The 121,361-nt window shown below is 51.9% G+C and overlaps 3 protein-coding genes across 5 annotated transcripts; all 3 read left to right on the top strand.

The window, feature by feature from the left end:
* The first annotated feature begins 2,805 nt into the window (after nt 1-2,805).
* Nucleotides 2,806-35,047, top strand: SLC6A17 (solute carrier family 6 member 17). Its single transcript, XM_059488052.1, has 12 exons — nt 2,806-2,993; nt 12,710-13,129; nt 18,850-19,007; nt 20,376-20,502; nt 21,949-22,130; nt 23,545-23,655; nt 25,328-25,569; nt 25,846-26,038; nt 27,214-27,406; nt 27,784-27,943; nt 29,158-29,320; nt 31,396-35,047. The coding sequence occupies exons 2-12, from the start codon at nt 12,844-12,846 to the stop codon at nt 31,762-31,764; spliced, it is 2,184 nt and encodes a 727-aa protein (XP_059344035.1). The 5' UTR covers nt 2,806-2,993; nt 12,710-12,843; the 3' UTR covers nt 31,765-35,047.
* Nucleotides 35,048-42,572: 7,525 nt separating this feature from the next.
* On the top strand, nt 42,573-60,172 carry KCNC4 (potassium voltage-gated channel subfamily C member 4). 2 transcript variants are annotated; one of them, XM_059487972.1, is made up of 4 exons: nt 42,573-43,315; nt 48,530-49,466; nt 52,575-52,760; nt 60,045-60,172. In XM_059487972.1, exons 1-4 carry the CDS (start codon nt 42,665-42,667, stop codon nt 60,170-60,172), a joined length of 1,902 nt encoding a protein of 633 aa, XP_059343955.1. In that variant the 5' UTR covers nt 42,573-42,664. The 2 variants fall into 2 exon arrangements, with proteins under 2 accessions (XP_059343955.1, XP_059343956.1); XM_059487973.1 differs by having other exon boundaries at nt 42,597-43,315; nt 48,530-49,480; nt 52,646-52,760.
* Nucleotides 60,173-100,905: 40,733 nt separating this feature from the next.
* RBM15 (RNA binding motif protein 15) lies at nt 100,906-108,562 on the top strand. 2 transcript variants are annotated; one of them, XM_059488107.1, is made up of 3 exons: nt 100,906-103,794; nt 104,116-104,345; nt 108,176-108,562. In XM_059488107.1, exon 1 carries the CDS (start codon nt 100,906-100,908, stop codon nt 103,729-103,731), a length of 2,826 nt encoding a protein of 941 aa, XP_059344090.1. In that variant the 3' UTR covers nt 103,732-103,794; nt 104,116-104,345; nt 108,176-108,562. The 2 variants fall into 2 exon arrangements, with proteins under 2 accessions (XP_059344090.1, XP_059344089.1); XM_059488106.1 differs by having other exon boundaries at nt 100,906-104,345.
* The last annotated feature ends 12,799 nt before the right edge of the window (nt 108,563-121,361 follow it).

Genomic DNA, 121,361 nt, shown 5'->3' with positions numbered 1-121,361 from the left:
CAAGGCATCCTGTTATCAAATCTCTTATGTTAACCAGGTCCAAAGTCCATAATCTGTCTTGTGTCCTCCAACATTCCAACAGGGGAGATAAGGAAAACTGCCCACTGGACAGAAGCCAAGTGCCACCCAGATGGCAAATGGAATCCAATTTGTTTGGCAATCCAGGACAGGGCTGGATCCACCATCCATCACTCCTGGATCAGAGGAGATGTTGCCACACTGGGAGTGTGTTTTGATTTTTAAATCATGAGTGTGATGGGTTCATTCCCTTTCCAGGGCTGCCTTCCCCAGAGCCAGGCTGGGAGAGGCACAGTTAATGGAGTGTGGCTTGTTCCTCCCAGGGAGAGGCAGAGTTATGGCCATTGCTGCTGGCCCAGCTCCCAAGCACCTGGGAGAATTGATCCTTCTGTGCCTAATAGGCTGGAAAGGCCAGGAATGTGTATAAACACTGTGATCCAGGAGCTGAGGCAGCGTGGCTTGGGGCTGGAGGTTTGAATCCTCTGGAGTTTGTCTCTTCCAAACATGCTTTTCCTCCTATCAGGGTTTTTCTGGTACCAGCATCATCAGCACCAGAAATACACTGGTTGGGAAATGCAGCCAGGCTCCATTGCTGAATGTGTGTTTTCAGGAGAGGAGACTTTTCCATGAGATATTGAACCAGAAATGAACTCTTCTGAATTTTTTTCCCCTGTTTTCCCTGTAGTGAATCAACCTAACAGCCCTGTGCTTTTCCTGATAAATCTGATTAGAGGTTTTCTGAGGGCAGCACTGAATAAATGGGAAAGGCTGAGCCCTCCTTCTGTCCTGGCCTCTGCTCCCCACACCAAGCAGCCTGAGGAGCTGTGGGAAATTGGGCCTGAAAAGTTGGATTTGGGGTTTGCTCACCCCCAGGAGAGCTGTCTGTGATCCCCACACCAAGCAGCCTGAGGAGCTGTGGGAAATTGGGCCTGAAAAGCTGGATTTGGGGTTTGCTCACCCCCAAGAATTGTCTGTGCTCCCCACACGAAGTAGCCTGAGGAACTGTAGGAAAGTGGGCCTGAAAAGCTGGATTTGGAGTTTGCTCACCCCCAATAACTGTCTGTGCTCCCCACACCAAGCAGCCTGAGGAGCTGTGGGAAATTGGGCCTGAAAAGCTGGATTTGGGGTTTGCTCACCCCCAAGAGATGTTTGTGCAAGGCATTTCTGCCTTGTCCAAATGGAATGTGCTGCTGTATCCCACGTCCTGCTGGGAAGGAAAGGGAAGTGGTGTCCTTTCACCTGAAGGGTTTTATTGTCTGCATTAAGGGTGGGTTAAAGGTGGAGCCCTCAGAGCAGCCTTGCAGGAGCTGAGGGGCCTTCAAGGGAGCCAGAGGGGGACTGACCCCAGAAATTGGAGTGACAGGACAAGGGGGAATGGATTTGCACTGAAAAAAGGAGAATTTTGGTCAGATATTAGAAAAAATCCTTCCCTGTGAGGGTGGGCAGGCCCTGGCACAGGTGCCCAGAGCAGCTGTGGCTGCCCCTGGATCCCTGGAGGTGCCCAAGGCCAGGCTGGACAGGGCTGGGAGCAGCCTGGGGCAGTGGAAGATGAACGCCATGGTGGGGTGGAATGAGAAGGGCTTGAAGGTCCTTCCAAGCCAAACCCTTCCATAATAAATATAAATATAAATATAAATATAAATATAAATATATTATGAATTGAACATGCTATAATATAAATATAAATACACAAATATTATAAATTATAAATATAAATCAATATAAATTATTCTGTAATAAATACAAAAATCTGCAATATCTCAGAGCTGGCTGCCCCCAGCTCAGCCCATCAGGCCAGTCCTGCTCCTGGGCTCCCCTGGCAGGCGAACTGCTGTGCCCAGGGCTGTGGTGTCCCCTGAGCCCAGGGCTGGCTCTGGGCTCCCCGAGTGTCCCTGGGCTCAGCACCAGCACTGAGCACCCTCACACTGAAGGGGCAGCTGAAGGATTCACACCTGAGTGAGGGGAGCAGAATTTGGGGCCTGGCCACTGCTCCTGCTCCCTCCCGTGTGGGCCCAGCCAAAGAAAATCCTCTGAAACATCAAATAATAAAAGAGATATGAAAAACCTTTCAAATAATGAAATGTAGTGGGGTTAGATTAGATTTTTGGAAAAAATCCTTCCCTGTGAGGGTGGGCAGGCCCTGGCACAGGTGCCCAGAGCAGCTGTGGCTGCCCCTGGATCCCTGGCAGTGCCCAAGGCCAGGCTGGATGGGGTTTGGACCAACCTGGGACAGTGAATGTGTCCCTGCCATGGTAGGGCTGGGACGAGGTGATCATCAAAGTCCCATCCAATTCAAACCACCCTGCAAATCTCTCACAATAAATCAGGGCAAAGGGGCTCCCAAACCCCCCAAACCCTCCCTCCCGCAGGGGAAGCAGCAGCCAGCAGGGCCATTTTAAAGGGATTTTCTTTTCCCCACAGCAAAACCAGACCCACCCCTTTGTGTCAGGACTCGACGCTACTTTTTTTTCGCCTGCCAGAGCCTCCCTCGTTGCAGGGGGGGTGGCCGGGCACCCCAGCTTTGACGCGCAGCGCTGGTGACTCAAGCCTGCGTCAGGGGCTGCGTGTCCCTTCGCGCTGATTTTTTTTTTTTTTTTAATAATTTCTCTCTTATTTTAAATTTTCTATCCCGTTTCTCCGCTGATTTCCCGGGAGCCGCTCGGAGTTGCCTCCCTCCGGCGGGGCCGGGCGAGCCCAGCGCGCATCCACCGGGCGGCGGCGGCGGGGCGGGCGGGGACCGTGAGCGGAGCGGAGCCGCCGGCACCTCGGAGCATCCCCCAGGAGCCCTTCCCGAGCCCTGCCCGCCGTTCCCGGCCGCTGCCGCTCCCGTCTGCCCGGCTCCCCGCCACCTCCCTCCGCCCGCACTCTCCTCTGGTGATTTCTGCCGGATTTTGCGCTGGTTCCTCCGGGATCGGGCGAATTTCTCCTGGAATCGGGTTGGTTTTATCCTCCCAAGGAGCCGCCGCAGCGCCGAGGTGAGGATGCTCCCCTCATCCCCGCCCTGCCCGCCCTGGTGCCCTCTCCCCAGCGGGGAAAAGATGCTCAGGACCTGGGTGAGGTTAATGGAGGGGACAGCCCAGCCTGGAGGCATCAGGCGTGGCCCTCGGGGTGGTGGCATCCGGGGCTGGGGGGACATTTGGGGGCACTCCAGGGGCTGGGGGGGCACGGCCGGGGTTGGATCTGGGTGCCTGCCCGGCTCCTGCTGCTGGGGGGGCTTATCCCGTGTGAGGATGGGTGGCAATGCAGCCTCCAGGTTGACCTTGACGATAACATTGGGAGAGGAGAAAGCATTGGGCTGCAATGAATATTTCAGTCCTGGTCCCTGGAGTGGTGGTGGTGGTGGGGGGGGGATTTGTCCCTTCTTTTATTTTTGTGCTCTTCCTTGAGTGTTTGGTTTGAGGTAGAAAAGGGGGTTTGGCGTCCTTTTCACCAGGAAATGGGAATTTCCTGGTGAAATTCCCAGGATTGGGTGTGGGGAGCCCTCTGTGCACGCTGGATAAACCCAAAGGTGTGTTTTTTGGGCTGGTCCAAATTTCCATCACTCCGGGAATGTGGGGCTCAAAGCAGCTGAGGAATCTGCTCCCAGCTCTTTGTAGAGGACCCAGAAGGTGAAATGCTGCTCCCTGGATCACGCCTTGTGTCTGAAGCACCTGAGCTTCCAATCCATCAGGAGCTGATGTAACTATTTCTGGTCTTGGGAGGAAAAAAACCCGGAGCAGGGCGGCAGCTGAGCTATTCTCGGCAGGGTGGAGAGTTCCTTGTGAATATTCCTCCAGAGGTGTCAGGACTAGGTCAAGGAACCTGGCTGGGGGTGTGACTGCTCTAAGGGAAATAAAATGTGGGTCTGAGCTGTCCACTGGGATGGAATGGAGATGGCTCTGCTGAAACCAGCAGGGATAAAAGGGTTCAGTTTAAATCTGGAGTGACTCCGCTGCTACTTGAGGCTTGCAGAGAAATCTGGAGTTCCAGCATAGCTGGAGTCACGAGGATCAGATTCACCCCGAATCAGATGCTGACCTGCCCACGTCCAGGTGAAATCACTGCCTTGGTAGGAGCAGCCCTGCTTGTACCCCATCCTAGGCTGGGTTTGGGTTTGTTTGTTTACAAACGTAGCAGCAGCTCCATGAATTACAACGGGGAAAAGCAGCAATCAGGGCGGGCTTTGGGTGCTGCCTTTTCATTGCTTTTTAGGGTAAATCTCGGCTGGTTTGGGGCTCGTTCAGTAACCTTTGGCTGGAAGTGGGTGAGTTACAAAGGATCGCTGAGGTCTAAGTGGAAAACGATCATCTGGTGAATCAAACCAGCCCTGAAGGGATCATATGATGGTTGCCTTTGCTCTGGTGTCACGTTATTGCAGCTGTGTGTGTTTTCATGCTACAGAATGAGACATGAAAGGAGCCCTAAGCCCATGAACCCATGAGCTCACAGCTTCGTGACAATCCCGAGTGCCAGGGCTGCTCCTCTCATGACCCATCAGCAAAACCCATCCGGAGGTTCCTTGGCACCTCCTGGTCACTGTAAGTTCACAGTCATGTCCCTCTGGGGTGGGACAGACCCATCTGGTTGAAATGCTCATTTTTAATTCACCCAATCTCATCTTGTGGGTTTTCCTGCCTCAGTTTCTCCTTTCTGGACCCGGGGCTGCTCCTCCTGTGATCCATCAGCAAAACCCATCTGGAGGTTCCTTGGCACCTCCTGGGGACAAAGAGTTGCTGTTGGGTCACAGCCATGTCCCTCTGAGGTGGGACAGACCCACCTGGGCTGGGCAGAGCTGGTGCAGCCCCAGCCCTGATTTCTGGAGAGGAATTTGGGATATTTATAACATCTGGGCGCTCTCAGCCAGCGGGGTGGGTGTAAGACAGAAGCGGGGGCAGCTCTGATTCATCAGCTCTCCTGTGTCACGATGCTAAAGCAGGAAGGGAAGGACGAGGGGCGGTTCCAGCTCGGGGGGAAATGTGAGAGGCTGGGCTGCCTTCAACCCCAGCCAGCCCTGGGGTGCTTCCCGTGCTCTGTCACCTTCTGACACCGACCCCAGCTGCAGTTTGTGCTTCCCCAGGGGTGGGTGTGAGGAGGGGACAGCCCTGGTGGCACTGTGTCGCCCTGTGTCCTTTCCTGGTGGCACTGTGTCACCCTGCATCCTTTCCTGGTGGCACTGTGTCACCCTGTGTCCCTTCCACGCCTTAGCAGGGCTCGTTTTAACGAGGGGACAATGGGAGCAGCCCTACTGACCCCAGATGGAAAACCCTTCTTCCAAGGAGCGACAGGCCGGGCAAGGAGGAGCAGATTTAAGATGGAGGTGTCTTGGACCAGTCTCTCTGGTGGAAAAGGGAGGTTTGAGTGGTGGAGGCTGTGGGAAAGTCCTCAGAGCAGGGCAGGGGTGGGAAGAGCTGCAAAAACTCTGCCTTGGGCAGGAATCTCTCCTTGGGTCTTTGAAGAGAAGTTTGGATGTGCTGGGAGGGCCCTGCCCTTGGTTTCCCGTGGCTTGGAGGAGCAGGATGCTTCCCAAATGACCAGCTCTGCCAGGGCCATCCCTACCCCAGCACAGAGGCTCCCCTGACCTCAGGGAGCAGCAGGAAGGGGCCTGGAGATGGTTTTCTCATGATTTGGACCAAAGTGGGATGAGCATCCTGGTCTCCTTCCCTTGGCCCTTGGCTGTGCAGCACAGAGGGAGGACAGGAGGGATCCGTGCTCCTTCCTCCTCCTCTGCTCCTTGGTGACCTTGGATCTGTCCCTTCTCCTCCCTGGGCCAGTCTCCCCATCTCACTGAGCAGCCTTGCCCTGGGTGCAGCATTTCCCTGCCTCTGTGTCAGGAGCTGCAAATTGATGCTCAGCTCTCCCAGCCCCAAGCTGAGAGTAGATTTCCACCTCCCAAAATCCCTCGGCTCCTCTGTCCCCACTCCTCCCTCCTTTCCCTGCTCTGTGACCTTGATGGGGTGAGCTGGAGCTTCCCAGGCCTGCTGAGCTGGGTGCTGCACCAGGAGCATCTCTGCCCTCTCCTTTAGGAGCTGTGGGGGATTTCTGTGCAAGCTGAAGGGGGAGAAATGCTAATGCTGGGGCAGGGAGGGACCAGCAGAGTCCCCAGGGCTTGAAATGCTCATTTTTAATTCACCCAATCTCATCTTGTGGCTTTTCCTGCCTCAGTTTCTCCTTTCTGGACCCAAATGAGGGATAAATGTAGAATTTGGACACAGGAGTGGAGAGATTCCCCTGCACCCCATCATTTGGACCCGGAGCACGTTTGCTGCTCTCCTTGTCTCTGCTGTAAATCCCCATCTCCTCCCTGCCTTCCCCTGCTCTCCCAGGCCCAGCTGAAAGCTTTGCTGACACATTTCCAGCCTGTTATTGCTCCCCAGCTGCCTTCCCAAGAAAGCAAGGATGGGCAGAGCCAGGACACGTGGCCTGGAGCCTCCCTCCTCCCCTGGCCCTTGGTGATGCCCCTGTCAGGGCTGGGGGTCTGGGGGGTCTTCATTCACCCCAAATAGCACCCCAAAATCAGATTTTCTCCATGGTTGCTTTTGGGATCAATGGGAAGCTCTGAGCAAGGATTAAACCCCTGGGTGTGACAAGGCAGGAGCTTTCCTTCTCTCCTGACCCTTAGCGATACTGGGGATGTGGGGAGTCTTCACTCACCCCAAATAGCACCCCAAAAAGCAGCTTTTCCCCATGGCTGCTTTTGGGATTGTTGAGATCTTCTGAGCAGGATTAAACCCCTGGGTGTGACAAGGCAGGAGCTTCCCTCCTCCCCTGACCTTTGGTGATGCTGCTGTCAGGGCTGGGGGTATGGGGAATCTTCATTCACCCCAAATAGCACCGAAAAATCAGATTTTCTCCATGGCTGCTTTTGGGATCAATGGGAAGCTCTGAGCAAGGATTAAACCCCTGGGTGTGACAAGGCAGGAGCTTCTCCATCCCTGCCCTTCCCCTGGTGGGTTAAATCCAGTTTGTCCCATGGCAAACCAGTCCCCAGTGCCTTGGATCTGCTGCCGTGGTGGTTCCCATACCAGTTGAAAGGGATGAGGTGGTTGGGGTCACCCTGTGCCACCTGGGCATGGGTGGGGACTCTCACTTTGTGCCAGCAGGAGCCCTGGACTCAGCCCAGGGCTCAGGGAATGGTGGAATGGTGCTCAGGGCTCAGGGAATGGTGGAATGGTGCTCAGGGCTCAGGGAATGGTGTTTGCTGTCTGATGAGTTCAATGTGAAGGTTTTCACTGGGACCAGGGAAGTGGGAATCCCATTCAAGGACGCACTCAGGGACATGGAGCAGGATGAGGTGAGTTATTCCCTCCCCTTGTAATGCCTGCAGCGCAAACTGGTCCTTTCCAGGGTCCTGCTGTGGCAAAAGCCACGTTCTCTCTCCAGCTGGGTGCCACCAGTGCTGGTTTTACCTGGGCAAAGCTGTGGGTGCAAAGGCAGCCCTGGTCTGGCAGCACAAGTGAGGTTCTTGCAAGCCATGGGCTCTCAAAGACCCTAATCTGTCTTCTAAAGAGAGAGAAAAAATGCACATTTAAGAAAATTAAGGTCATGGGGACTAAGTAAACAAGCTGAATCTCCATCTGTCAGTGACAAGGGTTTTCTATCTCGCTCCAGCCCGGAAAGCTCCTGCTCGTCAGCTGATCTGCCTTGTCTTTCTCACAGGGTGGTTGTTATTTTTGGCAGATGATTTTTTGATTAAATTCCCTTTTCCTACCAAAGGAATGCGCAGAAATACCTTTCTCAGATGGATTTGGGCTGTGCTTTTTCGTTTGAGGGTGCAGCCCTCGGGGCTGGTGCAAAAAGCTGAGGAAATGAGGAGGAAGAGCCCTGCTGACCTGGCTTTCCCTGGGCCCTGTTCCTGTCTGTGTGGGCTGGTGGCTTCGTGCAGGCTCTGCCTGGGCTCATCTCCCATTCCCAGCAGGGATGGGGATGGAGAAGGCTGGGTGTGCTCATGGAATCGGGAATGATCCTCTCTCCTCCAGCTGGGGTCTCTGCCAGGATCTCAGGCTGGGGCTGAGGCGTGGGGACACAGCAGAACTCCCCAAAGCAGCCATGGGGCACTGCCAGAGCCATGCCAGGAGCAGGATCTGGATTTCTGCTCGATTTTCCCCTCTAATTCAGCTTGAGCATGGACGGGAAGACTTGTACTTGTCCTTCACCCTCCTGCTAATGTTTGGAGAGCCCATCTCCATCCCATTAAAGCAGCCCTGCTGAGCCCCCAAATCCTTTGGGAATGTTGCTGGCTGGAGTGTCCTCCAAGGCTCTGAGAGTCTCTGGGGCTTTGTGGGGCTGGAAGGACCCTGCTCCTCTCTCAGATCCTTTGGGAATGTTGCTGGCTGGAGTGTCCTCCAAGGCTCTGAGAGCTTCTGAGGCTTTGTGGGTGCTGGAAGGACCCTGCTCTTTCAGGATCTGTGTCCTGGTGCCTCCCAGCTCCTCAGAACAACTTGGGGGGACCTAAACTGAGGAGAGGAACAGGCTGAGATCCACAGGGATGCTGTGGGGTCTGTGCTGACCCCTGGCTCAGCAGCACCTACCCTGGAGCTGGCTTGGGGTGTCCCAGGGCTTGGGGTGCTCCCAGGGCTTGGGGTGTCCCCCAAAAGATCTTTGGGTGCCCTCACTGTGGGTCACTGTGCTCTGGGGGCTTGGCCAGCATGTCCTGGATCTTCTTGGCTCTCTCCCTAATCCTAAAGAGAAACTTTAGAGATTCTAAGGAGATATTTTAGAGGTCCTAAAGAGATATTTTAGAGATCCCAAAGAGAAATTTTAGGGGTCCTCAGGAGATATTTTAGAGATCCTAAAGAGATATTTTAGAGATCCCAAAGAGAAACTTTAGGGATCCTAAAGAGATATTTAGGGGTCCTAAAGAGATACTTTAGAGATCCTGAAGAGAAACTTCAGGGATCCTGAAGAGAAACTTTAGGGATCCTAAAGAGATATTTTAGGGGTTCTAAAGAGATATTTTAGAGATCCTAGAGATACTTTAAGTATCCTAAAGAGATACTTTAGGGATCCTAAAGAAGTTTTTTAGGGGTTCTAAAGAGATACTTTAGAGATCCCAAAGAGAAACTTTAGGTATCCTAAAGAGATATTTTAGAAGTTCTAAAGAGATACTTTAGGTATCCTAAAGAGATATTTTAGGGATCCTGAAGAGAAACATTAGAGATCCTAAAGAGAAACTTTAGAGAATCCTACAGAGAGACTTTAGAGATCCTAAAGAGATATTTTAGTGATCCTAAAAAGATACTTTAGAGATCCTAAAGAAATATTTTATGGGTCCTAAAGAGAAACTTTAGAGAATCCTAAGAGCTACTGGAACCCCAAGCCTTCCTGGTGCTCTGCAGGAGCTGCTGAGCAGACAGGGAGCAGCGAACAGCCCGTGGGTGATTTATCCAGCTCTGCACAAACCCACGCCGAGCCCGAGGCAGCGCTGATGGGAATCCTGCCCTTTCCTGGCTGCCGGGTGCTGCCCTGGCCGTGCTCCGCGCCCATCCCCAGCCGGCTGAGGATGCTCCAGCCCGGGCAGCCACGTGCCGGTAATTGCCACGATCGAGCAGCGAGCGGCTGCTGTGAATGAGCCCTCGTTAGGAAATTAAACATCGCTGGCCTGGCCTCGACAAAATAACTCAAGCGGCTTCTCCGGAGGAGCCGGATCCAGGAAAGATGTGGAGCCGAGATGGTTGCCTGGCAACGGATGCAGCCGACAGTTGAAAATAGATTTTTTTTTTTTTTTTTTTCATATAGGAACAGGGCCTGGCAAAGGGGGAACTTCCGACAGGGGTGAGAAAACACCGAGGTGAGGGTGGCTGAGGGGGAGGTTTCCTGCTGCCGGTGCTTGGCTGATGGGCTTTGCTGCCTGGGCTGAACCCACTGCCCTGAATAGGGATGGGATTGTGGGCTGAGCTGGAGCAAAAATGCCCAAGAGGAGATGAAATAAACAGGGCAGGAGGCTTTTTCTCCTTTTAATGCCTTTATTAAAAGTGATCAGCTCAAGGTTGGGAAGCTCGACAGATCTGCAGCTTCTCCATCGCTGCTCCCAGGGTGACTCGTAGGAGGAGGTATGTGCAGCTTTATCCACTAAAGGGCAGAGCTGAGGGTCCCATCCTCATGAAAACAGTGGGGATATACCCCGTGTTACAACTTTTGGGTTTTCCAGTCTCGTGGTCTTGGTTCCAGCTGAGGTCTTTGCTCAGGATGAGGGACAACAAAGGTTCTCAGCATCTCTGCAGGCTCAGCACTCTGTTCCTTATGTCCAGACATCACTCTGATCTCTTAATTCTGTGTTGACTCATTGTTTTTGGGGTCTTTTCGGTAAGTTTGGTGGGGTAGCTTCTCATGGCATGCTGGTCCCGAGGTTATTTTGCATTCTCTCTTATGTCCCTGCCTCTCACCCATCTGGGGAGAAGAACCATCAACTTAGCCCCAAGCAGGGCTATATTGATACAAAAGGAGCAATTAATGAAAATGACTGATGGTTACAATAACAAAAACACAGATAGAACTTCACCTTGGCAGCACTGGTTTCACTCTGCAACCTTTTTTTTCTAAAAAAAAAAAAAAAACAAAAAAAAAACAAAAAACAAAAAAAAAACAAAGGCAGATTTTTTACTTATAACAGGAGAGAAGAGCTGGGAATGGCTCTGGAAAAGCCCCCAGGGTGGGAAGAGGTGGTACTGCACCCAGCTGGGGTGGGTCAGGTCTGGGAGCAGAGCACCACCATGGCCCAGGCACCAGCCTGGTGTCCCCTGGGAGCAGACATGGAGAGGACAGCAAAGAGGAGAGTGCAGCTCTTCAGGAGGGTCCCTTTTCCAAGCTGAGGGATTTATTGTGGCAGTTCTGTGTTTTTCTCCCCAGCTGATATTGCACCATGATCCAGTTTGGGTCCAGTCTCTGCCCCATCTGACCCCAGTGCTCCCAGTATGGAGAGAAAGGACATGGTGCTTTCCCAGTTTGGGGATCCCCAGCCCAGTGGAGCAGATTTCCACAATGAACCCAAGATTTCTGAGGCAGGGGGGAAATCTGCAGGGCTGGGCTGGATTCTGGGCATCTCCTGAGGTGCTTCTGTGCAGGATTGCTCCTCCTGACCCATGCTGAAGGCTGAGGAAGTGAAGGTGCCAGGGGTGAAGGCTTTGCCTTGGCTGCTGCTGTTTTTGCAGCTGTTATCTGCTGTAAAGCTGCCTGGGGAGATTGAGCATCAGGCTCCAAGGCTTTTCAGTCACTCCTGATAACTTTCTGGGATGCAGAGATAGCCTGGGCATGTGTCACCGTGCCCTGAGTGCTCCCAAGCTGTCATGGAGCAAAGCTGGGGCTGTGCTGATGGTCAGGAGGGGAGGGAGCAGGACAGGCAGGGCAGAGGCTGGGTTTGGTGTCAGGCCTTGTGAGGTTCAGCTGCTGGGCTGGAGGTGTTACAGGGGAGATGTCACAGGGATGTGACCTGTCATCACCTGTCACTGTCCCCTGGAGCACAGGGAAACGCCTCTCTCTGGGACACAGGAGGCTCTTCTCCATTTCTCCATGGATGAGAGCAGCTGTGGCTGCCCCTGGATCCCTGCAAGTGTCCAAGGCCAGGCTGGATGGGGCTTGGAGCAGTCTGGGACAGTGGAAGGTGTCCCTGGTCCATGGAGGGTGTCCCTGGTCTATGGAAGGTGTCCCTGGTCTATGGAAGGTGTCCCTGCCCATGGCAGGGGTGGGCTTGGATGAGCTTTAAGGTCCCTTCAACCCATACCATCCTGGTACTCTCTAATTCTCAACCAGAACGTTGCTCCTGGTCCATCATTTCTGGAGCTGGACACCCTCCAGGTTCAGGTGAATGTCCCAAGATATGGGGGATTGACACCGTTCTCTCCTGGTGCTGCAGGTCCCAAATCACAGGGGATGGACACCTTTCTCTCCTGATGCTGGAGGTCCTACCAGCTCACAGGGATGGACACCTTTCTCTCCTGGTGCTGCAGGTCCCAAATCACAGGGAATTCCTTCTCTCCTCACAGGGGACCCCTTCTCTCTGGGTGTTGCAGGTCCCACCAGCTCACAGGGGATGGACACCTTTCTCTACTGGAGCTGAAGGTCCCAAATCAAAGGGGTGGACACCCTTCTCTCTGAGTGCTGCAGGTCCCAGACACAGAGGATGGATGCCCTTCTCTCCTGCTGCTGCCGGTCCCAAGACATGAAGGGATGGACACCCTTCCCTCCTGGTGCTGCAGGTTTCCCAAATCACAGGGAATTCCTTCTGTCCTTACAGGGGAACCCTTCTCTCTGGGTGCTGCAGGTCCCACCAGCTCACAGGGGGTGGACACCTTTCTCTCCTGGTGCTGCAGGTCCCAAACCACAGGAAATGGACACCCTTCCCTTCTGGTGCTGCAGGGATGGACACCCTTCTCTCTGGGTGCTGCAGGTCCCAAACCACAGAGAATGGACACCCTTCTCTCTGGGTGCTGCAGGGATGGACACCCTTCTTTCCAGGTGCTGCAGGTCCCAAACCACAGGGAACGGACACCCTTCTCTCTGGGTGCTGTAGGTCCCAGCTCACAGGGGGTGGACACCTTTCTCTCTGGGTGCTGCCATTCCCACCAGCTCACAGTGGTGGACACCCTTCTTCTCTCCTGGTGCTCCAGGTCCCAATCACAGGGGATGTTCACCCTTCTCTCCTGGTGCTGCCCTTCCCACCATACCACTGCAGATAAGCCAAACCCAACTGACCCTGGCTGACCCTTTCCCCACACAGGTCCTGCTGATGAAGAGGAGGTGAGGCCCGAGCTGTAGCTCCCCCTCTGTGCTGCTCCCTGCAGGACCTTCCTCCTCCTCCTCTTCCTCCTCCTCCTCCTCCTCCGTGCCCGATCCCGCCGCGGGGCCGCCCCGATGCCGAAGAACAGCAAGGTGACGCAGCGGGAGCACAGCAGCGAGCATGTCACCGAGTCGGTGGCCGACCTGCTGGCCCACCAGGAGCCCGTGGACTACAAACGCAGCGTCCTCAACGTGACAGGGGACGCGTGGGACAAGCAGAAGGAGGGGGACGAGGATCTGGAGGCGGAGAACCGGCCGGCGTGGAACAGCAAGCTGCAGTACATCCTGGCGCAGATCGGCTACTCCGTGGGGCTGGGCAACGTCTGGCGCTTCCCCTACCTCTGCCAGAAGAATGGAGGAGGTGAGACATGGGCAGGGATGGGCTCGGGGTTTGAAATGGGGCAGGGATGGGCTCGGGTTTGGTGTTGCTGAAATGGCTCCTGAGGTATTAAAGAGTCTTTTTCCCATCCCCGTGACAGAAGAAGTCGAGAATCCTCAGCTCTGGTTTTCAAGGTTTATTTTCTGTTATCTATTCCATTCTTTCTCTGACCCACTGAGAGCTGTTCAGCAGGTTGGGTTGTGACACAGTGACTACCCTTGGGGTGGTGTTAGTTCTTTATAATAAGACCTACCTGTACTTTATTTACAATAATGGGGAAGTGCCAGCAACATCTGGTGCTTCCCCTACCTCTGCCAGAACAATGGAGATGGGGCAGGGATGGGCTAGGGTTTTGTGTTGCTGAAATGGCTCCTGAGGGATTAAAGAGTCTTTTTTCCCAACCCCACGACAGAAGAAGTTGAGATTCCTCGGTTTTGGTTTTCAAGGTGTTTATTTTCTCTTATGTATTCCATTCTTTCTCTGACCTCAACCCGACCTGCTGAGATCTGTCCAGTAGGTTGGTTTGTGGCACACTGACCGCCCTTGGGGTGGTGTTAGTTTTTTATACTAAGAACTATGTGTACTTTATTTACCTTTATTTACCCTACCTCTGCCAGAAGAATGAAGGAGATGAGACATGGGGCAGGGATGGTCTTGGGTTTGGTGTCGCTGAAATGGCTCCTGAGGTATTAAAGGGTCTTTTTTTCCCAGTCCTGTGACCAAAGAAGAAGTTGAGATTCCTCAGCTCTGCTTTTCAGGGTTGTTTATTTTTTCTTTTCTATTCCATTCTTTGAGATCTGTCCAGCAGGTTGGGTTGTGGCACAGTGACTGCCCTTGGGGTGGTGTTAGTTCTTTATACTAAGAACTACATGTACTTTATTTACAATAATGGGGAAGTGCCAGACACATCAGAAGAATGGAGGAGGTGAGAGATGGGGCAGGGATGGGCTTGGGTTTTGTGTTGCTGAAATGGCTCCTGAGGGATTAAAGAGTCTTATTTTCCAGCCGTGTGACCAAAGAAGTTGCGATTCCTTGGTTCTGGTTTTCAAGGTTGTTTATTTTTCCTTATCTATTCAATTCTTTCTCTGACCCGCTGAGGTCTGTCCAGCAGGTTTCCAAGAGCAGCCCAGAGGGTCAGGTCTCTCCCAGCTGTGCTGAGCCCCACCACCCTTCATGACACCAATGAGAGGGTGGGTTCCTCATTATTAATCCAAACCCAGTCCCATTGGAGGGAGCCAGGACAGTGCCCCTGTCCTCTCTGTGTTCCCAGTGCTCCATCTTTTACCATGGCCCCAGCCCTGCAGCTGCCCTCAATAATTCAAACATCTCCTGTGTCACATCAGGATGAGTCATTCGTGAGTGCAGTCAGCACTCCCCTCCCTCCCAGGGCTGCTCAGCCCCATTCCCTTCCCTCCCCATCCAGGATGGAGCTGGTAGTGCCTGACTCCTGCATCTCAGCATCTCCCAGAGCCCTGCTTGGCTCAGTTTGGCTTGGTTTTGGCTAAGCACAGCTCTTCGTGGGTGTTCACCCCAAATTCAGGGCTGGGAGGGGTCAGCACAGCCCTGCTGGCTTCATCACACAGCTGGCCTCTGATTGCCAAGAAAGTTTTCCCCATTAAATGAGATTTAGAACCAGATTTCCCCATTAAAGGATATTTAGAACCAGATTTCCCCATTAAATGAGATTTTTAAACCAGATTTAGAGCCAGAGGTTGGAGAACCAGCATCCTCCTTCTCTGCAAGGATTAACCCGGCTGTGCTTCAGTTTCCCCATGCCACCGCAATCTGTAATTAACCATAATTAGTGCACTCAGTGAAAAATCCTCAGCTTAGGCTGAGATCTCTGCTGTCCTGTTATTTGGGGGGTTTTTTTCCTCAGCTGAGCAGTGCAGGGGTTTGGGTGTTGGGGAAGATGAAACAGGAAAACCTTATAAATATGATTGCCTGGGAAAAGATTTTGAGAATATGGAAACTATAAGTGAGATTGAAATGAAAGCAAGCTTTGAGATACCTCAGTTACTGAACAACTGGAAAACAATGGTGTGGCCAGCTGAAGGTGATCCCCTTTTGATGGAACAACACCCTCTGCTTGCAGACAGGCCCAAGGGTCAGAGCAGACCCTGCAGCTTGGCAGAAGGGCCCAAAGAGGAGTTTTTAGGGTTTAAAATGTAACACAGTGTGGTAATGAAATGATTCTTATAGGCTGTGTGTAAATGCTATAGGATTTGTATCTTGTACTAGATTGGTTAGTGAGAATTAGAATATTCAACACATAAGATTTATGGTATTGTAACGGGAACTTTGCTCTCTTAGCTCTTGTCTATTAGCACTTGCCTTTTACGCTTTTATCCCTTTTACTCTCTTACCCTTTTACTCTCTTACCCTCTCATCCTCTCTGCCCCTCTCTTCTCTCAGCCCTGCCCCAGCTGTGGCTGGCAGCTCCCAGCAGGGCCCTGCACCCAGGCCCTTTGCAATAACCCACAAGTTCCCAGCCCTGGCTGCAGAGATCTCTCCTCTCCATCCATCCTGACCGTCCTGCCCCCGATGCTCCGACATTTGGGGGGGGACGGACAGACAGACAGAGCTTTCCTGGCGCTCTGAGCAGCTCCAGGATGCGGTGGCTGTGGCTGCTTTCCCTGCTTTCCCCCAGCAGGTGTGTGCGGGGGAGAGAGGCTGCTGTTGCTGCCAGCATGGGCTGCAGCCAAATCCCCAGGACTTGGCGTGCCAGGAGCCAGAACGGGCTGCCAGCTCTGCCCTGGTGCTGCACAGGCGTGAGCTGCTCACCTTTACAGGCACCACAGCAAGGAAATCTCCAATGCTGGACAAATTTGCATCTGAATCTGTCTCACATCCACCTGTCTGTAGGGTCAGATAGCCAGGAGAGTGTTGCACAGATGGGATGCTCGTGGTCCTTCCTGAATTTCCCTCAGCTCCAGCTCTGCTCTCTGCCTCTCCTTTTACCCTCCCACTCACCCTGGGCTGCTGCACCTCAATATTGCCAGCTGGGGTCTATGTACAAATCACAAATGGGATGGGATTGCTAGGAATGTGCCTTGAGCTGTTTTATTTTTCAGCATCAGTCTCATTACATGGTTATGACAATGGGAAGGTGCCACCAGCTCACATCCCAGGCAGCAGACAAAGAACTCAATGTTACAACTTACTTTAATAGTTTTTTGACCAATCACACAAAGCAAAAGCACATTGACAGTATTTATATCTGTATGGTATATATTCTATATTGACAGTAGTTCTATCCACCACTATAAGCACACGTACCTGTGGTAAAAACAATGCTTGCTTATTTCGAATACAATACCTGCTTGTAAGCCTTAAAACACAATGCACAGAGCTCCATTATTAAGCTTAGAACTCCCTAATATCTCAGTAGATAAACTTTTCTGTAGCTTAGGGAGTTATTCTACACAAGCATTAATACACAGACCATTGTTCTATTTGTCCTTACTTTCTACTTCTTGCATAATTTTTCTGCTGACCAATCTCATGGCTGCTGCTTAGCTCTAATCACAGTTCTGCTGTGTCTGAGGCCTTTTGCAGCTTTCCCAAACCCCTCTGATTTTGTGGATTCCCACACCCAATTTCTCTCCCTGCCCCCATTTTTCACACACCATCCCCACCCGTGCTGGGGCTGATTCTCTCTGCAGAGTCCCTGCTTGGAGCAGCACCCCCTGCCCAGGTCCTGCCTGGCCTGGGGAGTGGTGTGTGACCGTGTTCACAGGGGTCCCAGGATGAGGGAAGAGACAGGGATCTGACTCCATGTTTCAGAAGGCTTTATTTATTATTTTATGATATATATTATATTAAAACTATACTAAAAGAATAGAAGAAAGTATTTCATCAGAAGGCTAGCTAAGAATAGAATAGGAAAGAAAGAATTATAACAAGGGTTTGTGGCTTGGAGTCTCTGTCTGAGCCAGCTGACTGTGATTGGCCATTAATTACAAACAACCAACATGACACCCATCACAGACCCACCTGTTGCATCTCACAGCAGCAGATAACCATTGTTTACATTTTGTTCCTGAGGCCTCCCAGCTTCTCAGGAGGAAAAATCCTAAGGAAAGGATTTTTCATAAAAGATGTCTGTGACAGTGGTGGCTGTCACTGAAGTGTCAATCCAGGCGGGAATTTTGGTTGTCTTTGGACTTTCTGCTACCCTGCAGGAGCCGGGCACATTCTCCTGAGGCCATTCCTGAGCTGCTGGCAGGAGCTGGAGCTGTTCCTCAGGCAGGAGCTGCAGCGTGAGTCATCGCATCCCTTACGGTCATCGCTTCTGCTTCGGGAACCACCAGCTCCTCCAGCCCCAGCACTCAGACAGACATTAATTGAGTTTTAATCTGAGTTGTTTCCACTCCTTTGCCATGCAGCGTGGCACATGGCACGGGGATGCTGCTGCTGGGAATGTGGGATGTCCAGGGGGATGTGTTGGGACAGGGGGAACAGGACAGCTCCAGGAATGTGGCTGTGTCCCCAGGGGTCAGCTCATGGAGGTGGCTCTTTGCACATGGTGTCTCAGTTTGGAAAGCCAGGTGTCTGCTAAGGAAGGAGCCTCACCTGAAATGGAAAATGTAAGCCCCCTCCCTCTGAATTGCTATAAATTTGAAATTAAGGGGCTCTCAGGCAAAAATATGGGAACAGGAATAACAGTTCTTTATTGGGGAACAAAATAAAAGGATAAAATAAACAATGCAGTACACTAGAACAGCACTGACAGAGTCAGAACCCAACCTGACACCCTGTGGGTCAGGGTGTTGGCAGCAGTCCCATTGGAATTGTGGCTCAGCCCTCCTGCAGTGTCAGGGCTGGTTCTGCTGGAGCAGGGATCCTGGAGAAAGGTGCAGTCTCTGCCTCTGAAGATGCAGGGGAAGAAGAGGCAGCTGCTGTTCCTCTGGGCAATCCAGTGGAGAAGCTGTGCTGGTGTTCCAGAATCTCCAGATTATATCTGGGTAGGAATGCTTGGCTCCTCCCTCTGGGCTCACATCTCCCAATAGGATGCTGTAGTTCTTATCAGCCATGCAGGGACACTCAGTGGCAATGAACAGAAGAGATCTGGAGGGAGGATTTGCTGTAGGAGAGATAAAGAAAACTGCCCAATGAACAGAAGATAACTGCCTCATCTCTGACAGATGGCAATGAAATGAACATTGCTTTGCAATCCAGGACACATTGGAGATTTGTCTGTGTGGATTCAGGGAGTCCTTGGGGACCTTGGGGTCAATCCCACATGATCCACACTGGCAGGGAATGCCACAGCCTTTGCTTCCACATGTGTGTTTCTTCCTCTCCACAGCTTCTCCTCTGGCCAAGCTCTGATCTGCATTCCTGGACCACAAAACCATGGAAACGTTTAGGTTGGAAAACCTCCCTAAGATCATTGAGTCCAAATATAAACCCAGCCCAAGGCCACCCCCAGCCCATGTCCCCAGCTGGCACACCCACACGGTTTTTAAGCCCTTGCAGGGATGGGGATTGCCCTGCTGCCCTGCACAGCCTGTGCCAGTGCCTGACCATCCTTCCATGAAGAAATTTGTCCCCATATCCAATCTCAGCCTCCCATGGTACAACTTGAGGCTGTTTACAAATGAAGTGATGGACCAGGCAGAGCCTGCCCAGCTCTGCCCTGCTTGTCCATCTGTCCTCGGAGCAGGGAGATCAGGAATGACTTTTCTCTCCCCTTCCAGGTGCCTACCTGGTCCCTTACCTGGTCCTGCTCATCATCATCGGGCTGCCCCTGTTCTTCCTGGAGCTGGCCGTGGGGCAGAGGATCCGCCGGGGCAGCATCGGTGTCTGGAACTACATCTGCCCCCGCCTGGGGGGCATCGGCTACGCCAGCTGCCTGGTGAGCACAGCCCTGCCCTGGGACCCTCCAGAGCCCCCCCGGGACCTTCCAGGGCCACCCCAGGGACCCTCCAGCCCTGGGGACTCTCCAGGGCCAGCCCGGGAACTTCCAGGGCCACTCCTGGGGACCCTCCAACCTCACCCCGGGGGCCTCCAGCCCTGGGGACCCTCCAGCCTCACTCAGGGGACCCTCCAACTGTGCCCTGGGGACCCTCTAGTCCCAGGGACCCTCCAGCCCCAGAGACCCTCCAGGGCCAACCCGGGGTCCCTCCAGCCCTGAGGACCCTCAAGCCTCATTCTGGGGACTCTCAAGCCCCACCCCAGGACCCTCCAGGGCCACCCCGGGGTCTGCAGGGTGAAGCAAACCTCCAGCAGCCCCAGGGTGTAGGAATGGGCCCCTTGTTGACAGAGTGACAAATTATCCTTTGTCTCCTCAAAAAGGAAAAGACCCCAGAAGTTTCTGTCCTCGATTAGGTGAAAAGACACCTCATAGGACTTGGGGGACTTCACCTCAAACTTAAGGATAGCCAATTGGACAGGAGCTAAAAAGTGTCACCTAATCAATTTACTAGAAAAAGAAGAGAACAAAAAACAAATGACTTTTGTGAGGTGTTTTACCAGGAGCAAGAACCTCTTGCACTTAGCTCAGTTTTTTTTTTCTGTTTTTTATTTTGCCTTTTATTAAACCTTTTTGTTTCCAACACTGCAACAAGAGCCAGCCTGCTGATTTTTATGCCTCCAAAGGTAGCTGAGCTATCTTGGGTGAGTAATAGACCTCCAAGAGCTTATGAGACCTGGCTCAAAGAAGCTCCTGTAACACCAGGGGGAGGCTGGAGAGGTCAAGAGGTGTTTTTGCAGCTCCACCCATGGCTAGGGGCTTGTGATGGTGTTCACAGGGGTCTGAGGATGAGGGAAGAGACGAGGATCTGACTCCATGTTTCAGAAGGCTTGATTTATTATTTTATTATATATATTACATTAAAACTATACTAAAAGAATAGAAGAAAAGATTTCAGCAGAAGGCTAGCTAAGCTAAGAATAGAATGGAATGATAACAAAGGTTTGTGGCTCAGACAGAGAGTCTGAGCCAGTTGGGCTGTGATTGGCCATTAATTAGAAACAACCACACGAGACCAATCACAGATGCACCTGTTGCATTCCACAGCAGCAGATAACACTTTGTTCCTGAGGCCTCTCAGCTCCTGAGGAGGAAAAATCCTAAGGAAAGGATTTTTCATGAAAAGATGTCTATGACAGGGGCTGGTTTGGGAATGCTCCCACCCCTGATCCCAGCAGCCCCGGAAGTGCTCTGGGCACATTTCACTGCCCTGTGGTTTGATGCTATGTTCTCCTCCTTCCTCCCTTCCAGGTCTGTTTTTTTGTTGGTCTCTATTACAACGTTATCATTGGCTGGAGCATCTTTTACTTCTTCAAGTCCTTCCAGTACCCCCTGCCCTGGAGCGAGTGCCCCATCGTAAGGAACGGCTCGGTGGCTGGTGAGGCACAGGGAATGGGCTGGGAGGGAGCAGGGACCAGGCAAGGGGGGCTCTGGGACGCTGTGGGACATGTCACCAACCCCAGCAGAACATGGGGCTACAGCAGGTAGAGGTTCCTCTCTGGTCCAACTGACCATGTGAAGAACTTCCCCTTGGGTTGGATGAGTGCCTCTGGTGTTCTCTGTCCCCACTGATGGGATTTGATGCCAGTTTGGGAATCCAGGGTCTGATCCAGTGGGCAATCCCCACTGATGGGATTTGATGCCAGTTTGTCAATCCAGAATCCCGAATCCCCACTCATGGGATTTCATACCAGTTTGGGAATCCACAAACCCCACTGATGGGATTTGATGCCAGTTTGGGAATCCAGAATGGGATTTGATTCCAATTTGTCGATTCAGAATCCCCACTGATGAGATTTGATGCCACTTCGGGAATCCAGAGTCCTGAATCTCCACTGATGGGATTTGATACCAGTTTGGGAGTCCATAATCCCCACTGATGGGATTTGATGACACTCTGGCAATCCAGAATCCCAAATCCCCACTGATGGGATTTGATGCCGGTTTGGGAATCCAGAATGGGATTTGATACCAGTTTGGGTATCCAGAATGGGATTTGATGCCACTTTGGCAATCCAGAGTCCCCACTGATGGTATTTCCAGGCTGCCTCAGTGCTTGAGGCCAGGCTCTGACCCAGGACCGTGGAGGGAGGCAGAGAGAATCAGGCGGAGGCTGCTCCACTGCCTGACTGAGACATGGATGGAGCTAATGAGGTTTTATAACATCTGAGCATCAGCTTGGGACTCTCTGAGAGGTTTTATAGCAAATGAAAATGTCTCTCCCTGTATTTAACATCTCATTTTCACCCAGCAGTAGTTTTATGTCCTGTCTCTTCTTTTCCCTGCTAAGAATGAGCCCCATAAATTTCTGTCCCTCAGTTTCCAGAGGTGTCTCTCCCTTCCCTGGCTGCCTCCAGCAGATCTCTGTGACCATGTTCACAGGGGTCTGAGGATGAGGGAAGAGACGTGGATCTGACTCCAGGTTTCAGAAAGCTGATTTATTATTTTATGATATATATTACATTAAAACTGTGATAAAAGAATAGAAGAAAGGATTTCATCAGAAGGCTAGCTAAGAATAGAATAGCAAAGAAGAATGATAACAAACGTTTGTGGCTCAGGCTCTGCCCGAGCCAGCTGACTGTGATTGGCCATTAATTAGAAACAACCACATGAGACCAATCACAGATCCACCTGTTGCATTCCACAGCAGCAGATAATCATTGTTTACATTTTGTTCCTGAGGCCTCCCAGCTTCTCAGGAGGAAAAATCCTAAGGAAAGGATTTTTCATAAAAGATGTCTGTGACAGGTCTCTGACATTTGACCAGCTCAGGAGACCGCGGATGCCTCTCCCCTCATGCTCTCCTGCCTCTCTCCTGCAGTTGTGGAGCCAGAATGTGAGAGGAGCTCAGCCACCACCTACTTCTGGTACCGGGAGACCCTGGACATCTCCAACTCCATCTCTGAGAGTGGGGGGCTCAACTGGAAGATGACCCTGTGTCTGCTGGTGGCCTGGAGCCTTGTTGGCTTGGCCATGATCAAAGGCATCCAGTCCTCGGGGAAGGTGGGTGTTGGTGGCTGCCTGAGCCTGGCTGGGCTCTGTCCTGGGAGCAGGAACGTGCTGGACACACTGTCCTGCGTCCCATTTCCAGAGGAATGCTGTGTCCCCTGGGATGGTCACACCCACCCAAAAGCTGGGGTCACCTCTGGAGGGATCCAGAGTAAGATCAGCAGAGGGTTTAGGGAAGAGGTTTAATCCAACTGACACGTGCAGCAAGGCCTTGGTCACCAGCACAGAATCCCCCTGAGCTCCAGCACTTCACAGAATCAGTTAGGTTGGAAAAGGCCTTTGAGGACATCAAGTCCAACCTGTGGCCCAACACCACCCTGTCAGCCAGACCATGGCACTGAGACCCACATCCAGCCTTTCATTAAACACCTCCAGGTATGGTGATCCAGCAGCTCCCTGGCCAGCCCCTTGTGATGCCCATTCACTTGTTCTGTGAAGATCTTCTTCCTAATGTCCACCTAAAGCTCCTTTAGTGCAGCTTGAGGCTGTGTCCTCTTGTCTTTTCCTGGAAGCAGAGCCTGACCCCCGCTGGCTGCACTCTCCTGTCAGGGAGCTGTAGAGAGTGATGGGGTCACCCCTGAGCCTCCTCTTCTCCAGGATAAACAACACTGACAGAGTCAGAACCCAACCTGACACCCTGTGGGTCAGGGTGCTGGCAGCAGTCCCATTGGAATTGTGGCTCAGCCCTCCTGCAGTGTCAGGGCTGGTTCTGCTGGAGCAGGGATCCTGGAGAAAGGTGCAGTCTCTGCCTCTGAAGATGCAGTGGAAGAAGAGGCAGCTGCTGTTCCTCTGGGCAATCCAGTGCAGAAGCTGTGCTGGTGTTGCAGAATCTCCAGATTATATCCGGGTAGGAATGCTTGGCTCCTCCCTCTGGGCTCACATCTCCCAGTGGGATGCTGTAGTTCTTATCAGCCCTGCAGTGACATTCAATAGCTGTTATCAGCAGATGTCCCCTCCCGAGGGAGGAGTGATTGTGATCACTCAGAGAGAGAGAAGGAAAACTGCCCACTTGACAAAAGAAAATCTGCCATACAGATGGTAATAGAAAACAACTTGCCTTGCAATCTGGAACAACAGGTGAAGAATCCCTGCCCTGCTCCTGCTGGCCACATCATTCCTGATCCAGGCCAGGAGCCATTGGCCTCCTTGGCCACCAGGGCACTCTGCTGGCTCATGTCCAGCTGCTGCCCATCAGTGCCCCCAGGTCCCTTTCAGCCTGGCCACTGCCCAACCAACTGCACCATCCTGCCTGAGGGGTCCCACATTCATCCCTGGGGATCCAGCCCCATCCTGGGGAGGGAAACGCTCCCTTCTCCCCCCTGTGAGCTGTCCCAGTGCTGGGTGGGAGGGTGGCTGGGCCCAGGAGCAGGAATTGAGGCTGTGTGTGTGTTCATCCCTCCTGCTCCAGGTGATGTACTTCAGCTCCCTCTTCCCATACCTGGTGCTTGTTTGCTTCTTGGTGCGGGGGCTGCTGCTGCGTGGGGCAGTGGATGGGATCATGCACATGTTCACACCCAAGGTGAGAGTTCCAAGTTCTACTTTCCTTCCTGGCTGGTCATGCCCTATTTTCCCTTATTCTCTTATTATTCCCCTTATTTTCCTCCCCATCCTGAAAATCAAAGTACCAGCCCCAAACTTGGGGATCCTGATAGATCATCAGGGTGTGGAGTGGCTCCCAAAATTCAGGATGTGGCCAGGACAGCCACGAGCCTCACAGACTCCATCCTCAGCTACCCAGATGCAACATTATATTTATTGCTTCTATTAAAATTTTCAAATATCAATATTTGAAATATCAGTATTTTATTATATTTCTATATACATTCCCTTGGGCACCTCTGTGCCCCCCAATATATTTCTGGGGGGCACAGAGGTGCCCAAGGGAATGTATAAATACAAAGATTTAATGGAGAGATGCTGGCTGGCAGAAAAACCTCTGCTGGTGGTATGCACTTATTAATTAAGCAGCTAATTAATTAATTAGGCGGAGATGTAGATGAATCAGCTCAGCCAGCGAGGCTGTTAGAAGACATTAATTATGGTTCCTTGATGAATGATGCTGGGAGGTCTCCAGGCTGCAGCTCTGGCTCCTGGGAGAGGGAGAACATGGCTGGGGGGGGACCACAGCAGAAACTAAGAGGGTTTAACTCTTGTTTAAGGCTTTGAAGGCCTTCAGTTTAGGTAATCCTAAGTTTCTTAGACAATGGTAAGGATTATAGGGGAGATAGGAAGGAGGGTGATGGACATGGTGGTTAAGATGGCAATTATGATGCTGATTGGTTTGCTAGTACGTCATTGTTTTATATGGTTTGTGGTGTGTGTCCTGACCTCTCCGTGCCTCAGTTTCCCTCTCTGTGAATGAGGAGTATCACCAGCTGGGGTCTGTGTACAAATCATAAATGGGACAGGACTGCTGTGGAACTGCCTTGAGCTGTTTTATTTTTCAGCATCAGTCTCATTACATGGTTATGACAATGGGAAGATGCCATCAGCTCACATCCCCAGTAGCAGACAAAGAGCTCAATGTTATAATTCACTTTATAAGTTTTTTGCCCAATCACACAAAGCAAAAGCACATTGACAGTATTTATATCTGTATGGTATATATTCTATATTGACAGTAGTTCTATCCAACCACTATAAGCACATGTACCTTTGGTTAAAACAATGCTTGCTGATTTCGAATACAATACCTGCTTGTAAGCCTTAAAACACAATGCACAGAGCTCCATTATTAAGCTTCAAACTTCCTAATATCTTGCTAGATAAACTTTTCTGCAGCTTAGGGAGTTATTCTGGACAAGTGTTAATACACAGACGATTGTTCTATCTGTCCTTGCTTTTCTACTTTTTAAGTAATTTTTCTGCTGACCAATCTCATGGCTACTACTTAGCTCCAATCCCAGTTCTGCTGTCTCTGAGGCCTGCCTTTTGCAGCTTTCCCAAAACCCTCTGATTTTATGGATTCCCGCAATGAGAAGGATCTTTGATTGCTGGGTAAAGCCAGACCTGAGTATGGCAGATCATGGAATAACAGAGTGGTTTGGGTTGGAAGGAGCCTTAGAGATCATTTCCTTTCACCACCCCACCAAAGCAGCCACAGCTGCCCCCAAAACCACCTCAGCCCTTTTAATGTCACTCTGGGATGGGCTGTGGGACCACCTAACTCCTTCTTCTGTCTTTCCTCCAAGCTGGACAAGATGCTGGACCCCCAGGTGTGGCGTGAAGCAGCCACGCAGGTTTTCTTCGCCCTGGGCCTGGGTTTTGGGGGGGTCATTGCCTTCTCCAGCTACAACAAGCAGGACAACAACTGCCACTTCGATGCCACCCTCGTCTCCTTCATCAATTTCTTCACGTCCGTGCTGGCCACCCTGGTTGTGTTTGCTGTGCTGGGCTTCAAGGCCAACATCATGAACGAGAAATGCGTGGTGGAGTAAGATTTGCTTTTTCTCTGTTTGGGGTAGGCAGGTCTTTGATGCTGCCAGTTGTGGTGGGTCTGGAGCTGGATGATGCTGGGGTTTGGTGGACCCACATTCCTGATGGTCAGGAGTTGGATTTGCAGGGATGCACCTCTGTAGCTCAGGGAGTTGGACATTGAGCTCCTCCAAGCTAAAATCCAGCCCCAAGATGGGCTCAATCTGCAGCTGGGCTGTGAATCCAGCGTGTCTCAGGTGCCTTGCATCAGCTGAGGGGTTCTGCTCTCCCTTAGGAACGCTGAGAAGATCTTGGGCTACCTGAACACCAATGTGCTGAGCCACGACCTCATCCCACCCCACGTGAACTTCTCCCACCTCACGGCCAAGGACTACAACGAGATGTACAGGGTGATCATGACGGTGAAGGAGGGGCACTTCAAAGAGCTGGGCCTGGACGCCTGCCTGCTGGAGGATGAGCTCAACAAGGTACCTGGTGGCACTCCTGGAGGGACCAGCAGGACTGTGACCATGTTCACAGGGTCTCAGGTTGAGGGAAGAGACGAGGATCTGACTCCATGTTTCAGCAGGCTTGATTTATTATTTTGTGATATATATTAGATTAAAAATACTAAATACTAATACTAATAAATAGTATCAATAATACTGCGAGTATTATTACTAATTATTATTAATATATAGTATTATATATAGCACTATATATAATATATAGTAATACTATAGTATTACTATAGCAATACTATAGTACTATATATATAATATATATTACTATATATTATATATGGTAATATATATAGTACTAATATCTAGTATTATATATAGTATACTAATATATATATAGTATACTATTATAGTATATATATAGTACGGTGTATATATATGATATATGATATATGATATATGATATATGATATATGATATATGATATATGATATATGATATATGATATAAATATAGATATATATGTGCATGTATATATATAATATATAGTATATATATAAAATTTGGTATATATATAGTATACTAATATATAGTATTATTACTAATATATAGTATTAATAATACTACTAATACTAAAAGAATAGAAGAAAAGATTTCATCAGAAGGCTAGCTAAGAATAGAATCAGAAGGAATGATAACAAAGGCTCTGTCTTGGACTCTCTGTCTGAGCCAGCTGACTGTGACTGACCATTAATTAGAAACAACCAACATCGGCCAATCACAGATGCACCTGTTGCATTCCACAGCAGCAGATAATCATTGTTTACATTTTGTTCCTGAGGCCTCCCAGCTTCTCAAAAGGAAAAGTCCTAAAGAAAGAATTTTTCCTAAAATGTCTGCAACAGGTCACCCTCCCCATTGCCTCTCCCTGTGTCAATCCTGGCACATGGATCTGGAAAAATAACTTTTAGAGACCCTCCAGGGATGGAGAATCCAATTCCATGTTGTTTTACCCAGCACAAAGGGGTCGTACTGGGGTGGGAGAAGCTCTGTCCAGTACAAATCAAGCAGGGTCATCACCAACTCAGGCTGGGATTTTCTTTCCTTTAAGAGGGTTTGGTGAGGGAAACCTGAGAGGGGCTCAAACTCTGTGTCCCTGACAAGCTTCTTCTCATCTTTTGGTCCTCTCCCCACCTCAACAGTCAGTGCAAGGGACCGGCCTGGCCTTCATTGCCTTCACAGAAGCCATGACCCACTTCCCAGCCTCGCCCTTCTGGTCTGTCATGTTCTTCCTGATGCTGATCAACCTGGGCTTGGGGAGCATGATCGGGACCATGTCGGGCATCACCACGCCCATCATCGACACCTTCAAGGTGCGCAAGGAAGTGTTCACAGGTGAGGCCTCTTCTCCTGCAACCTCCTTGGGAAGGGCTGGGAGGTCCCCGTTGCCTTGAGGAGTCACTCCAGAAGAGGGTGGACAATGGTGGGGGGTGAACTGGGCCATGCCCATGCAGGGAATGGACCTTCTGGAGGTCTTGGTGTCCCTCAGGAGGCCTCTGCTGACCATGCCCATGCAGGGAATGGACCTTCTGGAGGTCCTGGTGTCCCTCAGGAGGCTCTGTTGACCATGCCCATGCAGGGAATGGAGCTTCTGGAGGTCTTCATGTCCTTCAGGAGGCTCTGCTGACCAGGCCCATGCAGGGAATGGAGCTTCTGGAGGTCCTGGTGTCCCTCAGGAGGCTCTGCTGACCAGGCCTGTTTGCTCCCCACAGTCGGTTGCTGCATCTTCGCCTTCGTGGTGGGGCTGATCTTTGTGCAGCGTTCTGGAAACTACTTTGTCACCATGTTTGACGATTACTCAGCCACGCTGCCGCTTACCGTGGTGGTCATCCTGGAGAACATCGCTGTGGCCTGGATTTACGGCACCAAGAAGTAAGGAAATTCTACAGCAAAAGGGATAACTGTGGTGTAACTCCTGACTAGAAACCTCTCCTTCCACCTCTTGGGTATTTCTTCATGAGGAAATGCTCCAAGGGTAGTTAGAGAGGCAGGAGTTTGGTTCATTCTGATCCTCCTGTTCTGTCCTGGTGTGGCACAGCCCCAGAAGTGGGTTCTTCTCATGGGTATCTCCTCTTGGTTGTGATGCTCTGTTACTTGTGATGACCCATTTTTCTGAGGTTTCCAGGTCCTTCTGGAAGGGGAGGCTGGTCCCCACAGTTCTCCTTGTTCAGAAGTTGTCCATAGCAAAGGCAGCTTTGGATAACACTCAGATGGTTTTGTCCTGAGTTTTCCACAAGTTCTTCAGGCTTGAGGGATGCTGTGATGGTCAGCTGGGTTCTTCAGGCTGTACCTTGAGCATTAGCAGGGCTCCTGGGAGGTTGTTTCTCACTCAGAGATGGATGTTGTGTATGCCCTGGAGGGGCTTCTCCTAAGTTACACCCCATTGGCTCCTTCCCCTGTTCCTATGCCTGAACAGAGGTGTTCCTGAGGCTCTCCCTCCCTTTCCCCTGATTGTGTCTCACCTTGATACTGCCTGGAGACCAAGGTCAGCTGGGAGGCCCCTGGGGGAGAGAGCTGGACCTTGGTGGAGTGTGTGTCAGAGAGGAGAACATCTCACTGCGCAGCTGAATTAAACATCTGTGGATGGTGACAGTGGTCGCAGGGGTTTTTGGATGAGGGAAGAGATGAGGATTTGACTCTATATTTCAGAAGGTTTGATTTATTATTTTATGATATATATGTTACATTATAACTATAGTAAAAAGAATAGAAGGAGAAGTTTCATCTCAGAAGGCTATAGCTTAGCTAAGAATAGAATGGAGAAGAATGATAACAAAAGCAGCTGGCTTGGACAGAGAGAGAGAGCCAGATCTGCCATGAGTGGTCACTAAATCTAAATATCTACATGAGACCAATCATGGGTCCACCTGTTGCATTCCACAGCAGCAGATAACCATTGTTTATATTTTGTTTCTGAGGCCTCTCAGCTTCTCAGAAGGAAAAATCCTAAGAAAGGATTTTTCATAAAAAGATGTCTGTGACAATGGATATTATGCAAAAGCCTTTTTTGCTTCTTTACCCTGGACTTCACTAGCAGCAATTCAAGCTGCAACAGGATGTCCCAATTCCATGTTTTTCCTCGGCAGGTTCATGCAGGAGCTGACGGAAATGTTGGGTTTCAGGCCCTACCAGTTCTACTACTACGCCTGGAAGTACGTGTCCCCCATCTGCATGGCCGTGCTCATGACTGCCAGCATCATCCAGCTGGGAGTGAGCCCCCCGGGATACAGCGCCTGGATCAGAGAGGAGGTGAGCACAGCTCCCTCCCCTTCCCCACCCTGCCCCAGTCTTGGGTTTTTGGTTGTTAATTGCTGCCCCGAGATGTGCAGGATGTCTCTGCTTCGGCCAGTGTGCCCGAAGAATGAGTCAGAGCTCTTCACTTTTCGATCTTGAGGTTGTTTATTAATTCTTATCTATAAAATTTTCTTTCTGCCCAGCCGAGATCTGCTCAGCAGGGCAGCCACAGGCACTCTGTGTTGTCCTTTTATACTCCAAACTACGTATAACATATTTACACTTAATTCCCAATACCTATCACCTATGTTAGACAGTGCACTTCTACTCTAAACCAATCCCAAAGTGCCAACATCACTGCAGAAAATGGAGAACAAGAAGAAGAAGGAGAAAGGCTGGACGCACCCAGATTCCTCCATCTTTTCCCCATAACTCCCATACCAAAAATCCTAAAATCTGCATTTTCACCCTGTGATCATTTTATTATTATACTATTCAAAACTCTGTGACTTTCATGTCCTCATACAAAGCTGGCAGTTTGCTCCAGGGGCCACAATCAAATCCCCAGGTGCTCTGGGCTGTGTGCCAGGGTCTCTGAGCCCCTTGGTGGGGTCCTGGGCAGCTCTGGACACCCGGAGGGATGCACTGAGTTCTGACACCCCAGCACATCAGGGGCAGCTCAGAGCTGCAGAGCACTCTGCTCATCCCAGCTCTGCCCATTCCTCCTTCCTCTCCTGCTGGGTGACATTCCCACCCTGTTCATCCTCTGGGAGCAGTTTGCTCACACTGCCCAGATATCTCCAGCCAGCTCCGTCCATGAGCTGAAGTTTGTGTTGATTTTGGTTGGGTCCCACAGCTCCACGCTGTGCCTGTGTGAGGATCCTTCCCTTTGACCTGAGCCCACCTTTGTGTGGTGTCCCTGGATCTGGCAGGAGGCAGGAGGAGCTATCTGGTGTTTCAGAGATGTCATACCCTGTTGGGAAGGATGAAAGTTGGACAAGAAAGTCTCACAGATATGTGTGCCTAGCAGAAAGATTTTTAAATGTAGAGTCTGATGAAGGGATAGACATGGAAGCAAGTTTTGATATAGAAGGAACTAATTGCTGAGCCAGTCTCACTGGATATCTAAAGAGGCAAAGGGTGTGTTACTTAGAAGGGGTTTTTATGGCTTAGAGCAAAGGATAAACCCACCCCAAACAAGAAGATGTTTTTACCAAGCAGAAAGATAGCACAGGCAAACAAGTCAGCAAATGTTGCAAGTAGAAAAAAGGTCTCAGAATTTTCCACTGCAAGAAAACTGAAAAACAACTTCTAGCTTAAACTGTAATGTACTGACTGTTAGTGATTGGAGAACAGTAACATGAATATGGTAATTACAGTAGTTATGATAGGCTAGAGATAATAGTAAAGTATAGATTGGTTGTACTGTATTAAGATGCTCAGCAAAGTATATAATGCATTGTAACCAAAAGAAAAGTATATAGTGTATTGTAACCTAAACTAAGGGTCTCCAGGCCTGCCTGCAGCTGGAGCTGACAGCTGTAGGCACAGCTCTGTCACCCATGACCCTGGACTGCTGTGATGTCTTGGATGAAATAAACTGCATTTTGGAGAGCTGCCTGGAGTCCCACATCCCTCATTCAGGCTCTTAAAGTACCTGGTGTGTGACCGTGTTCACAGGGGTCTGAGGATGAGGGAAGAGATGAGGATCTGACTCCATGTTTCAGAAGGCTGATTTATTATTTCATTATATATATGATATTAAAACTATACTGAAGGAATAGAAGAAAGGATTTCATCAGAAGGCTAGCTCAGAATAGAAAAAGAAAGAATGATAACAAAGGCTTATGGCTCGGACAGAGAGTCCTAGCCACCTGACTGTGATTGGCCATTAATTAGAAACAACTACATGGGACTAATCAAAGATCCGCCTGCTGCATTCCACAGCAGCAGATAACCATCCAGAATCCTGAACTCAGCTTCTCAGGAGAAAAATCCTTAGGAAAGAATTTTTCATAAAAGATATCTGTGACACATGGTGGGCATCACCGCTGCAGCAGCCCTGAAACATTGATATCTGTCTCTTCCAGGCCGCTGAAAAGTTCCTGTTCTACCCAACGTGGGCCATGGCCATCCTCATCTCCCTGATCATCCTGGCCTCCCTCCCCCTGCCCCTGGTCTTCATCCTCCGGCAGTTCCACCTGGTGTCGGACGGCTCCAACGCCCTCTCCGTCACCTACAAGAAGGGCCGGATGATGAAGGACATCTCCAACCTGGAGGACAACGACGAGACGCGCTTCATCCTGAGCAAGGTGCCCAGCGAGACGCCGTCGCCCATGCCCACGCACCGCTCCTACCTGGGCCCCGGCAGCAGCTCCCCGCTGGAGATGAGCGCGGCGCCCAACGGACGCTACGGCAGCGGGTACCTGCTGGCCAGCACCCCCGAGTCTGAGCTGTGATGGTGGCCTGCCCGCCACCCCCACCAGGAGAGGAGGGCGCTCCTGGCTGTCCAGGCAACGGGAAAATTAATTATTAAGGGTGAAGATGAATAAGTGACTAAGACGAAGAAGAAACCCCCCTGTTAAAATCGTTAAGCAAAGCAGCCATTTCTGAGGTGACGTCGGGGAAGAAGGGATGGCAGGAGGGGCAGGACTCCTCTGACAGCCCTCGGTGGAAAGGCAGGAGCCCTGGACTCACCTCCAGGGAAAGGAAGAGGAGCAAGAGATGCTGCAATACCTTTCCAAGAGTTGTTCTCGTGCAGCTCAAATCCGAAGCAAAGAATCTCTCTTTTCTAAGCAGCTGATGGTTGGAACAAGGACCTGGCAGCAGGTGGGAAGCCAATCACACTTCCCCCTGTCACCCAGAGCTCTTCCCTCCCTGTCTGTTGTCCTTTAGCCGGGAGGAGTCATGGCCTTATTCCAACGAGCACAATTAATCATCGATGTTCATAGCACAAGAAGGTGCTGTTGTTGTCACCATCGTTGTTGTTGTTGTATCTCCTGTAGGTTTTTATAGCTGTGGACACACCCAAATAACCCCCCAGATTCTGACCAGGGTTGGCAGGGAGCAGCGTGGGGCTGGCTGAGATGTTGGGGCGTGTGAGACAGGGCAGGGTGAATCCCTGGAATCTTTGTTGCCACCAGCACAGGGACGGTGGCTGGGAGATGTCACAGCCATGGGATGGAGTAGCTGGGATGCTCCATGGGTTGGATGGTGCTGAGTGTCAGGAGGACCCCAGAAGTGGCAGTGGTTTGGGGCTGTGAGCCTGTGTGGGGTCTGGATGGGGTTGGTGTGATGGGGGTCAGGAATGCTCTCCTGACGTGTGGGATGCTCTGCTGAACCAAAATCCCTGGCATGGTGACCATCTCCTCTCACTCCTCTCTTTAGATGTCCCTTTAGAGGGACAAGCAGAGGAGCTGTGGGACATCCAGTCCTACCACACTCCTGGTTTAGCTCTCAGGAAACCACCCCTGACTTCCCTCCTTGCCAAGGTGGGCTGGGCACTGGCTCTCTCTGGATGTGCCTCCTCATTTCTCCTCGTGTCCCCTCCGAGCCTGGGTTTGTCACTGCCTCCTGTCACACCCACAGGAGCTCAGCAGCCTTTGGATGGGGGTGAGCAGCTCTTGGGGACCACAGCAGCTCCTGGGAGCCAGTGCCAGGTCCCCATCAGCTCTGGATCCAGCCTGGGGAGCCCTTGTGAAGTCCAGGGGCCTCTATCGTGCCCATCCATGGTTTTGGATGTGATCCATGATGTGACCCTTATGTTGTTTCTCCCCAGGCTGTTTGGAAAGGGTGGGATCTTCTAGCTCTGAGTCCTGAGGGTCATTTCCCTGAGTCCCACCTGTAACCAAGCACTTCTGCCAAGGGTGTCAGGATAGCCTGGCATTGTCCCCTTTTCCTTGGGGACACAGAAGCAGCACACTCTGCCCTCTGCTGCCTCCAAGGGCTGGGGAATGCCTCACCCTGGGTCCTGCTGGGCTTGGGTTGTGCATGAATATCTCTGAGGCTGCTTTGAAGGCCACGTTTGTGGGTGCTGGTTCATAAGCCCTTCTCTCCTCTGCTTTCCCTGTGCATTGCTTTTCTTTCACCTTGGTTCTCCTCTTGGCTGGAGGTGAAGGCAGGAAGCTGCTGGTCCATTCACCACACTGCTAACTTTATTTCAGCATCCCTGGGGCCATCAGGTTCCCACAGTGGGTGTGATCCTTCATTCACAGCCTTCTCCATGGGCTTGGCTGGTGACCTGGAGACTCTTCCAGGACAATTAGCTCAAGCCCTTCATTAACTGTTTTTCTGGGGGGAAGATGGAGGAGTGGAATGAACCAAAGCAGCTCAGTGATGGTTCCAAGATCTGTGAGTCAGGATCAGCCATGCTCCTCCAGAAGTTCCCCCTTCCTCATCCCCTCCCATCTCTTTCTCCTTCCTCTGCCCATGCAAGAGGGACACAGAAATGTCCCCATGGCATCATCTCTGGAAGGAAGAACCTCAAATCTAGTGGCATTTCCCCATCATTAGGCAACATTTCTTATGGAATCCATCCTCACTGACCAGCAGAACAGAGGATGAGTCAAATCCATGCCCAGCATCACCTCCCCATCACCCCTGAGCCCGGGGGCTGGATTCCCACCGTAGCTCCCATGGAGTTAATGGAGCAGGACACCTCCATAGCCACAACACTCAGCCCCATGTGCTCCAGAACACTCAGCCCCATGTGCCCCCATGGCAGGATGCTCCTTGAACCCCAGGGAAAGGATCCAGCCCTCCCTCTCTCCCACCCCTGTTCCCAAACCAGCCAGGGAGGAGCTCGCTTTCCTCCCTTCTTGCAGCATCAATAAGAGGCAGAGTCATTGAGAAGGTAACAAAGAAGCTATATTATATATATATATAAAATATATACAGAGAGAGGAGATGGAATAATAACCTAGAGATTCTCTATTTCTATTGTATATTTATTCTGTAAATGTCACTGTAAATGCTGTTAAATGACAAAATCGTATTCCAAAGTGGCCCATGACCTATTTTCATTCCCAGTGCTGTACAGATCAATTCTCATTCTAGAGCAGGGCATATTTTTACCTTTTTATTTCTTGTGTGTGCCGGGTGCACGTCCCCTTCTCCCCCCAGCCTGGGGCACTCTGGGCATCCAGCAGAGAGGAGGAGGAGGAGGGACGCCCCCTTTCCTTTTACCTGTGGAAATACTCGTGTTTTGTCGTGGCATTTGCTCGGTGTTAGACACGGGGTTTTGGGGTGGGTGTGAGTGTGTGTGTGTTAGGTTTTAGGAGCTCCGTGTTGGGTGTGCGTGTTCGTCCGTGGGGTGTGCGTGTCCGTGTGCGTGGCTGCCTTTAGGATTCACTTCTGGCCTGGACTCGCTCACTTTTGGGGGTTTCTCCTGCTTGCCAGGGCAGGTTCTCCCTCCACACAACCTCCTCGGGCTGCCAGGCTGTGGATTGGGCCGACCCCCGGTGGCTTTTAGCCCTGGAAATCACTTTTCCTCTTTTTCTGCACAGAGGCACAGGGAATAGCTGCTAGTTGTGAGCACAGGCACTTTTCTGTTTTCCTTCAGGCAGTGGGACAAAGAGGGGGGATCCTCTGCCCGTGTCCCTGTCCCCCCACATCAGCTCCTGGGTGGGTTCCCAGCCCAGATCCTGCTGCTCAGAGCAGGCTGGGGTCCCTGCTGCTGGGTAGGGCAGGAGGGCTCCAAACCCTGCTCCCTCTCTGGGGCTTCTGGAGAAAGCACAAAGGAGGTTGCTGGAGGGGCACAGCCTGGAGACAAACTGGAAAAACAAACTGGAAAATGCAATTCTGGCCCTTGGGGGGTGGAAAAACCATGACATTGTGCTGCTGGAGCCGCAGGTCCAACCTGTGGGGCTGGATTTGGGATGCTCTGCAGGTCCAACCTGTCGGGCTGGATTTGGGATGCTCTGCTCCCCAGCCTGTGGGGCAGGATTTGGGATGCTCTGCTCCCCAGCCTGTGGGGCTGGATTTGGGATGCTCTGCAGGTCCAGCCTGTAGGGCAGGATTTGGGATGTTCTGCTCCCCAGCCTATAGGGCAGGATTTAGGATGTTCTGCTCCCCAGCCTGTGGGGCTGGATTTGGGATGCTTTGTGCCCCAGCTTATAGGGCAGGATTTGGGATGCTCTGCCCCCCAGGCTGTAGGGCAGGATTTGGGATGCTCTGTGCCCCAGCACTGCTCTCTGCTGCAGGGACCCCAGTACAAGGCAGAGGGCCTGTGGAGCTGGTTCCCAGGGTGTCCCACGGCTCAGCCCCTCCAAACCAGCTCCTTCCTCACCTCTCAGCTCCTGCCCAGCCCCTGACAGGTCACATTAATCCCCAGCTCCTCCCAGGAGCAGCTCCCACTGCCTTCCAATGGTCCCCCCCTTCCCGAGCGTGGCCGGAGCGGGGCCGGGTGGCCTTGGTGGCCGGGGGGGACACGGCACAGCCCCGGGGACACGCGGGATGCGTGGGACAAGCACAACCCTAGCGAAACCCTCGTGTACAGGTGAAGCACAGAGCTCTGAGGCGCGTCCCCGGCCCCGGTACCGCAGCAGTTCCCCCTGTGCCGGGCGGGGCCGGGCAGCGCTGCCCCGGCTCCTCGGCCGCCGGGAGAAACCCTGTAAGAGCTGTATCAGAGTCTGATTAAAAGTTTCTTCTTACCAAATGTCTCCTCACCGAGTCTCGTCTGTGCCTCTGTTTCCTTTCTTGGGTGGGATTTGGGGTTGTTTTAGGGTGGCAGAGACAGAAAGCAAAGGGCCCGCGGGTGTTGAGGTCTGTCCTTCCCTGTCTGTCCCCCTACTGTCCTTCTGTCTCCCCTCATCCCTTCCTCCACCCAGCATCAGCCTCTGAAAGGCTTTGCTCAGATCAAGCTGTTTGTGGGCGCTTCAGGAGCCTGTGGGGGTTGTTTTCCCTCCTGGCCCAGTTTAACCAGCACACTTTGGCTTTGCAGAGCACTGGGACTGCTCTGCTCCTCTGCACAATGCCCTGCTCACAGTGCTGCCGGCTTATCCTGAGTGCTGGAGAAGGACCTGGGGTTTCCAGCAATCCCAGATGACTTCAGCTGCTGGGAATTAGCTTAGGTTAGCTGGGGAGCCCTTCCCTTCCCTTCCCTTCCCTTCCCTTCCCTTCCCTTCCCTTCCCTTCCCTTCCCTTCCCTTCCCTTCCCTTCCCTTCCCTTCCCTTCCCTTCCCTTCCCTTCCCTTCCCTTCCCTTCCCTTCCCTTCCCTTCCCTTCCCTTCCCTTCCCTTCCCTTCCCTTCCCTTCCCTTCCCTTCCCTTCCCTTCCCTTCCCTTCCCTTCCCTTCCCTTGTGGCTTCTCCAGGGCTTCTTCAGGGAGGATGAGGAAGGAAAGAAGAGATCAGGAGAGATGGATCCAGATGAGATTCCCACCCTGTGGATGGCACCACACATGGGGACGCTGCCATGGCCATGAACCAAACCTGTCCCCACGCAGAGGCAGCTGTGGGGAGGCAGGGAAGGTCTTTGGGCACCATGTGGAGATGTTGGTGCAGCATTGACAGAACCAGAGGTCACAGCCTCAAGCTGCACCAAGGCAAATTTAGGTTGGGAATCAGGCAAAAGTTTTTTACAGAAAGGGTGATAAAGTTCTGGAATGTTCTGCCCAGGGAGGTGGTGGAGTCACCATCCCTGTGTGTGTTTACAAAGCCTGGATGTGGCACTGGGTGCCAGGGTTGAGTTGAGGTGTTGGGGCTGGGTTGGACTCAATGATCTTGAAGGCCTCTTCCAACCCAGTGATTCAGTGAATTCTGTGAGTTCTGTGAGTTCTGTGAGTTCTGTGAGTTCTGTGAGTTCTGTGAGTTCTGTGAGTTCTGTGACTGGGGTAAGTGTCTGTCACAGCTGGAGGAGCAGCAGTGCCCAGAGAGGGCACAGGAGGTGGCACAGGGCTCTCCCTGTCCCAGAGGACATCCAGGACCCAGCTCTGGGGTAAAATCCCCCAGCAGTGATGCCCAGGACAGTGGGGGCAGCTCTGACCCCAGCACAGCCCAAGGCTGGGGGAGCAGGGATGGTGATCCCAGCTCAGGGCCATGCCAAGAGCTCGGTGGGACACGTGTGTGGTGTCACTGCTGTGCTGAACCGGCCCAGCTCAGCCCATCCTGTGCTCCCAGGGGCTGAGAGGGGCCAGGAAATCCCAGTGCCAGAGGCTTCCTGAAAAGAGGTGAGAAAAACAAACGGAAAAGGCAATTCTGGCCCTTGGGGGCTGGGAAAACGCCATAGAAATGGGCCCAAATGTGGAATTTGAGGCGAATACATTCTATTTAAAAACCCCCATAAATATTGAACTTCAAACCCCATAAATATTGAACTCCCTGTGACAGTGATGGAGAGAGGTTTCAGAGCCTGCTGGGAGCTGAAGGATGCTGCTGTGGATGTGGATTTTGGATGTCCCATCTCAAAACAATTCTGGAGCAGGCTCCAGGCTCGAGGTGGGTTCAGACACGAGGTGGAGCTGCTACAGCAGCATCTGCTGTGATTCCCGGGCACCTCGGGAAGGAAAAGGACACCCTGCTGTGATTCCCGGGCACCTCGGGAAGGAAAAGGACACCCTGATATGATTCCCGGGCACCTCGGGAAGGAAAAGGACACCCCGATGCTTACAGACAGGGAAACTGAGGCACAGCCCCACCGCATCAACCGTTCCGACTCATTCCGCAGCCAGACCATCCCCAGCGCTGTCCCCACTCCAGCCCAGCCCCCTTCGGGCCCCAAGCTGCTTTTATGGAGCGAAATTGCATCAGCCATGCCGAGGATGCAGCCAGATCCCAGCCAGACCCCGCCGGGCTCCGGCGCCCGCGTTCTGCCTGCCGGGGCTCCAGCGGAGCGCAGGACACGAGGTGGCACTGTGTGACAGAGTGAGGTGGCACCGTGTGACAGAGCAGGGTGGCACTGTGTGACAGAGTGAGGTGGCACCGTGTGACAGAGCGAGGGACACGCCGGGAATTCGGGGAGCATTCCCCACCCGGGAATTTTGTGAGTTCCCCTTCCAGGCTGAGCTCATGCAGGGATGGGGATGCAAAGTCTGGCAGTGTAACCTGCATTGCTGAAATGAGGAACTATGGCTGAAAAATTCACCCGGCAGAGACAGAGCTTGTCCATGGCTTGTGACAGCTTTTTTTGGGGAAGATCCAGCTCTAACAGAGAGTCTAGAGAGGTTTCTTGGGGATCACAGCCTGGGTGCCACCACAGAGATCAGAGATGGATCCCATCAAAAACACAAGGGCAGAGAGCTTGTTTGGAGCATCCAGGGGTTCCTGAGGACAGCACATCTTTCATTAACGAGATTCTGGCCTGGAAGGACCTGCAGAGGTTGCTTTGGCTATTTCTACACCAAAACAGGATTGTCTCTCCCTAAACTGCTGCACTCCAGCCTCCTCCTCTGTCCTTCCATGGACAGAGACCTTGAGGGCTCCCAGATGAGATTCCCACCCTGTGGATGGCACCACACATGGGGACGCTGCCATGGCCATGAACCAAACCTGTCCCCACGCAGAGGCAGCTGTGGGGAGGCAGGGAAGGTCTTTGGGCACCATGTGGAGATGTTGGTGCAGCACTGACAGAACCAGAGGTCACAGCCTCAAGCTGCACCAAGGCAAATACAGGTTGGATATTAGGAAAAAGTTTTTTGCAGGAAGGGTGATGAAGTTCTGGAATGTTCTGCCCAGGGAGGTGGTGGAGTCACCATCCCTGGGGGTGTTTAACAAAGCCTGGATGTGGCACTGGGTGCCAGGGTTGAGTTGAGGTGCTGGGGCTGGGTTGGACTCGATGATCTTTGAGGTCTGTTCCAACCTGGTCATTCTGTGAATTCTGTGAATTCTGTGACACAACTGAAGTAGCAGCAGTGCCCAGGGAGGGCACAGGAGGTGGCACAGAATTGTCCCCAACCCCTCTGTGGGGCCACTGAGCCCCCTGAGCATCCCGTGCTCTGTCTCCTGCTGTCCCTCCCCACCTCTGGGGTTGTCCCTGATGTGCAGGACCTTGGGCCAGGCTCAGGGCGCTGTGCTGGCTCAGGGGAAGGGGCCATGGTGACCCAGAGAGCCCTTCCCATGTCCTCAGGACCCACCCAGGGCTTTCCAGGTTAGAGCTGATGCTCCTGGAGATCTTCCAGGTCCTGCTCTTCATTCCATCCTTTGGATGTTATCTGAGGTGCCTTGAGCCATGCAGGACATCCCTGCAAAAGTGACTCCTTGCTCCAAAAAGGCCTTTATTTATTTATTTATTTATTTTTTTATTTATCCAGCTCTTTCCATTTTCTCTCCTTCTCTCTATTTTCTTTTTTTTTCCCTTTTATTTATTTTTTTTTTTTTTCTGAGATCTTCCAGGTCTTGCTCTTCATTCCATTCTTTGGATGTTATCTGAGATGCCTTGCAGGACATCCCTGCAGAAGTGACTCTTGCTTCAAAAGGGCCCATATTTATCCAGCTCTTTCCATTTTTTCTCCTTTTTTCTCTCTGTTTTCTTTTTTTTTTTTTTTTTCTTGTTTTTTATTTTTTCAAGATCTTCCAGGTCCTGCTCTTCATTCCATCCTTTGGATGTTATCTGAGGTGCCTTGAGCCATGCAGGACATCCCTGCAAAAGTGACTCCTTGCTCCAAAAAGGCATTTATTTATTTATTTATTTATTTATTTATTTATTTATCCAGCTCTTTCCATTTTCTCTCCTTCTCTCTCTCTATTTTCTTTTTTTTTTTTCCCTTTTTTTTTTTGTTTTTCTGAGATCTTCCAGGTCCTGCTCTTCATTCCATTCTTTGGATGTTATCTCAGTGCCTTGAGCCTTGGGTGTCCCATGCAGGACATGATTCTTTCCTCCAGAAAGTGATTCTTTCCTCCTCCAAAAAGGCCCTTATTTATTTATCCAGATCTTTCTATTTTGTCTCCTTTCTCTCTCTCTATTTTCTTTTTTTTTTTTTTTCTTTTTTTTTGAGATCTTCCAGGTCCTGCTCTTCATTCCATCCTTTGGATGTTATCTCAGATACCTTGCAGGCAAGAAGTGACTCCTTCCTCCTCCAAAAAGGCCCTTATTTATCCAGCTCTTTCCATTTTCTCTCCTTCTCTATTTTCTTTCCTTTTTTTTTTTCCCTTTCCCATGGACATTAAAAATCAGAAGGCATATTTCGAGAGAGCAGACAGCTTTGGGCGGGTGTTGCTGGCTAAAAGATCTCTTCCTTCCCCAGAAGCAACTCATTTGTCTGCTTGGCCACCTCCTCCCACCCCAGGAGCGGCCGCGCTCGGGTGCACGGAGCTTTTCCTGGCGGGATGAAAGTCGGCAGATAAAACAGATAAACCATCAGCAGCAGGTCGCAGCATCCCTCACTCCTGGCCTGCTCAGGAGCCGAGCTGCGATGCCTGGCCGGTGATGCAAGGCTCGATCTTTCCAGCACGCTTTTCCCTCGGGCTCCAGGCTCTCCCGCGGGTGCAGCTCGGGCTGGTTCGGGTGTGGAGCCTCGGCAGCCTCCACCCGCTCCGGAGCCGGCCCTGGCAGCTGCGGAGTTGCTGTCACACTTGGAGCTTTCTTGGGGCTTTCTCGGTGGTAAGATCGCAGCGTGGCTCTCTCGTGCCTCGTGGGTTTTTTGGGGTGGAGCGTTTTCTCCGGCTGGCCCCAGTGCTCAATGGATTTTGGGGGGCGCATCACGAACAGGGGGGACAAACCTGGGCAGGGGGTGAGGAGGGGCTCTGGTGGGGTGACAGGGAGGTGCAGAGAGGGGTGCTGAGGCAGCATCCCCCCCTCCATGTCCCCGAAAACTCCCTTACTGAGTGCTGTCCCTCTTGGGTGAGCCCCCCCACCCCAATGCCAGGCCTGTGCTGGATTTGCACCCCTTCTATGACCCCAAAACATCCCCCAGCCCTCAGTGCAGCAGTGCCAGCGCAGAAGTAAACATCGCTGGCAGGATGAGCCTCAGTTCCCCACCTTGGGGGCAGCCTCGGCCCGGGGGCACCGCAGCCCCGCACGCCCTGCCCAGCCCCGGAGCTCAGCACCAGCAGCGTTCCAGGGGGCTCGGAGCCCCCCAGGGATGGGGGTTTAGGGGATGAATCGATGGGTCTGGGGGTGGTTGATACCCCGAGCCCCGGCAGCCGCTGCGGAAAGGGGCAGCTCGCACGCAGGAGCAGAAACAGGGCGGGGAGATGCTCGGGGAGGGCGGTGGGAGGGAAGGGGGGTCAGCCCCGAGTGCAGCTGCCCAGCTCCCCACAGGCCCCGGGGTCGGTCTCCGCTGACCTCTCGGTGAGCGAGGCATTGCGAGCCAGGGAGGGATGGGATCTGCGGGAGCCTCTGCCAAGAGCTGGCTCCAGATCCGCAGGCAGCTCTGGGCTGCATTTCCCCTCCGGCGCGAAGAGGAGCTGGGGTGTCCGGGGTTCACTCCTCGCTGACACCGACCCCCCGAGACCCTCAGCGGCACGCCGGGCCCCGCGGGGAGGTGAGCCCGGTGCCGGGGGGTGCGGGGGAGCCGGGGGTAGGCGGAGGGATGGGCTGGGGGTGGAGGGGATGGAGGGAAGGATGGATGGAGGGATGGAGGGGAGGGATGGATGTGGGGATGGGAGGGAGGGCAGCGGTGCGGGGCTGGGCGCTGCGGGGCTGGGCACTGGGGCGGGGGGTCCGCGGTTCCCGTAACCCCACCGCGAGCTCCCAGCGCTATCAAAGCCCCGCAGCCGCTCCCGCCCCCTCCCTCGCGTTGATCCCCGCGGGGAGGAGGCACCGCCGGGGCGCAACAGGGCCCCCCCGGCCCGGCCAGCCGTGAACCCCCGGGCAGGGAGGGACAGCGGGAGGCGGAGAGGGCGCATCCATCCCCCCCCCCTCTCCGCCGCTAACCGGGTCCGAGCCCCCCCGGCCGCCGCCTGCTCGCCGAGCCCGGCCCGGGGGGGCGGAGGGAGCGCGGAGCCGCCGGAGCGGGAGGGGCGGGCGGCGGGGCCCCCCCGCGCCGGGCGCTGCAGGTACCGGGAGCGGAGGGGGGGACACAGCGCCCGGCCGGGCTCGGCATCCCCCCAGCCCTTCCCTTGCATCCTCCCGGCCGGGCCCGCATCCCCCCGGCTGCCGCACCCCCCCGCCCGCTGCTGGCCCCTCCATCCCGCACTTGTTGCTGCCCGGCGGGGCTGGGCTGGCTCCGGGTTTAGGGCGGTTTTATTTTGGGGGGGTGGCTTTGGAGGGGGTGGAGGTTGCAGCCTCCCCTGCTGTCCCCCGGCTGCCTGCGGTGTCCGGCGCGGCTCCGGCGCGGCTCCCCCCGAGGCCAGAGCCGAGGCTGAGCCCCCCCTTTTCCCCTCCCCAGTCCCGTCTCCGTCCTCCCCTCCCGCCTTGGCCGAGCCCCAGCTCCTCGCCCGGAGGAAGGGTGCACGTTGTGGGCATCTCCCATCCACCGAAATCTATGATCAGCTCGGTGTGTGTCTCCTCCTACCGTGGACGCAAGTCTGGGAACAAACCACCCTCCAAAACATGCCTGAAGGAAGAGATGGGCAAAGGGGAAGAGTCGGACAAGATCACCATCAACGTGGGCGGCACCCGGCATGAGACCTACAAGAGCACCCTGCGGACTCTGCCGGGCACCCGCCTGGCCTGGCTGGCCGACCCCGACGCCCAGAGCAACTTTGACTTTGATGGCAAAAGCAACGAGTTCTTCTTCGACCGGCACCCCGGCATCTTCTCCTACGTGCTCAACTACTACCGCACGGGGAAGCTGCACTGCCCCGCGGACATCTGCGGGCCCCTCTTCGAGGAGGAGCTCACCTACTGGGGCATCGACGAGACCGACGTGGAGCCCTGCTGCTGGATGACCTACCGGCAGCACCGCGACGCCGAGGAGGCCCTGGACATCTTTGAGAGTCCCGAGCCTGGCGGAGGGGCTGCTGGAGAGGAGGCTGAAGAGGAAGGGGGTAGGGAGATGGCCCTGCAGCGCCTGGGCATGGATGACAGGCCTCCCGGGGCAGCAGGGGCGGCTGGAGGGGGTGGATGCTGCAGGAACTGGCAGCCCAAGATGTGGGCGCTCTTTGAGGATCCCTACTCGTCCAAGGCGGCAAGGGTAAGCTCCTGAAACATGCCGGAGGGGAGGTGGGATGGATGGGGCCGTGCTGGGGTTGTGTCTTCACCTCCCCACCCCTGAGGGCAAGGCTGGCTTTCCTGGTGGGTTATGTGAGGCCCTCCCAAAACCCAGAGTGTTGGGAGGATGTGTCCCCCAAAACGCAGAGTGTCTGCATTAACTGTCCCCTTCCTGCTGTGGGGTACACGAGCCATGTCCCATCCTACAGGACACCTCTTCCATTGTCTCCCAATCACCTCCCAAAGCATCACATCTGGGCTGAAACTGGGGGCAAGCACAATCCCTGCCCCCTTTGCACCCTCAAGCGCTCCCCAGGCACCTCCTGGGCACTCAGAGATGAGGGATTGTCCTTGGCAGGGCTGACTCCTGGCAGAGTTTCAGGATGCTCTAGGATAGGATGTTTGGGTTCCTCCTGCTGGGCTGCACCATGCCAAAACCCACATTGAACAGCCCAGGTGTGGAGTGGAGGTCAGGGCTGGGGGTCAGGATCCTCATCATGCTCCTCACGTGTAGGGCCCACAGCCCCAAAGGACACCCTGTGCCACTGCACCCCCTGCCCGCTATCACCACCAGGGTCACCCCTGTGACTCATGGAGCCCATCAGGTGCTGCTGACACCCCACAGACCCCATCAGGGTCCTGCAGTCCCCTCACCATACATGGCCCTGGCACCGTGTGTGTGCACATGTGAGCTCTTCCACACAGTAGAGACCCCCCCAGACTCCCTGGGCACCCAGGCTGTCCCTCCCCGCGGCCACCAACATGCCCAGGATGTGTCCCCTAAAACCCAGACCCTCCTTGTGCACCCAGGCTGTCCCTCTCTATGGGCCCAGGATATGTCCCCCAAAACCCAGGTCCCTTTGCATTCTCCCTGGGCACCCAGGCTGTCCCTCCCCATGAGCACCAACGTGCCCAGGACACATCCCACAAAACCCAGACCCCTCCCCACCTTCCCTGGGCACGCAGGCTGTCCTTCCCCATGAGCACCAACATGTCCCGGACGTGTCCCCTAAAACCCAGACCCTTCCTGGGCACCCAGGCTGTCCATCCTCACCAAGGTGCCCAGGATATGTCCCCCAAAACCCAGACCCCTTTGCACCCTCCCTGGGCACCCAGGCTGTCCCTCTCTATGGGCCCAGGACATGCCCAGGACTTGTTCCCCAAAACCCAGACCCTCACCCTCCCTGGGCATGCACCCTGTCCCTCCCCACGGGCACCAACCTGCCCAGGACATGTCCCCCAAAACCCAGACCCTCCCTGGGCACCCATGCTGTCCATCCCCACCAAGGTGCCCAGGATATGTCCCCCAAAACCCAGACCCCTTTGCACCCTCCCTGGGCACCCAAGTTGTCCCTCCCCACATGCACCAACGTGCCCAGGACGTGTCCCCCAAACCCCAACGTGTCTGCAGGCTCCCAGCCCGTGTTCAGGCGCCACTCTGCGCATGTGTCTCCTCTCCCAGCTCCTCGTAGATCATCCCCAAAGCTCTGCCCCGACCCCCCAATACCCACCCAGCCCCTGGCACGCCCAGCTGATAAATCTGCCACACACACCCAGGCAGGCAGTTGGGATGGAGATGAATTCTGGATGCATTTAGAGGTGTAAAATCTCCATCAATGGTAAGAAATTCTGCAGGCATTTCACACCCACGAGCAGCACGCGGGGCAGGGGTCAGTTTGGCAAGGAGGTGTTTTTGCAGCAAATGTTAGAGCAACACACACACATGCAGAGAATGCTTGGGCAGCAAGAGCTGAACCCATTTTAAAAGGGTACCCCCTCCTCTGCCCATCTCTGAGGGCTCTTCACCTCAGAGAGATGCTCTGAGTGGTGTAAAGCTCCAAATAAAAAATTAAACAAAATTAAAAATAAACCCAGGCACAATAATTCAAGTCCTTTTTTTCCCCTTGGTGTCATTTGGTTCTGCTTTTCCTGAGTGCTGAGCTGATCCTGGAAAGGCTTTAGCAGGAGGAATGTGCTGGAGGGAGCAGAGGTGGTGGTGATTGAGGCTCAGCTGGGGCTGGAGTGGGACCAGTTTGTTCTGGGATCTCCCTGCTTCCTTCTCACTGCTCTACATAAATGTTCAGCTCAGTAGTGCCATGGGAACGATCAACTTCCAGAGGCAACAGGAAAAAATACCGATGTAGTTTTACCACAGCTTAGGGGAACTGCTCTGGCAAGAGGGGAAACTGAGGCACAGAGCAATGCAACCAGCCCAAATTCCTGAGTGCACCCAGCTCCTGGTTGGAGCCACCATCCAGCACCAGGATGCTGTGGGATTTGTGTGGGTACAACATTCCTGCTGCTGCCCTGGCTTTGGTGGTGGGTGAGGTTAGCAGTGGTTGGGATGTCTTTGATACCCCATTTTGGGGTCTCCCCCTTTCTTGCCAGAGCCCCAGAGGTGCTTCTGGCTGCAGGAATGTGCTGGAGCAGCTGGACAGCAGGTTGCCAAACCTTGGGAAGAAGCAGTCCCAGGCTGTCCATGTAAACTCTCCCTCTCCGTATGGCAGCCGTGACTAAGAGTCTCCAGAGCTGAATTTCTCTGTTGGTCATCGCTCCTCCTCTCCACGGAGCAGCCCCTCAGTTGGCTCCTCGTTATTTCCATCTTTCCCTCCCTCCAGCACTTCTCCTCCTGAGCTGGCAGCACTGTGAGCGTGTGGTTGGAAATCTCTCCCATGTTTTAGCCTCTTCTCTGTGCACCATCGATGGCCATGGGGTCCCTGGCTCCTCACTCTGGGAATGTTTGGTCCCTGGTGCAGCCGCTGTCCCGGCTGGAGCTTTACACTTATCCTCCCCATGGGGAACTGCCCTGGCTGGGATTTTATCTCCATGTCCAAACTCTCCTTACGTGCAGCTCCTGGTTGTTTTTACCCTTTGCAGCCCAACTTGGAGACTCCTGATCTCACTTTCATGGGGACTTTCAGGCTGGTGACCCTCTGTAGGGTCATGGATTTTTTGGTGACACCTATGGCAAGCTGTTGAGTGCAGGTCAATGTTGTGTAGAACATCAGCAGGTTCTGGAGGACTTGTTTGGTGTGTATTGGTAGTACTGGGTTTATACATAGATTTTATTTTAATTTAAAGGCAGGTTTGGAAAAGGACTTGAGTTTGGAGCAGACACTGAGGCTGAGGTGAGATATCTTGGGTTAGACACAGAACTGGAGCAGCACTCTGGGGGGACACAATGGTTGGCACTGGCTGTGAACCCAACTTCTATTTTTAAAGGCTGATTTTGCTCCTTGGGCTAAATCAGGTCTCACCTCACACCCAGCAGCAGGGCTGCTTCATTACTCAAGTATTTGCATGGTCTCCCTCCCTTCCTGGGTGATTTTTTTTTCCTTTCTACTTTGCTTTAAGTCTAAATTTTTACTCTTCAGGTTTTCCCAAGATCCCCCATACAGGGAAGCTCAGGAACGTGACTCAGCCCTCAGCTGAAAAGCGGATTATTTTGGCTGTGCCACCACAGTGTAGAGACACTTGTCTGCTTAAGCTGGCCTTGCTTTAAGATCCCAATTGTGTTGGATTTGTTTGTTGGACACGACAGGTCAGCCCTCAGAGCCGAATCCCCGTGCACAGTCCAGAGGGGTCTGACTGAGAGGTGAGAGCATCTCACTGCATCCCCAAGCAGGTGTCTCTCAGTGGGGCAGGAAAACCATCTTCCAGAGGTTTCTTCATTATTTAACACCAGATTTAAACTTCACACCCAACTCCTGCAGGGCTGGTGCTGTCCGTGGTGGCCCCATGTGGCTCTGCCCTTGGGGACAGCCCTAAGGACACTCCAGGCAGGCTCGGGGCTGCCGCAGGGCACCCGGGGGTCGGGTGTTCCTCCAGCGTGACTCAGGCTGTCTCTGCTGCTGATTCACTCCAGCCGAGGATCCGGGCTGTGCCTGGAGCAGCCTCACGGTGCTGCTCCGCCAGGAGCGGCCGCTTGGGTGGCTCTGACAGCAAAAGGTCATGTCCAGCACAGGGGCTGCAGCAGGACCTGCTCTGGGGAAGCTGAAACCACCGGAGTTTTGTGCTGCAGGGAGGTGGAACAAGAGTTTTTCTGCTCTGAAGCTGTGTGGTGATATTCACAGGGACAAGGGAAGAGATGAGAATCTTGACTCCATGTTTCAGATCTATTGTTTTATGATATATATTATATTAAAAGAAAATGATATATTATAACTATACTAAAGAAAGGATTTCATCAGAAGGCTAGCAGGGAATGAAAAAGAATGATAATAAAATCTTGTGGCTGCTCACCGCCTCAACGCAGGTGGCTGTCGTTGGTCATCAAGTAAAAACGATTTCGCATGCAGGGTAAACAATTCTCCAGATCACATTCCAAAGCAGCAAAACCTGGAGAAGGTGAAGCTTGTCAGCTTCTTAGGAGAAAATATCCTGGCAAAAGGATTTTTTATAAAATATCATGGTGACAAAGCTGGGGTTTTTTTGGGGGGTGGCTTTTGGAAACATGCTCCAGGTAATGGGCTCACTGTGAGGGAGGGAGGGAGCTGAGCAGGATTGATGGGAGCACAAGGGGGAACTTTGTGACACAGCCTGTGACTTCCAGTGCGTGCTGCTGGCCCCTCCTTGCTCACATCCATGGTGAGGAGAAGGGAGGAGGAGGTGACATGGAGGGGACAATGATCTCCCTGCTTGGGCAGAGCAGAGAAATGGGAACATTTGGATGTCACCAGGTGCAGGTAGCAGCAGGAGGCTGAGCTCTGCCTGCTCCTCCCCTGGTCCTGTACCTTCTGTGGTGGGCACATCACCCACCACTGACCCTCAGGGAGGGGGGTGAATGATGTCTCTGACACATCCAGACCCCAAAGCTCATGGCTGTGAACAGTGTGAACCTGGCATCTGGAGGGGTTTGTGATGAATGTGGGGGAAAGCCCTTTGAATTTGTCCTGTCAAAATTCCCTTTTCATGTCTGTTCCCATTGGAAGATTGCTCCAGTCCCAGACTGTCCCAGTTCCTCCTCATCCCCACCACTGCACAGCTGGGGAGCCCAGCACACCTTCTCCTGCACTGATTAGAGCACTTGGAGAAGGTCCTGGACTGATGGCCCCAGGCACTGTCCAGGGATCCCCATTCATTCTCCATCCTTGGTCTTGGGGCAGTGGGTGGCAGCATCTGGAGTGTCTTGATCTCCTACAGACAGAACAGGCTGCCCCACATCAGCTCACAGCCCGTGTAACTTTGACTTTCACAGGTGGTTGCTTTCGCCTCGCTTTTCTTCATCCTGGTCTCCATCACAACCTTCTGCCTGGAGACACACGAGGCCTTCAACATCAACGTCAACGTGACGGAGACGCTGGTGGTGGGCAACACCACCACGGTGCTGCTGACCCACAAGGTGGAGACGGAGCCCATCCTCACCTACATCGAAGGGGTCTGCGTGCTGTGGTTCACCCTCGAGTTCCTGGTTCGCATCATCTGCTGCCCAGACAAGCTTCTCTTCATTAAAAACCTGCTCAACATCATTGACTTCGTGGCCATCTTGCCCTTCTACCTGGAGGTGGGTCTCAGTGGCCTGTCCTCCAAGGCTGCCCGGGACGTGCTGGGTTTCCTGCGGGTCGTTCGCTTCGTGCGCATCCTGCGGATCTTCAAGCTGACGCGGCACTTTGTGGGTCTGCGCGTGCTGGGCCACACTCTGCGGGCCAGCACCAACGAATTCCTGCTCCTCATCATCTTCCTCGCCTTGGGGGTCTTGATTTTCGCCACCATGATCTACTACGCCGAGCGGATCGGAGCCAAGACGTCCGACCCCACCGGGAACGACCACACTCACTTTAAGAACATCCCCATCGGCTTCTGGTGGGCCGTGGTCACCATGACCACCCTGGGCTATGGTGACATGTACCCCAAGACCTGGTCAGGGATGGTGGTGGGCGCCCTGTGCGCTCTGGCCGGGGTGCTGACCATCGCCATGCCTGTGCCCGTCATCGTCAATAACTTTGGGATGTATTATTCCTTGGCCATGGCCAAGCAGAAGCTGCCAAAGAAGAAGAAAAAGCATATACCCCGTCCAGCCCAGCTGGACTCACCCACCTACGGCAAATCCGAGGAGAACTCGCCCCGGAACAGCACCCAGAGCGACACGTGCCCACTGGCAGTGGAGGAGGGGGTGACTGAGAGGAAACGGTCAGGTGAGACCCCAAAAGTGGGGCTGAGGGAGGGGGAGACCTCCGGGAGCTCTCAGGGCAGTTTGTTTGGTCCTGCACCATCCCCTGTGTCCAAGCTCTGGGTGGGGCCCCTCAGGTGTAAGGGTGTTGGGGGCCGTGCTGGTGGAGCAGGACACTGCAGGTTGAATCTCCCATCCAAGCAGGGGGAAAAGGCTACCTGCTTTCCCAAAGTCCATATCCTTCCCTCCTGATGGCACAGATCAAGCCGCTGAGGTGGCTTTCAAGGTGTCCCTGCCTAACCCACCCCTCCCTCACAGTGACAGAGGTAAGGCCACTCGCCCTCCTCTCATGTTAGTCTGGTCATGCCCTTGGCACAATTTTTCCTTTGCTTTCTCCCACCATAAATCAGGGTAACTTTCACCAAAATTGGTAAATCCAGGGGCATTCCCCGGGGCTTGACCCCACCTCCTCATTCATCTGCTGATAGACAGAATCCCTGTGCTGCTGCTCCAAATCCTGAGCAAAACCAGTCCCTGGACATTGCTCTTTTTTTTTTGTCTCATGCACTGGGCTAAAGTTTAGAGGTTTGGTGATCCTTTTCTTAGGTTCAGCAGAAGGCACCGCCTCAGCCGTGGGCAGCTGTGGGCACCATCCCCTGGCTACCTTTGGGGGTCTGTGTGAGCCCTGCCCCACAGTCAGTGCTGGCCCTGGCGGCTGCTCTGCCCCCTTTGTCTTGGTTTGCTGCCAGTGGCACCTCTGGGGTGTCTGAAACAGGAGGCACCATGGTGGGGTTGTGTCCTGCACCAACACTGAGGTGTTTACCAGGGATGGGGCTTTCCCTGCTGAGGAAACAGGGAGATCTGGGTGCCCCAAACAGCTCTTTCCTTTTATAAATCTCCTTTTTCCACATGCCTGTGAATCCCATCTGCCCCAGGGGCCCTGGCAGCAGGGAGCAGTCAGAGCCAGGAGCCCAGGCCAGGGCCTCACGTGGCAGAGCATCCTCTCAGCCAAGGAACCCGGGAGCCAGGGGACATAAATTAGCACTTCCCACCACCCTGAGCAGCCCGCTCCTCAGCAGTGTGAATTTTGGAGAGCTAATTCCCTCCAATTAGGGTGGGTGGATCTCACAAAACCTGGGGTGTTTCATCCCCAGCAGGTTTTATAACCCTCAGCAGGACTGGAGCTGCTTGGAATCATATCTGTGTTTGTCCTGTTTGACTGTGTTCACAGGGGTCTGAGGAAGAGGGAAGAGACGAGGATCTGACTCCATGTTGCAGAAGGCTTGATTTATTATTTTATGATATGTATTACATTGAAACTATACTAAAAGAATAGAAGAAAGGATTTCATCAGAAGGCTAGCTAAGAATAGAAAAAAGAAGGAATGATAACAAAAGCTCTCTGTCTTGGACAGAGAGTCTGAGCCAGCTGACTGTGATTGGCCATTAATTACAAACAACCACATGAGATCAATCCCAGATGCACCTGTTGCATTCCACAGCAGCAGATAACCATTGCTTACATTTTGTCCCTGAGGCCTTTCAGCTTCTCAGGAGGAAAAATCCTAAGGAAAGGATTTTTCATAAAATATGTCTGTGACAGTCCTGCTCCCCTGGCTGTGCTAAATGAGCGTGTCCAGGTGAAATCAGCAGCTGAACTGGCTGGTGTTGCTTTGGGCCACCTGCAGCCTGCTCTTCTGCTTCTTGCACGCTCTGACCAGCCCCTCCTGGCCACCCTGAGCAGTTTGTGCTGTGGGTTTGTGTCATGATCCGTCCTTACCAATGGAGTTCATGATGGTTCGTGGATTGTTCTCAGGGTGCAAAAAGAACCGACACGGCACAGGGGGTTTGCAGTGATAATCAAAACAAATGCACCTTTATTGAACGGCCACAGCAAAATGTGATAGAGGGATTGAGGGAGAGGAAAATAAGAGAAAGAGAGAGAAAAGAGAGAGAAAGACAGAGAGAGAGAGAGGGATATAGCTACCAAACATAGAGATGAAGTCCTTTGGTCCAGTCAAGGATCCGCCTGTTTTGTCGGGGAGATCTCAAAATCTCTAGCTAACTCAGAGGTTTTTATTATGATAACTCTATTGGAAATTGCGAAGGAGGGGGAAACAGATACAATAAGGAATAGATGTAACAGGTAGTCCATGCTCTCAGCAGTAAATGAGAGCCATTGTTTTCTTGGTCCAGTGGTCACAGCCTGCAGGCAAACATCTCGCTTTGGTCAGCTTGCTTCCCCCTTATACCTGCCCTGGGTTGGGGGTTTCAGTCCCAGTCCTTGGAAGGAGCAGAGGGGCCTTTTCACATGGGGGTTCCATGTCTCAGTCCCTGATGGAGAAGCTTCTCACATCTCAGTCTGTCTGTCATGGCGGTTGTAAAACAGGTGAGGGTCTTCTGTGGGGGGATCACCTGAAACTCAGGAGAAGTCCAGCCAGGCTGAGAGGTGGGACATCTTCCCAGGCTGTTGTTGCACAAAGGCCTTGGTGCCCCCTTCTTATTTTCACTGGGCTCAGTGTAGCATACAGCAAACAACACCTGTGAACAATAGGTAGCACTGTGCTCAGGTCTCGGGCCTGTGGTGTATGTGACTTTCTCCTACAAAGAGAACAGGGGGGTGTGACCGTGTTCACAGGGGTCTCAGGTTGAGGGAAGAGACAAGGATCTGACTCCATGTTTCAGCAGGCTTGATTTATTATTTTATGATATATATTATATTAAAACTGTACTAAAAGAATAGAAGAAAGAATTTCATCAGAAGGCTAGCTAAGAATAGAAAAAGAAGGAATGATAACAAAGGCTGTGGCTCAGACAAAGAGTCTGAGCCAGCTGACTGTGATTGGCCATTAATTAGAAACAACCAACATGAGACCAATCACAGATGCACCTGTTGCATTCCACAGCAGCAGATAATCATTGTTTACATTTTGTCCCTGAGGCCTCCCAGCTTCTCAGGAGGAAAAATCCTAAGGAAAGGATTTTTCATAAAATATGTCTGCAACAGCGGGGGGGGGTCTTCTCTTCAGTGGTCCCCAAATGACGATGGTGAGGCAAATGAGGGAAAATTCAGACAGACTCTCACAGTTTGCCAGCTGCTGATGGCTCTGTGGCACCTCCCTCCCTCCCTGCAGACTCCAAGCAGAATGGGGAGGCCAACGTGGTGCTGTCGGACGAGGAGCAGCCGCTGTCCCCCATGGATGAGGAGCAGCGGCCGATGCGGCGCTCCAGCACCCGCGACAAGAACAAGAAATCCTCCACGTGCTTCCTGCTGGCCACGGGGGACTTCTCCTGTGCAGCAGATGGAGGCATCCAGAAAGGTAAAACGGCTGGAGGTGCGAGCAGGACTTGCATGGGGAGGGACACGTGGAGGTTGAGTGTAGGTTTGTTGGGCTGACCCAAGACTGGTTCATCTCCATCCACGTGCCTGGCTGTCCTCTGCACCCCAAACCCACATCTTCCTGCCCATCTGCTTCACCTCCACCCAACACATCTCTCCATGCTGGCTCCACATTTTGTGTTCTCCTCCCCAGTGTTCTCCTCCCCAGTGACCCCTGTTTGGGGTCTGTGACCTCCATTTGGGCTCTGTGACTCCCATTTGGGGTCTGTGACTCCCCTTTGGGGTCTATGACTCCCATTTGGGGTCTGTGACCTCCATTTGGGGTCTGTGACTCCCATTTGAGGTCTGTGACTCCTGTTTAGTATCTGTGCCTCTTAGTTGAGATCTGTGACCTTCATTTGGGGTCTGTGACCCCTGTTTGAGGTCTGTGACTCTCATTTGGGGTGTGTGACTCCCATTTGGGGTCTATGACTCCCATTTGAGGTCTGTGACCCCCATTTGGGGCCTCTGACCCCCATTTGGGGTCTGTGACTCCCATCTGGGATATGTGACTCCCATCTGGGATATGTGACTCTCATTTGGGGTCTGTGACTCCATTTGGGGTCTGTAACTCCCATTTGAGTTCTGTAACTCCCATTTGAGGTCTGTAACTCCCATTTGGGGTCTGTGACCTCCATTTGGGGTCTGTAACTCCCATTTGGGGTCTGTGACCTCCATTTGGGGTCTGTGACTCCCATTTGAGGTCTGTGATTCCCCTTTGGGGTCTGTGACCCAATGCTGGCTGCTCTGCCCTCCTTGGGTGCACAGTGCTCCAACCTCTCCCCCTGCAGCTCTTCTCCCTGGGTTTCAACCCCTCATTTCTGGATGGTGTGTGTGGCACATCTCTCCTGGGGACATGGTGAGGTTGTGACTGAAGGTGACAAAAAGGTTTTCAGTAGGAAAAAAAAAAAACCCAGACTCTTTTCCCCTGCTCTCCCCTGTGGTGGCTTTTGGTGGGTTCGAGCGTGGGGAGCTGAGATGTGTCAGCACTGCCTTGCCAGCAGCTCTGGGCTGCCAGAAAGGCTCCTCTGGGCTTGGAACAGGAGCTGTGCTAAGTGTTGAGGTTTTCCATAGGAAACTGAGGGGGAGATGAGTCAGGAAAACACAAAACTCTTCTTCCCATGACAAAACAAAATCTATTTCAGCCTGGTCTGTAGGAGCGTCGGGGGGTAGGATGGTGGGGATGGACAGAGATGAGAGATCTCTGCAGCCAGGGCTGGGAACTTGTGGGTTATTGCAAAGGGCCTGGGTGCAGGGCCCTGCTGGGAGCTGCCAGGCCCAAAAGAGGGAGAGAGAGGTAAAGAGAGAGAAGGCAAGAGAGTGGTAAAGAGGATGAGAGAGTAAAAGAGAGGATAAGAGAGTAAGAGAGTGAGGTTCCCGTTACAATACAATAAATCATTTTCTGTGTTGAATATTCTGATTCTCACTAACCAATCTAGTACAAGATAAAAATCCTATAGCATTTACATACAGCCTATAAGAATCACTACATTACCACACTGTGTTACATTTTAAACCCTAAAAACTCCTCTTTGGGCCCCTTCTGCCAAGCTGTAGGGTCTGCTCTGACCCTTGGGCCTGTCTGCAAGCAGAGGGTGTTGTTCCATCAAAAGGGGATCACCTTCAGCTGGCCACACCATTGTTTTCCTGTTGTTCAGTAACTGAAGTATCTCAAAGCTTGCTTTCATTTCAATTTCGCTTATAGCTTCTATATTCTCAAAATCTTTTGCCAGGCAATCATATTTATAAGGCTTTCCTGTTTCATCTTCCCCAACAGTGGTATCAGAGTTCTCTGCTCCTTTGCCCATCCCTCAGCACTCCAGCCCCAGAGAGGATAAATCCAGAGCCCCAAAACCCAGCTGCACCCTGGATTGCTGGGATAACTCTTAGGGCAGCTCTGGGCTGCCAGAAAGGCTCCTCTGGGCTTGGAACAGGAGCTGTGCTATGTGTTGAGGTTTTCCATGGGAAACTGACGGGGAGATGAATCAGGAAAACACAAAACTCTTTTTCCCATGACAAAACAAAATAATCTTCAACCTAGTCTCAGAGTTCTCTGCTCCTTTGCCCATCCCTCAGCACTCCAGCCCTAGAGAGGGTAACTCCAGTCCCAAAACCCTTCTGCACCCTGGATTTCTGGGATAACTCTTAGGGCACAGCTCAGGTTCCCAGTTGTGCAGGGTTTTGTGTGTCCAGGCTGGTGTGGGATGCTGTAGCTGCAGAGCTGACCTACTTCTCCCTCCCTGGAACCAAGTGCTGCCCGTTGCTCACAGGGAGCTGGGACCAGGCAGGAGCAGGGATGATGTGCTGCATCTCTGAGCTGCTCCCCAGGAGCTTTGAAGGGTTTGTTCATTTTGATGGGACACAGGGAGGTGTTTGGGTGCAATCACATTCATCAGTAGTAGGAGCAAGTTGGTTGTTTCCTCCTGGGAAATCAAGGATTCCCTTTGGCATTGCTGCTCAGCCTCAGAAAGAGGACAGAGAGGAACAGCTCTGCTCATCCTTGGGGTGCCACCAAATATCTGCTTGAAATGCCTGATGTTTTTTCCCTGGAAGTGCCGTTTCCTGTGAATGTGGAGAGGGGAGAGAGGTTTAGTCCCACTCCAGACTGGGAGGGGGAATGCTGAGCTGGAGGGATGGAGGAGACAGATGAAACCAGAGCTGATTTTCCTCCTCAGCAAATGCTGGAGCCAGGCTTCAGCTGAGGCATTTGAATCTGGTCCCACTGAAGCCAGGAGAAGTGGAGCAGCTCTGAGAGTTGAGGATCCAGAGCTGCTTTCACTCACTCTCAAATCCCATCACAGGAGACCAGGAGATTTCTGTCCTTGTGTGGTGGCACAGCAGCTCTTTGAAAGGGCACTGTAGTGATGCTTCTTGGGGTGTTCTGGGGTCTCCCCTGCAAATTTCAGAGTGCCTTTCACACTTCCAAACAGGAGCTGTGCATGGGTCACTCATTCCCATGTTGCTGGAATGGTGCTGCAGCTGGAGAAGGCTGGATCTGGGTCCAGAGGAACTCCAGAAATTATTGAGACCTTTTTGAGGGGAACCTCAGTGCCCCTGTCCTGCTTGGGTTGTGGGACAGATGGTGGGAGGCTGTCCTGGGAGGTCAGGGCTGGCCTTGGGTGACCAGAGGTGTCCAGAGGTGTCCAGAGGTGACCAGAGATGACCAGAGATGGCCAGAGATGACCAGACATGACCAGAGGTGACCAGAGATGGCCAAAGATGGCCAGAGATGACCAGAGGTGACCAGATATGGCCAGAGATCAGCAGAGGTGTCCAGGGGTGGCCAAAGATGACCAGAGGTGACCAGAGATGGCCAGAGGTGACCAGGGGGTAAAGCAGCCTCCAGCCAAAATCCCTTGGGAGCTGCAGAGGCTCCTCTTGCCTGGGTCCTGATTTATCTCCTGCTGAGGCTGTTTGTTCTGGTACTGGGATGTTGGCAGCTCTGCAAATTGAGATGAGCTTGGTTCTGAGCCCGACTCTCAGATGGCCATCTGTCAGATCCTGGGACAGGTACTGGTGTCTGTGCAAGCTGTGGAAATCAGGGGAGGGAGCTGCTTTGGGAATGAGCTGCAGATCTCAGCATCCATTGTGGTTTAACCCCAACTCTGGGTTGGTCTTGTTGGGGCAGCTCAGAGAGGAGCTGCTCCTGCCCTTGGACCTGAGCCTGGAGCAGATTGGGCTGTGAATTCCTGTGTGGAATGTGTTTTTGCTCCTGTGGCTGCCTGCAGTGGTGTTGCTCTGTTCCCTGGCTGCCAGGGATGGCTTCAGAGCCTTTACGTCCCCTCAGCACTGGGGTCCTTCCCAGCACTTCCCAAAAAAGTGTCCTGCTGGCTCAGACACCTGCCTTGGCACAAAAGCCCTGTCCTCTGTTTGGGTGGAGGGACATGGAGGCAGGGTGAGTCCAGCCAGTGAGACTGGTGAGGATGGAACCATGGAATCACCTGGGCTGGAAAAGAGCTCTACAAGTCCAACCTCTCCCCAGCACCTGGCCGGTAACCCATGGCCCCAAATGCCACATCTGTGTGTGTCTTAAAACACTCCAACTGCTTTATTAACATGGCACAGCAGCAATTTTTGTCTCTGTAGAGCATGGTGCAGCTGATTTTCACTGTTGGTGTCAGTGCAGGGCTGTGACTCCCACATGGCCTGAGCATGTGGGATGGGATCAAGCTGGGAACACTCACGGGAGCTGGAGTTGCCTGGCTAGGGGAGACTGAGGAGCAGCCAACATTTGCACAGGGACAGGACCCCACAGGAGCCGAGTGCCAGGCCTCTGTCTGTCCCCAACCCCACAGCAGCTGAGTGCCAGGCCTCTGTCTGTCCCCAACCCCACAGCAGCTGAGTGCCAGGCCTCTGTCTGTCCCCAACCCCACAGGAGCTGAGTGCCAGGCCTCAGTCTGTCCCCAACCCCACAGGATCTGTTTACCAGGCCTCTGTCCCCAACCCCACAGGAGCTGTGCCAGGCCTCTGTCCCCAGCCCCACAGGAGCTGAGTGCCAGGCCTCTGTCTGTCCCCAGCCCCACAGGAGCTGAGTGCCAGGCCTCTGTCTGTCCCCAATCCCACAGGATCTGTTTACCAGGCCTCTGTCCCCAACCCCACAGGAGCTGTGCCAGGGCTCTGTTTGTCCCCAACCCCACAGGAGCCGAGTGCCAGGCCTCTGTCTGTCCCCAGCCCCACAGGAGCTGAGTGCCAGGCCTCTGTCTGTCCCCAACCCCACAGGATCTGTTTACCAGGCCCCTGTCCCCAACCCCACAGGAGCCGAGTGCCAGGCCTCTGTCCCCAGCAGCAGCACCTTTCTGGTGCTGCCTTTGCTTTCCTTCTTTGCGTTCCTTTTCCTGCCTTCCTTTGCTGCCTCCCTGCTCTACCCCATCCCTCTGGCACAGCTCCCAGCCTGTGCCTGTGTGAGCACTCAGAGCCTGCAGGGAGCAGTGCCATGGCCAGGGAGGAGCCCCAGGGTCACCCAGCACTCTTTTATTGGCTGCAAACCCTTTCCTAAAGTTCCTAAAGCGCTCCCAGGGACTCTGGGTTGCCCCAGGGTGAGTTACTGGGACACCAGCTCTGTTTATTAGCAGAGCACAACCCCCTTGTCCACTTGTGGCTTTATCCAGCCCTGGGTGTGGTGGGAAACCACAACAGCCTTGAGGTACTGAGTCTTGAGCTCCTTCCCAGGTGCTCCTGCAATTGTGGCTTGGGATAAACTGATGGGGAGAATGAAATGTTGGGCTTGGGGCAGGTTTGCCCCTGATGCTGCATTGCAGAGGGTCCGTGGGGAAATCAAACATCTTTATGAAGTTCTGCCCCAAAATGTGATGGTTGAGACTTAATCAGAGTGAGCAGTGGGATTTTGACCCTGTTTCTTTGCCTGTTTACACCTTTTCTGATCATAGTTTGGAGTGAGAGGCAAAGCCCATCTCATAAACCCCATAAACCCATCAGCAGGGCCCTGCTGGCAGCTCCCACCAAACCCTGACCCCACAACACCTCCTGTTGGGGCTGTTTGGGTCCTGGAGTTACCCCAAGCTCTCAGGGACCACTTGGATTTCAGCACAGCTGCTTCCCACACTCAGGGAAATGCGTGAGCTCCTCCAGAGCTCAGCACACCCAGGAAAAGAGCAAGAGGAAGGAAAAATTAGTTTTTGGGAGTGTTGTGGGGAGCAGGGTGGTCTTTGCATCAGCTGCTGTGGGTGGGAAACTCCCAGCTCCCCCCAGCTCAGGGCTGTGCTCGTTCCCTCCTCTCTCTCTGTGTGGATCCATGCCAAGGATAAATAAGGAAATTGCTCTTCTGCTCAGGCCTGCTGCTGCTCCTGCTTCCACTGCAGGGAGGGAGAGCTGTGCTGGAGTCAGCAACAGGTTTAGGAAGGTCCCTCTGCCCCCTGGAGCTGCCTCTGCTGCACAGCTGGAGGAGCTGAGGAGCTGAGTGTCCTCAGGGGCTGGGGTTGGAGAATCCCTGCTGGGGCTGGGAAAACCCAAAAAGAGGGGACAAGCCCCAGAATTGCAGAGGTAGTGAGTGCTCTGGAGCCTTTCCCAGGTGATGCTCCTGTCTCAGCACACCCTTGGGGGTGTGTGAGGTGATGCTGGGACTGCTCTGCTGCGAGTATTGATCCAAACCCAAACCAGCAGAGCCCAAAGATGTGCCACGAACTCCTGGGCTGGGACACAGGGAGGGATTCCAAGGCTGGCACTGCTGAAGGAGCCATCCATCACCTTGTTTTTCTGCTGTCAGGAGCTGCCTCCCTCTGCTCCCCCCACACAAAGGCTGCTTCCCTGCTCCTTGCTTTCCCTGGATCTCGCTGGTGCCTTGGGAAGGCTCAGGCTTGGCTGGGTTTGCTCAGCCAGGTGCTCCCAGGGAAGGTCCAGGCACAGGGACATTGGGCACATCGCAGCTGGGAGCATCATTAATTTTCCATGTTTTGGCAGCAGATCCAGGGAACAGACTCATCCTTAGCAGTGATGCTTTGTGGATCTAAAAGTCCACTTTTCAGTGCAAAGACTTTGTGTCTTCCCAGCAAGCAAAGTGGCTTTTGACCTGCGAGAACATTTCCTTGTTCAATAAAAGCTGGAGAAATTCCTGGCTCTTTGGGGCAGTGTGAAGTGTCCTCATGCTTAAAGAAACAGAAATATTTGCTCTTTAATGCAATTTCTAATGGAAAAGAATGAGCATGTCTACCTGCTCCTTTGCACACAGAAAGGTGTCAGCAGCAGCCTGCTGCTACAGGGGTGTAAAAACCAGAGCTGGGGGAATCACTCCTTCCAAATCCCATATTTGTTTGAGTTCTGCTGCTTTTCCCCCGTCTGCTTCAGCCCACAAAATCCCCAGACTCATTCCTCATTCAGAGCAATTTGGGAAACAAAAACCCAACACCCTCCCAGAGCAATTTGGTCTCTCATTGATGACTCCGAGCCCTGGATTTGGCCATGAAGGGCGTGGGAAGCTCTGCAGGAGCTGCTTATCCCCAAAAATCCCTTCCTGAAGTTTTTAAGGGGGTTTGCTGGGGGTTGTGGGGCTCAGCCTGGTGCTGCCAGCTTTGGGCAGGAGGCTGATGGGCTCTAACCTGTTTTCCGTCCCAAGGCTGTGGAAAGTCGCGGAGCCTGAGCATTGCTTGTCCCCAAAAATCCCTTCCTGAATTTTTTTAAGGGGTTTGCTCGGGGTTGTGGGCTCAGCCTGGTGCTGCCAGCTTCGGGCAGGAGGCTGCTGGGCTCTAACCTGTCTGTTTTCTGTCCCGAGGCTGTGGAAAGTCGCGGAGCCTGAGCAGCATTGACGGAGGAGCGGCGCGCCGGGCTCCGCTGGCCTCCCGCTGCAGCTCCCCCTGCTCCCTGCAGCACCCCTGCTCCCCCGTGCCCTCCATCCTCTAAAGGACCTCGGGGGTCCCTCTGCTCCCCACCACGCCGAGCAGCCCCAGCTGGGACATCTCCATCCCCCAGGAGCTGGTTCTGACCCCCTCTCCAGTTCCTCCATCACGTCTCCACTGAGCTTGTCTGGTGTCCATGTGGATGGGCAGTCCCTGGAGGAGGTGTTGGGGTGGTTTTCCCCCTCTTTTAAACCTTATTCATCCTAAATAAACCCTGCAATTCCTTCTGGTGTCGAGCCCTCCCTCCCGTGGGCCGTTTGTGTTGGGCTAAAGGGTGGTGGAAACGCAAGGAGGACAAGTTGACTCATGAAATTATATCTCATTGTGCTGGGAATGGCTGAATTCATATATTTTTAGGTTTTATTTTGTTTGGTTTTTTTTTAAAAGCAGCCTCAAGTTTCTGGAGGCAATAGATGAATAAACCTCTATTCCCTGCCCAGCAGTGGTTCCCCTCTTGTTTTGTGCCTTTTTCTGCCTAAATCCTACTTATTCTTTCTCCTTCCACCCTCAGGATGGGCCTGAGGGCCTTGGAAACCAGCCTTGTTATCCTGTAGAGGCTGGAGGGTCCTGGGAGAGGGGTCAGAGAGCACACAGAGGCTGGGATGATAGGTATGGATGCTCCCATGAAGAGCTGGGAAGTGGTGGCAAGAGGAATAAAGGTCCCTGGCAAAGCTGCTGCTGGTGTGGATTTGAGAGAGAGATTTGAGGCAAAATGATGCCTAAATAGATGGGGGATGAATCCTTGTTTGGGATGGATGTGAAGTGGTGATTCCAGAGCATTTCCACAGGGATGGGAGCTGGGTTTGAGCCAGGCTCTCCCCATCCCTGGGAGGGTGAGGCTGGAGAGTCAAACTCCCTGTGGCACTGCTGGTTTTTGCTCACCTGTATCGTTTTTTGGGATCATTTTGGATGATCTCAGTTGTCTTCCTGAACTAGAACAAACCCTTCAGTCCCTGTCTTATTTCAGTTCTGTCCAGCTCAGCCTCCCTGGAGGGGTTTGGGCCTTGGGTGGCTGCAAGGGGCTGGTTTGGGGCGTCCAGCCCTGCTCTCAAATCCCCCTTGGTGCTCTCTTGGCCTCTTTCCTCACTCTGAGCAAGTCAGGGCTGGAGCCCAGGGACTTTTCTGCGGAGAAGAGCTTAGATTTGGATGTGTTTGAAAAGCAAAGAGCCCCAAGAGCTTTTCTGGGGTCAGACTCTTCACCTCCATCATGGCCAAACTGGATCTGGTGCTCAGGGAATGGTGAGGTTGGACCTGATGACCTTGGAGCTCTTTTCCAACTTTGAGGATTCTGTGATTCCATGGTCCCTGCACCTGAAAGAAGCTGGGATGGATTTTGGTAGACCCCACAGCCAGGACCCTCCTGCTCCACCCCAGGTTTCCTGTGCCTCAGTTTCCCTTGGTATGGAGAAGAGGCTGCCAGGAGGAGCAGCCAGCGCATATCCAAGCCTCTCTGAGTTTGTCCTTCCTTCCTTCCTTCCTTCCTTCCTTCCTTCCTTCCTTCCTTCCTTCCTTCCTTCCTTCCTTCCTTCCTTCCTTCCTTCCTTCCTTCCTTCCTTCCTTCCTTCCTTCCTTCCTTCCTTCCTTCCTTCCTTCCTCTCCTCTCCTCTCCTCTCCTCTCCTCTCCTCTCCTCTCCTCTCCTCTCCTCTCCTCTCCTCTCCTCTCCTCTCCTCTCCTCTCCTCTCCTCTCCTCTCCTCTCCTCTCCTCTCCTCTCCTCTCCTCTCCTCTCCTCTCCTCTCCTCTCCTCTCCTCTCCTCTCCTCTCCTCTCCTCTCCTCTCCTCTCCTCTCCTCTCCTCTCCTCTCCTCTCCTCTCCTCTCCTCTCCTCTCCTCTCCTCTCCTCTCCTCTTTTTTTCTTCTTCTTCTTCTTCTTCTTCTTCTTCTTCTTCTTCTTCTTCTTCTTCTTCTCCTCTTCTTCTTCTTCTTCTTCTTCTTCTTCTTCTTCTTCTTCTTCTTCTTCTTCTTCTTCTTCTTCTTCTTCTTCTTCTTCTTCTTCTTCTTCTTCTTCTCCTTCTTCTTCTTCTTCTCCTTCTTCTTCTTCTTCTTCTTTCGTTCTTTACTTCCCTCCCTCCCTTCCTCCTTCCCTCCCTGTCCCAGCTGTGCAGGAGGCAAAGGGAAGCAGAAGAGAGGTGAAAGAACCAAATTCTTTTGGTGCCTTGGGCTGGATTTTGGGGATGGATGGCAGGAGCTGGTGCTGAAGGCACAATTGTTGTGGATTTGGGATGAGCTGCATCCATCCTGTGCTCAGGATGTGCCATCCTGGGCTCTGGTGCTGATCATGGGCAGGTTCAAGAATCCCCCAAAATTCCATGAACTGGGCAAAGGGCTGGGAACAGCAGCACCATGCAGGTGCTTCTCTGGCTCATCCTTCCCTCTGGAAGCAGGAGGAGCTGGAATATCCCCAGCCCCTGCCAGAGGCAAGGCCACTCTCCATGGCTTCAGTGGTGTTTCGCTCATAAATGATTTATCCAAGGCCATGAGCGGATTTTGGGGATGAGCCAGGTATGGAACCCTGGTTTTGCAGAAGGATCAGATCAAGGTGCTCAGACTTTGGGGTTTGAGTCTCTTGGAGGTACAGAATTAAACCCAGAGCAGCCACAGATCCCAGCAGATCCCATCCTTGCCTTTGCCCCCTCAGGTCCAGTGCCAGAGTGGTTGCTTGGGGTGGACCCCCCAAAATCTGATCCCCAGCAGAGCCAGGAGGGCTGGGCAGGAGCTGCCACAGAGCTGGCAGGATGCAATTTTTAGCTGGGGTGTTATGCAACCCTGGAGAAGGGATGACTAATGTGCAAAAAGCTCCTCTAAAACAGCCCAGCCCCAAAAGGGAGATGGAGGGATTTCAGTGGGAGGCACCAAACTGCTGAAAAACCCATTGCATCTTGTCCCTCTTCCTCCCCGCCTTCTCCTGAGCAGGATTTGGGGGATGCAGAGGGAGAAAACAGCTTGTTGTTATTTTTAGGTGGGGTCTGTGTTGGTTTTGGGGGCGACTTTGCACAGGTTAATCCCTGGGTAAGATTAGAAGAGGAGCTGTAGTGGATCAGAGCAGACCTGTAAATATCTCTGGAGGCCAGGTTTTTATCTCAAACAGTGGCCAAAATTGGCAGCCTGGAGAGGAGGATAAGAATAGAGCAGGAATATACGATACTTCCCCTGAATATCCTCGCAGGACTTATCTGTGTTTAGGGATCTGCTGGGAGCTCACGTTCTAGCCCAGGCTAAAAGCACCAGGAGAAAGCCAAACTATTGGATTTATTCCCAAAAAACTGCATAAATCCACAGAGTTCAACTGCCCCTGCCCAAGTTCTAAAATGGATTTTAAACAAAATAACATTTGGGGTTTGCAGTGAATGTGGGGTCGTGGCAGCATGGAAAGGAGACATGGGATGGGATGGGATGGGATGGGATGGGATGGGATGGGATGGGATGGGATGGGATGGGATGGGATGGGATGGGATGGGATGGGTGTGCTGGGTCTTGTTCCTGGCAGGGAGATGGGATTGAGCAGGAATCCAGGGATGAGCATTGGGTGTGTTATGGGAATGTCTCCCTCATCTGTGGAGCAGGGAATGTGTCCTGGTCATGTGCAAAAGTAATCACCGAGTCAGGGAATTGTTTGAGTAGAAAAAGACCTTAAATTCCATCCCATTCCAGCTCCTGCTGGGACTTGAGGACACCTTCCACTATCCCAGGCTGCTCCAAGCCCTGTCCAGCCTGGCCTTGGACACTTTCAGGGATCCAGGGGCAGCCCCAGCTGCTCTGGGCACCTGTGCCAGGGCCTGCCCACCCTCACAGGGACAGTGGGCTGCTCAGCAGGGTGTGACCCCACAGCTCTCCAGTGCCCCCTGTCCCTCTCCCCGCCATGGGGACACGTGTGATGCTCAGCAGTGGGAACAGGACCAGAGATGATGGAGCCATGGAATGGTTGGGTTGGAAGGACCAAGGGCAGGGATAGCTTCCTCTAAACCAGGCTGCTCCAAGCTCTGCCCAGCCTGGCATGGAACACTTCAGAGGTGCTGGGTGACACCAGGCTGCCCTGGTGGGGTCCTCACATTCCTCTGCCCTCTTTGGGACTAAGATTGAGCCCCTGTGACCACCCACCCCTGTGCAAGGAGCCAAACCAGAGCAGCCTTTGGCTCAGGGGGATTTGGGAGCAGTTCCCTGCCTCAGCTCCTTCCTTCTCTTTTCCCCCTGGACACTCTCAGTCCAGCACTGCGTGGAGGTTGCACCACGATCCCAGCTTGCTTGCAAAGTATTAATTTTTATTGTTGCAACAACTGCTCTGTTTCTTGGGAGATGCCTGAGAGAGCTGAGGAAATAGAAAGGCCTGTCAGGCAGGCGGGCAGGAGGTGAAGATGTCAGGAGAGTAATTGCTCTACCCAGAAGGAGCCTGTTCCTGGCTTCCCCATCTCTGCCAGGAAAAATCCTCGCTGCTTATTTGCTGACAATAAAGGAAAACAGAAAATAAATAGCAACCCCATGGCTGGCCCGTGCTGAGGAGGAGCGGGGAGAGCAGAGGCAGATGCAAAATAGGATGCAGAGGAGCTTATAAATAGGAGCCTCCCAACTCCCAGTCTGTTACTTCCTTATCCCCACCCGGGCAACTGAGCCCAAGGTTTTACCCATGGAAAAGGTAAATGGGGGCTCAGAAAGGATCTGTGAGCTCCTGGGAAGAGGGTGACACTTCCTCCTGTGTGGGACAGGCAGGGACAGGGACCTGCTCACATTCCTGCCCAGGGTAAAGGCACCAAGAGAAAGCCAAATTGTTGGATTTATTCCCAAGAAACTGCATAAATCCATAGGAGTGCAACTGCTCCTGCCCAAGCCCTAAAATGGATTTTTAAAAAATAACATTAAGGAGTTTGTAGTGATTGTGGGGCATGGCAGCATGGAAAGGGGACATGGAGATGGGATGGGATAGGATGGGATGGGATGGGATGGGATGGGATGGGATGGGATGGGATGGGATGGGATGGGATGGGATGGGATGGGTGTGCTGGGTCTCGTTCCTGCAGGGCAATGAGATTGAGCAGGAATCCAGGGATGAGCATTGAGTGTGTTATAGGAATGTGTCCCTCACCTGTGGAGCAGGGAATGTGTCCTGGTGGATGTGCAAAAATAAAGAGTCAGGGAATTGTTTGTGTAGGAAGGGACCTTAAATTCCATCCCATTCCAGCTCCTGCTATGGCAGGGACACCTTCCACCATCCCAGGTTGCTCCAAGCCCTGTCCAGGCTGGCCTTGGACAATTCCAGGGATCCAGGGACAGCCCCAGCTGCTCTGGGCACCCTGTGCCAGGGCCTGCCCACCCTCACAGGGAACAATTCCTTCCAATATCCCATCCATCCCTGCCCTCTGGCAGTGGGAAGATATTTCCTCTTATCCTGTCCCTCCATCCCTTGTCCCCAGTCCCTCTCCAGCTCTCCTGGAGCCCCTTTAGGCCCTGGAAGGGGCTCTGAGCTCTCCCTGGAGCCTTCTCTTCTCCAGGTGAGCACCCCCAGCTCTCCAAGCCTGGCTCCAAATCCTCCTGATGCTGGAGCCCAGGGCTGGGGCAGATCTGCAGGTGGGGTCTCACCTGAGCAGAGAATCCCCCCCTGCCCTCCTGCCCAGGCTGGGGTCCAACACACATGGCTGGGGAATGTTGAGCTGCTCATCCCACAACACCCCCAAGTCCTCCTGCTCAGGGCTGCTGTGCCAGAGCAGAGCAGAGCAAAGCAGAGCAGAGCGGAGCCAACCCAAACATTGTCCTGGCACAGCTGGCACAGCTGGCAGCCCCCACAGCAGCACTTCAGGCTGTTTGAGGAGATGCTCAAAGCAGGAGGGCAGGACTGGGTGAGCTCCCCACGAGGGGAAATTTAGGGGGGATGGCTCTGAGAGCAGCACAGCAAACCTGGGGTAATTTGGAGCTGAGCTGTGCCAAGCTGTGCCAAACCTCCTGCCTTGCTCAGGGCAGCACTCTGTGGAGGATGGTGGCAGATCTGCACCCCAAAATAGGCTTGAGGAAAGGGTAGCACATCACTGAGGGTGAGAGCAGAACAGAACTGGTACCCATAAGCCAAGACAGGAGGGCTGTTTGCTCTGGGGGACAAAAAAATAAAAATCTGGGCTGTTGTTATTTATTTTTAGTGGTGCTAAATTCTTTCCTAGGCTGGGAAGCTGCTTTCCAAGGCAGGTCCCTGGAGGCTGTGGGCAGCAGGTCTCGAGCTCACACACAAAATGGCTTTGAGCAGGGAGGAGGAGATGGGAGTTAAAAGCCAAGTCGTGCCCCTGGTAAATCAATCGACCTGATGGGGAATGTTTCTAGCAGGACACAAACCCTGCCAAGAGCTTTTAGCTGCTTGCAGCAGTGACTGAACCAGGAGCTGGGGTATTTTTCAGCAGCTGCTGGTCCCCAAATTGCTGCAGGGGGATTTTCTTGGGTCCCCAAACTGATTTGTCTTTGGAGTGGGGAGCTCCAGGAGGAAAACTCCTTTAATCCCTGGGGGTTTTATGGGAATGAGGTTTGAAAAGCCTCCATGCCTGGGCATTGCTCACCCAGTGATGCTGGATGGAGGAAACCTTTATTTTGTGGGAAAGGAGGAGATTTTGGAGATGTGTTGGGTCAAACCCATGAGCAGGAGCTGGGGGTGAGGTTTAAAGCAAAATTCCGTGGTTTATCAGGTGGATCAGGAGCTGTCTCCCTGCCTGACAGCCCCTTGCCTGGAAACTGGGCCCTGGCACATGGGGAGAGGCGGGGGGGGGTGACTCAGAGCTCCAATCAATGATAATTAATTCAATGATAACAAATGAGAGGGAGAAAGGGAGAGGAAAAAACACTGAGAGATTAATGCACCAGGCTTGGCTTTGGGACATCTGCTTTGGGGTTGGCTTGGGAAGTTTTGGGCAAGAGCAGCTTTCTGGAGGAGAGGGATGTGGTGAGGGTGATGCTTTCCCCTCCTGCTTTTCATTTATACCTTCAAAATCCTGATTCCATGCATGCTTTCTCATGGAGAATCATTTCCCAAGTCTCCATCTCTGCCACCATCCTGAGGCTTTTTTAAACCATTTTTCCCTGACTTACAGATGCAACAGCAGCATTTTATCCCTCTGAAAAAGGCCCCTTTACTACGTGGTTACTCTGTTTTCTGCATCCTACTAAGCTGGGGTGCCCTGGAAGCTCAGTGTCCCTCTCCTTCTCCTATTTCTCCCCACACACCTCATGGAAACAAATCTCTAATCCTGTGTTTAATGTTTATGTCTTTAATTGCAGATTCCTGCCAGGACACCCTCGCTTCCAGTTACCCCCAGGGTGAGGTGGTCACCTTCTCCTGAGCCCCTGCTGGTGCAGGCACTGCCCTGGCCAGGGATGCTTTCCCTGGGGGATGCCCTCCCTAGGGTGGAAGGAGGCTCTCCCTGGGGCCAGGGGATGCTCTTCCTAAGGTTGAAGGATGCATTTGCCCAGAAATGCTCTCCCCAAGGCTGGGACATGCATTCCTCCAGGGATTCTCTCCCCAAAGCCCAGGGATGCTTTCCCTCAGGCTGGGACATGCATTACTCCAGGGATGCTCTTCCCAAGGGACATGCTCTCCCCAGGGCTGAGGGATGCTCTCCTCAAGGCTGGGACATGCATTCCTCTAGGGGTGCTCTCCCTGGGACCAGGGGATGCTCTTCCTAAGGCTGAAGGATGCATTCCCCCAGGGATGCTCTTCCCAAAGCCCAGGGATGCTCTTCCCAAGGGAGATGCTCTTCCCAGGTCTGAGGGATGCTCTCCCCAGAGCCCAGGGTTGCTCTCCTCAAGGCTGGGACATGCATTCCCCCAGGCATGCTCTCCCAGGGCCAAGGGATGCTCTTCAAGGGAGATGCTCTCCCCAGGCCCAGGGATCCTCTCCCCAAGGCTGAAGGATGCATTCCTCCAGGGATGCTCTCCCTGGGGCCAGGGGATGCTCTTCCTAAGGCTGAAGGATGCATTCCCCCAGAGATGCTCTCCCCAAAGCCCAGGGATGCTCTCCTCAAGGCTGGGACATACATTCCTGCAGGGATGCTCTCCCTGGGGTCAAGGGATGCTCTTCCTAAGGCTGAAGGATGCATTTGCCCAGGGATGTCCTCCCAAAGCCCAGGGATGCTCTCCCTGAGGCCAAGGAATGCTCTCCCCAAGGCTGGGACATGCTTCCTCCAGGGATGTCCTCCCCAAAGCCCAGGGATGCTTTTCCTAAGGCTGGGACATGCATTCCTCCAGGGATGTCCTCCCCAAAGCCCAGGGATGCTCTCCCCGGGGCTGGGACATGCATTCCTCCAGGGATGCCCTCCCTAAGCTCCAGAGATGTTCTCTTCAAGGCTGGGACATGCATTCCCCCAGGGCTGCCCTTCCCAAGGAGCTTTCTCTCCCCAAAGCTCCATCTCCTGGGGGTGTTGGCAGCTGGGTCCCTCCCAGAGGTGCCACAGAGCAGCAGGGCCGGGGGAAGGTTGGGGACAGCCCCATTCCCCTTCCTGGTGCCAGCCCTGCCACGGCCACGCTGCCCCTGCACCCCCTGGGCTGCCCCCCACCCTGCCCACGCTTCTGGCTGCACCTCACCCTGCACATCTGGAGATCCAGCTGCTCACCAGGACATCTCTGCACCGTGCCCTGACCCCTCCAGCATCACACGGACACTGGGACCTCCCACAGGCACCCCAGGGGGACAAAGGCTCTGCTCTGAGTGCCACTCCAGAGTGCCAAGGGCTCCACTCTGGGTGCCACTCTAGGGCAACAAAGGCTCCACTGGAGGGTGGCACTCTGGGGTGCCAAGGGCTCTTCTCTGGGTGCCACAGGCTCCACTCTGGATGCCACCCCAGGGTACCGCAGGCTCCAATGCAGGTGCCACTCCAGGGTGACACAGGCTCTGCTCTGGGTGCCACTCCAGGGTAACAAAGGCTCCACTGGAAGGTGGCACTCTGGGTGCCACAGGCTCTGCTCTGGTGCCACTCTGGGGTGCCAAAAGCTCCACTCTGGGTGTCCCTCCAGGGTGCCACAGACTCCTCTCTGGGTGCCACTCTGGGTGCCAAAGGCTCCACTAGAGGGTGGCACTCCAGGGTGTTAAAGGTTCTGCTCTGGGTGCCACTCCAGAGTGACAAAGGCTTCACCCCAGGGTGCCAAGGGCTCCACTCTGGTGCCACTCTGGGGTGCCACAAGCTCTGCTCTGGGTGCCACTCTGGGGTGCCACAGGCTCCACTCCAGTGCCATCATCGCCCCCTCCCACGGGTGCTGGTCCCAGGGGTACAGGGGAGCCCAGAGGAGGGTTTGGGGTGCAGGGATGGGGATGGAAGCAATAGGAGAGTGAGGTGTGGGGGTCCCTGGAGGGGTCAGGGTCCTTCCAATGCTGTTCCATATCTCTGTGACCAAGGCAATACTACTCCTGTCCGTCTGTCCTGTGCGCATGCCTGTCCAATGTGTAGAGTTCCAATAAAGTCATCCATGAGCTGAGTCAGCTCCCCTACCCCTCCTGCTTCCTGCCTCCTTGCCTCTGGCTCTCCATGGAGAATGAGACCTTTATTTTGTGGGAAAGGAGGAGTTTTTGGAGCTGTGTTGGGTCTGCAGGGTCGAACTCATGAGCAGGGGCTGGGGTTGAGGTTTGAAGTTCTCAGGTATTTGATTGTTAATTGCTGCCCCGAGATGTGCAGGATGTCTCTGTTTCTGCCTGCATGGCTGAAGAACGAGTCAGAGCTCTTCACTTTTCGGTCTTGAGGTTGTTTATTAATTCTTATCTATAAAATTTTATTTCTGCCCAGCCGAGATCTGCTCAGCAGGGCAGCCACAGGCACTCTGTGTTGTCATTTTGTACTACAAACTCCATATACCATATTTACACTTAATTCCCAATACCTATCACCTGTGTTAGACAGTGCACTTCTACTCTGAACCAATCCCAAAGTGCCAACATCACTGCAGAAAATGGAGAACAAGAAGGAAAAAAGGCTGGACACTCCCAGATTCTTCCATTTTGTCCCCATAACCCTCATACCAAAAATCCTAAAATCTACATTTTCACCCTGTGATCATTTTGTTATTATACTATTTAAACCTGTGTGACATTCAGGTCCTCATACAAAGCTGGCAGTTTGCTCCAGGGGTCACAATCAAACCCCCAGGTGCTCTGGGCTGTGTGCCAGGGTCTCTGAGCCCCCTGGCGGGGTCCTGGCAACTCTGGACACCCGGAGGGATGCACTGAGCTCTGACATAATGTAAAATTCCACTGCCCTCTGCATGCCCACAGAGTCCTGTGCCAGCCCTGGGTGTCCCTGGAGGTAGGAATGTGGATTTTGGCCATGGCATTGCCTGGATGGTGCCTGGATCACCTCGAGGGAGGGAGGACAGCCCTGGCACTGTCGCTGAGCAGGACTCACCATCAACCTGCCCAGGCCTTGGGCACACTGGTAGGGCAGTGGGAAGGAGGCAAAGGAGCCCTTGAGGAGCTCCAGTGCAGCTGCACAGAGCTGGGGGTGGCACTGGAGATCCTCAGCTTCCCCAGCCCCACCTGGCCCTGCCTGGGATTCTTCCTCCCCGAGATCCCGTCTGGAATGCTGCATCCAGCTCTGGTGCCCCCATCATTAAAAGGATGTGGAACTGTTGGAGTGGGTCCAGGAGAGGCCATGAGGTTGATAAAGGAACTGGAGCACCTCTCCTATGGACACAGGGTGGGATTGATGGGGCTGTTCAGCCTGGAGAAGAGAAGGTTGTGTGGACACCTCAGAGAACCTTCCAGGACCTGAAGGGTCTACAGGGAAGATAGAGGACGACTGTTCATCAGGAACTGGAGTGAGAAGACAAGGGGGAGTGGCTTAAAGCCAAAAATGGGAAATTTAAGTTTGATTTTGGGAAGGAATTATACCCTGTGAGGGTGGGCAGGCCCTGGCACAGGTGTCCAGAGCAGCTGTGGGTGCTCCTGGATCCCTGGCAGTGCCCAAGGCCAGGCTGGACAGGGCTTGGAACAGCCTGGGAGAGTGGGAGGTGTCCCTGCCATGGCAGAGGAGGGACTGGATGAGCTTTAAGGTCCCTTCCCACCCAAACTAGTCTGGGAATCCATATTGTGGCTAAACTCCTTGTTTTCCCACACGGCTTGGAGAGGAGCCCACACAGGAAAGCCCAGGGCAGAATCATCCCCGTGACATCCCCGTGACATCCCCGTGACATCCCCGTGACATTCCTGTGACATCCCCACGACATCCCTGGCTGGGGAAGGCCCTGCAGAGCTGCCCCCGGCTCTGTCCCCCACCAGCCAGCAAGAAGGACACACCAGCACTGCTGGGGCCACCCTTGGTCTCAGAGGGAGCACCAGGATGGTCCTGCTGAGGTGCATGGGCCACCCTGCCCTATTCCTGACTCCAGGGTTCATCTTTCACACCCTTTTGGGGGCTGTACTCTCCCAGAGCCCTTGGAGAACTGCAGGGACCTGGCACAACCCTGGGTGCTCCAAATCACTGCTGCCATCAGCTGAGGGGTGCAGCTGAGACCTCCTCTGGAGATCTGACATCTCTTTTGGGGGTCCACCTTTGACAACAACACGAGCTCCTTTATTTGGGAGTGGTGGTGTGGGAAGAGGCTGGGATGGGTAAAACCAGCGAGGGAACTGAAGAGCAGCCCTGAGTCTGCTCTTTCAGGAAAGAAAACATTCCCAAATGTGAGTGATCGGTGGCAGGGGGCCAAAGAGCAATTACAGAGAGAGAAGAGAGCCTTTCCAGAGGAGGCTTCGCTTCCTGCTGGGCTGCAGAGCCCTGGGGAGAGCCCCGTGGTGCTGCCAGCTGTGCCAGGGATGGATCACAGGGACCCTGCTGGGGCCAGGGCTGGCTGAGAGGGGGTATTGGTCAGGGTAACATGCCCTGCATGCCCTGAGTCCTGTCAGGGGTTGTCTTGGTTTGGAAAGCCAGGTGTCTGCTAAGGAAGGCAGGAGCCTCCCCTGAAATGGAGAATGGAAACCCTCCCCACCCCTCTGAATTGTTATAAATTTGAAATTAAGGGGCTCTCAGGCAAAAATATGGGAGCAGGAAATAACAGTTCTTTAATAGGGAAGAAAATAAAAGGATAAAATAAACAATGCAGTGCACTAGAACAACACTGCCAGAGTCAGAGCCCAACCTGACACCCTGTGGGTCAGGCTGCTGGCAGCAGTCCCATTGGAATTGTGGCTCAGCCCTCCTGCAGTGTCAGGGCTGGTTCTGCTGGAGCAGGGATCCTGGAGAAAGGTGCAGTCTCTGCCTCTGAAGATGCAGTGGAAGAAGAGGCAGCTGCTGTTCCTCTGGGCAATCCAGTGGAGAAGCTGTGCTGGTGCTCCAGAATCTCCAGATTATATCCGGGTAGGAATGCTTGGCTCCTCCCTCTGGGCTCACATCTGCCAATGGGATGCTGTAGTTCTTATCAGTCATGCAGGGACATTCAAAGGCCTCTTATCAGCAGATGTCCTCTCCCGAGGGAGGAGTGATTGTGATCACTCAGAGAGAGATAAGGAAAACTGTCCCCTGAACAGAAGACAAAAACAGAATCCATCTTGCCTTGCAATCTGGGACAAGAGCAACAGTTTCTGGAGGGAGCAGAAATCCCAAAGGGTAGCAGGAATGTTGGTTTATCAGAGGATTCCAAACCTTTTCTGGACCCAGGCATCCTCCCCTCGCTGGGCAGAGCTCCTGGCACTGATGATCCTCACTGGTCCCGGGCATGCCCAGCCCAGGCTGGCAGGGTTTGGGGTTCTGTCAGTGCCACTGCTTGTTTGGAGCTGCAAGACTTGGATTGCAGCGCTTCTGGCACGACTCTGCTGCTGGCCCGGGTCCCTTGGCTCTCCATCCCTCTAGGTGTGAGCCCAGCCAAGTGGGAGAAGGGAGACAAGGGATGAGGACAGAGCCTGGCACGCCCTGACACCAGCCCCTTTCTCTTCCCAAATAAAAATCACCATTTCCCCCATCATCCCTCAGCATATTTATTTCCTTTGCTTTATTTTTGAAGCCATAGAGCACCTGGGGACACAGGGCTGGGAGGGAGCAGGGCAGAAAGGCCCCATGGGGGGGACAGTGACAGCATCCCTGGCACGGGCATGGCATTAACCAGCAGGTGCACTTAAAGGAATTTTAATCAACAAAAGATGGGGCTGTCAGGGAAAACAAGTGCGGGGCTCTGGGGCACCGGGCCAAGGGATGAGAGCAGGGTTTTAATCTAGGAAAGTACCTGCTGGGAGGGAACAGCCTGCATGGGGCTGGGGAAGGAGCTGCAGGGAAAACCTGAGCTGTGAGAGGCTTTCCCCCAGAGCCAGGGCACTCCTGCAGTGGGGAAAAGGATGGGACCTTTGTGTGGGGTTGTTGGGATCCTCCCCAGCTGGTTTGTGCCTCGGTTTCCCCACGCCTAAGTGGAGATGTTTGATCAGCCCTTTCAGACAGGGAGATTTGGTGGGAGGGGGGATAAAGAGGGGCTGTTTTCCCTCTGATGGGATGTGGGATAAGCCTGGAGCAAAGCCTGGGAACAGGGCAGAGGAGCTGAGCATCCAGCCCTGAGCAGGAAGGGCCAGCTGGGTTCCAGAGCTCCAGGAAGGGCCAGAATATGGGGAGCACCCTAAATCCCCCCAGGGGCAGGTGAATCCCTGCATCCTCCTCTCAAACCGCACTCCACGTGGTGAAGGCTGCCTTGGCCTCACACCATGCTCACCTCGGGGACTTTGGGAGGGGAATTTTGGGAGGGGGAGGTTCCCTGGGGCCAGGTGTGACTCCTCCTTCCCGCTGCATACCTGTGAAAGATGAGGAGTTGATTCACTCCCTGTGGAAGTTGGGGAGTTGATTCCCTGCTCTAATCCCAGCTCTGAGTTGAGGATAGCTGCGCCTGCCACAGCCTGGGCCCTGAACTGGGAGCACTGGGCAGGTTCTGAACCCCCCCAGAGCAGCTCTCCAGCCCACCCACTTCTCTGGTGCAGTTGAGGTCACTGGCCATGGCCTTGGAATGAGGATGGTGAAGGTGAGAAATGGGATTCAAGGTTCCTGTTCAGTTTGGGATCAGTGGGATCCTATAAAACCTTTCCCCCTGCAGAGCCCCAGCCTCATGTGCTGGATGTATCCTGGCTTCAGGTGGGGCCCCCTGCCCCAGGTCGGGGTGATCTGAGACCCCTGAGTCCAGCCTCTGTCCAGATTCCTGGAACCTTATTCATGAACAGAATTATGGACTGGTTTGTGTTGGAAGTGACCTCAAAGCCCATCCAGTGCCACCCCTGCCATGGCAGGGACACCTTCACTACCCCAGGCTGCTCCAAGCCCTGTCCAGCCTGGCCTTGGGCACTGCCAGCGATCCAGGGGCAGCCACAGCTGCTCTGGGCACCCTGTGCCAGGGCCTGCCCACCCTCACAGGGTATAATTCCTAATTCCCAAAATCCCATCTATCCCTGCTGTCTGGCAGTGGGAAGCCATTCCCTGTGTCCTGTCCTTCCAGGCTCTTGTCCAAAGTCCTTCTCCAGCTCTTCTGGAGCCCCTCTAAGCACTGGAAGTGGTTCTGAGGTGTCCCTGGAGATTTCCCAGGCTGAGCACCCCCAGCTCTCCCAGCCTGATCCAACCCTGATCCCAGCCTTATCCCAGCCTGATCCCCCTGATCCACCTTGATCCACCCTGATCCCAGCCTGTCCCACCCTGATCCAGCCTGATCCCACATTGATGCCACCTTGATCCTGTGATGGTGTTCACAGGGGTCCCAGGATGAGGGAAGAGACGAGGATCTGACTCCATGTTTCAGAAGGCTTGCTTTATTATTTTATGATATATATTATATTAAAACTATACTAAAAGGATAGAAGAAAAGGTTCTCCTCAGAAGGCTAGCTAAGCTAAGAATAGAGAGGAATTAATAACAAAGGCTTGTGGCTTGGACAGAGAGTCTGAGCAAGCTGACTGTGACTGGCCATTAATTAGAAACAACCCCATGAGACCAATCACAGATGCACCTGTTGCATCCCACAGCAGCAGATAATCATTGTTTACATTTTGTTCCTGAGCCCTCCCAGCTTCTCAGGAGGAAAAAATCCTAAGGAAAGGATTTTTCATAAAAGATGTTTGCAACAGATTCCAGCCTGATCCAACCCTGATCCCATGGAGATGTCCAGCTGCTGAACCCAGAGTTTTCCCTGACTGCAGCATCCCTGCACATCCCCTCCCCATGGATGCTCCAGGCTCCCAGTTTATTGCTGGGACAGAGGAATTCGGGTGGAGGGGAAGGGCTGGAGGTGCTCAGTGTGCCCAATTCCCACTCTCCTAATGAGATGCAGTCTAATAAATAACTCAAGCCCCAAACAGAGTTTATTTATCACCCAGGAATGAGCAAACCTTGCAGCCTGGTTTGGCCAGGCCATGCCTGCCTTGCACAGATTTATTTTACTGCTCTGGCTACTGAGAGCCAATGGCCTTAATCCCATCTCAGAGCCCACAAAACCTGACCTAAGATGTTCTTTTTTCCCTCATCCCTGTTTTGCAGTATTGTAAGAAGTGTTGAAAAGCCAGATAAGCCAGGGAGAGGCTTAGGAGGGGAATGGCTGAGCCCTGAAATGGTTTCTGTTGGGAATAAGGCTCTTCCCACCCTGAGCAGGGCAGGGGGGAATTTTCCACTGCTAAACCCATTTATCACCACCCTAAATTGTCTGATTGTGAGCTGGGGATGGCATTTTTCCTACTTCTCTAGGTCCTGGTATAAGGGAAGGTTTAAAGCAGCATCCTCAGAGTGCCTCCTGTTTCCCCCACAGCTGCAAGAAAACCAAATGTAAAAATGCAGAGTTTCCATAGAAAAATCAATGCCAGCTCTGCATCCAGCTGCTGGAGCCACCACAAAGTCACTTGGATGTGGCTTCACACCTTGCCATGGCTTTTGAGAGCCTCTTTTTAATTTGGAGGCAGCACTAATGAGGGTAGGAGAGTTCCCTTGATGGGATGTTGCAGGGCAATGCCTGATCCTGGCTCCTGGCACAGCTGGGAAACCTGGATTCACTCCCTGCTCGTGAGCAAGCAGGCTTGTGCCTCAGTTTCCCCATCTGGGTGTTCCCCCCCTGGGGAATGCTGAGCTGCTGGGAGAATGTCTTTAGAAAAAAAAATAAACTAAATTAAGGAGGTGTTTGTGTATTCTGCAAAAAGCAGCTCTGGGAGTCAGCTGAGGACAGTCCCAGCTAATTGGGAGGGGAGAGCTGGGTTTTATTTCCCTATTAGAGCCCCAGGAAGGCTGGGCTGGCACAGGGCTGTGGGCACAGTGAGGGGCTGGCAGTGCCCACAGCTCCAGGGCCCCTTTTGCTGCACATCAATGACTATTTATTGGAGAGATGACAGGAGGGAGAAGGAAAAACACATTGCCAGTGTGGCAGCAAGGTTACCCCTCCCTCAACTGTCCCCAGCCCCCTCGGTGGGGACACTTGGCTCCATCCCAGCCCATGTCAGTGCCACGCACAGAGAGCACAGCGCTCCTCCCAGCCAGCTGGGGACCAGGGAAAACCTTGTTTTCCTGCAAAAGGGCATCGTGGAGAGGTGCAACAAAGCCCCAAGGACCCCTCTGACCCCTCCAGCAGCTCCTTCTCCATCCCTGGAGCGGGGATTTGCTGCTGCTCGCCGAGGGCTGAGACCCCACTGCCTCTGGTTCCCTCCCCCATCCCTTTTATTTTAGCTGATTCATGGAATTCTGCTCTGGCAGCAGCGTGTTGCTTTAAGCTGTTTACTCGAGTTCAGGAGGCGACAGCTCGCGGGGTATTTTTAGCTCTCCGGGTAGCGGAGCGGGATTAAAATGCAGTCAGTGTTACAGACGCTGGGGCTGAATCAGTATTCCTGCACAAGCCTCTCCGTGCCAGCCTTCTCCATTGAGTGTCTGAAAAACCCAAGTTTCCATGGAGACACAGCTCCAGGGCAACCCGTTTTCCTTGCAAAAATAATGATGATGATAATAAAAAAATAAATAAGTTAAAAAAAAATGCGGCAGAGAGCGGGTGCCAGGGCTGGGCATGGGGTGGTGGTGGCTGGAAACCCCAATTCCTTCCTGCTGGGGTGCTGGGGCTGGGGGTGTGGGTGGGACATGCTGGTGGAGGTGGTTGGGTGTGGGTTGTGCTGCTCCATTCACCCCATGGCCCTTTTTGGGGTTTTTGGGGCTGGGTGTGCTCCCTTGGGGGGTTTTACTGTGGAGGAAAGGGGCAATGTGGTGCCAAGGTTGGGTTGGAATGGTGGAAACAGGAATTGTTACCCCATCTCTAGGTACTTAATGAGCTAAATCAGGAGATTCTCCTACCCATGTAGGAGCTGGGTCATCTTCTGCCTCAGAGTATCTCTGAAAGGGCTTTCCTGGGGCAGGTTTGTCTCCAGACCAATGTTTGGGAGCAGAAATGTCCTCAGAGGACACAAAGATGAAGGTGGTGACACCACAGGGCTGTCTTGTTGGAGCTGGGTCATCTTCTGCCCCAGGCATCTCTGAAAGGGCTTTCCTGGGGCAGGTTTGTCTCCAGATCAATGTTTGGGACCAGAAATGCCCTCAGAGGACACAAGGATGGAGGTGGTGACACCACAGGGCTGTCTTGTCTTGGTTTGCTTGTTGGCCAACGTAGAGACATCAACCACGAGACTCTCCCATGGAGAAGAGACCAAAATGTTAGGTTCTCTGTTATTTTCTAGCTTGGCACATTTCCCACTTTGTCCTCCCCTTCCTGCTGCATCTTCCTTGGTAATTTGGAGGGAAAAAGAGAAAAATTCTTAATTCTTGCAGGAATTTTCTCTACTTTCTCCTGCCTGTGTCCAGGACTCTCCCCAGCTGGTGCAGTGACAGTGTTGGGTGGCAAAGTGGGACAAAACCGAGTGCTCCCAGTGTGGCACTGGAGAAAATTCAGCAAGAGGGACCCACCATGAGATGGCTGCTTGGTTTTCCCAACAACCACACCATGATGGGCCTGGGGGCTTATCCAGTGGCATTCTTGGGGATCTCCTTGGTGGGGATGTGGGCAGAGGTGAGATGTTGGACACAGGAGCTCATCTGTGCTCTTGCAGCCCCTCCTTGGTGGGGATGTGGGCAGGGGTGAGATGTTGGACACAGGAGATGATCTGTGCTCGTGCAGCTCCAGCACTGGGGTTGTGCCTTGGGATGATTCCCAAACGAGCCCACTGAGATCCAAACTGGAGCCACAGCATTTCCTGCCAGTTGTTTTACCCCTGCTACAGTGGGATTTTCCATGTGGTGATCCTGCATGTGGAAACCTTGAGAACCTGACCTGGAGCCAACTTGTAGCTGCCCCAAGGGAGGCTGAAAAGCACAATGAGATTGGGGACAAAGCTCCTGGTCAGCCCCAGCACTGCCTCCCTGCACAGGAACGCTGCATCTGCAGAGAGAGGGACATGGAAATGCTGGGCAGGATGGACCAGGGATGGACCAGGGATGGAGCATCTCTGGGGGATGAGCTGCTCCTGGCAGCAGAAGGCTCCCTGTGACGGTGTTCACAGGGGTCTGAGGATGAGGGAAGAGACAAGGGTCTGTCTCCATGTTTCAAAAAGCTTGATTTATTATTTTATGATATATATTCCATTAAAACTATACTAAAATAATAGAAGAAAGGATTTCATCAGAAGGCTGGCTAAGAATAGAATCAGAAAGAATGATAACAAAGGCTCTGTCTTGGGCTCTCTGTCCGAGCCAGCTGACTGTGATTGGCCATTAATTACAAAAAACCAACATGGGCCAATCACAGATGCACCTGTTGCATTCCACAGCAGCAGATAACCATTGTTTACATTTTGTTCCTGAGGCCTCTCAGCTTCTTAGGAGGAAAAATCCTAAGGAAAGGATTTTTCATAAAAGATGTCTGTGACAGCTCCCCAGACCCAGATGTCCTTGTGAGATCTCTTAGAGCCGTGTGTGAGGGCAGGTGGGATCCAAGGAGAGGTGCAAGGCTGCAGACAGACACGAGCCACCAAAGCTCTGGTGCAATCAGGCACTTCAAGGCCACGTTGTTCGCAGCACACTTCATTATTTTGATTTTCCAAACCAGCCATGAGCAGCCGCGGTTGAACAAATTGCTCCATTTTCAAAGCAGAGTTTGTGCTTCGCCATCCATTACCTGGGGAAAAATCCTGAAATCCCATCTGTGGAGAAGCTTCCTTGCTTCCTCAGAGGTGTTTTCATTAGAAGAGCAATGGGTGTTTAACACCCCGTGTCCTCGGAGCCAAATCCAACTCACAAACTCGTACCAAACCAAATGATTTTTGCTGCAGCTCCTCTCAGCCTGATTGATTAACATTTCTGCCCAAGCAAAGAAAATGTCCTGTGGAAAGGCTTCTTTTGATCTGAAAACTGTTGTCATCGGCTTTTTTTAATTGAGAACCACTTCCAGTGGCACTAATAGCTGCTCCCCCAGCCCTGCCCTGTGCTCAGCATGCCTGAAACTGTTCCTTTCCAACGGATTATTTTCCAGGATTGGAAACAGCTGACATGATGGGATTTCATCTCCATTCACAGAGAATTTAGGCAGACTTGTTCCTATTCAAGCCGTGCTCAGAAAATGGGATGTTTTCCTTGTTCTCTGCAATAAAAAAGGAAAAAAGTCATTTTTCTGCCCAACTCCTTGCTTTTTGTAGTCTTGGAAGCTGTGTCGTTCCCCACGGAGTCAAGGGGGTGCTGCCAGAGGCACTTTGATGCTGGAGGGTTGTGGTTGGATCGTGGATTTGGCTGAGGTTTGGACAGGTCAGGACAGGGCCAGCCCTCCCTGTGCTGCTGGGGTGGACATTCCTCTGGGATGCAGGGTGTGATCCAATCCCTGGGAATGCTGTCACCACAGCAGGAGTGTCCAGGAGTCCCCTTCTCCCTGGGTCGGGACCACATGCCAAGGGCATTCTCTAAACGCTGCCAGGAGCTCTGTGGTAACCAGGGGCTGATTTCCTGCATGTCTGAGGCTGCATGAAACAAATGCAAATGAATTCATTCTTATCCCTGCCTGAGCTGCTCCATTGTCAGCCTTTGTTTTCTTCCCAGCGTGAGCAAGTCCCCGGCTTTGCTAAATGCTCACAGAAAATGGAATTTGTGGCACAGCCTGCAAGGAAAACAACCAACCAAACAACCAACCAAGCAACCCACCAACCAACAAACCAATCCACCATCCCTCAAACCAACCAAGCAACCAACCCACCAAATAACCAACCAACCAACCCACCAACCCACCCACCAAATAGCCAACCAACCAACAACCAACTAACCAACCACCAACCAACCAACCAACCAACCAACCAACCAACCAACCAACCAACCAACAAACCATCCCACCACCCCCCAAACCATGCAACCAACCCACCCACCAACCAACCAACCAACCAACCAACCAACCCACCCTCCAACCAACCAACCAACCAACCAACCCACCCACCAACCAACCAACCACCAACCAACCAACCAACCAACCAACCAACCCACCCACCAACCAACCAACAAACAATCCAACCAACCAACCAACCAACCAACCAACCAACTCACTAGCCAACCAACCAACAAACAATCCAACCAACCAACTCACTAGCCAACCAACCCACCCACCATCCCCCAAACCAAACAACACCCCAAACCAACCAACCAACCCAACCAACCAACCAACCAACCACCCCCCAAACCAAACTGCAGCACTCCAGATACTCACTGACTTTGTTTCTGGCTGAGTTCTCCATGGGAGCTGTGGCCCTTCTGGAGAAAGGAAGGATTTTGCAGCTTCATTCAAAGGCTGCACTCGATATCCTTTGAAGTTTTTCCAACCTCTGTGATTCCCAGCAGTGATGGGCAGAGGTAGAGGATGAACCTGATGTATTCAAGCCCTGGTGGGAAGCATTCTGCACTAGAGCACAGAGCCCTCCCTTGAGCACAGAGGATGCAGGAGACATGGCCAAGGGGAGAGTGGAGAAGTCCAAGGAGCAGCTTTCACTGTGGATCATGGAATGCTTTGGGTTGGAGAGGACCTTAAACTCCATCCCATCCCACCTCCTACCATGGCAGGAACACCTTCCACTAGCCCAGGTTGCTCCCAGCCCCATTCAGCCTGGCCTTAGACACTGCCAGGGATGGATGGCTGCTTCCAGCTGGAACAGATACCATCTCCTCCCAAACTGGCAGCCAAGGGAAGGTCAGTGGTGCCCCAGCAGCTCTGCCAGGCTGCAGCAGCTCCTTGCAGGGCCAGCCCAGCACTGTCCCCTTTGAATTTGTTTCCACTTTCCCTACAACCCCCCCAGCCCCTCTCCAGGGGACCCCAACCCCCTCCAGGCCCTGCTTTGCATTTATAGCTGCCACTTGCAGCTCTTTTGTTGTTTTCTGCTGTTCATTTAAAAAAAAAAAAGGCAGCTGACACCATCTCACTGTTCATGGAAGGAAACTATTTAGGGACGCAACCAGTGGGTTTTGGAAAACTTACCATAACGGGAGAGCTGCGCTTCCTTCCAGGCATGCACCCTCCCTGCTCCCTGCCAGCCAGCTCTGCTCAACAGGACGCTTCTAATGGGATGTTAACAACTCCAAAAAATACCAGAGAGCAGTTTCAGAGCAGAACAATTGGGAGTCAGCTGCAGCTGGGGGCTCTTCGTGCCTCCCCAGCGTTGTCCCTCTCGGAGAGGGACGTCACATTCCCGTCACTGCTTTAAGTGTCCTTGGAGCCAGTCGGGAATGCTGAGAGCCAGGATGAGTTGAGGAGCTTGGCAGGGCTGGGGTTTGTGGGGAGAAATGGCTTTTTAAGAGACTGGGGCTATAAAACAACTCAGCTGGAGCAGCACTTTGGAAGAGATTAAGGAGGAGAAGGGAAGGGGCAAGCTCTCCTCTCTGGTCTTGGCTGTGGCCATGAGGAGGGTGCTGTGTTGTTTCAGAATGAGAACTCCTGTATTGCAGAAAATGATGGGGATAAATTAGGGATAGATGGTGAGGAACCCCCTTGATGTCCCCCATCTTCTGCTAGACCCCCTCAGGAGACACCATGGATTAAAATTCCCATTTGTGGGGCTGCTGCTCTGATCTTGGGCAGCCCCTCCTGCCCCTTGCTTGGAATTCTTGGGCTTTTGCTGCTAAATTTAGCCCTTTTGGGGCAGGAGGGGTGTGGAGGAGGGCAGATGATAGATAAGGAGGAGGAGAAGCACTTCTTTCAGTCTGGGTCCATTGTCTAATCAAAGGGAGCCTGACTTTAAAGGCTCCTTGTTCAGCCGACAGGGAACAGCCATCATTAAAAATGTTCAAGAGCTTTTGTTCCTCAGTACCTCTTTGAAATTGCTGCCAATGACCAGGCTTGGAGCAACCTGGCCTAGTGGAAAGTGGCCCTGCCCGTAGCAGGGGGTTGGAACACGATGGGCTTTAGGAGCCTTCCCTCCAAAACCATTCCAGGATTCTAAACAGAGCCTTGGCCGTGCTGCTCCTTCCCCTCCTCATCAGGCAACACAACAGGGACCCAGCTCCTAGGAAAAGGAATTTAAATGCAGGAGCTCCTAGGCAAAGGAATTTAGATGGAGGAGATCCTTGGGCTGAGATCTCCCCACCCCAAAACGCAGCATGCAGTAGGAATTGTCTTTTTCTTATGTTCATCCCCTCTCCCCATTTCCCCCTAAAACAGCACAGATGTTGCTGGAGCCAGAGAGGCATTTGGGGATAAACCAGGGATGTTTTCCTCTCTCTGGTGTGTAAAAAGGCTGGGGGGTATGGCCGTGTTCCTAAACCAGCCGTAACCAAAACGCCAAGCCAGGGGAGGGAGGTGATGCACGGGGATGTTCAGCCCTCAAATCTGCACTGCCTGTTTGGGCCATGGTTTATTTGGGTCGGGACCCCCTCAGATGGACAGCTCTGGGGCAGGATGGGGCCAGGACACTGCAGAGGACTCAGATGCGGGCAGGGAGGGGCGGTGGGCGCTCGGGCCGTGCTCAGGATGCTGCTGCTCTCGGCGGATCGATGCTAATCCTGTTGTCTGCGCTGCAGAGCCGGAACCGCCCCGAGGGCCGCGGGCAGGAGCGAGGGGTAAAGCAGGATGGATCCCCAGGGGCTCCGGTCCATCCTTGTGCCAGCTGATCCTAAAACAGCGCAACAAGGGATTCTCCACTTCCACAGTGGGCATGGAGCTGCTGTTGAGGGAAGGGTGTCTCTGGTGGTCGCGGTTTGTGCCCATCCTCAAAACCTCACTGGAGGGAGGAAAAAAGAGAATTTTCTTAGTGAGATCCCTCCTTTGTGATCTCCATCCTTTGTGATCCCCAACCTTTACTCCTGGCTCCTCTGGTGCTTTTCCCTGCACGTTTTCAGCCTGCAGGATAAAATCATCTCTGGAGCTGCCACACAGATGTCCCCCTCAACATCCCAGTGCTGCTGCATTTCCATGTGATCACACCCTTCCCAAGACGCGGCAAGAACCATTCTCCGGGTTTTTCCCTCCACATTTCCCCCGTGGGGGATGCAGGTGGATGGGTTTTGCCTGGCCTGATTGAAATTCGGCTCAGCACAGCCTGGCTGGGGCTCAGTCCCAGCCACAGTGGCTGAAACAGCACCAAGCAGCCCCGGCTGAGCAATGGGGATGGGAACGGGCTGGGAACGAGCTGGGAATGGGATGGGAACGGGCTGGGAACGGGCGGGACCTGCTGGGCTGGGGGGTGTCACGATCCGTCCTCACCAACGGGTTTCGTGATGGTTCATGCATTGATCTCAGGGTGCAAAAAGAATCCACACGGCACAGGGGGTTTGCAGTGATAAACAAAACAAATGCACCTTTATTGAATGGCCACAGCAAAATGTGATAGAGGGATTAAGGGAGAGAAAAATATAGAGAAAGAGAGAGAAAAGAGAGAGAGAGAGAGAGAGAGAGAGGAGGATGGAGCTACCAAATGTAGAGACGAAGTCCTTTGGCCCAGTCCAAGCCAAAGGATTGAGGATCCGCCTGTTACATCAGGGAGATCTCAAAATCTCCAGCTAACTTGGAGGTTTTTAATATGATAATTCTGAGGGGAGGGGGGAAACATACAATAGGGAACAGATGTACCAGGTAGTCCATGTTCTCAGCAGTAAATGAGAGCCATTTTTGGTCCAGTGGTCACAACCTGCAGGCAAACATCTCGCTTTGGTCAGCTTTGGTCCCCCACACACCTCCCCCGGGCTGGGGGTTTCAGTCCCGTTCCTTGGAAGGAGCAGAGGGGCCTTTTCACATGGGGGTTCCATGTCTCAGTCTTTGATGGAGAGGCTTCTCACATCTCAGTCTGTCTGTCATGGCGGTTGTAAAACAGGTGAGGGTCTTCTGTGGGGGGATCACCTGAAACTCAGGAGAAGTCCAGCCAGGCTGAGAGGTGGGACAGCTTCCCAGGCTGTCGTTGGCAATCCCAAAAGAGGTGCAACAAGGGATTCTCAACTTCCACAGTGGGCATGGAGCGGCTCTTGAGGGAAGGGCTCCTGTCTCCGGTGGTCACGGTTTGTGCACGGTGTCCCCTTCTTCTCATTGGGCTCAGTGTAGCATACAGCAAACAACACCTGTGAAAACAATAACTTAGCAATGTGCTCTCAGATCTCAGGGCCTTTGGCGTGTGTGTGCCGGATTTCTACCGGCTGATTTATGGTCTGGAAAGGCTTGGGGATGGCCTTGAAGAGCCCACGCTTCAAAGGACGAGAAGAGGCTTCAGGTTTTTTCTTGATCTTCAGTATTTATTAGTTGTTTATCTAAAAGATTTTCTCTCGGCCTGACAGAGGTCTGCACAGCATGTCAGCCATGGGCACACCGACAGCCCCCGAGGCCGTCACCTATCTTTATACTCAAAATTATGTATACAATATTTACCTTTTTCCCCCAATACCTGTCACCCTTATTGATCAGTGCACTTCTAGTAATAACCAATCCCAAAGTGCCAACATCACCACAGAAGATGGAGGCAAAGAAGAAGAAGAAGGACAGGACACGCCCCAATTCCTCCATCTTACTTCTCTAAACCCCCCTGTACAGAAATCCTAAACCTTGTGTTTTACACTCTAATTAACTTATCCCTTCACCATTTACCCCAGTGAAATCCTCCTATCCTCATACAGGTGTCGTCTCCCTTGTAGGATCAAAGTCCAGCCACCAGACACTTCTGGCAACGTTCCAGGACTCCCGAGCCCCCCAAGGGTGGTCTCGGTCTCTCTGCACATCAGTCCTGAGGTGCTGAGATCCCACATGTGTGACTTTCCCTTCAGAGCCAGAGATTCTAGACAGGGGAGGTCTTTTCTTCAGTGGTCCCCAAATGACGATCGTGAGGCAGATGAGGGAAAATTTGGACAGACTCTCACAGGGGGCTAATTAGACTAATGAGGGAGAAAATTGCTGTGAGGGGATGGGAATCATCCATCCATCCATCCATCCATCCATCCATCCATCCATCCATCCATCCATCCACTCCTGTGCCCAAGGCAGGTTCATGGGCACGAGTGGCAGAGGAGCAGATCCCAGCCCCAGCTTTCCAGCCTCGGGTGCATAATTTAACCCCCAGATCCAGCTTTGATACCCCAAATCAAGGCTGCTGGCAAACTCTGCTCCTTCCAAAAAGCCGCTTTGGCTTTTTCCTTGGATTCTGCTCATTTTTGTGGCTGGAGGAGCCCATTGTGTTGAGTAACTTTGACTTCCTGCATTAGACAGGCCATAAAATGCTGCGTGGTGGTGCTGAGCCTTATTATTAGCATTTATTACAGCGGAGGGAACAGCACAGCTCCATGGGTGGGGAAGCTTTTTAAAGCAATCACCTACGGCCATGCAACCTGTTATGAAAGCTCTGCATAACCAGGATGAATTTGTTATGTTGGTAATTAGAGGCAAATCAACCTCTCTTGACAGAGAAGAGCCCGGTGTGTTTGTTCTGGAAATGAGGGGGGTGGGCACGGCTGTTGGAGGTGTTTCCGCCCCATGGCAGGGTTGTTGTGCTCCATGTGCAGGTGGCCATGGTGGAGGTTGGCAGCCCAAGGAGCTGTGTTGGCTGCCTGGCTCTCCTTGTGGGCACAGGGGCCACGCTGGGCTAATTCCTGGGTAGGAAAAGGCACTGCTGAACTCTTGATCATACCCTCCCCAATCATCCTCTGCTTTCACACCGTGCCCTGGGAATGGTTTGGGCTCAGAGCTGCCTCCTCCACCCCTGCTGACCAAGAGAACACTGATTTTTAGCACTGAAAGCTCTGGTATGGGCAGGATCTTATGGTGTAAGAGGACTGAAGGGCACAAAATGGGGCCCAGGAGGCCAAAGCTAGAGAAGGATTTGGTTCTGGGTGGAAGGCAAGAGGCAGGAGAAGCTTTGAGACAGGGGAAGAGCTGGAGATGGGCACTGGAATAGACTGTCCATGGAGCTGTGGAGCCTCCCTGGAGATTCCAAACCCACCTGGGGGTTCCTGTGTCCAGGTGACTCTGCCTTGGCAGGAGGTTGGACTGGGTCATCTCCAGATCTTCCCAGCCTGGCCAACCTTTCCACCCTTCTACCTTCCCCAATCATCCTCTGCCTTCACACCGTGCCCTGGGCATGGTTTGGGCTCAGAGCTGCCTCCTCCACCCCTGCTGACCAAGAGAACACTGATTTTTAGCACTGAAAACACTGATTTTTAGCACTGAAAGCTCTGGTCTGGGCAGGATTTTATGGTATGAGGGGCTTGAAGGGCATAAAATGGGACCCAGGAGGCCAAAGCTAGAGAAGGGTTTGGTTCTGGGTGAAGGCAAGAGCCAGGAGAAGCTTTGAGACAGGGGAGAGCAGGAGATGGGCACTGGAACAGACACCCAGGGAGCTGTGGAGCCTCTCTGGAGATTCCAAACCCACCTGGGGGTTCCTGTGTCCAGGTGACTCTGCCTTGGTAGAGGGTTTGGATTGGGTCATCTCCAGATCTTCCCAGCCTGGCCAACCTTCCCACCCTTCCATAGTCCTGTGAGAGCTGGGATGGGCACAGGGTTGGGGCAGCACAGCCTGGAGGGCAGTTTGGGATGGGATTCATGAGCACCATGGTTGATGGGATGTTCCTGAGGAGCAGGACAGATTTAACACAGGAGCCAGAGATTTGATCTTCATCCTTGTGCTCCCTGTGCCCACCTCCAGGGCTTCTACCCACCCTGCCCACCTCCCCATGGCTGCCAGCTCTGCCCCTGCACCTCTGGGTGACAGTGCCACCACCTCCAGCCACACCAGCACCTGTCACCACTCAACACAACTCCCAAAGTGATGATCTCAAGGGCTTCTGTACCCCAAAACTCAGTGCAAAGGGCTTTGGGGGAGACTGGGATTTTTGCTACATCTGGAAATATTTTTCCCTCCCTCCTGCACAGTGGTGCCTGGGGAGGAGAAAGGATGACAGGACCTGAGGGGCTTTGGGGCTGGATCCTCCCCTGCTGCAGGGAGAGGGAGAGGTGGGAGGACAGGCTCAGCTCCTGGAGACATTCAGACCTGCGTCTCTCCCCTCTGATTTGGTTTAAATTAAGCTATCTGGTCACATTAAATGGTAAATTATCTCAGCTGCTGCTGCTCTCCCTGTGGGAACAGTGGCCAGAGGGGAGGGGGATGCTGGAGGGCTGCACCCCTGGCCCTGAGGAAAATGTGGGTGCCATGGGGATGGGTGTGATCTCCCCCTCGGTATCCCAATCAAACTGGAGCCAGTCACCTGGGAAGGTCACAGCCCTGCTCCACTGGCCTTGGAGGGGGGTTCAGAGCAATCTCAAATCCATCTAATCAAGCTGAGCGTGGTGTGCCCTCCCCTGTCTGCTGTCCTTGGGAGTCCTTTCCCAGGCAGCAGCTCCAGATCAAGTGATCAGAGCTCTCACCACGCTGCTGTGGCTCAGGGGAAGGAGGGGAGAATGTTTGACCACGATAAAGGGGTAGAGCACTGTGGGAACTCATCCCTTTGGGTGTCCAGAGTTGCTGAGAACCCCATCAGGGGGCTCAGAGACCCTGGCACACAGCCCAGAGCACCTGGGGATTTGATTTTGACCCTTGGAGTGAATTACCAGCTTTGCATGAGGACCTGAAAGTCACAGGAATTTAAATAGTATAATAATAAAATGTTCACAGGGTGAAAATGTCGATTTTAGGATTTTTGGTATGGGGGTTATGGGGACAAGATGGAGGAACCTGGGCATGTCCAGCCTTTCTCCTTCTTCTTCTTGTTCTCCATTTCCTGCAGTGATGTTGGCACTTTGGGATTGGTCTAGAGTAGAAGTGCACTGTCTAACATAGGTGATAGGTATTGGGAATTAAGTGTAAATATGTTATATGGAGTTTGTAGTATAAAAGGACAACACAGAGTGCCTGTGGCTGCCCTGCTGAGCAGATCTCAGCTGGGCAGAAAGAAAATTTTATAGGTAAGAATTAATAAACAACCTCAAGATCGAAAAGTGAAGAGTCCAGACTCGTTCTTCAGTTGTGTGGGTCAAAGCAGAGACATCTTGCACATCTCGAGGCTGCAATTAACAACCAAAACCTGAGAGAGCAGCCATGGGGAATGACAGCCCAAGGCTGGAGCAGGACCCAGATTAGCCCAAGGTGGGATTTTGCTCCATTTCTGCTGTTCCTCCTCTTGTTTACCTTCCTGATTCACAGGGATGCCTTCAGCCTGCCCTGGGTGGGCACCCATGGTTGTGGGGAGGGATCTTCTCCTCTTTGGGCAGCTCTGAGGCTCAGCCAGACCTGCTGGGGGTCCCAGCCAGGTCCCCTCAGTGAGGGTTGCCAGCCCCTGGGTTGAAAAGGACATTAAAGCTCATCCTGTTCCACCCCTGCCATGGGCAAGACACCTTCCACTGTTCCAGGTTGCTTCAAGCCCCATCCTGGCCTTGGGCACTGCCAGGGATCGAGGGGCAGCCACAGCTGCTCTGGGCACCTGTGCCAGGGCCTGCCCACCCTCCCAGGGAAGAATTCCTTCCCAATATCCATGTATCCCTGTCCTCTGACAGTTTGAACCCATTTTCCTTTGTCCTGTCACCCCAGTTCATTATGAGCAGCCCCTCCCCAGCTTCCCTGGAGCCCTTCAGACACTGGAAGAAGCTGTGAGGTCTCCACACAACCTTCTCCTCTCCAGGCTGGACATTCCCAGCTCTCTCAGCCTGTGTCACACTCAGCAACACACCCGGCTGCCACCTCTCCACCAGTGCAGGACCTGATGCTGTGCCAGTCCCCCAAACCCAGCGCCCCAAAACTAACACCCCAAACACAACATCTCATACACAGCCACTCAAACCCAGCCCCCCAAATGCAGCCCCTTAAATGCAGCCCCCCAAACCCAGCACCCCCAAACCCAGCACCCCAAACCAACCCTGCAAACCCTCATCTTCCCCAACAGGGATGAAGCTCAGGGCTGGGAATGAATCACCTGTGGAAAAAAAGGATGGGAAGGGTGAGGGGCAGAGCTGGAAGGGCAGATCACACCTGCAGAGAAGATGAATGAGCCAATGGCTGCAGATGAATGAAAGCTTCCCAAGGACAGGAGAACTGGGTGGAGATGAAAGGGTTAAACCAACGAACTGGTTTCGCCTCAGCACCAGGCTGGGTTTTGCTGGTTTGTGTTTCTCCCCTGGCAGGGTTTCAGTGCTCTAACCCATGTGTGCACACACACACACGGCTGCTCTTCCCTCGAGGGCTGCCTTGCAAAATAACCCCTTCCATCTGCGGGGCCTTATTAGCTCCAGGAACGGGTGATTTTCCACAGGTGTCAGATGAGAAAATTGAGATGTAAAGCAGAGAAACAGCTTGGCCCAAGGTGGAAAATAAATTGGGTTTGGGGCTATGGCTGGCCCCACTGTTTTCTCAGGGCAGGCTGGGATGTGCCTTTGCCTTTGAGCAGGGGCTGCTCCCAAGCATCAGCACCAGGAGTAGATCTCATCCTGACCACAGAGGTTTAATCTAATTTAAGGTTACAGAGGTTCTGAAAGCCTTGTTTGGTGCCTGGACGAAGCTGCAGAGGGGAATATTCCACGCTGGGTGCTCTTGGCTGGTGATGAGCAGCACCCTGAAGGCAGAGGGGGGCTGGATCTGCTGTGCTCTGCCCTGGGCCAGCCCTGTTGCTATTCTTGCTCAGCCCTGTCTGCTCTTTTTTGGGCTGGTTTTTGTCCTCAGCCAGTCAGGCACCCCATCTCCCAGACAGGAGAGATGAAAATGAGCTCTCGTCCTCTCTGGAGGAGAAGATCAGGGAGAGACACGGAGAAAAAGTGAGGGAAATTAGGCAGAAATAGCTTCAGGGGTCATTTAAAAATATCTCCACGACTGCCTTAAATATATATTTAGCAGGAATTCATAGTCCATGGCTGAAGGAGCTCCAGGCACCAAATGTACAGTGTGGTTTTTGATAAAGACCCACAGGATTTATCACAGCCTAGGGGGGAAGAAGGAGGAATGGAGATGGGATGGAGGCGAGGGAGATCCCAGGGCAGGAGGAGGCTGCAGGGTTGCTCCCGTGCCAGTGAACTGCCCCACACTGCATAAAGCCACATGTTGAACCTTTTGAGTCTCTAAAACAGGATCCTTTTCCACCAGGATGTCCCAGCAGGTGTCCTGCTGATGGAGCAGGGCTGGCACCCAACCAGTGGACACCCAGTGGGTCCCACTGTTGGGGAAGATGAAACAGGAAAGCCTTATAAATATGATTGCCTGGCAAAAGATTTTGAGAATATGGAAACTATAAGTGAGATTGAAATGAAAGCAAGCTTTGAGATAATTATGAAACAACTGGAAAACAATGGTGTGGCCAGCTGAAGGTGATCCCCTTTTGATGGAACAACACCCTCTGCTTGCAGACAGGCCCAAGGGTCAGAGCAGACCCTACAGCTTGGCAGAAGGGGCCCAAAGAGGAGTTTTTAGGGTTTAAAATGTAACAGTGTGGTAATGTAATGATTCTTATAGGTTGTATGTAAATGCTATAGGATTTGTATCTTGTACTAGATTGGTTAGTGAGAATCAGAATATTCAACACAGAACAAGATTTATTGTACTGTAACAGGAACTTTACTCTCTTACCCTTTTACTCTCTTACCCTCTCATCCTCTCTGCCCCTCTCTTCTCTCAGCCCTGCTCCAGCTGTGGCTGGCAGCTCCCAGCAGGGCCCTGCACCCAGGCCCTTTGCAATAACCCACAAGTTCCCACCCTGGCTGCAGAGATCTCTCCTCTCTGTCCATCCCCACTGTCCTACCCCCAGCTCCTACATCCCACCAGGGCAGGTTTGTGGTGGCATCACCCTGTTCTCCATGGTTCTCCTTTGGCAGTACCAGTTCCTGGTGCCTCTGCTGGACAAGGACAGCCTGGCTTGGGTCCTTGTCCCCGTGGAGGCTGGGAGCAGATAAGGAGGTGCTGGAGTGAGCCCAGTGTGACTGTGTTCACAGGGTTCACAGGAGGGAAGAGACAAGGATCTGACTCCATGTTTGAGAGGGCTGATTTATTATTTTATGATATCTATTATCTTAAATCTATACTAAAAGAATAGAAGCAAGGATTTCATCAGAAGGCTAGCTAAGAATAGAAAAAGAAAGAATGATAACAAAGGTTTGTGGCTTAGACTCTCTGTCCAAGCCAGCTGACTGTGATTGGCCATTAATTACAAATAACCCCATGAGACCAATCACAGATGCACCTGTTGCATTCCACAGCAGCAGATAACCATTGTTTACATTTTGTTCCTGAGGTCTCTCAACTTCTCAGGAGGAAAAATCATAAGGAAAGGATTTTTCATAAAAGATGTCTGTGACAAGCCCAGCCCTTCTGGAAGTGAACTGCTGATGGGCCACCCAGAGGATGGAAAAGCATGGAATTAAATCCATAATGCAGCATCCATGAGGAGACACCAGGGGTAGATGTGGTCTTATGGGATGAGGAGCATGGAGCCAGCACAGGGATGAAGCTTGGTGGGTGCGAATAACCAGGGTAGCCCAGAGTGACATTGTGCTCTTTGCATCAGTTGGGATTGAGCTCCCAAAGCATTGCCCAGCTCCCAGTTTCTGGAAATGAGAAGATTCCCTTGTTCCAAGGATCATCCTGGGCTGAAACCCCCTGTGAAGAGCAGCCCTCAGCGCCCAGGTCTGCCCAGGAGCTGTGCCACCAGCCAGCACCATGAATTATTCACAGCTCCTCCATAGGGTGGAGGATCCCCTTACACCTGGAGAAGGGTCTCCTTGAGCAGCACAGCCTTGCCCAGAGCTGTCAGCTTGGAAACACAAGATCTTGAGGGAATTAATTCACACATTTCCTCCTCAGGTCCAGCGCTCCTCCAACAGCAAAATCAGGCCAGGTTTTGACTTTGGGGCCCCGACTGAAGGTTGGTGGGTGTCTCCTTACAGACCCACGGCCTTATTGATTGTCTCCTGCCTGAGTTCCCTCCCCATCCAGGCTGGAACTGTTCCCCTCCAGATGATAAATGGAGCTGCCAGCCTCTGGCTTATTTTAATTGCCATTTGTCCCTTCTCCTGGTGACACAAAGACGTGATGAATCCATGCTGGAGTATCCGAGACAGGACATGCTGGGAGCTTGGTGGGGGCATCACCCACCCCTATGTATGGAAAATCTGCTCCCTGATTCCCCCAGTGTGGGGAAACTGAGGCACTGGAGCTGGTTAGGAGGAGGTAGGAAATTGTCTGCAGGTGAATGGGAGGAGAAACCAGTTTTGGGCTGCCTGTGCGTTGTAGGGGATGAGAAGGGCAGACAACAGGAAAAAATCCTGGAGTTTTATGGTGAGCGTGAACTCTCAGAGCTGAGGGATGCCAGGCACCTTCTCTGGGTGAAGCACCTGCCCTGGGGTGAAGCATCTCAGCACTCCACCTTTTGTACTTGGGAAGGTGTTGGAGAGGAAGGAAGGTGGCAGGAGGATTTGTTTGTTCTCTTCCAGGGCTGCAGGCAAGCCCCTGAAGGGACAGGGACAGGGGAGGACGTGCTGCTCGGCATGGCACGCTCCACTCCCCCCGTGGCTGGAGCCTGTCACAGGGAAGAGCTGCCAGACGTGACACACGCCACCCTGAAGGTGAAGGGAGATGGGGATGATCGTCAGAGGTGTGGAAGAGAGGTGTGAGGTGCCTGGAGCCGGCTGGCACATGGAGCTGCCTCCTGCGGCCATCTCCTTGGTCTCTGCGTGTGAGTGCCCAGCGCCTCCCTTGCCGGCTGCTTGTGCAAATGGTTGGAAAATGGCTTTTGCCGCAGGCTGTGTCCTTGTCCCTCCCCGCTGGGACACGGGGAAGGGCGCAGGTCTCGCTGCTGGTCTGTCTGTCTGGCTCCTCAGAGCATCCTCAGCGCTGCCTCTCCCTCCGGAGCCAGTGCCACTTGTCCTGCAGACACGTCACACACAATGGTGACGTTATAGCTCAGAGCAGGGCTGGGGGGGTCTCCCCCATTTTCCCTCCCTATCCATAGAGAATCCTTTGCCAAAGGCAGCCAAGAGCCCTGGCTGGGATGGAGCCTCTGGTGTTTGGGAGCCTGTGGTGATGTGATGTCCCCCTCCAGAGCTGCCACCTGTTCGGTGTCTGCCCAGCCAGCCCCAGCTCGTCCGTCATCCCCGGCCGTGTCACCGTGTGGTGACATGGGAATGGCTCCAGAGGAGGCTCCAGCGTTTAAAGGCGCCTGCCTGCCGGGATGGCTGCGGATGGGCCGAGTCCTGCTGGGCCCTGCTGCTCCTGCCGGGCGCGGGGAGGAACCCAGGCAGGCCGGACCAGCTCCCTGCCGCTCCCTGCGAGGCTCCGGGAGGGAGCAGGATGTCAGTCTGGGCTCCTCCGAGCACGGGCAACGCTTGGAAAGCAAAGGCAGCAGCTTGCAGGGGGCAGATGGACCGGAGACAGAGCGGAGCCAAAGCACCTGAAGGCCGTGGATGTGTGTGCAGCTTCCCGGGGCTCTGCTTGGCTTCCTCGGGCTGCAGCCCTGTGAGAAGAGCCAGGGCCCGGGCACCACGAGGGATCGGGGATGGGCACCCAAAATCTGGTGGCTCCATCCTGTACACACATCAACGTCCATTCTCAGCAAGCCCCGGGGAGGAGAACAGGACCAAGAGCACAGAGGATCCCTGGGTGCCCAAAGCTCTGGAGTTCTGGGTTCATGGCCGTGCATCAGGTCTCCTCAGGACACAGGGCTTTAGAGAAGGATGTGGCCCTGCAATGCAATCCCTGATCCTGCCTTAATTCTCCCTGTACTTTGGGGGTTTATTCTTCCCTCTCCATTAATCTCGGAATATTAGGTGGAAAGCGAACAATTACCGTGCTAATGGCTCCATAAATTCCTTCATTACTTATTAAACTCGAGCCCTCCCCACGCAGCGGAGGAAAAGAGATGAAATGGAGAAGAAAAGGGAGCGGAGGGGGGTGAGGAGCCAGGGCAGAGGGTCTCGGGCTGGGCTGCGGCGGCGGGGCCGGCTCAGATGCGGTAATTCACGGGCTGGCGTTGCCCTCTGCCGGCTGCGGGACGGGCAGGGGCTGCCTGCCCTGCTCTGCCCTGCCCTGCTCTCTTCTCTTCTCTTCTCTTCTCTTCTCTTCTCTTCTCTTCTCTTCTCTTCTCTTCTCTTCTCTTCTCTTCTCTTCTCTTCTCTTCTCTTCTCTTCTCTTCTCTTCTCTTCTCTTCTCTTCTCGCCCTGCTCTTCCCTTCCCTTCCCTTCCCTTCCCTTCCCTTCCCTTCCCTTCCCTTCCCTTCCCTTCCCTTCCCTTCCCTTCCCTTCCCTTCCCTTCCCTTCCCTTCCCTTCCCTTCCCTTCCCTTCCCTTCCCTTCCCTTCCCTTCCCTTCCCTTCCCTTCCCTTCCCTTTCTGTGCTCTCCCTGCTCTGCGGGCAGAGCCCCGGCACTCCCCGGGCCACCAGGCTGGGGAGCCGCGGGGTCTCGGGCGCTGCTGCTGCTGCTGAGGATGCTCCGCAGAATTCGCTGCTTGGGGACCCGAACCCCTCGGGGACGATGCTGAGCAGAGCTTGGTTTAACAGCGGTTTAACCCGGCAGCGGCACGGGCACGGGTGCGGAATGCTGAGCTGTCTCCATCCCATCCCGCCGGGCAGCGCTTTCCCCGGGCTGCGGGGACAAATCCGCTCCCTCCGTGTTTCCTCGAGGTGCCGCCTCGCTGCTCGCTGCCAGAGCTCCCCGGCGTCCCGCAGCGTGCATGTTCTCCGGTTTCTGTCCTGCTGGCCAAGGAGAGGGCCGGGCCACTGCGGGGACCCGGGGGAAGCTTCGCCTCCGTTCCAGGTCGGAGATCGTGGCGGCGCCGCTCCCCGGAGGGCTCTTGTGGCCTCGCCTAAGTGGAGCTAATGGATTTCCATGTCTCCAACAGGCAGCTGGGATACGAGCACATCTCGGCTGAATGCAAAACTGCAAACACGCAAATGCCTCCCCAGCAGAGGGGCTCACAGCCTGGTGGGTCTGTGGGATTGGAGAGGGAGCTCTGGGATCCATCCAAGGAGCCCACTGCATCTCCTCCTCCATCCATCAGCCCCACCTGCTCCTCTGCGATCTGCTCCAGCTGGGTTTGGAAAGGAAAACACACAGTTAAACCCCACGATAATATTTTTGGTTTTGTTGTTGTTGGGGGTTTTGTTGTTTGGGGTTTTGTTTTTTTTTTTTTCTGGTGTTGGTTTGGTTTTCTTCCCAGGGAACAGCCAATTTCTGTGGCTCTGCGACATCCAGGTATCCTGTGGGATGAGCCCAGCTCTGCAGAGGGACCTGGATGCCCAAGTTCCAGGGACACCAGATGTAATTAGATGTTTAGATCTAGGCCAGGGGCTCAAGGGCCATCTGGCACCTGAATTATTCATACACTTTTATCTAAGCACAGGCAGAGCAGAGCACAGCGCTCCTTCTCCAGCCTGGGCCCAGGGGAAGATTCCTGCTTGTGCCAGATCGTTTTTCATGGCCTGACAAACGTGATCCTCTCCAGAGCTCCTTCCCAGTGCTGAGATGCCTTTTCCCAGCGCCAAACCTGCTCCAAAACACACCAGAGCTGCCAAACAGAGATCCGTGCAGATCCACAGAGATCCACATCCCCGGCAGCTGATGCGGAGGTGGAAAAATCCAGGAGGAGAAGTCTCCCCTTGGAAGGAGCAGTTCAGGAGTGAAATCAGATTAAATGTCTATCAGGAGGGCCCGTTCCTGTGGTGATGTGGCCCAGTGCTTCCCCCCAAGGTGTCTTTTACCCTGTGACTCATCTGCTGAGGAATTTTAATCCCTGTCTTTCTCTCCCAACCCCAGGCACCATTGGGAAAGGGAGAGGACCTTGGAGACAGAAGTCTCTCTATCACTTGTTGTTAAAACGATGCATTTCTTCTTCAGCCATGGAGCTGTGCCAGGTTTTACCAGATGTAAGAGAAAAATTTCAGATGAAGCTGAAATATGGCACATTATGGTTTTCTGTGCACTTTTCTCTTATCTCATTGAGTGATTCCTTAGCTCCTCTGAGCAAGCTGGGCTGGTGGAAGATGCCCCTGGTCAGGGCAGGGGGTGGAAGGAGATGAGCTTTAAGGTCCCACAACCCAAAAAAATCTGGGGTTCCATAATCCTACAGACACAATTGGAGATGCAGGAGAGGAGCTGGAGGGGAGGGATCTCTGCATGGGATGTGGGGATATCTGATTCAGACTGCAGTGATGCTTTCTTCTTGTACATTGGGGTATTCTGCTCCCCAAAACATGCTGGCTGCTGGCTCTCACTCCTCAGTCAGCTCCAAAACCCTTTCTAGCAGCTCTGGGAGGGAGGTGTTGCTGTCAAACCCATGGAAAGGGTGCTCAGGCCAGCCCAGGGAGGTTTGGAGTGCCCATCCCTGGAGGTGGCACTCAGAGCTCTGGGCTGGTGATCAGGCACAGGTCAGACTCAATAACCTTGGAAGGCTTTTCCAACCTTGGATGATTTCACAATCAGCCATTTACCCCCCACTGAAACCCTCCCATGACTTCAGGATGCCAAAAGATGACAGGGCAGGGACAGCCACAGCCAAAAAATCCCATTCCATCCTCCCTGTGCTGGATTAACTCCTGAGAGCCATCAGATTCCCAGAGAGGGAACATTGCACCTCCTGCTCTCCTGATTTCCAACACTCATGCTGGGATTGTCACACATGGTCCAGAGGAGCTGCAGCATCACAGTTTTCCATGAGTTCTTCCCACTCCAGGGAATTCCTTCCCAGGAACTGCTGGATCTCGATATGTTTAGATGGCAGACAAAAAGAATGACTGGATATTTCTTCAGTTAGCTCTGGGCAGTGAAAATAGCAATTAGGAGGGTGAAATTGGGGTTGGGGAGATCCAACTGGGGTTTGGTGGGGTGAAATTGGGGTTTAGAAGGTGAAACTAAGGGTTTGGAGAGTGAAGTTGGGATTTGGGGGTGAAACTGGGAGTTTGGAGAGTGAAATTGGGGGTTGGAGGGATCAAACTGGGGTGTGGTGGGGTGAAATTTAGAAGGTGAAATGAAGAGTTTGGAGAGTGAAATTGGGGTTTGGGGGTGAAACTGGGAGTTTGGAGAGTGAAATTGGGGGTTGGAGGGATCAAACTGGGGTTTGGTGGGGTGAAATTGGGGTTTAGAAGGTGAAACAGAGTTTGGAGAGTGAAATTAAGGGGTGGAGGGATCAGACTGGGGTTTGGTGGGGTAAAATTGGGGTTTAGAAGGTGAAACAGAGTTTGGAGAGTGAAATTGGGGTTTGGGAGTGAAACTGGGATGTGGTGGGGTGAAATTTGAATTTAGAATGTGAAACTAAGAGTTTGGAGAGTGAAATTGGGGGTTGGGGGTGAAACTGGGGATTTGTGGAATGGTGTTAAAGTTTGGAGAGTGAAATTGGTGTTTAGGGGGATCAAACTGGGTTTTGGTGGGGTCAAATTTGGGTTTAGAAGGTAAAACTAAGAGTTTGGAGAGTGAAATTCCTGTTTGGGGGTGAAACTGGGGGTTTGAGGAATGGTATTAAAGTTTGGAGGGTGAAATTGGGGTTTGGTGGGGTGAAATTTGGGTTTAGAAGGTGAAATGAAGAGTTTGGAGAGTGAAAATAGGGTTTGGTGGGGTGAAATTTTTATTTGGAAGAGAAATTGCAGTTGTGGGGGTGAAATTGGAGTTTGGAGGGCGAAATTGGGGTTTGGGGGATCAAACTGGGGTTTGGTGGGGTGAAATTGGGGTTTAGAAGGTGAAATGAAGAGTTTGGAGATTGAAATTGGGGTTTGGGGGTGAAACTGGGGATTTGTGGAATGGTATTAAAGTTTAGAGGGTGAAATTGGGGTTTGGGGAATCAAACTTGGGTTTGGTGGGGTGAAATTGGGGTTTAGAAGGTGAAATGAAGAGTTTGGAGAGTGAAATTGGGGTTTGGGGGTGAAACTGGGGATTTGTGGAATGGTATTAAAGTTTGGAGGGTGAAATTGGGGTTTGAGAGAACAAAGCTGTGGTTTGGTGGGGTGAAATTGGAATTTGGAAGTGAAATTGCAATTGTGGGGATGAAATTGGAGTTTGGAGGCTGAAAATAGGGTTTGATGGGATCAAATTGGAGTATAATGGGGAGAAATTAGGGTTTGTGGGTTGAAATTAGGGTTTGTTGGCACAAAATTAATGTTTGGGGTATGAAGATAGGGGTTTGGGATAAAAATCAGGATCTGGTGGGATGAAATTCGTTCTTGGGGGAAGAAATTGGGGATTGGGATGTCGGGATTAGGGTTTGGGAGAATGAAATGAGGGTTTGGTGGGTGAAATTAGGTCACAGGGGATGAAATTAGGATTTAGGGGGTGAAATGAGTGGTTGGAGTATGAAATTGGGGTTTGAAGGATGGAATAAGAGGGGGCTGTGGATATTAGGGTTGGGGTGTGAAATCAGAGCTTAGGCAGGACAATTAAAGCTTTTAAAGGGGGATGAATTTTGGGTTTGGGTGGAGAAATGAGGGTTTGGAGTGTGAAATTGTGGGTTGGGGGAATCCAGCTTGGAGGGTTGAGGGTGAAATTGGAGTTTGGCTGTTGAACTTATGGTTTTATTAGGGGAAATTGGTGTTTAGGGGGATGATTTATGGGATTGTAGGATGCAGGGGCAGCAGTTCCAGCATGGTTGTTGGATTCAGCCCTGCCCCAGCTTTCTCCCCATTTGAACATATTATTTTTCTCATCTACATTTCCCACAGGCAGAGCAGAGCAGGAGGAAGAGGAGGAAGCACCCAGGGCCACAGGTGGCAACAGGATACTTTAAAAATACAGGGAATATAAAAGGATCCTTACAAAATACATGGAATATAAAGGGATCCTCACAAAATAGAGGGGGATCCTCACAATACACAGGGATTATAGAGGGATCCTCACAAAATACAGGGAGTATAAAGGGATCCTCACAAAATACCAGAATTATAGAGGGATCCTCACAAAATACAGGGAGTATAAAGGGATCCTCACAAAATACCAGAATTATAGAGGAATCCTCACAAAATACAGGGACTATAAAGGGATCCTCACAAAATCCAGGGAATATAAAGGGACCCTCACAAAATACAGGGATTATAGAGGGATCCTCACAAAATACAGAGACTATAGAGGGATCCACACAAAATACAGGCATTAGAAGCACTCCTGATCGACGGGAGCCGGGATTCCCTGACCCTGAGGCCTCCTTCACCTCAGACCTAACCCAAACTTCTTCCTCATCTCTGGGAACCTCTGAGCTCCAACTCCCCAAGGAAATATGGGACTGCGGGTGAGCGCAGGAATGTAGCAGCATAACCACTTGGATGTGAAGCTTTAAATGGGAAATATTTCAATCGGTTTGCTGGCCCCGAGCAAGGAGTGACCGTGCTCTCAGACACTCCCTGCAGTTACGCAGGGCTCCACACCGGGCAGAGCAGCGCGGGCCCGGCCCCGGGGAGCCTCAGAGAGCTGCGGGGCTGCCGCATCCACCGGGAGCGCTTCCCTGCATTGCCTGGCGCAGACACCCACAGGGAAACAGGGGGAGGGTGAGGCAGGCACTGAATGAAGCCGGGCTGGGCTGTCGCCCCGCGGTGGGTTCAGCCCAGCCCGGTGGGTGCATTGGTGGGCTGAGGGCAGGGACACGGAGCACTGGCGCAGCTCCGCTCCGCACCGCGGCAAACCGCGCTCTGAGCCCTCAGGCGCCGCCGCACTGCGAGCTCTGCCGAGGAACGCCCCTCTCCCCGCACCGACCAATCAGTGCCAGAACAAACCTGATTGATTTTTGTCCTAGCCAATCAGCGCTCTGTCTATAAGCACCCAATCAGACGCCTGGGGTCGATTTCTCGCCCAATGATAAACCAGGAACGGAGTTGCGGGGTGGGGCGCGCTTTTTCGTGAGCGGCGTAGGGATTAACCAATCAGATCAGGACGATATGTTAACTACTGACCAATGAGCAAAGGAGGCGGGGACAGAGGAACTCGCGACATTTTGAGAGGTACGATGGGAACTCATATCTAAGCGAGAGAGCCAATGGCAAGGGGCGGGGCGGGGCCGCAGAACCATTGTTGTAACTGGCAGGTAAGCGAGCCAATCAGAAGGCGGAGATAAGTTCAGCCCAGTGTTCAATGGGCAGCCAAAATCCTCCCATGGTTGAACAGCCACGATTGACAGGTAGAACCGTCCAATGAGATCGCCGCGCCCTTTCTAACTGTCCAATGAGCGAGCGGGGCTGGGAGGCGCGCGAGGGCGGCAATTCCCGTCCCCCCCGCGGGAGCGCGGGGCTGGCTGGCAGACCGACAGCGCAGCGGGCCAATGGGAACGCGCAGCGCTAGGAGGTGGGCGGAGCACCCCCGCGACGCCGGCCAATGGGCGAGGGCGCCGCCCTGAGCAGCCAATGGGCGCGGGGGGGGCGGCGCGCGCTACCGGCGCGGCTCCCAAGATGGCGGCGGGTGCGTGAGCGGGGCGGTCGGGGAGGCCCGGCGGGAGCGCGGCCGCCGCCGCCATGAAGGGCAAGGAGCGCTCGCCCGCCAAGGCCAAGCGCTCCCGGGGCGGCGAGGACTCGGCGTCCTCCTCCTCCTCCTCGCGCGGCAGCAAGAAGCCGAGCGGCTCGTCCGGCGGAGGCGGCGGCTCCAACGGCGGGAAAGCGGCGGCGGCGTCCGGCGAGAGCAACAGCGGGAGCGGCCGGCGCGGCGCCCACGCGGACAAGGGCGGCCGCGCCGGCAGCCGCGAGTACGAGAGCGGTTCGGCGGCGGCCGCGGGCGGCGGGGGCCGGCACGGCTACAGCGGTAAAACCGCGGAGGCGTCGCGAAGCAGCAGCAGCCGCGGCGGCGAATCGCGAGCGGCCGCCGCCGCCTCCTCCTCGTCCTCCTCGTCGGAGCCGGGCGGCGGCGAGTACAAGACGCTGAAGATCAGCGAGCTGGGCTCGGCGCTGAGCGACGAGGCGGTGGAGGACGGGCTCTTCCACGAGTTCAAGCGCTTCGGAGACGTGAGCGTCAAGATCAGCCGGCTCCCGCCCGGCGCCGGCGCCGCCGACGAGCGCGTGGCCTTCGTCAACTTCCGCCGGCCCGAGGACGCGCGGGCCGCCAAGCACGCCCGCGGCCGCCTCGTGCTCTACGACCGCCCGCTCAAGATCGAGGCCGTCTATGTCGGCGGAGGCAGCGGCCGCCGGCGCAACAGCCGCTCCCCGGCGCTGCTGGACAAGGAGTCTCCCTACGGCACGGCGGCGGTCGGGGCGGTGGCGGCCGCCGTGCGGCACCCGCCGGCCGGGGCCGCGCAGCGAGCGCTGTCCCCGGCGGGCAGCGGAGGAGCTTTGGGATACCGGGACTACCGGCTGCAGCAGCTCGCCCTGGGCCGGCTCCCGCCGCCGCCGCCGCTGCCGAGGGAGCTGGAGAGGGAGCGGGACTACGGCGGCTTCTACGAGGCGCGGGTGCGGCCGGCCTATGGGCTGGAGCGCGTGGCCGGTGTGGCGGCGGCCGGGGGGTTCCGCGGAGGAGGAGGAGGAGGTGCCGGAGCGGCCGCCGAGGAGGAGATCAGCCCCGAGGATGACCAGAGAGCCAACCGCACGCTGTTCCTGGGCAACCTGGACATCACCGTGAGCGAGTCGGACTTGCGGCGAGCGTTTGACCGTTTTGGGGTCATCACTGAGGTGGACATCAAGAGGCCGGGGCGTGGGCAGACCAGCACCTATGGTTTTCTTAAGTTTGAGAATCTGGACATGGCGCACCGGGCCAAGTTGGCCATGTCAGGGAAGGTGCTCCTGCGCAACCCCATCAAGATCGGGTACGGCAAAGCCACCCCGACCACCCGGCTCTGGGTGGGCGGCCTGGGGCCCTGGGTGCCCCTGGCTGCCCTGGCCAGGGAGTTTGATCGGTTTGGCACCATCCGCACCATCGATTACCGCAAAGGGGATTCCTGGGCCTATATCCAGTACGAGAGCCTGGACGCTGCCCAGGCAGCCTGCACCCACATGCGGGGCTTCCCCCTGGGGGGGCCGGATCGCCGGCTCCGCGTGGACTTTGCCGACACGGAGCATCGGTACCAGCAGCCCTACCTGCAGCCCCTGCCCTTGCCGCCCCCGGCTCATTACGAGCTCGTGGCGGAGGCGGCTGCTTTTGGGGCTCACCGGGGAGCCCCCCCTGACCCTCTACGGGGGGCCCGGGACAGGACGCCACCTTTGCTCTATAGAGACCGTGACAGAGACCTTTATCCTGAGACAGAGTGGGTGCCCCCGCCGCCCCCTGTGCGGGACCGGAGTAATCGGGCAGCTGCCTATGACCCACTGGAAAGCCTGGAGCGCCGCCGGGACGGGTGGTCCTTGGAGCGGGACCGCGGGGAGAGGGAGCTGGGCAGTAGCAGTAGGGATCAGCCTAGGAAACGGAGGCTGGCCGAGGATGGAGGCCGGCACTTGGACCGTTCCCCTGACAGCGAGCGCTCCTCTTCCTCCCGAAAGCGCCATTGCTTGGCCACGACCTCTCCCCCGGACCGCAGCCCCGAGCTCCTGGGAGGCCGGGAGCGTTACAGTAGTGACCCTGAGCGCTCATCCCGCTTGCTCCTCTTGGAGCGACCGTCCCCCATCCGGGAGTCCCGCCGGGGCAGCCTGGAGCGGGGCCAGAACGAAAAGCGTGACCGTAAGAATTCCGCAGAGCGGGAGCGCAAGCATCGCGCCGCCGCCGCCGCCCTGGAGTGCAAAAGTCCGGCCAAAAAGGACGAGCGGGCGGCGGAGGGTGGTGGTGGAGGCTCCCGGCTCAAACCTCCTCCCCAAAAGCAGCAGCAGGACGGAGCAGCGCAGGCCGGGGCGGCGCCCAAGCTGTGCTTGGCTTGGCAGGGGATGCTCCTGCTGAAGAACAGCAACTTCCCGTCGAACATGCACCTGCTCCAGGGGGACCTCGGAGTCGCCAGCAGCCTCCTGGTGGAGGGAGCGACTGGTGGGAAAGTGGCTCAGCTCAAGATCACCCAACGTCTCCGTCTGGACCAGCCCAAGTTGGACGAGGTCAACCGGCGCATCAAGGTGGCGGGTCCCAATGGATACGCCATCCTGCTGGCCGTGCCCGGCGCCTCCGACAACCGCCCCGCAGCCGGGGCTGCCGAGGCCGCCACCACCTCCACGCAGAGGCCGCTCAGGAATCTGGTGTCCTACCTAAAGCAAAAGCAGGCTGCTGGGGTGATCAGCCTCCCTGTAGGGGGGAACAAAGACAAGGAGAACAGCGGGGTCCTGCACGCCTTTCCGCCCTGCGACTTCTCCCAGCAGTTCCTGGACTCCACGGCCAAGGCGTTGGCCAAATCAGAGGACGACTATCTGGTCATGATCATTGTCCGTGGGGCATCCTAAGGCCCTCGTGTTCTGTTCCCAACCCTGCCTACTCCTCCATGCAGCCCCTCCAGCGTGTGCCAGGTGCTATGGGATACAGCCTTAGCCAGCCCTGTCGTTATTTTAAATAGATCTTTGTTTGTAGGTGACTTTCCCGGGCCGATTTTCTGTTACTACATTTTTCTATAAAGATAGAAGCCAGAGAGGTTGGTTAGGAGTAGTGTGAATAGGATATTTTGAGAATTCCCTATCAATGGGGACAGCAGGGAGGCTCAGCCTGCTTTGATTTACAGAAAATAGAAAAATAATAAAAACTGGGGGGGGGGGGGAGGGGGGAGGTAAAAGAAAAACTCCTGTCTTCTTAATTTAGATTCATGTCCTTTTTTCATTTCATGTATTTTAAAGCAAATCCCAAGAGCTCGTCCTCGAGAGAGCTCCAAACCGAACAGACCAGATTTAAAGCACTCAGTGGAAATGGAAAACCATAACTTTAATAACAGACTGGTGTCACCTCCTCTTTTGAGTCCTTGAAATTCCTTGTGGGCCTCAGGCCAGGGGCCCTTTGGGATCCCTTCCCTCGGGAGCCGCAGTGGTTTCCCCGTTGAGTCGTGTGGCTCAAGGTCGACGTTTTTCAGGTGAGCAGCAGCTGCTCTCTCGGGTACACAGCAGAACACTGAATTCCTTTTTGGAAAGGGATTCCTTTTTCATCCAGCCCCCCCAGGTGCATGCACTGAAACTGGGCTTTTTAACAGGTGTATTTCCCTGATTTCCTGGTGTATCCCATTTGTGCACTTTGGGTTTGTAGCAGTGGCTAGGTTTGGTGAAGAGCTGAGGACTTTGTTGCAAACCAGGAATGTCTTGTGCTCACTCTGGTGTGCAGGAAACAAGGAGGTGCTTTAAGGAGAACTTGAGTTATATTGTGGGGTTTTGGTTTTACTGCCTTTTTTTTTGTTGTTTTGTTTTGTTTTCTAAGAGTTGCAGGTTCAGTGGGGTCTGGTTCCACAATGCAAACTGAGCAAGTAAGTGCTTCTCTCCAGAGATGCTTTTCATTCTGTGATAATTTAATTACATAAAAGTTCTCATTAACATTTTACCTCTTTGTTAATAGCAAGGAACTGCTGTCTGCTAGGGACTTTTCAGGTACAGTGTGCAGTGGGCATTACATGAGGTTTATCATGGGCACCTGGAGTAAAGTGGTTTTAGCATCCTGGAGAAATATTAAAAATACTCTGAGATGCTGAGTTTTGAGCTCTTGTTCTTGTGATTCAAGGATGAAACAGTTTGCAGGTTGTTGTTTTTTGTTTTTTTGGGTTTTTTTTTTGTTTTTTTTTTTTTTTTGTTTTTTTTTTTTTTGTTTTTCCAAAGAACGTAGTTAATTTTTTCCTATTTTCCCCCAATCATTGGGCACTTTTCTCCAGCTGTCTCAGCCACCTTTGGTAATGCTGTCTCAGCCACCTTTGGTAATTCAGGCATTTAGGAGGGGAGAAGGGATCTCAATCCCTGATGTGGTCTAATTCCATGATACTCTGTTTAACAGCCAAAAGGATGTTGCAGCAGCTTCTAAACTGAAGTGTAAATCTCACTGTATCTCTTTACAGGCCCTAAAATTGTAATCTTGCACTTAAACCCATAATGTAATCTTGCACTTAGCCATGTTTTCAGGGATTTGGGCAAGAGAGAAGTGACACTGCCTCTCTTGGTCCATGCTCCAGTAGATTCCTTGGATAATTGATACAGGCATGAGTTGATTTCTGTTACAACTTGCATGGCAAAAATCAAATTCAAAGTGTGGAATAGGATGCGAATAGGAGACGAAGGAGGAAATGTCTTGAATGTATTTTATGGGTGTAACTGAACTTGCTTGAGTTTCTGTCACAAAAATAGGAATTTTTGTTACTGCACCACTTGTCAGAGAGGGCTGTGGTTTAAGAGGGCTTTGGTTCCTTTATTTGCCCAGAATGAGTGGACCCAGCATCCCAAGCATTGTGGTGAACTGAGAATTCCAATGTGACAGCATCTCTTAAACACAGATTTTGTTTTTAATAGCTACTTTTCTTTCTAAATGAAAAGGTGAAAGCCTCATTTAATGCTCTTAAATTTGAGAGTAAAATCCAGAATTTCTGGGTTGTCCTTCAATGTGAATGTAAGAGATGGCAGAATTCAGTTGTTCAGCTTCCTATTAACAAGGAGAATTTTTGGGAATGACACCAGAAATGCAAATCACTGTGTTTAAGAAGATACAGCGTGTTTACCACTTATTGAAAAGAATGTTTTAATTGGAGCAGGTGCCTGTTGTGTGTCAGCAGGTGATCAATGCTGCAAGTGCTGCTTGCATTCAGAGGGAGTTTTCTGGGAGATTTTTGTCATCTGACAGAAATCACTTGCAAGAGTTTTCTAGGAAAGAGACTTGAAACAGCTGAGAATTTAAATCTGCCCAAAACTGGGGGGAAAAAAGCACTAAAGTTTGTGTTGGACACTGAGAGCAGCATTTGTTCCACTGATCTGCAGCAGGCACCTGCTTAAAAACCCATAAAACTTGGGGTCAACATAGCTTGTAAAGCCAGCTTGGTTTGGGAAGCCTTTTGGGAAGAGCATGCTAGGTGCACTTCCATTTTTCCTTTTGGGAAATCACAGTGGTTCCACCTGCCAGTGGCTGTGAAATTGTGCTGTGCTGGAGGGCGAGGAGGAGCAGGCGAGGCCGTGTTTGACTCCAGGTTTTCTGGTTCCTTATTTCATGGAGCACCTGCTTCCTTTGAATCTGGTTTATTTGTGGTTGCTGCTCTGTTTTGTAAGCAAGGATTTTAACACCCTCTGAGGGTTCTTGTGGCAAAACTTTGAGAGTTTTTTTTTGCCAGCACTGAATTCCCGGCTGGGCGGGCTGTGCTTTCCTCCTTGATCTGAGGTGTTCCCCATTGGAGTAACTGTCCACTGAAGCTGGCTGAAGGTTTAGAAGCCTGTGGGTGATACCACTGTGTGCAGAGCAAACCAGATGTAGCAGTTGTTGGCTCTCTCCTTGTGTCTGGCATTAAGTTGTTCTGGTGAGAGCTCAGTATTCCCTCCCGACCTTGTGTGCAGCTGATGTTCTTCTATTTCATTAGTGTGTTGAATTAGTCTGGAAAAAGGATGTGCTTTTCCTGAATCATTTCATCCTTGTGCTTTATGCTTTGGGGAAAGAACCTCAAATGACTCATGGTTCTGTTTGAGATTTTAGTTTGTTGTTTATTTCTTTCGATTGGAAACTTTGCGCAACTTCCTTGGCCCCTGGCCAGTGGCTTTGTTTGCCACAGGAACACTGAGGTTATCCTCAATCCAGAGGTTTTAGGGGCAAAAATACCAACACATCCTTGTCAGCCTCCCAGAGAGAAAAGGGCATTATTGCCAGGCAGACAAACCTTGCTCTCTCTCTCTTTTCTTTCCTTCAAGGATGTTAAAGATGGAATATTTCGGTGACAACTTTCTTGGCCTCTATGGAGAGCCAAGTTCTACAAAGAACAAGTTTTAATTTCTTGTGTGGGTTTTGGAACCCTCTGGTTGATGGTAACTGAGGTGAAAGGCCTGAGGTGTTAATGAGGAGGAGGAGTGAATGAAAATTGTGAAGACAAGTTCAAAAACTCTGAGGACTCAGGGAAAAAAATGCCTTGGAAAATGATAGTTCCTGGCTCTAAGCAAAACAGTGTTGAGGGCAGCGCTCCTGGGGAGTGCTGTGTGCCCAGAGGGGGAGAAATGGTTGCCATGTGGCTCTGGAGCTTTTGGGGTTCTTTCCCCTTTGTCCCCCTGTTGATTTCTTTATAGCACTGAAGGACAGATACTCCAATGATTGGTAGACTGAACAATGAGGTGATTTTTGTATCAGGCTTAAAGCAGACTGGGTGGTGCAGAGAATGGTTCATTGAATATTCATCCTCGTGCAGTTCCCATTGTGTGAAAACGGTGGCTAGGAGATATGACTTGAATAGTAACAATTTTAAATTTTATTGGGCGTGTCTTTGATTTGACCTTTTAATATTGGCATTGTCTGCTGTTAGAACTGCACAGCAGAGTGAGAGCAAAAAGAGCTGTGTAACACTACATTTCATGGTTTTGTTGATAAGTTGCCTTCAGGAAATACCCAGTGAGGAAAGTCAACCGAATTAACAAGAATTAGGTTGGTTTTTCTCCTGGTTAATGATTTCGATGTGCCCCAACAAATATTACTGCAAGTTGAGTAATCATCAATACTGTAAGCCTAGTTTTATCCTGGTCCAAAAAGAAGCCCTGCACTACTTGTTTTGCATCTATCCCTAGAAGGCAACTTCATTCCGAGGTTTCATGCCCATGGGTGGTATTGGTGCTTTTAAAGTCCAAGTAGAATATTCAGAAAGGCCTCGTAGCTCTTTATGTTCATCTGTATAATGTAGGGAGGGGGAAAAACCCAAATCTGGTGTACACATTTGTATTGAAATAACGTTTTTTTTCCTCCTGCAAGCAAATCTGGTGGACTGCAGAAGACAACAGCATGGGATACCAAGCTCTAATGGACCTTTGGGAAGAGAAGCTGTGGCTTATGTGGAATTTACATGGGCCTCCTGGTGGAAGAAAGCTTATCTGTTTAGTATTTGTGCATTTTACTAAAATGGCAGCTTTAAAAAAAAAAAAAAGTTGTGTATCTGCTATTGTGATGCCAATGCCCGTGTTTTAAGTGGAAAAAAAAAATGACCTCTTTGCTTTGTGCTGTGTACACAAGATTGCTGGAAAAGTAAAGGAATACCCTTTTTATGGCTCACACAGCTTAAAAGTAGCTGTCACTCAAACATGCGCTCACAGTTGAGCTGATTTTGTTTCATTCTAAATAAATTGTTTCTTTTGAGGAAAATGGTTTTTCTGCCTGGAAGTGAATTGACGACAAACGTTTGGCCCCCCCTGTGTTGGCAGCGGAGGGGTTCCTGCTGCTGCTGCCCAATTGAGCTGATAGTTGTGGGTCTTGAGCAAGAAGCAGGGAGAGCACCGACACTTTTGCCTTGATCGACCTGTGGTACCAGGCAGAAGAATTTGTGTCTGATGGCCTTGCTGTGGTGGCCCCCGTGTTTGCAGTGAAAATGGGGGCACTTTGCTGCGTTTCTCCTCAGCGGGACGGGGCACGCAAGAAGCAGGGAAGCACCACCCTGCGCCTCGGAACGGTGGCCAAGTCTGGGGCTTCGCTGGTTGGAAGAGCTGGAGTTGCTGAATTTTAAGTTTCTCTGATTTATTTTGTTCACCCAACATGTTTGCCTTTAGTTTTGATTCTTGGGTTTTTTTTTTAAGTTTGAAGAAAAAAAAAAAAGTTTTGAAATTGCTTTGAATCTTTGCACGTAACACCTTTGCACCAAAATTGCCAAAAGAAAAAGAGAAATGAGTCCTTAAAAAGTGTTTAAATGCTGTTAATAAAGCCTTTCCTGCCGTGCGCGAGGCGCTCCTCCATCTCCAGGGGCTTTTCAGCAGTTGTGGGTTTAGTGCTGAATGGATGAAGAGTTCCTGAGAGCTGGAGGCGGTAATTTAAACCTTTGCGTGGTGTCTCAGTGCCTTATTTTGACCGGTTTTGAAGCCACACGTGGTTCCACACGCCTCGGATGTGCATGTGCCCTGCTCGCGTCCCGGCCCCGCCGCGCGCTCCGGTGTAGTGCAGACGGGGAGAGGAGCAGCCTGAAAACCTTGTGTGCTGTAGTTCTCCTGTCCCGGGGGCTCCTGAGCTTTGGAAAGCTGTTCCCGTGCAGGAGCACAACTCCGTGTTTGCTGCAGGAGACTTCGGGGCGCGCCTGAGCACCGCGGCCGTCGAGAGGAAGCCACAACTGCATCGTCGGAGCTCCTGTGCTGTGCTTGTGGTAGAATTCCTGTGATGTGCCATGAAGACACCTTGAACGCTTGCCCTGTTTGCCTTGACACACTTTAACTGCCGTGGATAACCCCCTGCAGCCGGGCAGGAGCTTTGCTAGGCTGCAGATGCCTCTCAGCCCGACGGATGCTGTGGTTGTGCTCTGCAAGGTGGCAAAGCGCTGTGTAAATCCCTAAAACAGGTAAGGGGCTGGAAGAGGTTGCGCTGAGTTGTAATGTAAAAGAAGATTGTTGTTCACCTTTTCTTGCCTTGGTTCTTCAGTTTATTAATGCTTACTAATTGTGCTTTCTTCAGTCACCGTGCTGCTCCTCCTGCTTGGGAATGGGGGTGAAGGACCCAACTCTTGGATGTGCTTCCCTGTTTGTTGGGGGCTCCCATTGAGAAACAGGGCCCTGCACATAAAGCTACATGTTCTCAGCTTGGCAAGCTGGAGCTGTTATTTTGACTTCATGAACTGCTTGAATTAACACTGCTTTAACCCAGAGTAGTGTTTATATTTTGTATGTGTTGATAAGGAAAGCCAAGCCAATGATTTGGCAAATTGTCTGTGTTTGTGGGATGCTGATGTAATAATTGAAATGAGGCTTTTTGTTGTAAATGGGAGCAATTGCAGATATTGCTGGTTATGAGGGAAGGGGATTGGAGAGGGGAGACTCAGGAGATGCCTTTTCTTCTAGAAGTTGGTGTTTGTAATTTAAATTCCTATTTTTTGCAATGTATTTCTTGTGCTGTTGAGATACAACCTCTGAATCTCCTTCAAAGTGTTGTACAATAGGTCTGGGGCTGGTAGCAATAATGGGAGATGTGTTTCAGCCCCTTTGCCTGGGCTGGGGCCTTGATGCTGACAGGAGATGGGTGATCTGTCAGTGTACCCCAAAAAAGGGGCTCTTTTTGGCAAGCTGCTCACCTGCTCAGGTACCCAGGTGTTTGTGTCAGACCTTGGGCACTATCCCACTTTTTAGGTGTGCTTTGAAATGTCAGTGTCTATTCCAGTAGAGTTCTGCCTCTCTGAGTCAGATTTCACCGTGTGTTTCACTGGGAGATGGTTCCCTGTCTCCTTTACATCATGCATTTATTCCAGAGACTTAGAGGTACCGTGGGATGTGCTGTGGGATGCTTCTCCCGCAGTCACTTTGCCATAGAGAGTTGTTTTTTGGGTGCTGCCTCTGCCCCTCTGCCTTCTGAAGGGCTTAGAGGGATGCTCCAGTGGCCAGGTAGAGCCAGGCTGTTGTTAAAAGCAGTCTCTTGGAAGGGTTAAGTGCTCTATATGCATCATATTAATTTGGCTAATGAGACTTCTGGGGAAAGTGGATTTATAACGAGAACCATTTAATTAACTGCACTGCAGCAGAGAGCAACGCGAGCGGATTAGATGCGAGCAGGTTATTTGAATTCACACATTTTTTTAGAACTGTGCTTTTATCAACTGCAGCTGAATTAATAAGTTTAAAACATCAGATGGCCCAGATTCTGCTCACGGCCAATAACAAGCTTGTGTTAGCCTCATGCTGCTGGTTTACTATAAAATGGCAAATGCTTTTGGAGGAAACGCTCCCACCTCGTGTCCTGAGGTCTGGGGCAAAGCCTGCAAAGGGTTTGGTCAGACAGGCAGAGCACTGGGAAGGCTCCTGGGCTGCTGGCTTTGTGATTCCCCTTGTGTTTCCTGCGGTTCTTGGCTCAGAGCCCTGTGCCTGAGTGTAATTAGAGCTGCCTTGAGAACTGGGTGAGGTAAACTAAGCAGAGCAAGCTCTGAGGGACTGGGTCAGTGCACGTGCTCTGATGGGTTTGACAGGAGCCTCCTGCCCTTCATCCTCTTTGTGGTGCCTGTAGCAGGAGCAGAAAACATGGCACAAAAGTTGCCTATTTTTCCCCCTTTTACCCCACTCCAGGGCTGTATTAATTAAACATTGCAATCCAGGGTGTGGATGCTGTCAAAATGCTGCTGGTGCTGGGCATTAATACGTTGCCACCTCCCAGCCCATCTCTTGGGTTTGAGCTCCTGTGTGCTGTCCCAGGATGGGGTTGGGTTGTGCTGGGCTCCACAGATGAGCTGTGGATTAATTGTGGGTCACAGCTATTTCACCTCCTTATCTGCTTGCCTTGACCTTCATGCCTAGTTCTGCTATTGCATCTGAAGATCAGGCTGGAGGTTTTTAGCTCCCTTCAGTATTTCCTGTCCCCAGATGCAGTGAGAGGTCAGGCCAAGGTTTAGCAATGCACAGAGCCTGACCCAGCCCCGAGCTGGCAGCGTTCCCTGGCACTGCTGCCCTTTGTGCAGGGAGCTCTTGCATCCTGCAGCCAGCCTCTCCCTTCACATCCATATGCTGTATTTCCAGGCTGTGCAATTGCACATTTTATAAAGTAAAATGTGCACATTTACTGCACATGTGCAGCCTGTGCACATTTTAGATATGGCAAGGGACACAAATGTGTGTCTGAGGAGGGGTGTGGAAGGGTTAGAGTGAAGGGAAGACAGTGAGGTCTCCTGGGGTGGTTGTTGAGCTGTTTGCCCATGGAGAAGACATGTCCTTTGGGCCATGGAGGTGTTTGCAGCTCCCTTGGCCAGGGATTGTGTTGGTTGTTGCCAGCCTGGGCTGCTCCAGCTGTGACCTGGGCAGAGGTGCAGGGCAGGATGAGGTCCTGAACCACCTGAGCTGCTGTTGAGGCTTGTGGGATGGTGAGGAAAGGGGATGTTGGTGTTTCTCATGCTGCTCCTCTTGGGTGGGTGAAGACAAGACTGTGAATGAGGACCAGGAGGGATTCTTCATCAGGAACTGGACTGGCAGGACAAGGGGGAATGGATTCAACTGAAAAAGGGGAAATTTGGGGTTGATATTGGAAGAAATCCTTCCTTGTGAGTGGGGGGCAGGCCCTGGCACAGAGCAGCTGTGCCTGCCCCAACCCTGGAAGTGTCCACAGCCAGGTTGGACAGGGCTTGGAGCACCCTGGAACAGGAACAAGATAAGATTCAAGGTTCTTTCCAACCCAAACTATTCCAGAGCTCTGTGATTCCAAGACCTTGTGTTTCAGCTGTGCCAGCCCAGCTTTCCCCTCTGGCCCTGAGGCACAGCCTGTTCTGAGCTCTCAGCTATCTCAGGGTGCCTTGGGTTCCTCGTGGCTCTCAGAGCTGCACCCAAGAGCAGCTTGAGGCTGGGAGAGCCCAGTCCCAAAAACCTTGTGCTGCCAGGGTGGCTGTGACTCCTTCCCAGCTTGTCCCAAGGCTTGAGGGGCTGGAGCTCAGTTTATTGGTGTTCTATTTGTCCCTGGGGTGTTGTAAAAACACCCTTTGCCTCTTCCTTCCAGAGTACAGTCCTGGCTCTATCTTGTCCACGTGAGGGATATCTATAGGGGAAAGTTTTGCAAAGATTGGTCGTGGCTTCAGAGGCAAAGTCTGCTTTGGAAGAGAGACTTTGACCCATGAATTACTTCTGGAATTGTCCATGGCCATGAGCAAGAGCTCCCATCCCCTTTGTGGTTTCTGCAGGCTGGAAAGTTTTCCCATGAGGATCTCAGCTAAAGCTCAAACTTGTGGGTTTTCAACATCTGCTTTAATTTTTGTTCATTAGAGTCGCTGATAAATTCCCATGAACTTCAGTGAGAGCCATCATGGTATCTTTAAACATTTTTATTTTTATTTTCCAAACAACTCCCACCTCCTATGAAGGCTTCCAGCTCCTCAGAAATGAAACTTTTTAATTCAGGCTCTGGTGAAATGCAGCTTAATAAGGCTCTGCATCATAAACACAGCTGCAGGACATGTTCCAGGCCAGGGGGAAACCAGCACCAAAAAAATAGTAAAAGAGTGTTCCTGTTATCAGTGTGTGTGAGGGCAAGTAAACAGCCCAGACCACGAGGGATCTGCCAAACAGGGGAGGGAGGAACAGCCACATTTCCTGTTGCTGGAAGGCCCTGGTGTCACATCCTTAATCAGCTATTTTAAATTGCTTTTGGCTTTCTTTATGTGGCTTAAGGTGAACACAGGAACCCCAGCAGTGTTGGTGGCTGAAGCACCTTGTCTGGGGTGGTTTTTGTGCTGTGGAAAAGCCTCTTGTTCTCCTTTAAAATGGGAATTTTGGAGATTTCCCCCTGTGGTTAATGAATGTGCTGGGAGCGGTGCAGAGGAGCAGCTTTGCTGTAAATTTGGGTTCAGACAAGCCCTGGAAAGGGTCAGAAGGAGATCCCAGGGATGGGGTTAAACCCATAGCTGTCACCCCTCACCCTGCTGTCAGGAAAATTAACCCACAAACATCAGAGGTTTGTGTCCAAAAAGGAGACAGAGGAGTCCTTTGGCTTTATTCCAGTAAAGGCAGAGGCCATGGGGCATTTCCCTGGGGTCTCTCACATTTTTGGAGGATGCAGCCTCCTTTTTATCCCAATTTCCCTTCTCTCTTTCCCCATTTCTGAGGTACTTGAGAGGTACAAACTTCCCAAAACACCTGATACTGAAGATTTCTCAAAGATTCCCATATAATGTATAACCCTTCCTTTTAATTTTTAATTCTTAAGGAATTTAGGGGTTTCCCCCATTGTTTCTTTCATCTTTCAATGTTTAATTTCATTTATCAGCAAACCTAAAGTTTATTTGTAAAAGCAAATATCTTTTTCCATTCATCAATCAGTGGAATCCTTCCCATTGTTTCTTTTATCTCCCAGTGCTGGTTTTACCTACCAGCAGACCCACAGATTGTTTGTGAAGACAAATCTGCTATTCCTCTCAATGCTCTCAGGCAGCTGCGAGGTGTGGGATTCCCAAGGAGATCCCAGGGATGGGGTTAAACCCAAAGCTGTCAGGAAAATTAACCCACAAACACCAGAGGTTTATGCCCAAAAAGGAGACAGAGGAGTCCTTTGGCTTTATTCCAATAAAGGGAGAGGCCATGGGGCATTCCCCTGGGATCTCTCCCATTTTTGGAGGATGCAGCCTCCTTTTTATCCCAATTTCCCAATCACATTTCCCTTCTCTCTTTCCCCATTTCTGAGGTACTTGGGAGGTACAAGCTTCCCAAAACACCTGATAGCAGAGATTTCCCAAAGATTCCCCTCTAATGCACAACCCTCCCTTTTAATTTTTAATTCTTACAGAAGTTAGGGTTTTTTTATCAAGAGCAGAGCCTGACCACAGAGAGTGTGGGGCAGGGAGAGGTTTTTTTTGTGTATTTGAAATGCCTAAATCCATGTTCTAGCAGCTGTATCCTGCCTTTCAATGAGGCAGAATACAGAACAGGGAAGGGAAACCTGCAGCTGGTAGCCAGGACACTCAGGGGTGTACAATGTATAAATTATAAATATATAAATAATATATTTATTATTTATAAATGTATATATAAATATATAAAATATATTTATAAATAATGTAAAATAATAGAAGTATAATAATATGTATGAATAAATATATATATTATTATATATAAATATATAGACATTTTTATAAAATAATATAAGATATAAATAATATGTAGAAATAATTAATTATATATAAAACAGATAAAATTTATATAAAATAATGTAAAATATGAGTAATATGTAGAAATAAAGTAAATAATCATATATTAATATATAAAAGTTTATATGGAATAATATAAAATATAAATAAAATGTATAGATAAATTAAATAATTATATATAGAATGTATTTAAAATCTATAAAATAATATAGAATATAAGTAATATGTATAAATAAATTAAATTATTATATATTAATATACAAACGTTTATATGGAATAATATAAAATATAAATATGTATGAATAAAATAATTATATATAAATATATATGAAAATTTATATAAAATAATATAAAATATTATTAATGTATATAAATAAATATGCATATACAGATATGTAAAATTTATCCTAAAATAATATTACATAGAAATAATGTGTATAAAAAGAAAATATCTATATATAGATATACAAAGCTTATATAAAACTATATATACTATAAATAATATGTATAAAAATTAAAATAATGTATAAATAATATAAAATAATTCCAATGAGTATGGGGCATGCAGTGTGCTTCCTGCTGTGATCTCTGTTTGCACTGACTTTGCTTTGATAGACCTGAGCTGAGTCTTAGCAGCTTTTTATCCTGGCATGTGGAACATCCCTTGAAGCAGGTTTAAGACCCAGCAGGTGCCCACCCCATAAATCAATCCTTCCAAGGGGCCTGGCAGGCACTGGGAGCAGCTCCTGGAGGCTGCCCAGGCTCCTCCTTCAGGGTTACACCTGGGAGTAAATCCCTGGTAGTAATGGAGAAGCGTTTCCTTCCCAGGGATGGCACCCTGCAGCCCAGCTCTGGATGGCACAACCCAGGGGTGATCCTTGTCTTGTTGGAGAAGCCAATTCCATATTTTCTTCTTCTTTTCTTAATCCTGTGGTGCTAAAATTCATCAGGATTCGGTGTATCAATCCTCTACCTGTCAGTGCTCAAAAAAAAAAAAAAAAAATTAAATGAAGTTGTTGAGTTTTTTTCCCCAAAGGGACTCAGGTGTTTGTTGGGGTACAGTGAAAATTGGAGGCTGTTCTGGGGTTCCTTTGGTCACTCAGATTCCTTCCAGCCAGCTCTGGTTCCCTGCAGGTCTCTGGATCTTTGGAGAATTCCTGAGTGTTGGGTTTCTCTGCACCATGATTTTTAGAAATTTTTAAACCAATGAATCCTGGTTAAAGTGCTTCCAAATGCGATTTTCCATCAGGATCCAGCTGGCCATGGCAGATTATCCCATGTGCATGGGCAGGAAAATGTCCCCCAGGTGACTCAGGGCACAGTGCTGAGCCTGGCATTGCTTTTCCAAGGGGTTTGATTTATTGTCAGTGAAATCTTGGAAAAATCCAGGAGGTTTTTGGTGATTTTTTTTTTTTCCCAGATGCTGCCTGTGAGGTGCAGGAGGGATCCAGTTCTCCACTGCCTGCCCAGGAGCAGGAGGGATGGTTGGGAGGGCACCACCCTTGCACAAAGCATTTTTCATGCTCAGGATCATTTTTAGACATTGCTGCTGATTTTTTCTGCTGCAGATGGGTAAGGGGAGAATTTCCTTTGGAGGGGAAAAATTAAGGGAATGTAAGGGAGATGAAGGAATTCAAGGGAAATGTAAGGAAATATAGGGAATATAAGGGAAATGTAAGGGAAATTGAGGGGTTGTAAGGGAAATGTGAGGAATCTAAGGGAAATAAAGGGAATGTAAGGGAAATTTAAGGAAATGTAAGGGAAATGTTAGGAATGTAAGGAAAATAAAGGGAATGTAAGGGAAATGTAATGAATGTAGGGGAAATGTAAGGAAAATTAAGAGAATATGAGGGAAATGTAAGGAGTGTGAGGGAAATGTAAGGAAAATTAAGGAAGTGTAAGGGAAATGTAAGGAAAATTAAGGGAATGTAAGGGAAATGTAGGGAAAATTAAGGGAATGTAAAGAAAATGGAATGTAAGGAAAATTAAGGGAGTATAAGGGAAATGGAATGTAAGGGAAATGTAAGGAAAATTAAGGGAATGTAAGTAAATGTAAATGAATGTAAGGGAAATGTAAGACTCGTCAGGGAAATGGAATGTAAGGAAAATTAAGGAAATGTAAGGGGAATGTAAGGAAAATTAAGGAAATGTAAGGGAAATTAGGGAAATGTAAGGAAAATTAAGAAAATGTAAGGGAAATTAAGGAATGTAAGGGAAATGTAAGGAAAATTAAGGGAATGTAAGGAAAATTAAGGGAATGTAAGGGAAATTAAGGAAATGTAAGGGAAATTAAGGAAATGTAAGGGAAATGTAAGGAAAATCAAGGAAATGTAAGGGAAATTAAGGGAATGTAAGGGAAATTAAAGAAATGTAAGGGAAATTAAGGAAATGTAAGGGAAATGTAAGGAAAATCAAGGAAATATAAGGGAAATGTAAAGAAAATTAGGGGAATGTGAGGAAAATTAAGGGAATGTCAGGGAATTTTAAGGAAATGTAAGGGGAAATTTTTCAGGATTTCTAATTTCCCCATGGAAAGCGTGCTCAGGCCTTGGCAGGGGCTGCCCAGGGAGGTTTGGAGTGCCAATCCCTGGAGGTGGCACTCGGTGCTCTGGGCTGGGGACATGGTGGGGACCAGGCACAGCTGGGATTTGACAATCCAGGAGGGTTTTTCTAACCTTAAAAATTCTGGGATTCTGTGAAGGGAGCAGGGCCAAAAGGGATTTTCTAGTCCCCCTCAGATTGCAGATTTTAACCTCATTTGTGTCCTGTCCACCCCTGCTCTTGCATTTCCCCACACATGAACACCCTGTTATGCAAAAACACCTTTAGGAAGTGATTTATTTGCACCATGGCTTCAGTGGGATGGAAAATCCTTCCTGGGGCAGGTGTTGCCATCCTCACTGCTGCTTTCTCCCATGCACATGTTGTATCCTGCATTTAGTAAATAAATGAATTTGGTTTTCAGAGCTGCCAGGGGAACTGAACCATCTGTTCTGTGCTTGCCTTCCCAGCCCCAGGTGTGAGCAGAGGAGTGTTTGACCACCAGCCTGAAAAAACAAAGGTTTGAAGACTCTTCATCCCCTCCCAGCCCACTGGAGGATGGTGCAGGAGTTTCTCACTGTGGGAACTGATTTCCTCAACACTTTTGGATAGACAAGAGGTAATTTTGGCTGGAGGAAGGTGCTTTAATAATCAGTAATTAATAATAATCCTGTGCAGGATTATTCTGGGGGTAAATAAGGGCTGGTGGTGCCCATCCATGGGCTGGGATGTGGGAAATGGGAGCTCCTGGGCTGTTTGCTCCTCTGCAGAACAAAAGAGGGGGGAATAAGAACTCCAGTTTTGCTAAATGAGAGTAAGGAATTAGTGACATTGGGGGGATAAGAACTCCAATTTTGCTAAATAAGGGTAAGGAATTGGTGACATTGCTCTGATGGAGAGAGGGCAGGACTCTCCTTAAGATCCTGCAGGTTTGGAGGGAACTTTGTTGGAGCAGATGGGAAAGTCACAGCCTTGGTTTTCAGTAAATTATTATTTTTATCAAGGGCAGAGCCTGACCACAGAGTGTGGGGCAGGGAGAGGTTTATTTTGGGTACTTTGAAATGCCTAAATCCATGTTCTAGCAGCTGTATCCTGCCTTTCAGTAAGGCAGAATACAGAACAGGGAAGGGAAACCTGCAGCTGGTAGCCAGGACACTCAGGGGTGTACAATTTATAAATTATAAATAAAAATATATAAATAATATATGATTATTTATAAATCTATAAATAGAGAAAATATATTTATAAATAATATAAAATATACATAATATGTATAAATAAATTAAATAATATATATAAAATATATAAAAAAATCTGTAAAATAATATAAAATATACATAATATGTATAAATAAATAATTATATAGAAAATGTATTTAAAATTCTATAAAATTATATAAAATATAAGTAATATGTATAGATAAATAAAATAATTATATATTAATATATAAACGTTTTTATGGAATTATATAAAATATAAGTAATATGTATAAATAAATAAATATTAAGTATATTAAAACACTATAAAATTATATAAATTAAAAGTAATATGTATAAATAAATAATTATATATCAATATATAAACGTTTGTATGGAATAATATGAAATATAAATAATATTTATTGAAATATTTTAAATTATATAAAATAACACAAAATTTAAATAATATATATAAATTAATTAAAATAACGTATAAATAATATAAAACAATTCCAGTGGGTATGGATGGGGTGGGAGGTGTGGACACCACATCCTGCTGAGTTGTTTCTTGGTGGTAAAAGAGGTGAAAATACCACAGGGCTTGTGTTGAAAGGAGGAAGGTGTTGAGCAGAGGCTTCATTTACAGGGAGAGAGCAGAGCATAAAAGGTGTTGGAATTGTGTAGAGTGGGAGCAGCTGGGGTGGCTCCTTCCATCCCCACAGAGCTTTGGTCCCACTCTGTTAAAAGCCAGAAAAAACCCTAAAATCCTAAAATGCCTTCCAGAAAGAAATGCTAAAATCCTAAAGCTTCAGGATTGGAAATCCTCCCACATGGTTCCTGTTAGAGCAGCAAAGCTGCTGGTATTTTTGAGTTGGTGAGAGTGAGGAACTTTATTGTTTCACAAGGTGAAAACTCAAATTTTTTATAATGAAAGCTTCATCCCTGCTGCAGAAGGGCTTGGCTGAGGCCTCAGTGCAGGATTGGCTGAGTTTGGTTCATCCCCCTGCAACTCCCAGTGCCTTAAACACCTCAGAAATAATCATTTTATCCAGAAATCCTGGTGCCTTGGAAAATGCCCCACTGGGGATCCTGTCCTGGGTCAGATATTCTCTGCTCCATCCCAACCCCAGGGTGGTGGGTGCTGAGGTTTCAGGTGTAAATTGAGGATGGTTCCAGTGAAAAGGACAATTCCCAAAGCATTTTGTGCCTGCAGATTCCTAGGAAAAGCTGTCAAACAGCATATGAAAAATGATCTGGTTTATAGCACTGATTCCCCATTCCATGAAATTTTTCCCTGTTTTAAGCACAGTTTTCTTGGCACTGTGTAATTGTGTAAGCGCTGGATTTGGTCCATCATCTGTTGAGGAATTTTCTTACCTGTGACAGTGTTGGAGCTCCTTGAAACTGTTACAGCATTCTGTAGCTTTTTATTAAATATAAACCATCTCATTTTGGGCTTGAAATAACCTGTTTCACAGTTTAAAGGAGTGTTTCTATAGGGGAAACCACTCTCTTGCTGCCTTAATATTAAAAAAAAAGGGATGAGGAATAAAAGGGGTGAGAAAAAAATAGGATAATTAAATCTCCTTAATAATTAATAGGAAAATATATAATATAATATAATATAATATAATATAATATAATATAATATAATATAATATAATATAATATATATTATTTGATAATAAAGGAAATGTAATAATATAAATATTATTAATATTTATTATTATTAATAAATAATATCATTATCTCCTTAATAATAAAAAAGGAAAGGTAAAGAGAAGGATACCATTGGCTGGAATGAATATCCCAGTTTGACATGATAATTTCAAATACCGAACTTTTTACCATAATAATTTCAGATACCAATTTTTTACCATCAAAATTTCAAATACCAAATTTTTTACAATAATAATTTTAAATAGCAGATTTTAAAAAATGGGACTTTCACTACTGGAAAGAAATTCCAGGCTGCTGTGTTGTGTCTTATCCATCCAAATTAAATCTGTGGGATGCTGGTTGGATCCAGGCTCAGCACTGGAGCTGCCTCTGGAATGGGATCCCTGGGAGTGTTTGCAGGGTCCCAGGAGGAGGGAAGAGATGAGAGTCTTGACTCCATGTTTCAGAAGGCTGATTTATTATTTTATTATATATATTGTATTAAAAGAAAATGATCTACTAAAACTATACTAAGGAATAGAAGAAAGGATTTCATCAGAAGGCTTGAAAGGAATAGAAAGGAATGAAATGATAATAAAATCTTGTGACTGACCAGAGTCTGAGCCAGCTGACTGTGATTGGCCATTAATTAAAAACAACCACACAAGACCAATCAAGGATTCACCTGTTGCATTCCACAGCAGCAGATAATTATTGTTTTTCTTTTCCTCTGAGGCTTCTCAGGAGAAAAGATCCTAGTAAAAGGATTTTTCATAAAATATGTCCATGACAGGAGTCTCTGGAGGGTTGGGAAGCTGGGGAGGGTGGGTTTGGTCTCTGACTTTGCTGTGTTGTGGTTTATATTATATTATTATATTATTTATATTATCTGGCTTTAATTCAAACTGGTTTTTCCCCCAGGTCTTGTGTGCTGTGGCAGTGGCTGTGCTGGGATGTGGAG

This window comes from Ammospiza nelsoni, chromosome 23, assembly GCF_027579445.1.
Source record: "Ammospiza nelsoni isolate bAmmNel1 chromosome 23, bAmmNel1.pri, whole genome shotgun sequence".
NCBI lineage: Eukaryota > Metazoa > Chordata > Aves > Passeriformes > Passerellidae > Ammospiza > Ammospiza nelsoni.
This window is presented reverse-complemented; position numbering and strand designations above follow the sequence as displayed.

What these genes read in the sequence shown, in the direction of transcription:
- SLC6A17 (XM_059488052.1), top strand. Translation starts at nt 12,844, where the DNA reads ATGCCGAAGAACAGCAAGGTGACGCAGCGGGAGCACAGCAGCGAGCAT. An exon ending in CTGCCAGAAGAATGGAGGAG is followed by an intron (nt 13,130 to 18,849) that starts GTGAGACATGGG and finishes CTCCCCTTCCAG; the next exon opens with GTGCCTACCTGGTCCCTTAC. An exon ending in GCGCCTGGATCAGAGAGGAG is followed by an intron (nt 29,321 to 31,395) that starts GTGAGCACAGCT and finishes TGTCTCTTCCAG; the next exon opens with GCCGCTGAAAAGTTCCTGTT.
- KCNC4 (XM_059487972.1), top strand. Translation starts at nt 42,665, where the DNA reads ATGATCAGCTCGGTGTGTGTCTCCTCCTACCGTGGACGCAAGTCTGGG. An exon ending in ACTCGTCCAAGGCGGCAAGG is followed by an intron (nt 43,316 to 48,529) that starts GTAAGCTCCTGA and finishes TGACTTTCACAG; the next exon opens with GTGGTTGCTTTCGCCTCGCT. An exon ending in AGATGGAGGCATCCAGAAAG is followed by an intron (nt 52,761 to 60,044) that starts GTAAAACGGCTG and finishes TTCTGTCCCGAG; the next exon opens with GCTGTGGAAAGTCGCGGAGC.
- RBM15 (XM_059488107.1), top strand. Translation starts at nt 100,906, where the DNA reads ATGAAGGGCAAGGAGCGCTCGCCCGCCAAGGCCAAGCGCTCCCGGGGC.